The 142,040-nt window shown below is 49.5% G+C and overlaps 3 protein-coding genes across 17 annotated transcripts; all 3 read left to right on the top strand.

Moving 5' to 3' along the window:
* The first annotated feature begins 990 nt into the window (after positions 1-990).
* UTP25 (UTP25 small subunit processome component) lies at positions 991-10,107 on the top strand. Of its 3 annotated transcripts, none has more exons than XM_055128206.1 (12): positions 991-1,170; positions 1,715-1,754; positions 2,181-2,418; positions 3,058-3,231; positions 3,492-3,580; positions 4,273-4,665; positions 5,084-5,303; positions 5,377-5,579; positions 6,183-6,365; positions 6,457-6,569; positions 6,782-7,027; positions 7,217-10,107. In XM_055128206.1, exons 1-12 carry the CDS (start codon positions 1,064-1,066, stop codon positions 7,455-7,457), a joined length of 2,247 nt encoding a protein of 748 aa, XP_054984181.1. In that variant the 5' UTR covers positions 991-1,063; the 3' UTR covers positions 7,458-10,107. The 3 variants fall into 3 exon arrangements, with proteins under 3 accessions (XP_054984181.1, XP_054984182.1, XP_054984183.1); XM_055128207.1 differs by having other exon boundaries at positions 1,062-1,170; positions 1,715-2,073; positions 7,217-10,104; XM_055128208.1 differs by having other exon boundaries at positions 1,075-1,170; positions 1,715-1,746; positions 7,217-10,104.
* Positions 10,108-12,016: 1,909 nt separating this feature from the next.
* Positions 12,017-72,574, top strand: SYT14 (synaptotagmin 14). Of its 5 annotated transcripts, XM_055125979.1 has the most exons (10): positions 12,017-12,127; positions 19,109-19,156; positions 28,122-28,286; positions 35,795-36,010; positions 51,536-51,807; positions 52,575-53,024; positions 62,105-62,294; positions 64,479-64,535; positions 65,829-66,109; positions 70,253-72,567. In XM_055125979.1, exons 1-10 carry the CDS (start codon positions 12,115-12,117, stop codon positions 70,358-70,360), a joined length of 1,800 nt encoding a protein of 599 aa, XP_054981954.1. In that variant the 5' UTR covers positions 12,017-12,114; the 3' UTR covers positions 70,361-72,567. The 5 variants fall into 5 exon arrangements, with proteins under 5 accessions (XP_054981954.1, XP_054981955.1, XP_054981956.1 ...); XM_055125980.1 differs by lacking the exon at positions 12,017-12,127 and adding an exon at positions 15,248-15,344 and having other exon boundaries at positions 65,829-72,572; XM_055125981.1 differs by lacking the exons at positions 12,017-12,127; positions 64,479-64,535 and adding an exon at positions 15,248-15,344 and having other exon boundaries at positions 65,829-72,572.
* A 9,445-nt stretch (positions 72,575-82,019) lies between these two features.
* On the top strand, positions 82,020-90,084 carry SERTAD4 (SERTA domain containing 4). 9 transcript variants are annotated; one of them, XM_055128588.1, is made up of 6 exons: positions 82,248-82,463; positions 82,947-82,999; positions 83,369-83,566; positions 85,915-86,109; positions 87,095-87,210; positions 87,693-90,084. In XM_055128588.1, exons 3-6 carry the CDS (start codon positions 83,530-83,532, stop codon positions 88,536-88,538), a joined length of 1,194 nt encoding a protein of 397 aa, XP_054984563.1. In that variant the 5' UTR covers positions 82,248-82,463; positions 82,947-82,999; positions 83,369-83,529; the 3' UTR covers positions 88,539-90,084. The 9 variants fall into 9 exon arrangements, with proteins under 9 accessions (XP_054984567.1, XP_054984563.1, XP_054984565.1 ...); XM_055128595.1 differs by lacking the exon at positions 82,947-82,999 and having other exon boundaries at positions 82,249-82,463; positions 87,693-87,784; positions 88,190-90,084; XM_055128590.1 differs by lacking the exon at positions 83,369-83,566.
* The last annotated feature ends 51,956 nt before the right edge of the window (positions 90,085-142,040 follow it).

The raw sequence follows: 142,040 nt of genomic DNA on the forward strand, positions 1-142,040 counted from the left end.
TTGAATGGAACTTGCTTAGAAAGGTGAGATGAGATAGAGAAGGGAAATGTATTCAAGTGAGAGCACAGGCTTCTCTAGAGTAGAAATAAGCAGAGAAACATACAGACACGCAAATGAGATACGTGTTCAAGGGAGAACACTGCCTTGAAGAGCCTGGAATGACTTTTGTCTTGTTTTGTTTGGGGGCCACACCTGCTGACACCCAGTTGTTACTCCTGGCAGTGCCTGGGGAACCACGTGGGATGCCAGGGGATCAAACCCGGGTTGGCCACGTGCTAGGCAAGAACTCTATCTGCTGTACTATAGCTTCAGCCCCAGAGCCTGGAATTATTCTTAAAAACCCAACTGGGGCTGGGGAGAGCACAGTAGTTAAGGCGCGTGCTTGCCTTAAGCCGAGTCAACTCAGGTTCATCCTTGGCTCATCCCAAGCACAGAGCAGAGAGCCAGGAGGAAGCCCTGAACGCTGCCGGGGGTGGCCCAAAGAGCTAAAAAAAATTAACCCCACACTGGCCTCAATGGCCTCAGAAGAGGGCACGGGGACGCCTTGTTTTAGGGTCTGGGGAGGAAGCCCAAGGCCGGCGAGGCCCTTTCGCGGCGCCAGGCTGGGCGCGGTGACCACACAGAAGGGCCCGGCGATGGCCACGTCCCGGCGGAGCCAAGTTCAAGCTCCGAGACGGCGCCGAGCCCTTTCCCGTGCCCCGTCCCCCGCGGGCCAGGGAAACACGCTCTGCGGCCACGCCCCGGGGGCTCACGCCACGTCGGCGGCCGTGCGCGACGCGAGCGACGAGGCCCCAGCAGTGCCCATCTCCCCGCCGAGGCTCGGAGTCGAACCCCGCGGCCCGACGGGCGCGGGGAAACGGCGGCGGCCTCCCGAGGGGGAACCTGAACCGTCGCGCCGCGCTGCCACCAGGGGGCAGCAGCGAAGCCGGAAGTCGCGCCTCGCCGGAAGTCGCGAGCGGCCGTCAAGCGGCACAGCTTTACGGCCCGGGTTCCGCCGCGCGGCGCTCACGTGGGTACCGACTGGCAGGCAGGCCCGGGACCCCAGACCCCCGCCGCCTCCGCCATGGGCAAGCGCCGTGGCCAGAGCCGGAGTCAGCTGCTCAGCTCGCTCAGCAAGAAGCAGAAGAAGCACCTCCGCGACTTCGGCGAGGAACACCCGTTCCACGACAGGTGGGCGCGGCCGGGGGCCGGGGTCGGGCGCCGGGCGGGGGTCGGGGCGGCCGGGGCGGGCGTGGCCGGGGTCAGCGCTGGCAGTGGAACGCCACTGCTGGTCCACGCTTCCCAGGCTCTAAAAAGTGTTTTCAAAAACGGAAATACTGTGACAAAGATGCTCCGATCCGAAGTTGGAAATAAAAAAGTTTCTGGAAAGTAAAAGACACTGTTCCTCCGGCGAGGAGCCAAGTACTCACGCCGCCCCCCCGCCCCCCCACCACCGCAAAGAAACTCCTGGGCCCCTGGATTCCCTCCTGACACCTGACTTGGTGCCGCCAACCAGAGTAAGGTTGAGGCCCGGACTGCAGCCCAGCTCAGGTGTGGATGGAGCAGAAACACGGCCCAGACCCTTGTTCTGTTTCTCCCCTGTTCTTTGGGATGGAGACGGTTCAGGTGGCCCATGACTTTCTCATGCATGCATCCTTGCCACTGGCCAGGTTCACTCCAGGCTTCTCTGGACACCCACCAGTGAGAAAGATTGAACTGCTATCTTTCCTTTCAGGGTTCCCAGGAAGGAAGTAAAGCCACAGACCTGTGAGCTGGTAACACCTCAGACCCCGCACGGGCTCAGGCGGCTGCTTCTGGGATGGTGCATGGGTGCCAGGCTGCTGCTTCTCTTTCAGCAGGGCAGGCAGCTCAGCCAAGGCGTGGCTCTGCCTGCAGTCGCTCAGACAACCCTGCAAGAACTGACCAGAAACGGGTTTGGTGGGGGGTAGGGTCCTCGATAGCTGCCCGTCTACTCCCCATTAGGGCTCAGGTCAGCGCCCACATGCTGATGGGGCTCTCCGGGCTTGTGGCAGCTGAGATATGTGGCCCTGGGACTCGGGCTCACACTTTCTTGGAAGTTGAGCTCAGACTCAGGTGAGCAGCTGCCTGAGTCTTCAGCACAAGGCTGGACTGCATCAGTGCACGGGAGCCTGTGGGGCCGCCAGCGGAGCCTCCCGCCTTCAGCCCTGGTTTCCCCATAGGCCGAGAGCTCAGATTCACTGAGTTCTGGGAGTGAAGAGGAGAACGAGCCACAGCCCATCTCTGGGTACCACCAGCTGCTAGCCACCTTGAAGAGTGTTCCCGAAGACTCAGAGGAGGATGAGGGCTCGGAGGAGGTTGAGGACTCCATGGGCGAGGCTGATGTGAGTGACAGGGACGGTGGCTGTGAGGACAGCACAGAGGAAGTGATGGCTGTAGGCTGGGCTACACGGCAGGAGGGTGAGTGTTGGTTCCTGCATGCCCCCGTTTGCCCCAAGAGTTGCTGTAGCACCTCCGTTGGGGCTGATGTGCAGCGAGGAACCCCCAGTTCCCATGTCCGTGATGGGTCTTGCAAGCATATGCACGTTCTTACCCTCTGCCAGGGATGCCGAAATTCCTGGTTTGGGTGCTGGGCTTCCCCTCTCCTCTCTGAAAGTACCCGTAGTTGGTACCAGTCATGTGTGTGTTCTGTGGGTGGAGTCTGCGATGGCTCCTTCAGGTGCTCCAGCTCGGCTCCCACCTGGAGCTGCTTCCTGTCGTGTCTCACTGGCTTTTCCTATTTTCTGTACACTTCTGTGGTTTCAGTGTGTCCTTAAAGCAGCCCTCTGTTAAGCTTTCAGGACAGGCCGAGTCTGCAGCTCCTGAGAGTGATGCCTCGCGCTCCCTCCAACAGCAGACTTGGCTGTGGGTTCCTGTGTGGCCGTGGTGTGAATGGGCCCAGCTGGGGTTTCTTTCTTTGCCTTGGGGTCACACCCACAGTGATGGAGACTGGGCGCTTCTGAACTGGCTCCCCAGGCTTCCACTTCTTTTGGGTTGTGGGCAATGGGCATGGGTCCCCTCAGGCCCCACCGCCCTCACCGGTGCTTCTTGTTGTTGCAGCTGCATCTGGACCTGCTGACCTCACAGAGCGCATGGGGAATGGGGCCCCAGTTTCCCCCCAGCAGGCGTCCCCGAGGGAATTTGCTGATACCAAGCACGAGGCCCTCTTCAGTCTGGAAACGAACTTTCTAGAAGATGAGAATATGGGCAGCAGCGCCCTGGAGGGCTCCCAAGGTCAGGGCACCTTTGGAGTGACCACAATGGGTATCAGCCCTTGGGACTGCACCTGGGAAGGAGGGGTCGGGCCTTCTATCTCCCACACCCTTGCACTGTCTGTGCTAGGTGGGTGGCAACCGGATGCTATGGCTTCTGAGGTTGGGAGCATGGGGTGCCTTGGGGCATCAAACTGGGTGGGTGGGGCCGGGAAGTTGTAGAGGCTTGCATTCCTGGGGCACGGTGCCCGTTGGCAGAGCTGACCAGGGGACCCTGTGCAGACCCTTTCCTTCAGCACGTGAACCGAACACTGAGAGAGAAGGATGTCCAGGCTTCTGCCTCTGGTCCCCCGAACAGCCAGTCACTGCAGGTCAGCATGGCAGGGTCCCTCTGGAGCCTGGGGTGTGGGCCGCTGCCTGTGCTCTAGCTTGTGCCTGGTGCCCTTTGTTGGGGCCGCCCTGGAAACCCGGGCAAGACTTCTGGGCATCCTGTGGCTCACACTGGGTCTCTGTCTCCCCCTGATGCTGCTCCAAACTCTGGGCTGTGGGGCTCAGGTGTGGCGGCAGCTCTGAGTAAGCCCTGCCATTCCCAGGGCTGGGGGCTTGGCCAGGACAGTGCAGGGTTCCTCACCCTTCCAGTGCTTTCCTGCTGCACAGGAGGGCATAGGCACGGGCCTAGGGCATGGCTCCTGCTGGGGGGGTCAGACCTGTTCCTGATCTGCACACATGGTCCCCATGTGCTACTTGGTTAGTTTCTGCCGCGCAGGGATGGAGCAGGTCTGGCCACTGTTGCTGCGCCTGACCACTGATCCTGCCAGTCATGGGCTCATCGAACCTTCTGGAAAACTGGGTCAGATCCTGGGGGGTGGGGTGCTTGTTCCAGCCAGGCCACTCCTATGGGGCCTATGACTGTAGACTCTCTTTGTAGAACAAATTTTGCCTTTGTGGATGTAACCCTGGGTGCCTCCCTCCCGCCTCCCTAACTCCAGGCTTCCCTTGCCTATGGGCAGCCAGCGTGACCCTGTGGGGTGTTGGCCCTGACGATCCCCTTCTGTCTCCCTAGTGGCCGGTGCTGGGCCAGCTCGTCCTCTCCTCCAGGTTCCAGCAGCCGAAGGCCCTCAGGCCCCCGAGGGACGTGGCCCTCCAGTCGCTGCATCTGCACAAGCCCCTTGAGTCAACCTGGCCTCGGACCAACGGTGTGGCCCCTGGCCCCTTCACGCCCCTCCAGAGGGAGCTTTTCTGGGTGATGAACTCGTACCAAGACCTCTTCTTCCCGGATCGCACGGCGCTGGGCTGTGGCGAGGAGGTGAGGCGCGTGTACTGCCTGCACGCGCTCAACCACGTGCTCAAGGCCAACGCCCGTGTCCTGGCCAACAACGGGCTTCGCCGGGCGCAAGGGGCGCAGGCCCGCACCGATGATGATGCCCTCCGGGACCAGGGGCTCACCCGGCCCAAGGTGAGGGGCCACAGGGCCCAGCAGAAACCTGCATCCACCAAGTCTACGTCCACCTGTTGGCTTCCACAGTGCAGTCCCCGCTGGGTCCCTGCCCTGCTCATGACACCCCGACTCCATGGTTGGCTCCCCCCGCTGCCCCCCCTCCGTGACATCCACACCCCTTGAAGGCCTGGGATCTGAGAGCTGTGGGATATGTGGCTTTTGTGTGCTGAGCAGCCGGTGCTGATCTTGGCAACCGAGGCTTAACAATGCCAGGGCACAGTGAAGGTTCCACAGAACTCACTTGGAGACACTGTCCTTGTTTCTGAGAGCAGCTCTCAGGGCCCCGGTGCCTTCTGGAAGTGCCTGCCATGGAGGGGTAGGGGGAGGGCCAAGGTGCATGCATCAGGCTGCAGCATGTGCCCTGGCTGTCCCGCAGGTGCTGATGGTTCTGCCCTTCCGGGAGTCGGCCCTGCGGGTGGTGCAGTTGCTAATCAGCCTCCTGGAGGGCGACAGTGGGAAGAAGATGGTCGTGAGCAACAAGAAAAGGTTCCAGAGCGAGTATGGTTCTGACCCTGGGGAGCGACCCCCCACCCTGAAGAGGCCTGAGGATTATGAAGCAGTGTTCTCGGGCAACATCGATGACCACTTCCGGATTGGTGATGTCTGGTGCGGTGGGGAGCAGCCCTGGGACAGAGGAGACCAAGGGCGCTGACCCCTGTGTGCCTGCAGGTGTGGCGGTGCTCCAGCGCAGCCTCCGGCTCTACGCCCCCTTCTACTCTTCTGACATCCTGCTCGCGTCCCCCCTGGGCCTGCGCACCATCCTGGGGGCCGAGGGAGACAAGCAACGGGACTTTGACTTCTTGTCGTCCATTGAGCTGCTCATCATTGACCAGGCTGACGTCTTTCTGATGCAGAACTGGGAGCACGTGCTGGTGGGCAGAGCCCTGGGGCCCCCTCCCCCTAGACGAGACAGTGCTAGTGGGACCTCCCAGGCAGTGCTGCTCAGGCAGGGCCGGTGGGGATGCTCCTCCCAGCTCCCTCAGGGCCTGGGGCTCTGTCTGTCCCACCCTGGGAAGTCTGCCCCATGCCTGCTGTCTGCTCCTGCCCCTCACCCTGCCCAGCTCACGGGGCTGGGCCAAGGATGGGCAGCACCAGGTGCGTGCAGTGGGGCAGTGCCTGGCCATCAAGCAGGCGCACACCAAGAGTTGCTGGGCTCGAGCCCCCTCTGGCTCCAGCTCCTGCTGAAGGACTGGCAGGTGCTGCCCCGGAGCCTAGCACCTGCTTCCTGTCTGCCTTGCACTGGCCCTACCCCCTCAACTCCCAGCCCACTGATTCTTGTCTTGGGTTTGTCCAGGTGGCCTACACCCACCACTCGACCTGGTCTCGTGCTTGTGGGGAGGCACATGCGTGGCTCTGCATATATGTGCATATGATTGCTGTGTGGCTGTGCATATATATGGCAGCATGTGCTTGGTGTGTGCATGTGGCTACATGTGGGTGACCCTGTGTACACATCTACTTGCCACTCCCCCCAGCACCTCATGGAGCACATGAACCGGCTGCCCCTTGAGGCCCATGGCGTGGACTTCTCACGGGTGCGCATGTGGAGCCTCAACGGCTGGACCCGCTACTTCCGCCAGACTCTGCTGTTTGGGGCGCTGCAGGACCCACAGATCAGTGCAGTGTTCAGCAAGTTCTGCCTCAATGTAGAGGGCCAGGTGGATGCCCCTGCTGTGACTCCCTGCCCCCTTCAGGTTGGTGTCCCTAGCTCATCTGCTCATCCTGCCCGGCTCTACCCCCCACCCCCAGGTGGCTGTGAGGAATGTCCCAGTGACCGGTGCCATTAGCCAAGTCCTGCTGCAGCTCCCACACGTCTTCCAGCGGATGGAGGCTACGGACCTGGAGTCCATGACCGATGCCAGGTGACCTGCAGACGGGTGGGGAGGGGCAGGTGAGAGGGCTGCAGGGCTGAGAGGAGGACCTGGGAGCAGGAGGATGCGGGTCCTGGCACCCTTGCCCCCCTCCTTACCCCTTTTGGTGCTCAGTCCAGTACCCGTGCTTGTTAGTTGGAAGAACAGACAGACAGGCAGGTGGAGGGGGAGGGAGGAGAAGTGACCCTGGGCTTCCCCACCAGGTTCCGCTTCTTCGTGGACAAGGTCCTGCCACAGTACCGGGATGCAGTCATGTCCCACACCCTCATCTATGTCCCGTCCTACTTTGACTTCGTGCGGCTCCGGAACCACTTCAAGCGGGAGGAGCTGAGTGCCACACACATCTGCGAGTACACCCGCAGGCCGGCTATGTCCCGCGCTCGTCACTTCTTCCTACGCGGGGAACGGCAGTTTCTGCTTCTCACTGAGCGCTTCCATTTCTATAAGAGGTCAGTACTGGCTGCCACATGTCCCCGGGGTTCCCAAATGGGGCTTCTGGACCAAGCCGGTTCCCCCTGGGGGATACCTGATTTTCTCCCTGACTTGGGCTGAGCATAGTGACCTGCCCTCAACGTCACGAATGGCCTCCGTGGAGTCCCTTGGTCAGCAGTGTGAGTAGACACAGCCCCTCCTCCCAGGTACACAATCAAGGGCGTGAGGAACCTGATCTTCTACCAGCTGCCAACCTACGGGCACTTCTACAGCGAGCTGTGCACCATGCTGGGGGCCGTGGACACAGGTGGACAGGCCTGGACCTGCACTGCCCTCTACTCCCGCTACGACGCCCAGCGCCTGGCAGCCGTGGTGGGTGCAGAGCGGGCGGCGCAGATGCTGCAGTCCACGAAGAGCGTCCATCTCTTCATTACCGGCGAGCGGTGAGGCCACAGAAGACCTGACCCAGGGCCCGTGAGGGGCCACGGAAGGACAAAGCCTCCCCAGGGACCTCCCTGGGCTTCTGGGGTCCAGCTTCTTGCTCTGTGACAGCTGTTGCTTGGCGTGCCCTCGTCCTCCCATTGCGTGCTCTCTGCTCACCTGCTGAGAGCTGAGCTGGACGCGTGTCCCCACAGCTCCCAGGTGTCAGCCACACTGTGCCCAGCACGTGGGAAATGATGCTGATTAAATCTTCCAGGGGGTTTTCTGTGTGGCTCACAGTCCCTCATGGTCTGGAACATGTGAGTCACAGATCTCAGGTTTGGTCCACCTGTGACATATGTGACCCCCAGTTTGTCTCCTTAGTGGTGTGTGACCCATCCCCACCCATGCCACCCATTGTCTCCTCCGTGATGAGTGTGACCTCATCTCCATGCCGAATGGTCTGTTGTGGTTGAGTCTGTAGTGCCCCATCACCATGATGGACTTTGCAGCTGGGGATGGTGATACAGGTGAGATACTCAGGCCTGTTTGCCAACTTCACCACCTGGGCTGCAGGGGTGCCCCCGCCCCTCTTTAGCTACCCTGAGATCACAGGGTACCAAACCACACACGCATGGGCTTTCCTTGCCCATTCCTCATTAATGTGTCATTCACAGGGTCATAACAATAGAATTATTGTTGAGGGGCTACACCCAGTTATGCTCAGGGTGAGCCTGCGTGCTACTCAGAGATCTGATGTGGTGCCACGATGAAACGGGACTGGCTTTCCTGACCCTTTCTTGGGTCCACTACAGACTCAAGGCGAGCCTGGGCGAAACCCATAGGACCCTCACAGGAACCTCATAGAGACCCACAGAAGATTCTCAGGAGCCCCAGGGGACCCATAGGAGCCTCCCAGGAGACTCAGAACCCCAGCTTGGGCCTTTTCCTGTCCTTGGTCCTGCTCCAGAGGAGCTCCTTGGGGTGGTGATGGAAGTGGGCCTAAGCCCCAGAGATGGTCCCTGGCATTATAGGCTAGGCCCAGCAACACCCAGAGGCCTATATTGTGGGGGATGCGTGAAGTGGCCCTTGCTTCGCTCTCTTCACGCTGTCCCCATATGGCCCTCACTCCCCAGTCCCCTGTCCACTCTGTTTCCCGACTTGGTGTGAGGGAATGCCTTATGTCCCCCATGTCTTCCACCACCTTTGTTCCTTTCCCGGCACCCACTTGCTGTGCCGAGGCAAAGCCTCTCTCTGTCAACTTGGCACACACAGGAGTGGATTCAACGAGTCTATAAATAACTGGAGAAGGATGTACTAAATGCCCATTTCCCTTTAATTTGAGTTGCATAAGAAAACATTAGCTTTAGGTGAGAAGGAGTCATTTGAAGTTATTAGAACCTTCAAACTGTGAATGTGCTGGTGAGTGGTGAGCCCCCTCCCAGCTCAGAGTATGGGGGAAAGTGATATTCAGGTTTCACTCACAGACTTGTTTTCTGAGTCTAAAAAATCAATGGAATATTCCTAAATAACATTAAAATTGTCTACTTGCAGTTTAGTAACTATTCAATTAGTTTTTAATGAAAGGAGTTTTATCCAAAGAGAATAAAATCGTCTTTACTGAGCCACATGGCAGAGAAACACGTGGGCAGGCATCTTCATCCCAGCAGGTGGGTTTGCTTTTAAGATCATCCTATCAAATGCTCCCTTCATCCCCTCCTCACCCCCAGGCACAGGTAAATTTATAGCAACTACATCCAGAAATTTGTGTTTCACATGTGCTCCATCTAATGGTTTGCTCTGCTTTAACTGCATCTGGTGTGCCAAGAGGCTTCAGCACCTCAGTTGGCACTTTCATGGGATAGTGGGCCCTGGACTCTTACAGCCCCAAACCAGGGAGGTAGTGCAGGGATTAAAGTGCCTCTCTTGCACCCAGCTGACACTAGTTCAGTCACCAGCACTGCACAGAGTACCCTGAGCACCACCAGGTGTGGCCTCAAAAGCAAACCAAAGAAATGAAATAAAATTTGCTCTTTTGTTTTATACCAGGAGCTGCATTCCTGGTATATAGATTTCACTTGGTTTTCATTTTTGCAGTGGGGGTGGTAAAAAAGGGCAGCAAGCAGGCAAGATGGCGCTGCCCCAGCACCAGAACAAAGGCCAGCGTATGAGTCGGGGGCCTGAGCTGCCACCCACATAGTATGGCAGGTGGGTAGCAAGGAGCGCTATCAGTTCCGTTGCCATAGTCCTCAGAGACCTGAGAAGCTCCACTGGCTTGGATCCCGAGCTGAGACAGGGCATAGCAGGAAGAGTGCGTAGAAGATCAACCTTGAGGCTGTGAACTCAGAAGAGCTGTTAAGCTGTTTTGTACGAATGTGGTGCTGATTTGATCCCCGGCACCACATGGTCCAGAGGATGTGCCTGGGTGCAAGCATGGTGTCCCTGGTACTTCGAGGTCTGTGCAGCGCTGCATTGGCCGCAGACCCATCTGCTGAGAATTAATAAAGGGACCCCAGATCCCTGAGCTGCTTGGGCCTCCATCCCCCCAAATCAGTCTTTGGTGGTACTGGCAGTGATCCACAGGCCAGACACACAAACACCTATTTTTCCAAGCCTGAATTGGCTTTCCTGTGACTGACTGGAAGGCACTTTTTGAGGGTGCTGATTCCCAGGTCCCCCTTCCAAATGCCTGCAAGTGCCTGAGTAGCTCAGCACAACTGGTGCCACAGGCTCCTGGTGAAAAGGAACTGCAGAGAGGGTCGTTTCAACCTCCCTACCAGCAAACCGGCAGGCAAGAAAACACCTCAGGACACCAGATGAGACCTCTGAGGCAGCATCTGGACCTGGACCTGGGGCTGGGGGCAGAGTACAAGAGTCTGGCCACCTCTGTGCGTGACCCCTCCAAGTCTGAAGTCTCTGTGTGCCCTGCTTGCCTGCAGGCCACAGCTCAGCTGTGGGTGAGGGGCTTAGCGGGCCTTCCCAGCTCGGTGGGAGAGAGGTTTCTCATTTCTGATGAACAGGGCCTGGGTGTTGCATGGTGCCCTGGGCACTGAGACAGGAGTCAAACCAGCTCTCCAGAGAGAACTCACACTTTCCAGCTCCCTGTGATTCTGAACAGGGCACACTAAGCGGCTCCAGCTTCTTAGAGGAGGAAATGGTGTGGAACCGAGCCCTTCCATGGAGCCTCTTGTCTGTCCTTGGTTGAAATGTCTATTATTTCTTTCTTTTTCCTGACCCTTTCTTCCCCCTAGCATTCTTGGTAAGGATCACATTTTCAGTGCTGGGGGCAACTGGGTGACTTCAGGGGTGCATGCAGGCTGTGGATGGGGTGTGGTCTCTGCCCCAGGGCTGCAATGTTGGGGGCCAGCAGGGCCAGTAATATTGAGGACATGGAGTGCTGGGGAGCAAGCTCGAGCCACAAACAGTCCACATCTCCCTGCCTGAAGCTTAATGTTTGCAAATGCAGAGGTGTGACCGGCAGTGGACATGGTGAGGCAGAGGGAAGAGGACATTGGTGAGCAGTGTGGTCATGCGCCCAGAGAGGTCCAGAGTAGGGGAGCGTCAGTGCACTGGAGGTGGGTGAGCCCAGCCCAGTGACACGGCCCCATTCCCCATTCCCGTTTCCTTCCTGTGGCACTGGTGCAAGTGGATTCTCTCTCCTTGGACGAGGGCCTGAGAATAAAAGGGGCCTTACTGTGACTGTTTCTGTGGCACTGTGGTTCATGGAAGAAATGCAAGTCGGAGGAAACATGGGCCCAGCACAGGCTCTGCATGTGGAGCTCCAGCCCTGCCACTGCATGTCCCCCAACTACCGCCAGGAGAAACCCCTGAGTGCTGCAGGTGTGACCAAGAAGCCAACAAGCAAACAGGGAGTCTGTGGAGCGAGCACCGTGGGGATCTGTGATTCCCACGAGTGCCAAGGCCTACTCAGGCTCTGGGACCACCTCCTGCCCTGCTTGGCAAAAGCACCACGGCTTCCTCTCCTGGGCGCCCCTGGTGGCCAGGTCCTGGGTGACCAGAGGTGACAGCTGGGCCGCCCTAGCTGGAGGCCCGGGAAAAATGAAGGGTTAGAGGGTCACAGCTTCCAAGACCTGGAGTGCCCGCCGCAGCCACGCTCTTCAAGCCCCCGTGTACACAGTGCGCGCGAGTCCCACTCTCAGATGGCTCCAAAGAGCGTCTGTCGAGAGTAGACGGAAGTCAAGCCTACTGCCAGAGAGAAACCCACCCCAGGGAGCGAGGCCGGGCCGGGAGGAGCGAGCGTGCGTGCGGGCGCGGGCGACGCGGTGTCCCGGAGAGCCGCCGCCCGCACCCTCGCCCCCCGGCTGGTTCCACCGGGCCCACCCGGCGCCGCCACTCTCCGCGAGGCGCTCCCGAGCCTCCCGGTCGCCGGCGCGGCCCTGTCCATGGTCCTGACGCGCCCCGCCGCGCGCCCGCGCCTCGCGCAGCCCCGGACCCCCCGCACGCCGCCGGAGTTCGAATCCCCGCGGGGCGGGCGCGGCGCGGCGGGGGCGCGCGGTCACGTGCGCGCCCGGGCAGGTTCCGCGGTCCCGCGCGCGCTCCCGCCGCCGCCGCCGCCGCGCCCGCCCCGCGCCCGGCCCGCGCCCCCGGCCCGCGCCCCCGGCCCGCGCGGCCGCGTCCCCGCCGCGGCGCCCCCGCCTCGCCTGCGGCCCATGGCGAGCGCATCATGGCGATCGAAGGTAGGTGCGGCGGCGGGCGGTGTGGCCGAGCCGGCCCCCTCGCCGCCGCCGCCCGTGCGGCCCCGCAGGCCCGGGCCGGGGCCGGGGCGCGGACCCCCGCGATGCGGGCCCCGCGGGCGCCGAGGCCTGGCCGGGCCGGCGCGGCCCTCCCTCCGCCGCTGGTCCCCGTCCCCCGAGAGCAGCGCGCGCCGACCCGCCGCGGGGAGGGGGCCCCGAGCTCGCGGGTCACTCTGGCCTGTCAGGTTCAGGGTGGTCAGACGCTCCCGGCCCCCAACGCCCTCGCCCTCGAGCTGGCCCCGTGAGGTGGAGATACCGATGCCGCAACCCGGGCGCATAGGGGAGAGGCAGAGGCCAGCGCCCGCGTTCCCCTCGCCCTGCCCTGTCTGAGACTCACCCCAACCTGGAAAGCACTTTGTCAGGATAGCTGTGCTCGCCCCTGGCAACAGCCGGAGGTGCTGAGCGCTAAGTCATCCTTAGCCTGAACTTCAGTGTGCACCTATCTGGGCGGAACTTTTCAGAGCCCCCCTCCCATTTTAGCAGTATGCATCTTTTGATGGCTTCCTTTTGTGGGGTGCTGGGACCTTACTGAAGATGTGGGTACCCTCTAGGTGCAGGCCATGTGGGTCTGCAGCCTTGAACACCTCTTTGGCCGGGGGAGGGGGCGCTGTAAGAGGTATCATCCTGGTGAATAGATATTTCCAGCTGAAAAATTTAGCTCCAAATTCCCTGGTGAAGTTTTTTGTTTGTTTTGTTTTGGGGGCACACCGGCAGTATTCAGGGCTTACTCCTGGCTCTGCACTCAGGGTTCACTCCTGGCTGGGTTGGGGGGACCATATGGAGTGCCTGGGATGGAACCTGGGTTAGCCGTGTGCAAGGCCAGACCTGGCATAAATTCTGTGCTCCGTGTCTGCAGCAGCATGTGGCTGGCTTGCTTTCTGGATGAGGAAGGGAGAACACAGGACTCACAGGCCAAGCTCCCTCGGTTTGCCAGGTGGTGTCCGGCGAGGCCCCTCTTTCTACACTGCAGCTTTGTGCCATGAGTCCACCTGCCAGTCAGGACCCAGGAAACAGCAGGTGCTTTTGTGCTGAGCTGTATATTGGCCCCTGCACGGCTGTTTCTGAAGCCCCTTCTCTGGATTCTGTCTCCATTCCCCGCAGCCACCCCACCCCACCCCTACCTGCCCTGTCCCTTGTTTTCATGTCGCTAACGCTGTTGGCGCTGCCCCTGGGACTTGCATAAAGGATACTGTTTTCTGAATTCTCTGTGTTTTATGGATTCTTCTGTGAGCTTGTGAAAATATGTATGTCCACACGCAGCCACTCTCTGTGTTTCCTGGTGTCTAATGGCATTAGACAGAGGAGTTAAAGTCCATGTTAGTGTTCGGCAAAAGCTGTCTGGCAGTCCAGAAATCAGGCCAGCTCAGGACAAAGACTGAGGGGGCTGTCAGCATTGTGGGGCCCAGGGGTGCCCTTGCCCAGAGGTGCGGCCAGGGACTTGGTTCTCATGCTGCCAGTGGCCTGCACATAGTTGACGTGGAAATCTGGGGCTCATGGCGGCCCAGACGAGAAGACAGATTTAGGGGGAGGCTCCCTAGTGATTTTCTGGTGGGCTGGGGACCCCTCTCAGGGATTTTGCCAGTCAGACTGGATGGTTTCCGGTGAGGGCTGAGGATATGGCACTGCTCAGCTCTGCAGGGAGCATGAACTCTGGCTGGGGTGAGCTGTCTCCTCAGCCCAGGATTTGAGTCTGAGCGCAGATATAGTGCACAGTCACTTCTTTCCCCATTCTACCCTCTTTCTAAAGCACTGTTATTCGTGTCTTAAAGACAGCTCTTGAGCAAATCGTGCTGAACAAAATACCTGCATCTTGTCTGCTGGTTTGAGCGAAGAGTTTACATTGGGGGCTGGTGGCAGTCGTTTGATCCTGGATGGGTTGAGAGGTGGCACGCAGGAAGCCCCTTCTACCCCAGAACTTAGTCCTGCCAACAAGGCTTAGTGTGAGCTTCTGGGAACTTCTCAGGAGGAGGCCTGGCTGACCCAAAGCACCTGTCTCACCCACTCTCCTCCCACCATGCCTCTGAAGTCCCTGGCACTGATAACTGTGTTCAGAATTGAAGCCAGATCCTTCCAATCTGCCAGTTCACTCTGTTCCATTTGGTTTGGTGTAGCCCTGGGGCTCTAGCTGTCAGGAGTCAGTGCTGCCTTACTGCTGCTGTGAAGCCAGATTCATAGCTCTGCAGTTCCTGGTTTCTGCCCTGTGTCAGATCCAGGGTACTGTGGGTACACACTGAGCTACTCGGGCTTTATCAGGGATGGATAAATCACTCCTTCCTCAGGCAAGCAGTGATCTGACACTCAACGTGCAGCAGTGTTGGGAATAGCTCGCAGGCCTCCAGCTGCTGTGGCCAGGGCCGTGGGCCAGTGCTGTTGTCTCTCTTCTCTCATCTCTCGGGTGACTGCGAGCTACCTGTCCAACCACCTTCTGTGTCCACGCTGAGTTCGTTCTCTCAACTTGCACACAAATCCCTCCATCAGCACATGTCTGTGAACTGCCTTCCCAGCCTGACTGGGGCTCGGGCCACTCTCCTGACGGTAGTGTCTGGGCAGGCTGTGTGGAGCCTCCGCAGAGAAAGCCCCTGCATTCCCTTGACTCGTCTCACCGGAAAGCTTGCTGCTGGCTCACTTTCCTCTGCCTGCTCATCCCAGTTCTGCTTTCTGGAGCAGCCAATTAAAACCCACTATTAATAAACTGTGGGCTCACTGAGTTTTCCTGGTTTATATTTTCAAATAGTAGCTGGAGAGCTGGTAGTTCTCACCCACGCTCCGAGTCAGTTCGCCATCTGAGTGGCAAGTTAAGTCACCAGACAGCTTAGTGAGCAGCTTGAGATCCACAGATGAACCCGCAGGGTTTTCTCTCCATCTTCTTCCTGTTGGTCCCAGGTCCTGCCCAGGCTGTGTCTCAGCCTGACCCGTGAAGTGAGGCTGGGTCTCTCATTCCTCTGAGAGGTATATACTTCCTGGTGCTTCTTGTTCTTGCCAGGTTTGACTTCCTTTCCAGGGCTTCTGGTTGTCCTTGTCAAATGCACCTCCGAATTCTTCACACCCTCAGCTAAGTGGGCCTTCCATCTCCCGCCTTCCCTAAGAGCCTCAGGAAGCTCGGCTGGACTGGCACAGCTGATGGACATTCCTGTGGACTTGGACCACGTGATCCCTCTGGGTAAAGTTTGAGTTTTTAATGGTAAAGGAAGAATAGGTTAGAGAAATCTTGGTATGGATTTGTAATTTTTTCCTCTTGTTTTTTGTTTGTTTGGGACCACATCCAGCTGTCTCAGGGTTCTTTCCTGGCAGGGCTCCATATGTGGTGCTGGGGATCAAACTGGTTCAGCGTGCAAGGCCAGTGCCTCCCCACTGACCTTCTCTCTGCCCAGTGTTTGTGCTTTTTACTTGTCATATATCGTATACTCCCCCACACTCTTACACAGAGATTTAACCCAGCAAATGTTGGGGCAGATTTCCAAGGCAGAATCTGAACTTTCGAAGTCACCTGGAGCATGGCCGGAAAGCCCTCTGCAGCCTGGAGTCAGCCCTGGCAGGACCTCACTTTCTCCCCTGCACCCCACGTCTCTGCTAGAGCCCAGCATGACCCCGCAGAGAGGGGGTTCTGGGATTGGAAAGTCACACTGCCCCCCCTCCTCCCGGGGCCCAGTTGGGGCTGATGGCTGTTTGTTTAAGAATTTCCTTTGCTTTTTGTGTGTCACTGAGCACCTGAGCACCACTACCATTGCCTTTCACTTCAGTGGGAGAGTGCTTTTGAGTTGACGTAGGTTCTTTTTTGTATCTCAGCCAGCAACGTTAGTGCTCTCAGGCCTTGGTCTCAGGAGCTTTCAGGTTCCTGCTGGAGGTGATCTCTGTGAACACAGAACTCCTGAGGCTTCTCAACTCAGCTCCACCTTTCCCAAGACCAGGGACTGTGTTCAGCTCTGTGTGTCAGGGAGAGGACTGCCCAGGAGGTGCAACCCATCTCTTTACCGCCTCCTACCGGCACCCCAGCTGCTTGACATCACCAGGAATGTAGAAAGTGTCTGAAAAATGTGGAAAGTGGAAAGTGTCCGTGTAAAGCAACAATGTAACTGCAGATATAACTGGGCAGTCGAGCTTTTGCCTTGCATGCCCTGGGTTCCAAGCCCAGTGCAGCAAAAATATAAATGTAGGAGAATAAAAAGAAGAAGAATGTAACGCCCAGTACCTCCTCCGATTGAGTAAATATGCATGTTTCGGACATACTGGCAGTGGGCAGGGAAGTCTTCACTAAACCCCAAATAGTCGGAGCCTTCTTTTTCGCTTTTTTTTTGGAAGGAGAAAACAGTGATGGCACATAAGCTGTTATTAGGGGTTGATTTGAAAATAAGCCTCTAGGATCCTATGCATATTCACTATAAGTTCTTGTTTTCACTGTTTCAGGATTGCATTAACATTGATATTCACAGTAATATCTGAGTCACGAAGTGTAGCACATTTTCATGACATGTTAAATGAGCTTTAATATTCTGAGCCAACTAATGTGATAATGTGTATCAGTTGCTTAAATGATCCAATGCACTTAAAATGAAAAAGGTTTTCAGTCAAGTCCAGGGCGAGACTGGACGTAGCACTCTGTTGGTTTCAGACTGACCAGTTCTGTAGCACTATCTTGGGGAGCTTTTCTGACTGTCCAAAACAGAAAGTGTAACCAAAAATGTCCTGAATTTGAAAAGTGTTTCAGATGGGAAAATGGGTTACATTTGTAAGCAGTAAGTGACCTTGACAAGCTAAGAAAAGTTTCTGAGTCGATTTGGGAGTTTACCTGGCTCAGGAGAGACACTGCATACACTGCATGGAAAAGGGTCTCGGGCACTTCTGGAAGAAGCTGCACATGGTCATTTTAGATGACTGAGAGATGGTGAATTTGTCCCCAGTTCTTGGATAGAAAAAGTAAATAAATGAGGGCTGGAGCGATAGTACATTAGGGAGGGTGCGTGGTTTGCATATGACAACCTGGGCCCAATCCCTGGAACCTGTAGGGTTCCCTGAGACTCCCAGGGGTGAGCTGTGTGCATCCAGCCCAGCCAAGGGGCGGTGGCCTAGTTTCAGTCACAGCCTAAAGAAGGGCCAGGATCGGCCCCAGTGACTTGCGCCCTGCTGGAAAAGTTGGCCTGGCTGCTTCTTCACCCTGTGCCGGGCCAGCTGCTGGCCCCAACTCTTCTTTAGCCCTTTAGTCCCCACAGGTCCTGGCTGCCCTCTGTGGCATAGCCCTTTGGGTTCATTCCTGGCAGGTTTTGGATGCTCACTGCCATCACACAGGAGTGTGGAGCCCCCCAGCTAACCTACTTTGGGGATGGAAACACTCTTTTCTAGAGTTTTCCCTTCTCCCCACATGACCTACTTTGCTAGTGGATGCTGAAGTTTTCTGTTCTTCCCCTTTCTCTCTCCCTTCTTCCTTCTCCCCCTTCCTTCCTTGTCCTCCTTCCTTCCTTCCCTCCCTCCCTCCCTCCCTCCCTCCCTCCCTCCCTCCCTCCCTCCCTCCCTCCCTCCCTCCCTCCCTCCCTCCTTCCTTCCTTCCTTCCTTCCTTCCTTCCTTCCTTCCTTCCTTCCTTCCTTCCTTCCTTCTTTTCTTTACCCTTCCTCCCTCCCTCTCTCCTTCTCTCTCATCCATCTGTCAGGGGCCACCCCTGGTGGTACTTGGGGGCCACAGGCAGTGTCAGATATGGACCCCGTCTCCAGCATGCACAGCATATGCTCTGGCCCTGTGTCTTCTCTCTGCCTGTTTCTAATTTTTTCTTTTTTTTTTTTTGTCAGGGAGGCTAGAGGGTGTCTTTAGCTGCCGGCCATTCAGCACAGGGGCCTGAGGGTGTGGTGTTGTCCAGGTGTGTTGGTGCCGGGGTTGGGGGCTTCAAACACCTGGCAGAGTTTGGGAGACCATGTGGCACCAGAAATTCAGCTTGGGTTGGAGACATGCCAACCAGACCAGTGCCCTAACCACTGAACTCTCTCCCAACCCCCATTCATGCTTTTTAAAAGTAACTGTTAGGGGCTGGAGCACTGGGACAGTGGGGAGGGCATTTGTCTTTGCACGTGGCTGACTTGGGTTTGGTCCTGGGTATCACAAATGGTCCTCCGAAGTCACCAGGAGTGATTCCTGAATGCAGAGCCAGGGGTAGCATTGCTGGATGTGACCCCCATCCTTACCTCCAAAGAACAAAACCAGCTGTTAGTAGGGTTCAGAGAGATAGTACAGTAGGTAGGGCACTTGTTTTGCATGTGGCCTGCTCCAGTTTGATCCTTGGCACCATTTATGATCCCAGAATTCATCAGGAGTGATCCCTGAGCACAGAGCCAGGAGTTAGCTCTGAGGGTGTGGTCCCAAAACCATGAAAAAGAAAACAAAAACAAGACAATGAAAGTAAACTCTTCATAATAAACTTCTAAATGAGCTGAGATCATTGATCTACTTAATATTTGTGTTATGCAAAGTTGAAACCGAGTTCACCAGGCTGATCGTCAGGGAGCAGTTGGTGCTTCCTTCTGCTTCCAGTTTGTCTCCAGCTGACACAGGTTTGAGAGTGAGTGCTCTGATACGTCAGGAGCAAGTGACAGTGTGGCCATAAGGTTGTCCTAGATGGTCATCTTGACAGTCCCTGTTTGGCCACGCTTCACTTGGTCATCCTACAGCTTATGGGAACATCCTTTCCAGTGTGCTGGGCGGCTCTCAGTATGTTGTCACTGAGTGCCAGAGGGGCGGGGAGGCCATTTGTGCTCGGAAAGGGGCACTGGTGTGGCCACCCTGGCCTTTCCTTCCCACTGACCAGAGAGGAGCCGAGAAGGGCTGTCAGCTGGGGCACTGTCGTGCCTCCTGCCAGTCTGGAGGAGGATGGCTCTGAGGAGAGGGCTGAGGGAGAGGAGGGTGGGCCCTGTCTCCTCTCAGTCCCTGTGTTTGCTCCATAGGTGGAGAGAGAGCCTGCGGTGTGCACGAGCTGGTCTGCGTTCGCAAAGGTGAGGGGCAAGGATTGCCGGTAGGGGTGGGGGAGGGGCCCAGCATGGGGGGCTTGGGAAGTGTGGGGCGTGGGCTGTAGGGGAGTCTGGCCGGGGATTGGCATCTGGGGTAGTCTGAGGGCTGGCCTCACTGTCTGGGGGTAGAGTGCAGCATCACAGCTGTGCAGGGCTGACCTGCTCCCGAGCCTCGGCTGTTAGGTGGCTGTAAGGACAGCAGTGCTTCCTTTCAGAAGGTTCTGGAAGCCAGTACTGGCTGCTTTTCTGCTCTGTTCCTGGACCCTAGGGAGGAGGATTGGCTGAGACTCAAATGTAACCCTCCAGATCACAACCCCCCCAAAAAAACCCAACAGATCACAGCCCCCATACCTCCCCCAAGTCCTCCCCCCAGCTCCCTCCCCCGACCTCTGTGTCCCCTCCATTCCAGTCCCACCCCCAGCCACTACCCTCAGCTCCTGTGCTCTGTCCCTCTACCTCCAGCTCCTGCCTCCCCTGTGCCCCCGCCCCCAGCTCTTTCCCCAGCCCCTGGACCTCCACTCCTGTGCACAGGCTCCTGCCTAGCTGATGCTGCTCACCGGGACCCCACAGGACACACTACTGCCTGCAGGCCTGAGATTCTCCTTCAGTGCGGCCAGACTGTTGTGGGTTGACCGGATGGCTGCGAGTCAGTGTTCCATGTGTCCTCACACGACTGGGCCAGAACTCATGAGTCCCTCACCTGATGTGCTCATGGGGCACCTGGCACCCTGGGGTCTAACCTGGAACTCTGGGAATGCTGCTGGCTTCTCCAGGGCCTGATGATGGCAATGGCCAGTCCCCCACCTTCACTGGCCCGGCATCCTTGAACCCATCTCTGGGCACATTCTTTGGAGGCTGGCCAGGCACTGTGGGTATTGGACATCTCTGTGTGTTGCTCCCTGGGGGGAAGACAGGCAGGACAGGGAGGGCATATTCTGAGGGGGCTGGGACAGGTGCCCAGGGCAGGCCACAAAGGGCAGGGGACACAGCCGCTTTGGGGTTAGAGATTGGATGGGCCAAATCTCGGGTCTGAGGATGGGACCCTGACAAGGCTCTGAGGTGCAGGGCCTGGTCCTCCTGGGCTGTGCAGGGCCTGGTCCCCCCGGGCTGTGCTAGGCCCTGTGGTGCATCTAGGGTGTGCAGGGGCTCCAGCCTATACCTAGCAGTATTGGGGTCCTCTGGTGCTGAGCTTTTTTTTTCGCATGAATATGGGTCCTGGCCCGGTGATTTGGGCAGGAAGACGCTGCTCTCCCTGGTTTCTTCCTTCCTTTCCTGCTGGCCCCAGGGTTGTGGGTCCAGAGAGCCTGAGGGCATTCTGTACTTTCCCTTTTCTTTTCTGTTTTTGTTTTTGAGCAGCACCTGACAGTGCTCAGGGGTCACTTCTGGCTCTGCAGTCAGGAATCACTCCAGGCAGTGCTCAGGGGACAAAATTGATTGTCGGGGCTGGAACCTGGGTTGGCTGCGTACCAAGTAAACACCCTCCCTGCTCTATTATCGATCCCGTTCTACTTTCCCTTTCCCTTTTCTTTTTTTCAGTGTTTGGGTCATATCCGACTGTGCTTGGGGAACCTTGTGGTGCTAGGGACTGCTTGGGAGAACCCCTTCCTCCAAAACGATGCTATTTCTTACCAACTTTCTTCTGAGTAAGAAAGATGCTGGCAGGACAGTCGCATTAATTGTAGGTCTGTGGCGCCATCTAGTGGGTAATAGGAAAACCTGCTTAAAAATCACTTGAGATGTTTTTGTTTTGTTTTGTTGTAGATTAGACACTTCAGTGACTGTCTGGGCTTAAAATGTCCAAATACGGTTTTTACTTATTTATGTTTCTGGTTATTATTTTTGGCATATAAAGTACGCCACAGGTAGCTTGCCAGGCTCTGCCGTGCGGGCAGGATACACTGGGTAGCTTGACGGGCTCTCCGAGAGGGATGGAGGCTTTTGGGGCAGCCTATAATAGCCTTTACAGGTCTTCCCAGTCTACCGAATGTAAGCTTTTGGTCGACTGGCATGTTGTAATGATCTTCACTCTGACAGACACGCACCTGCCTGCGTCTCTGGGAAGTACCTGGTACATCTGTGGCCTCAGGTTCACCTCCTTGAGGTTGATGGAGTGCGCCTGGAGGTTGTTGGGCAGCTGACAGAGCAGGACTCTATCGCAGAAGGTCTGTGCCAGGTCAAACACCTGCTCAAGTCCCAGGTCTCCCAGTGGTTGGCTGACAGCACCCCACGGTGGATGAGCCACAGTGCGCACTGCTGCCACGGCTCTATGTCCTGATGGTCCTCATTCCCTGATCCCGAAAGAGCCCCAATATGCCATCAGGCTACACTAGCATGTGACAGGGACGAATGGAGACGTTACTGGTGCCTGTTCAAGCAAATCGATGAACAATGGGATGATAGTGATACAGTGATGTTTCTGATGTTGCTCCTTGGGAGGTCTGTGGGGGAAACTTGTTTTGGTTCACACAGAACCTTGAATGTCCCAGCCCATCCTGGGAGGGTCCTTATAAGAGAAGTCTGGGAAGAGCTTCTGTCTTCTCGCCTCTCAAGAGTCCAAGCGGGAAGCATAAGGCTGAAACTGCTTCTTATGTGCTTGATTAGTGTCTGGTTTTCTGTTCTCTGCTCAAGAGTGATTTAGGCTTTTCATAGCTGATATTGAATGAGATTTTGGTATTTTCTGGTGCTTGTCTTGTGTGGTTCATCAAACTGTTCATAATGAGGGACAGGGTGCCCTGTGACATTGGCTTCGCTGAGGAACGTTTTCTCTGGAAGCATTTGGTCACTGAGATCCAGCCATGTCACATGTGACTGATGTCTGTGACTTTTCTCCATGGCACCAGGGAGGCAGTGATCCATGAGTACAGTGTCCGTGCTGGCTGTTTTGTTCCTTTTGTCGGAAACTGCAGTGCACAGCCCAGGTAGATTGAGATACCATCCTCCAGTCTTGCATCATTTATTTCCACATGAAAATTTCAAGGCAGTTTTTATTTGTGGAAGTAACTGAGATGCCGTGAAGGGAAACTGGAGGTCTGTACGACATTTTGGTCTTCCTACATTGTTCCCTGGGAATACGCTAGACATGTTCTCCAGGGTAGATCCAAAGGGAGCAGAGCAAATGGGAGCTCCTGCATCAGAACACCGGGAAAAATGAATTAGAACTTGAAAAATGAAAGCAGGAGTGACCTGACTAGTGGAAGTCGACTGTTATCCTGTTCCCGTGAGGAGATGAATTATTGAAGGCCTGTCCTGAGGGTGGACGGTGACTGGTGTCCTGATTAGTACTGCTTAGCCCTATTCACTCAGATGCAGACTGTAAGTTTTTTTAAATTCTTCTTCAAAAAATCTTAAGGAACAGAGGCACTTCTTGCTTGGTTTTGCATTTCAAACAGATGGACAGAGCAGTTCTGTGGAAAACTTATTATTTATAATGAATATTTTTATCCAAATAGATTGAACAAAGAATGAAAAATTTATTAATCAATACCTCCCTTATTTTTATGTTTTTGTGTACATTCTAGCATGATTACACATAAATGTTACATAGAATTTGGGGGCAGGGCTTTGGACACCTGCAGGGCTCAGGGGCTCCTCTCAGCTCTGTGCCTGGGGTGCTCCCTGTGGTGCTGGGGGGGTGGGTGTGGTGCCAGAGATGGAACTGAGTCAGTCTCAGAAAAGGCCAGCACCTCGTCCTCACCACCTGTGCTCCCTCTGGCTCCCGAAGATGTTCTTCCTGTTCAAAGAAGAAAGCAGAATCAAGTGATCTCTTCTCTTGATTCCCTCCCAGCTTTGTGCTTGCTTTCTCCATCATAGAAACTCAGACGGATCTTGCCACCATGACTGAGGCTTGTATCTCGATAGACTTGTACTCAGACATTTCCCCTCACGTTCATTTCTGAAGAGCTAGTGGGGGTAGTGAAGTGGGACCAGCACAGGTCAGGCAGGGCTGGGCCTTTCGCTCTGCAGTACTGTTATTTGCTCTCACAGACCTTGCTCCTGTTGGCATCGCACTCCTATGCAGATCGAGTGATGTGTCTGCCTCTATTCCTGCTTTTCTGAACCTGACACATAAGATCTGCTGCTGGTACAGGCCAAAGCACAGGGCTGCCACCGCTGTTCTGGGAGCTGTGTTGTAGGGAAGAGGCTAGTGCAGGTGGCCATAACTGTATTCATTCTGAGGCCTCGGGAGCAGCTGAGGACTCTCGGGCAGGAAGGGCAAAACTCACGGAGTTGTGTTTGCTGGAGGCTGTGCCATGGGTGCACACCTCCATGGCCCGGGTCTTTGAATGTCTTGTGTTGGAGTTTGGAAGACCAAGACTCTGCGTTCTGGGTCTTAATGCGTAGATCCTTCTCTGGGTGCCTGGACCCCTGGCTGGGCGTCTGGACCCATATCCAGGTGTCTGGATCCATGTAGTGGTATCTGGGTGACATATGGCTGTCTGCGTAGTGTCAGGTCTGGTGACATCTGGGTGTCTGAGTAAGGTGGACTATCTCAATCTGGGACAGATGCAGCTATCTCCTGGATATGCAGAAAAAGTAATTCCTACTTCTTATGAGCAACTTCATAGACAAACGTGAAAAGAGGGGTTTTTGAGGGTCAGAGAATGGTTCCCCGAGTCAGAGAGTTGTTCCTACAGTCAGAGAGACTCACCTGGTCTGAGAGTTGATCCTACAATCAGAAAGTTACTCCCATCTTAAGAGAGTTGTTCCTACTGTCAGAGAATATTCCCATGGTGAGAGAGTTGTTCTACCGTCAGAGTAACCCCCACGGTCAGAGAGTTGTTCTTACAATCAGAGAATACTACCATGGTGAGAGAGTTGTTCCTACCATCAGAAAGTAACACCCACAGTCAGAGAGTTGTTACTATGGTCAGAGAGTTACTCCCAAGGTAAGAGAGTTATTATCATGATCAGAGAGTTATTCCCATGGTCAGAGAGTTGTTCCTACACTCAAAAGTTATTGCCATGGTCTGTCAGAGATTGTTCTTACAGCCACAGTTACCCACACAGTCAGAGATTTGTTCCTACAGTCAGAATTACTCCCAAAGTTTGAGAGTATTTTCTATGGTCAGAGTTACTCCCATAGTCATAAAGTTGTTCCTACAATCATACAGTTACTCCCATGGTCAGAGTTGTTCTTATGCTCAGAGTTACTCCCATGGTCACAGAGTTGTACCTATGGTCAAAGAGTTTCTCCCATGGTCAGAGAGTTGTTCCTATGGACAGAGAGTTACTCCCATGTCAGAGAGTTATTCCTACAGTCAGAGAATTACTCCCATTGTCACAGAGTTGTTCCCACAGTCAGATTTACTCATGGTCAGAGAGTTGTTCCTACAATCAGAGAGTTACTTCTGTGGTTACAGAGTTGTCCCTACTGTCAGAGAGTTTCTCCCATGGTCACTGAGTTATTCCTCCAGGTGAGAGCTACTCTCATGGTCAGAGAGTTGTTCCTATAGTCAGAGAGTTACTCCCATGATCATAGGGTTACTCCCATGGTCAGAGAGTTATTCCCAAGATCAGAGAGTTACTCCCATGGTCAGAGAGTTGTTCCTACAGTCAGAGAGTTACTCCCATGGTTAGAGAGTTGTCCCTACCATCAGAGAGTTTCTCCCATGGTCACTGAATTATTCCTCTGGTTGAGAGTTACTCCCATGGTCACAGAGTTGTTCCTAGAGTCAGAGAGTTACTCTTATGGTCAGAGAGTTGTTCCTAAGGTCAGAGAGTTAATCCCATGGTCAGAGTTGCTCCTACAGTCAGAGAGTGACTCCCACGGTCATAGAGTTGTTTCTAAATGCAAATAGTTACTCCACGGTCAGAGAATTGTTCCTACAAGTCAGAGAGTTACTCCCATGGTCACAGAGTTGTTCCTACACTCAGAGAGTTATTTCTATGGTCACAGAGTTTTTATTACAGTCAGAGTTACTCCCATGGTGAGAGAGTTATTGTCATGATCAGATAATTACTCCCATGACCAGAGAGTCAGTCACAGAGTTACTCCCATGGTTACAAAGTTGTTCCTAGTCTGAGAGTTACTCCCATAGTCACAGAGTTGTTCCCACAGCCACAGAGTTACTGCTATGGACAGAGATTTGTTCCTACACTCAGAGTTACTCCTATGGTCAGAGAGTTGTTCCTACAGTCAGAGAGTTATTCCCAAGGTAAGATAGTTATTCTCATGATCAGAGAGTTCCTCACCATGCTCAGAGAGTTGTTCTTACAGTCAGAGAGTTACTCCCATGGTCAGAGAGTTGTTCCTACAGTGAGAGATTACTCTCATAATCAGAGAATTGTTCCTACACCCATAGAGTTAACCCACAGAGAGCTGTTCCTAAACTTAAATAGTTACTCCCAAGGTCAGAGAGTTGTTACTACAGTCAGATAGTTACTCCTATGGTCAGAGAGTTGTTGCTACAGTCAGAGAATTGTTCCTATAGTAAGAGAGTTGTTACTACACTCAGAGAGTTACACCCGTGGTCACAGAGTTGTTCCTACAGTCTGAGAGGTACTCCCATGGTCAGAGAGTTACTCCCATGGTCAGAGAGTTGTTCCTACATTCAGAGAGTTACTCCCATTGTCAGAGAGTTGTTCCTACACTAAGAGAGTTACTTCCAAGATCAGAGAGTTGTTCCTACAATCACAAAGTTACTCCTATAGTCAGAGAGTTGTTGCTACAGTCAGAGAATTGTTCCTATAGTAAGAGAGTTGTTACTACACATAGAGTTACACCCATGGTCACAGAGTTGTTCCTACAGTCTGAGAGTTACTCCCACAGTCAGAGAGTTGTTCCTACATTCAGAGAGTTACTCCCATGGTCACAGAGTTGTTCCTACACTAAGAGAGTTACTTCCAAGATCAGAGAGTTGTTCCTACAGTCACAAAGTTACTCCTATGGTCAGAGAGTTGTTTCTATAGTCAGAGGGTTATTCCCATGGTCAGAGAGTTGTTCCTACACACAAAGTATTACTCTCATGGCCTGAGAGTTGTCCCTACAGTCAGAGTTACCCCACAGTTAGGGAGTTGCTCCTACAGTCACAAAGTTACTCCTATGGTTAGAGAATTGTTCCTGCAATCAGCAAGTTACTCTCATGGTCAGAGAGTTGTTTGTACGGTCAGAGTTACTCACTTGGTCAGAGAGTTGTTCCTACACTCAGAAAATTACTCCTGTGGTTATAGAGTTTTTCATACAGTCAGAGAGTTACTACCATGGTCAGAGAGTTGTTCCTAGGGTCAGAGAGTAGTTCTTAAAGTCAGAGAGTTGCTGTCATGATCATAGAGTTACCCCCACTGTTAGAGAGTTATTCCCATGACCAGAGAGTTACTCCCATGGTCACCGAGTTGTTCCTACAGCCAGAGAGTTACTCCCTAGGTCACATTGTTGTTACTAAAGTCAGAGAGTTATTCCCATCATCAAAGTTACTCCCACCACCAAATAGTTATTCCTAAGGTCAGAGAGTTACTTCTACAGTCAGAGAATTGTACCTATGGTCAGAATGTTACTCCTATGGTCAGAGTTTTGTTCCTATGGTCAGTGAGTTGCTCCCACAGTCAGAGAGTTGTTCCTATGGTCAGAGAGTTACTCCCATGGTGAGAGAGTTGTTCTACAGTTAGAGAGTTACTAGCATGGTCACAGAGTTGTTCCTACAGTCATAAAGTTAATCCCACAGTCAGAGAGTTACTCTCATAATCAGGAAGTTATTCCTACACTCAGAGAGTTACTTCCATGGTCAGAGTGTTACTCCCACAGCATGAGAATTGTTCCTACAGTTGGAGAGTTACTCCCACGGTCAGAGAATTGTTCCTATGGTCAGAGAGTTACTCTCTTGGTCAGAGAGTTGTTCTACCATCAGAGCGTTACTCCCATGGACAGAGAGTTACTCCCTTGGTCACAGAGTTGTTCCTACAGTCAGAGAGTTACTCCCGGTCAGAGAGTTGTTTCTACGTTCAGAGAGTTACTCACATGGTCAGAGAGTTATTCCTACTGTCAGAGCGTTACTCCTACATTCAGAGAATTGTTCCTACCCATCAGAGTTACTTTCATTGTCACAGAGTTGTTCCTACAATCAGAAAGTTACTCCCATGTTCAAAGAGATATTTCTACAGTCAGAGAGTTACTCCTATGGTCAAGAGTTGTTCCTATAGTCAGAGTGTTACTCTCATGGTCAGAGAGTTGTTCTTATAGTCAGAGAGTTACTCCATAGTCAGAGAGTTGTTCTGGTCAGAGAGTTTTTCTGGTGGTCAGGGACTTGCTTTCAGGTTCAGGGACTTCTTTTCTCAGTATTAATCGGCCCTGGAGGCAGTGCTGACCCAGCCAAGCATCCAGGAACTCTGAAAGTTGGGTTTGGGGACATGGGGGATTCTAATAAATCTGAGGGTCCTCTCCCTGCTCTTCTATGAGCCTCACTTCCACGTCTGAACTGGCCACAGCGAGGTTCCCCCAAGAAGCTCTCTGACTCCTTGGGCCAGAGTTAGTTGTAAGTCTGTGTCATTCTGTCACTTTGGCTATCAGATGGGGCCACTTTTCCCTTTTATTCTTGGTTTTTAGGTCACACCCAGCAATGCTCAGGGCTCATTCCTGGCTCAGTGCCCAGGGGTCACTCTGGCGGGGCTTGGGCAGTGTGGCGCAGTCATTCCTGGCTCTGTGCTCTGAGTACATTCCTGGCGGTGCTGAGGCTTGTCAGAAAGCACAGAGGGGCTGTAGGAGCCCGGGGGGGGGGAGCCGGTAGAAACAGACACCCTCATTCTCACTGACATGATCCAGTCACTGGCTGCACAAGGGACCTGTCCCCACTGGCCCATAGCTGTGTGTTCTGTGGAGCACCCTGGGGTGTGGGGAGACAGAGTGAGTGCTGCTGAATGAACCTGGCCACTGGTTGAACCGCCACGGAGTTGCTGGGGCCTCTGAGCACTGAAAGTTGGGGCCCGTGTGGGCACTCACCCTTTGCTCTCTCCACAGTGTCCCCAGAGGCTGTGGCTGTGCTGTCAGCCATGGGCGCCTTCATCGTCTTTATGCTGCTGCTCTTGGTCTACATCAACAAGAAGTTCTGTGTGGACAGCGTGGGTGGCTTCCCAGAGTCTGGCTCCGGCCATGGCACCAGGCGCAGCTCGCAGGACAAGCTCTGTGAGTAGCCACGTGCCCACAGGACCTTCCCCAACCCAGAGCCAGACACGGGCCCAGAGACAGCTCTGAGCTTTGACCAAAGGGGTCGTGCTGACGCATGGACACAGCCCTGACACTCTCCAGAGGGCCCCAGGCCATGGGAACCACCCTCCCTTCTACTCCTGGTTTCTAATTGCTCGGAGAAGCACTTCCAAAGGCACTGGGGTACTGGTCTGTCTAAACAGAGTACGGGGCCTCTCCCCAGAGCCAGGTGGCCTGGAGCCAGGCCTAGCCAGGGCAGGTGGTCTTCCTTCCCCTCTGGAGTGGGACGCGTGTCAGAATGCCAGTTTGTTCCTGCTGTCATGGCACAGGGTTGGTTCTGGAGGGCTGCAGGCACACAAGCAGAAAGGCATGTCAAATGCATCTGGTCTGACAGCTGGGCCATGCGTGCCGACGCCAAGGACATGCTGCTGGCTCTGTCACCTTCAGTTTCCATGCCTGGGCTCGGTTTCTACAGGCTGCTGGGTTCCCCGGGGGCAATTCTGCTTCCCTCTGCCTACCTCTGCCTTCAGCCCCCCCAGACCCTCTATCCCATAGCTGATAGCCCTTTACTCTCTCATTATCAAGGGCCTCAAAGAGTCTTTGGCTACTTACAGGTCAGAAGTTAAACTCAGAAAATTTGGGGGGTTATTTGGGAATGAAAAAATATATTTTACATGTATTAATTTAAAAAAAAGCAATAATCCTATAACATGCTGCTATAAATAATGTGCTTTATTTAAAACAAAAAAAACCCCAACAGCTTTAGGGACCAGAAAGAGCACAACTGGGAGGGCGCCCACCTTGCGTGTGGCCGCCCTCGGTTCCATCCCTGGCACCCCATGTGTTCTCCCAGCTCTGCCAGAAATGGTCCTTGAGCACCGATGCACCCCCCTCCAATAAAACCTCAAAATAATCAAACAAATAGCCCTCTGTGTTAATAAAAAAGATTTGGTGAAAAAAAGACCACATTGGTCTTTGTCTCTGGGTGTCCCCTCGGGAGGGGCTGTGGGCCTGCCTGTGTGCCCGTGACCCCTCCATGAACAGAGGCTGTGAGTGTTCGCCTCGGGGCTGGCTTCTCCTTTCCTGAGCCTCTCTTCCTGTCTCATTGTGGCAGGAGGCCCCTGCCCCTGTACCTTCTGCGTCCCCGCAGAGACACTAGTGCTGTATGGCAGGAAGAGCCCAGTGCTGCGTGTCCTCTGACCCCTCTGAGCCCTGCACAGACCCATAGACTGTTGCTGATGGGACAGAGGCCCTTGTTAACACTCCTTTTATGCTTCTTGCAGGTGTAGAGTTAGACAAAAGCCGGCAGCATTTGAGGGGAAGTCATGGTCTTGCTGCTGTTCCTGCAGCTCTCGAGTAGGGGTGTCCACCGCACAGACTGTCTGGACCCCCCGCCCCCAGCTGGCACACTAGTGTCCACAGCTGACCTGCGGGGCCCAGTGCCCCATGGCTTTCCTCGGGTCCTTCCGGCAGAGCCTGCCCTCAGTGTCCTCACTGGTGGACAGCCTCGGTGGGGCTGTGGAGGGCCTGAGTGTTGCCGTGGGCCAGGCCACTGGTGCCTTTACTGACTCGCTGGCTGAGCGGGTAACGAGCCTGGTGAGTGGTCTTCAGGTGGCTCAGGAGTGGGGGTTTGCAGCAGACAGGGCCACCGAGACTCCTGAACCAGCGGAGGCACCCCTTGCCGATGGCTCTCTGCCTGAGCACAGGGTGGGCCATGCTCACCCCTACAGTATCCCCCTGCCTTCAGATCCAGGCGTGAGTGAGGGCAGCAGGCAAGACAGTGGCCACCCTGGCATGGGCCTGCGGGCTGTGTTGGGGGTCCCCTGTGGCAGCGGAGCTGAGGCTGTAGGCCTCATGATGCGAGACCCTAAAGCTATCGGACATGGGGACCCCAAGGGCTTCTGGGAAGGACATGCCTCTCGAGCACTGCCAGCCACCCCAAGAACTCAGTTCCAGGGACGAGTCAGAGGCCATGGACCCGAACCCTGCAGAGCCACAGGGGACAGAGGGACAAGGACCACGGACTTCGACAATGGCAGGGCTCTGGAGAAGGGGACAGCATGGGGCAGAGGTGACGATGTCCCGGATAAAGTGCCCAGTGCAGGTGAGGTCCCTGTGGTAGGCGCGGCCACTATCCCCTCCCCTGAGGGAGCAGCGCGTGCTTCCCAGCCTGTCCTTGTGCTTCCAGCTGGACTCTCTTGAACCTTCTCTCTGGATGATGCTTTCACATACTTCTCCCCATTCTTCTCTGTCTCCTGCGGACTCGCCGTTCCACGGTTTCGGCTGCATTTGTTCCTTCTGTGCTCTGGAACATGGTCTGAAAGTGTTTGCTTGGAGCTTTTGCCAGAAGAGAAGAAGGGCTGGATTAGGACCCCAGTGTTTGACTGGTTGCTGAGCTGCAAAATCTTAGGGTTTTTTTTTTTTTTTTGCTTTTTGGGTCACACCCAGCGATGCTCAGGGGTTACTCCTGGCTTTGCACTCAGGAATTACTCCTGGCGGTGCTTGGGGGACCATATGGGATGCCAGGGATTGAATCCGGGTCGGCCGCATGCAAGGCAAACACCCTACCTGCTGTGCTATCACTCCGGCCCCCTTGTATTTTTTTTTTTTAATCTTAGTTTGAAAATGAATATTCCTCTGATTATTTCTCTCTGTCTCTCTCTCTGGCATTGGGCCACACTCAGTGATGCTCAGAGCTTATTTCTGGCTCTGTGCTCAGGGATCACTCCCAGCTCTGCTGGGGGACCCTATGCGGTGTTGGGGAGCAAATCCTGATCAGCCACATGCAAGGGCCCCACCTGCCCTGTGCTCTGTGCTCCAACCCCCTTGATCTCCTCCTTCCTGCACACCAGCTGGGCCTGCTTTTTGTAAGCAGTTGGCGCCCTGAGGGGGAGTTTGTCTGGTGCCTCAAGAGCTTGTGAAGTCTGCCATTTCTAAGCAGCACCTGAGCCTTTATGCCATGTGGCTCTTCCGATCTGCCCTCATCACAATCTAGACAGAATGATCTGTGTTTTCCTTGAGAACCATGGAGTCACCAACAGCTGTGAGAGACGGGTGGGTGGGAGCAAGCCCTGGTTATTCGGGAGTAGTTTCAGACTCAAGGTGCTAGCCCCACAGCTGGTGACGGTCAGCGGCTGTGTGGCTTGAGGAATGGCATCATTCCCCATCCCCCTGCCCCAGAAATCCTCTTCATGTCCTCTTATTACTCATATGATTGCAATGGACACAAACAATGGGTTTTAGTGTGTAAAATACACACCAAGGTTTTTTGTATGAACTTCGAGTATCATAAAATAGAGCAACAACAAACCAAAACACAGAAGTTCAAGAGTGGCGGCCAGAAGGGAGTACCCAGCCCCCATCACCCCTCTCTTGAGGGCACTCACGGTTCAGTGCCAGGCGGGCTAGGTCCACCCAAAGGGACCTAATGTTTGGAAACGGTTCATTTGGGCATATTTCTCCCAAGGATTTTGGCATGTCAGGTTCTATATTTTTTGTAGGCTGGATTTAGTTTGGAAGCTTTGTTAATTAAAAAACAAATAAGAGAAGAAAAAAGATTAGTAGATTAATGAATGGATTATTTTATTCAGTTAATAACACCGAGCAGATGAGGCATGTTAAGTATTTTGCAAGTAGACCTATGAAGTTCTCTATTTTGATTTAATTTGTCTTCATTAAGAAGTATACTGGGGATTGGAGAGGTAGCACCATAGGGAGGTCACTTGCCTTGCCTGTGGCCAACCTGGGTTGGATCTTCAGCACCCCATATAGTCCTCCAGGCCCTGCCAGGAGTGATCCCTGAGTGCAGAGACAGGAGAAGCCTGAGCATCGCCAGGTGTGGCCAAAATACCTGCAAACAAAAGCGAACAGAAGGATCATGCAGCGGCCTCAACCAAGACGACCTCTCCCTCGAGAGCCCTGACTCCACTCTGTATGAGTGTGCATGGGGCGTGTTCTACAGAGCCTTGGACCTTGACTGTTCCCTCTTAGGGCAGGACTGGGGTTTCGGGCCAGAGAGGGTGAGCAGCCATGAAGAAGGGGTGCTCTTCTCTCTTCTCACATGCCGGCTGTGCATGGCCCCTCCTGGGAGAGGAAGAACTTCCATGAGTGGCCAGTGGCCTCACCATGTGGTCAGTGGCCCTGTGCTCACACGTTGTACTTGTTTCACGTAGAGCCAGGGTAAACAGCACTTTTTGGACATAACATCAGGCCGCAGGTCAGAGATTTACAGACCTCTGGGCTTTGCTTGGTGGAAGCACCTGGCCTCTGCCTGAGCCTTGAGAAAGACCCCTAGGCTCCAGAGGGAGAGACCCTGCTGGCTTCTTACCTGCCCGGGCGCCACTCAGTCCCATCTGGTTGTAGGTGGGCTCAAGCCCTGGGCCCAGCCCATGGTAATGGTGCTTAAGAAAGTAACATCCAAGCACTGCTGTTTATTTCTCTCTTCCTCCCTTCCTCCTACCTACAGAACAATTCATGTGGGATTTAGGCACGTTTAAGTAGATTTTTCCTGGTAATTCCACTTTCTTACACATGGCAGGTGATTAAGTTAGTTGTGCAGCCACTCAGTACGTTTGTCATGTGTCTGTAAACATAGGCTGCCTGTCCATGCGCTCATGTAGTGTTTGGAATGAGAATGCCAACTTTCCACCTACTTTGTAACCCCTGTTTTGGGGAATGGTGTAGTTTGTCTCCACCGAGTGCCACAGTATACAGAACTTTCCCAAGGACTTAGAGGTACTCACCATGAGTACTTACCTAAGTACCTCTAAGTGCTCAGCACACTATCTCCAGCTGCCCAGGCCGGGTGACCATGGGGAATCAGTTCCCCTTCACTGTTGGACATGGTGCCGTGAGCCATTCTCTGCAAATGGGCTCTAATGCTCAATATTTTCCGAGTGGAAGTATGAAGTCCCTAGAAATGGCTCAGAGATTGTTGCAACAATGTTGCAATTTTACCGGAGAGTCAGAGGCACTTAACTCGCAGAAGAAATAGACATTTTTTGGGGGAGGATCACAGGACTGCCTCCGGAGGTTTTGTGTTATGGCCTGCCCGAGAGCAGCCTGTTCAACCTCCTTTTATTTATTAAATTAACATACAAACCAATCATATTCAGCCACATAGGCGGATATGCAAATCAACCAACGGAAACAGTAACCGCCATTTAAAGTTACAGTAACCAAAACATAAACCGTTTACATCCAGGCCTAGCTAGGCCTGAGATTATGGGATGTTGTATACCAACAGAGATGGAGAGATGAAGAATTATTCCACTTTACCCAAACACTGGCTGCACAGTCTGCAGTGTGTGGCTCTGTCCACAGCATAGCCTGTCCACTTCTGTCCTGCCCAACACTGAGCAGTGTCGGTGTTGGGACAATTGGTAACTGAAAATGTCTCTCGAAGTACATATCTTTTGAATTGGGTCTGTAGGTGCTGCTGACAATTTCCTGGATTTGATGCTGATCAGTGAGAAAAAGTGCAGGATTGTGACTTGTGGTTCCTGCACTCAGTCAGAACGTGCTCATGAATCTTCTGCTAGAGCTTGAAAATCCGTAGCTTGGGCTTTGTGAATGGCACTGTCCTGTTACTCCATAACGCTTCTGAGGCGTGTGTGTGTGTGTGTGTGTGTGTGTGTGCACATATCAGCCCATGTATGTGTGTCTGCTGGTGTGCGTCCACCTGTTTGTGTACATGTTCACCTGCATGTTTGTGCTCAGTAGCATGTGTACATGTCTGCTCGTGTGTGTCTATCTGCGAATTTGTGTTCATTTATGTGCATGTGTGTCCCTGCTCACATATATGTGCCTGCCTGTGTGTACCTTCCTGCTTGTGTGTGCCCACCTGCATATGTGATATGCCTGCCTGTGTGTGCCCACCTGTGTGTGTGCCCGCCTGTGTGTGTGCCCACCTGTGTGTGCCTGCCTATGTGTGCCTGCTGTGTATGTGCCCGCCTGTGTGTGCCTGCCTGTGTGTGCAAACCTATGTGTGCTCACCTGTGTGTGCCCGCCTATGTGTGCCTGCCTGTGTGTGCCTATGTGTGCCTGCCTGTGTGTGTGCCCACCTGTATGTGCCCACCTGTGTGTGCCTGCCTCTGTGTGCCCACCTGTGTGTGTGCCCGCCTGTATGTGCCTGCCTGTGTGCCTGCCTGTGTGTGTGCCCACCTGTGTATGCGCCTGTATATATCCTCCTGTATGTGCCCGCCTGTGTGTGCCTACATGTGTGTGCCGCCTGTGTGTGCCCACTGCGTGTGTGCTCGCCTGTGTGTGCCTGCCTGTGTGTGCCTGCCTGTGTGTGCCCACCTGCATGTGTGCTCGCCTGTGTGTGCCTGCCTGTGTGTGCCTGCCTGTGTGTGCCCACCTACGTGTGTGCTCACCTGTGTGTGCCTGCCTGTGTGTGTCTCCCTGTGTGTGTCCGCCTGCACGTGTGCTCGCCTGTGTGTGCCTGCCTGTGTGTGCCTGCCTGTGTGTGTGCCCACCACTGTGTGCCCGCCTGTGTGCCTGCCTGCATGTGCCCACCTCTGTGTGCCTGCCTGTGTGTGTGCCCACCTGTGTATGCACGCCTGTGTTTGCCTGCCTATGTGTATCCACCTTTGTGTGTGCCTGCCTGTGTGTCTCTGCCTGTGTGTATCCACCTGTGTGTCTCTGCCTGTGTGTATCCACCTGTGTGTGCCTACCTGTGTGTGCCTGACTGTGTGCCCACCTGTGTGTGCCTACCTATTTATGTGCCCACCTGTATGTGCCTACCTGTGTGTGCCCACCTGCGTGTGTGCCCCCTGTGTGTGCCTGCCTGTGTGTGCCTTCCTGTGTGTGTGCCCACCTGTGTGTACCCACCTGTGTGTGTACGCCTGTGTTTGCCTGCCTGTATGTATCTACCTCTGTGTGTGCCCACCTGTATGTACCCACATGTGTGTGTGCCCACCTGTGTTTGCCCACCTATGTGTGCCTGCCTGTGTATGCCCACCTGTATGTCTCTGCTTGTGTGTATCCACCTGTGTATCTCTGCTTTTGTGTGGCCACCTGTGTGTCTGCCTGTATGTATCCACCTGTGTGTGCCTGCCTGTGTGTGCCCACCTGTGTGTATCTGCCTGTGTGTGTGCCAGCCTGTATGTGTGCCCACCTGTGTGTGCCCACCTGTGTGTCTGCCTGTGTTTGCCTACCTGTGTGTATCTGCCTGTGTTTGCCTGCCTGTGTGTGCCCACCTGTGTGTGTGCCCGCCTATGTTTGCCTGCCTGTGTGTGCCCACCTGTGTGTATGCCTGCCTATGTGCCTGTCTGTGTGTATCTGCCTGTGTGTATGCCTGCCTGTGTGTGTTCCCACCTGCCTGTGTGTGCCTGCCTGTGTGTGTCCCTGTCTGCATGTGTGTGTTGCCACCTGCATGTATGTGTGTGCCCATGTGTGTCCCTGCCCATTTGTGTGCTGTGGCCCAGACACTGAGGGCTCTGCAGCTTCTCATGTGCTGGGCTGACATGCTCTCCTTGTCCCCACAGACAACTCCTACCTGGACAAAGAGGAGCACGGCTCATCCTCGGAGAGTGAGGACGAGGCTCTGGGCAAGTACCATGAGGCTGTGTCCAGGACCCACAGTGCCAGGCTCCCCACGGCTGAGGCAAGAGCGCAGAGCTCGGTGTGGGAGACCCGGCAGAAGTACAGCCCTCTCGCAGCTGAGCACGATGGCTATGGCAGTGAGGCATCCCTGGACGGAGGTGAGCTGGCCCTGGCTGGGATGCCCTGCTTGAGGACGTGGTGTATCCTGATTTGTATCTTTCTTTTCAGTCCCGGCCCACACCTGAGTTCAAACACAACCCTGCCCCGTGACTGCGGCCACTCTGTGATGGGTGTGGTGGGGGGATGACGTGCAGCCCGAGGAGGGGGTAGTGATAGGGGACGTGCAGCTGGAGGGGGTGGAGGGGTGCTGCGTAGGTCTTGGCTTTGGCAGCGGAGCCTGTGGCAGGTGCTGTATTCATGCCTCTCACCAGCCTCAGGGTGTGCTCAGCACCCACCGCTGCCTCCCCTCCTGTATGCCCCACCTCACCATGTGGCTCTGGAGCGGGAGTGACATCTGAGCCACCGCAGGAAGCCTGTAGCAGAGATGCAGCATCGGACTGTGCAGCCTGGGGTTTGGGCCGGGGGCCTCTGGCTTTCGTGGACATCCGTCCCAGCCTTTCCAGGTTCACACAGTGCCTTTCCCCCCACATTGTTGGCTCTGCTCTAAGAGAGAACATGGGTCTCAGTGTTAAAATGATCTGAAAATTCCCTGAACTTGGGGCTCTACTCCACAAGCTCTCCAGAATAGGTCTGGAAATCAGGACAGAAAACTCTGAGCTCATACCAGCTGGTTTCCAAGAACCAGGGTTTTCAGGATACTCCAGAAAGGGGGACCTCTCAGAGAGAGAGAGAGAGGGTCTAGCCCAGCACACCATGGCCCTGGGATCCTGCTCTGGGTCCCTCTGGGTGGCAGTTCGCCCTTCACTGATTGGGCTTGGGTTGCTACTCCTTTCTGCATCAGAGAGGATGTGGGATGGGCCAAGCCAAGATTTGGGGTATCACCAGCCTTGGAGCCCCCACAATGCAGACAACCCTGTTCCCTGTTGGAGTATTTGTCTCTATCAGTAGGCAGGAGAGTATGCGCAGGTTTTCCAGGAGCCTCGTCTCTAGGGAGGTCAGTGGCCCGGGGCCTGCCAGCTGTCAGCACCCAGACTGCGCTCACTCCCACATTAATTTTTCTCTTTGTTTTGGACACAAACACACTGTGCATCTGAGCGTTTCCCCGTGCTTGCCGGTGTTGTTGGACCAAACTCACGGGCGCCTCAAAAAGGTTACTGGCCTGCTGAGGCACTGAAATAAGGAGCAAGGACTCTGCTGGCAGACGAGGTCTGACACAGTCCTACTCCTGAGGAGACGTTCCAACCTGGCTGTACCCTTCACAGGCCCTGGGTCAAGTTTTTGGTGAATACTTATGATTTGTGTAGACTGAGCTCTGGCTATGTTTTTAAATTTTTTTTCATAAAGCAGAAACTCACTGAGAGGCGAGTGCTGAGGGAGAGTCAAAACCTTGTGGCAGGGCTTGACCCACACAGCCCACAAAACTCCGTCTGAATGTGACAGACTCAAGTGTTTGTAGACAGGTAGGGTGTTTCTAGACATGATGCTTATTACTGAAATCCACTAGTCATAGGGATTTTATTTGAGAAATTGCAATAAAACCAACTCTGCAAATATTAAAGCCATCATCTGAATTTAGGTGCAGGGGGCTTTTCAGATCAGCTCAGCCCCTACAGATCAGTGCTGCTGCCCACCTGCTCTCTGGCTGTGGGGGAACTGTGTGCACATTGTCGTTGTGAGGTGAACTTCGCTATCTGAATCTAGTTCAGCATTATCTTTCACTGCTTGGAGTTAATTTTCTGAGACTACCATAGCTTCTTTATTTATTCTTTCAATTATTTATTTTTTCCTCTCCCAGCAGCATACAGTTCTAAGTGGCCTTGCATTTTTGGCATTCCATTGCAGAAAGTATCAACTTGTCACATAAAGAGAAAAATTAGGTCTACTTCATTCATGTTACAGTCACACCCTCACACATCTTTAGAGGTTACTTTTACCTCAAATCTTCAAGTCTGCGGATATTGATTGAATTATGCATGGCTGTCTGCTGAGTGGTTGCATTAGCCTGCCGGATAGATCTCGTAAACATGCTCTGAATTTTAAGTGCATGACAGTGTACCAGTGGAGGGTAAAAGTAGAACTAATAACCAAGTGCGTATTTAGAGATTTGGCTTTTACAGTGCAGAACTACTCAGGGCCAATATGTGCGAATCATCACCTGCCAGTGGAGGAGCTTGAGCTTGTGTTTTAGATATGAAAGATGATGCATCTGAGATGCATGGGCAGACTCCCACCTCCTCTGCTGCACTCGGGCAGGAATACTGTGGCACACCGTGGATGATCATGGCCCTCTGTGCTCGCTGGCTGATCATTCTGACAGATGCCATTTCTAAAAAAATTTTAAACATAAACAGGCGGGAAGCCCTCTGTTGCTGGTTCCAGTAGCAGCCACTGATCTGTGCACTCTGAAACCTGAGACAGCAGTGGGCCACAGGGCCCTTGCTCATGCTGTTCTGTGGCACTGGCAGTAGAACGCAGTCCATTCTGAGTTCTTTCTCTACCCACAATACCTATTTTGATTTTTGTATTTTTAACTTTTGAGTCACAGCTGGCAGTGCTCAGGAGTTATTCCTGGCTCTGAGTTTAGGAATCATGCTTGATGGTGCTCAGGGATGCCAGGGATTGAAGACAGGCTGGCACATGTGAGCCAACACCCTACCCACTGTACTATTGCTCTGGCCCTGCCCTTGACATCTATTTTATTTTACATTTCTAAATACAGATGTCCTCTAATTGTGAAAATAATCTGAATTGCATTTTTTTGGGGGGGGGAAGGAGGTTGTCTTTGGACCATACCCAGCAGTGCTCTGGAGTTAGTCTTGGCTCTGTGCTTAGGAATTACTCCTGGTGGTGCTCAGAGGGCCATATGGGATGCTGGGGATCAAACCCAGGTTGGCCTTTCCAGCTGTACTATTGCCCCAGCCCAGTATTTGGTTTTAAACATTTTCTGACTTGTGTATTGAACACTTACATTATATAGCTGTGGATAAATTTGGGCCCTTTGTTTTTTTCCGTACTCAGCAGTGCTCAGGGCTTATTCCTGGTCCTGTACACAGGGGTCACTGTCGCTGGTACTCAGGGACTCAGTGTGTGTCATCTATGTGCAAGGGATGTGCCCTACTAGCTGTCCCCTCTCCCCATGGGCTCTATTTGTATGGCAAAGTTGGACTGGAGGCCTCCTTCCATTCCTTCTGAAATGGGCTATGCCAGGATGCTTTTGATGGTGGCTTTTTATTACAGACAGATGTGATTTTAGGGCATTTTTTCCCTCAATCTATGCCTGATAATGGTCTGTAATATCACCATGTCGCAGTCCTCCTGTCCCTAAGACATGACTCCTTCAGGAGAGCATTGTGACCCTTCTTTATGTCCAGTGTTGGATTCAGGGCTCCCAAGCAGCTCTCAGGGCTCCCCAGAGCTGCTCCTGGCAATGTTCGGTCAACCTGTAGGAAGGTCCATTGCTGGGGCTGGGAACATCCAGGCCATCCCCCACAGAGCCAGAATCGCACTCAGGGTCTCAGGCATGCGCCCCACCCTTTATGCTGCCCTCTGCTCCTCCCAGTCTCCCTTGAGCCCTGATTCTAGTTGCCCACAGAGGCCTCTGTGCCTCTGCTATGACTCACCTTCTCTCCTCCCTGGTCTGTATTTAGGGCTGGAGACTCACCCGAGCCATCTCTGTGATCTTGGAGTCAGCTGGCACATCCTGCCTGTTTAGTTCACTTCTTCCTGTGCTGCACGGCCCTCCCTGGCTCTCTGCCATTCATGAGCCGGGACACAGACCCAAACTGCGGACACACTCAGATCCCCAGACCCCCCAACCATGCACACACCCAGACCCCCCAGACTGTGGACACACCCTCTGTGTGTGAGACCTTCCGAACGATGGACACACACCTTGACTGCACTTTCTGGTGTCTCCATCTTCTCCTGACTCAGGCCTGCTGCTTTCTTGCAAGGCTGCTGGAGCTTGTACTGAGTGTAGCACCAGCATGCGAAGGCTGTCGCAGATGTGGTGTCAGCCATTTTGAAGGAGAAGCGTGGTGGCCGTTGGCTGAATGTCCGGGGCTGTGTTTTGCACCTCGGGTGGGTGCAGGGAGCTGGGGGAGGCCAGAGGGCTCATGTCAGTTCAGGCTGTTAAGTCCTTCCAGACCGCTGTTGGCTGCTCAGGCGCGGGCAGCTGTGAGGGGGACCTCTCCCACCCTGCCCCCAACCTCCCTGGCCTACACGGAGACCTGAGTGCTTGGCTCTGGCCCTGGGAGATCAGGTGCTTAGAATGTTCTGTTTAGTATCTCGGGGGCTCAGCTGAGCCAACTGGGGCACATTATACCCCTCAGCACCGGTGTAACAGACTGCCCCCTTCCCTTGTCTTGTTTGCACTGGACAGCGACCCCCGTCTCCCAGCTGTGGGAGGTGCTCTCAGAGGGGTTGGGCCCTCCACAGGTGGGACCGTCTGTAGGTGCCAGGCTCTTCCATGCCAGCCCCATCCCTGAGCTCTCCTCAGTGGCTCTTTTCCTGGAGTTGCCTGTACAGCCCCATCTGACCTGGCATAGGCCAGAGACCGACTCTAGTGTTTATTGGGAGACATGGCCATCCACATTCCACCTGATTCTTGCTGTGAACCCTGTGCCACGGGAAAGCAGGGTCTTTGGGCTCGCACTCTGTGCTCTGCCTTCGAGAGCAACATTCAGTGTCTGTCCCCCATGCCATCACTGTATCACTGTCATCTTGTTGCTCATCGATTTGGTCAAGTGGGCACCAGTAACATCTCCATTGTGAGACTTGTTACTGTTTTTGGCATATTGAATATGCCACGGGTAGCTTGCCAGGCTCTGCTGTGTGGGCAAGATACTCTCGGTAGCTTGCTGGGCTCTCCGAGAGGGACGAAGGAATCGAACCCAGGTCGGCCATGTGCAAGGCAAATGTCCTACCCTCTGTGCTATCACTCCAGCCCAATAAAAATCATTTGTACCTCCCTGTTGGGTCTCCAACAGGAACCCTGGTCTCCTTTGTGACAGGCAGGGACACTCATCACTATACTAACGAGGAGCCCCCCGTCTGCCATACTAGTTTTTAAACACAAGCCATCTGATAAGATGGCAGTGTATTCCCTTTCTTTGGGGGTGGGCAGGTTTGGGTCCTTCTGACTGTGTTCAGAGCTCACTCCTGGTGGTGCTCGGGGTGATGCAGGGCAGCTGGAAGTGGCGGCAGCAGGTCTCTGTTCTTTCATGGTTCCCGGTTCTTCAATATTTTCAGAAATGAAAATATTGAATAATAAAGATGCTCAGACTCAGAATTGGAAAATGGAAAAGTTTATTGGAAAGAAGAGGAAAGAAAAGAAGCTCCCCAAGTGGGTGTTAAGTGGCCACAGCCTGAGCTCAGCTACCGCCTGAGACACACAGAGACAGGACAGATTTTTCAAGGTTTTGTTCACACATCAAAACATACTCATACAAGGGACTCAACTCTGAGGGTTTGCAGGCAGGGACCACTCCCTGGGCTCGGAACTCCAGCTTCTGCAGGGGAGGTTTTTGAACCCTATGCCCTCCTGCCCATGTGCCTGAGTGCATGCCTTAATGTCTTGTCTGGGTGCCCTATACCAGGTGCATTCTCATGACCTTAAGCAAGCAAGCAAAGGTACAGAAGCGAAACAGAGTAGTTAACACAACTTGTTACATTTACTTGAATCATCCTTGTTATCTGTGGTCAGATGTCTGGGCATGTCTTTGGGGTCTGGCTTGTTTAAGTCCGTGTCCTTGGGGTCTGGCATGTTTTTCTGAGTAGGTTGTAAACTCATGACCGTGAGGTACAAAATGGAATCTGGCTTTCTGCTTCACTGGCAAGGGGAAACACAGGCTTCCTCTTTTAGAGGGACCATGTGTGGTGCTGGAAACCATACAAGGCAGCGTCTCAGCCAATTATTCTCTCCCTCCCTCCCCATGGCAAGTCAAGAAGGTTAGAAATTTCTGATTTTGTCAAAAGGTGTTTTATATAGATAGAGAAAGGCTTTCCTTTATTAGGGGAATTAGATTCTGCAGTGAGAAGTGGGTAGCAGAGTTGAAACGGCATAGTCTGAGCTCCGGCCCATCATTGTTGCTGGAGGTGTGCCTGGTGAGAAGCTGTCCCAGTCTACTTCATGATGGTGACTTTAGTACAGGCCTGCACTTAGCCAGGAACTTGCCCAGTGTCAGGAAATCCCCTAGGATCTGCTTTTACCAGGGGAGATGCTCAAGATCTAATCCAGGATCTGCCTTCACTGTGAAGAAGTTTATGCTCCTGCTGGTCTCCAAGCCTGGGGTCCTGTGTCTCGGGTCTCCCTGGGGTCTCAAGTCTCAGTTCTCCCTGGGGTCCCAGGTCTCGGCTCTCCCTGGGGCCCTGGGTCTCGGCTTCCTGGGATAGCACACAGTGCAGTTGACAGGGTGTGCCCAGCTGCCCCTTCTCTTTCTGACACCACCCACCTTTCTGGCATTGTGCGGTCTGCCCAGATCCCTTCCGAGGGAGGAGCGCGAGTCACAGGAGCCGGCTGGTGGCAGGCACTGAGCCGTGCCTGCTGCCTGGAAGCCTCATCTCTGCCGGGCAGAGCTCATGTCTTTGATGAGATACAGATGCAGTTTTGCAGTTTCGGGTGGAGAGAGAATGCATGTCACTGTATCCATGGCAACCCCTAAGCTACTTGGAGCTGAGATGGATAGAGGGAGCTGGTGATGGGCCTCATTATAAGGGCAAAGTACACAGAAGGTACAGGCAGAGGCTTTTAATTAGACTCCAAAAATAGCTCATGCTGGAGGGGATGGAGGGAGGTATTAGTTTTATTTAATTTATTTTTTTTCAGACAGCACTTGGAATTCAAGGATTATCTTTCCTTGGACAAAAGTGAGGGCGAGGCACTCCAAGGGGTGCCCCCCTCATCATTAGGAAGCGGGGACTGCACGCTTTGGGCTCTGTGTGGAGTATGCTGCTTCTTGTTTGTTTCTGTCCCTCCCAAGTTGCCCTCCCAGACATGCCCTCTGTCTCCCATCTATAGATTGGACATACCGGATGCACAGTCTTCCTGTCTTCATGCAAGCAGGAGTGAGTCCAGGCTTTTTACATTTTAAAATTCAAATAAGACAGTAGTCCAAAATCCTTTTTGTTTAGGTATATTAAATTTTCCAATCTTTTGGGGAAACATATTAAGTTTAATGAACTAAAACAAGATTCAGGGAAAGTATACTAGAATCACTGGGTATTTTCTGTTTGAGAATTATGAGGGATAACAGATTAATAACTTTTAAGACAAAATTCTTCAAAGATTTCCTTCTGAATTGCAATCTGCAAAGAATAATCTTGTATTGCATTGCAATTCAACACATTGCAATTTCTTCCTGTTGCTATAGAAACTAATTCTGGTGCAGCTGTGATTGCTAATCAAAGTTCTAACATTATACAACCTTTTTCCCCCTTAGCACTTCATTTATTTTTAGTTACAAAATAATAAATTCAGATGGTGGGTTCATAACAATGGTCAAAATATTAATGCAAAGATTTTTTTAAAAAATGTGGAGCCCTTCCCTGTGAAAATAAAGAAGTTCTTCCTCTGTAGAGTTTCAATATGAATAACAAGAAAACAAAGCCTTTTGCAGATTTACAAAGGTCTGTGATTGCTATATTACATCAACATTCTGAAGCACTTACTGCTTCATAATCCCTCAATCACAACAATTTCAACCATTTACTTTTGAAGTGCCTGTTACCTGGTGTTATAAAAAATGAAAGAATAAATGAAAGAATTCTGATGTTTAGAATGTCTAAAGTCTCTTAATACGAAGTGGGTATGAAGCTGCATCATTGTTTTATTCCTCAAGAATTGAGATCTGTCCCAGCTACCGTTGTGAGTAAAAGCTAATTAGTTGTTCTCCTTGTCTCTCAGCCTCTGCCTGCCACTGGCCTCTTCCCCCGCCCCAGCTCTGGGCTTCCTACCTCCCTGTGCAAAGCTTTGTGTATTTTACCTGCTAGGACTGAATTATGGTTTCTTTCTATGAACAAATGGTAAAAGAATGGTTCTTTTCCATTTTATAAAACAAATGTAAAAATTCCTCACAAAATTATTCATAGTACAGAGTGTAATATATAAATTGAACAAGACTGTACAGATACTAAAAATAAATTATGGTATGTATTATAGTATCAGTTGTGGTATATTTTTGTGTATATAGCACTTAGGAGATTTTGTTTTCTGATTTGGTATATCAGATGAGGCAATTGCTGGAATTTACTTTCAGATTATTGCTTGATTCAAATTAAAACTCAGGGATGTGAATCAAAGCTATTTTCTTTTATATGAATAAAATGATGCACTCTGGGAAATGGAGCAAATGCCACTTCAGATATAATTGTACTGATTTTCTACTTTCATTTTTTTGTTTTTTTTAATTTATTTTATTCTTTAATTAGTGAATCACCATGAGGGTACAGATACAGATTAACACATTTTCGAGCTTGTTTTTCCCTCATACAATGTTCGAAACACATCCCTCCATCAGTGCCCATTCACCACCAATAAGCACAGTATCTCTCCCAGCTCCCAATCCCATCTCCCCCCAACCCACCATGCCTCTGTAACAGGGCATTCCCTTTTGTTCTCTCTCTCCAATTGGGTGTTGTGGTTTGCAATAGGGGTATTGAGTGGCCATTGTGTTCAGTCTCTTGTCTACTTTCAGCATGAATCTCCCACATTTTACTTGGTCTTCCCTTCTCTATCTGAGCTGTCTTTTTCCCCAGCATGTGAGACCAGCTTCCAAGCCATGGAGCCAACCTACTGGTACTTATTTATACTATTCTTGGATATTAGTCTCCTACTCTTTTATTTTATATTCCACAGATGAGTGCAATCTTTCTATGCCTGTCTCTCTCTTTCTGACTCATTTCACTTGGCATGATACTTTTCATGTTGATCCACTTATATGCAAAGTTCATGACTTCATTTTTCTAACAGCTTCATAGTATTCCATTTTGTAGATGTACCAGAGTTTCTTTAACCAGTCATCTGTTCTTGGGCACTCGTTTTTTTTTTTTTTCAGATTCTGGCTATTGTAAACAGTGCTGTGATGAACTTATAAGTGCAGATGTCATTTCGACTATACCTTTTTGCTTCTTTGGGGTATATTCCCAGAAGTGGTATTGCTGGGTCAAATGGAAGCTCAATTTCTAATTTTTTGAGAAGTGTCCATATTGTTTTCCAGAAGGGCTGAACCAGTTGGCATTCCCACCAGCAGTGTAGAAGGGTCCCTTTTCCCCACATCCTCTCCAACAGCGGTTGATTTTGTTCTTTTGGATGTGTGCCAGTCTCTGTGGTGTGAGGTGGTATCTTATCGTTGTTTTGATCTGCATCTCCTTGATGATTAGTGATGTAGAGCACTTTTTCATATGCCTTTTGGCCATTCCTATCTCTTCCTTGGGAAAGTTTCTGTTCATTTCTTCGCCCCATTTTCTGATGGGGTTGGATGTTTTCTTCTTGTAGAGTTCAACCAGTGCCTTATATACCCTTGATATCAACCCCTTATCTGAAGGGTATTGGGTAAAAATCCTTTCCCATTCTGTATATAGTCTTTGTATTCTGGTCACTGTATCTTTTGTGGTGCAGAAGCTTCTTAGTTTAATGTAGTCCCATTTGTTTATCTCTGTTTCCTCTTGGTTGGTCAGTTGCGTGTCACTTTGAAGAAACCATTAGCTTCAATATCATGGAGGGTTTTGCCGACCTTGTCTTCAATGTACCTTATGGTTTGTGGTCTGATGTTGAGGTCTTTAATCCATTTTGATCTGATTTTTGTGCATAGTGTGAGGTTGAGGTCTCAGCCCATTCTTTTGCATGTGGTTGTCTAGTTGTGCCAGCACCATTTTTTAAAGAGGCTTTCCTTGCTCCACTTCACATTTCTTGCTCCCTTATCAAATATTAGATGGTCATACATTTGGGGTTGTGTGTAGGGATATTCCACCCTGTTCCATTGGTCTGAGGCTCTGTCTTTGTTCCAGTACCATGCTGTTTTGATTATTACCGCTTTGCAGTAAAGTTTGAGGTTGGGGAGGGTGATGGCTCCCATCATCTTTTTCCCAAAAATTGTTTTAGCAATCCTTGGGTGTTTGTTGTTCGATATGAATTTCAGGATTGCTTGATCCATTTCTTTGAAGAATGTCATGGGTATCCTTATAGGGATCACATTGAATCTGTATAATGCTTTTGGGAATATTGACATTTTGACAATGTTGATTCTCCCTAACCATGAGTAGGGGATATGTTTCCATTTCCTCACGTCCTCTTTTATTTCATGGAGTAGTGTCTTGTAGTTTTCTCTGTAGAGGTCTTTTACTTCCTTAGTTAAACTGATTCTGAGGGACCTGATTTTCTGGGGCACAATTGTGAATGGGATTGCTTTTTTCATGTCCATTTCCTCTGTCTCATTGTTTGCATATAGGAAGGCCATGGATTTTTGGGTATTGATTTTATAGCCTGCAACTTTACTGTACAAGTCTATTGTTTCTAAGAGTTTCTTAGTAGAGGATTTAGGCTTCTCTAGATATAGTATCATATCGTCTGCAAATAGTGAGAGTTTGATTTCTTCCTTTCCTATCTGGATGCCCTTGATATCTTTTTCTTGCCTAACAGCTATCACAAGTACTTCCAGTACTATATTGAACAGAAATGGTGAGAGTGGGCATCCTTGTCTTATGCCTGATCTTAGAGGAAAGGCCCTTAGTTTTTCCCCTTTGAGGATAATGCTTGCCATAGGCTTGTGGTAGATAGCTTCTACTATCTTGAGGAAAGTTCCTCCAAAACCCATTTTGGTGAGGGTTTTCATCATGAATGGATGTTGGATCTTGTCAAATGCTTTCTCTGCATCAATCGATATGATCATATGGTTTTTATCTTTACTTTTGTTGATGTGATGGATTATGTTGATTGATTTCCGAATGTTAAACCATCCTTGCATCCCTGGGATGAATCCCACTTGGTCATGGTGTATGATGAGTTGTTGTATGAGTTTTTGATGAGTTGTTGTATCCTATTTGCTAATATTTTGTTGAGGATCTTCACATCGGTGTTCCTCAGGGATATCGGCCTATAATTTTCTTTGTTAGTGGTGTCTTTGTTTGCTTTTGGTATTAGGGAGATATGTGCTTCATAGAAACTGTTTGGGAGAGTTCCTGTTTTTTCAATTTCCTGGAAAAGCTTGAAGAGAACTGGCTGCAGGGCCTCTTTAAGTGTTTGGAAGAATTCGCCAGTGAATCCATCTGGACCTGGGCTTTTGTTTTTGGGAATACTTTTGATTGCAGTTTCAATTTCCTTGATATTAATGGGTCTATTCAGGTATTCCAAGTCTTCTTTGTTCAGTCTTGGGAGATTGTAGGAGTCAAGGAATTAATCCATTTCTTTTAGGCTCTCTTGTTTCGTGGCATATAGACTTTCAAAGTAGTCTCTGATGATCTTTTGAATTTCATTGGTTTCTGTTGTGATGTCCCCCTTTTCATTCCTGATTCGGTTTATTAGGGTTCTCTCTCTCTCTCTTTCTTTGTGAGTCTTGCTAGCGGTTTATAAATCTTGTTGATTTTCTCAAAGAACCAGCTCTTGGTTTCATTGACCTTTTGGATTGTTTTCTGGGTTTCCATGTCGTTAATTTCTGCTCTAATTTTTATTATTTCCTTCCTTCGGTCTGGTTTGGGTTCCTTTTTCTGGTCCTTTTCTATGGCCTTGAGCTGTGAAGTCAAGCTATCTGTGTAGGCCCTTTCTTCCTTCCTAAGGAATGCTTGCAGAGCTATAAATTTTCCCCTTAACACAACTTTAGCTGCGTTCCATAGGTTTTGGAGGTCGTGTCTTCATTTTTACTTGTTTCGACATATCTCTTGATTTCTTCCTTGATTTCCTTTCTCACTGTTCAACACTGATCTGTTTAATTTCCAGGTGTTTGCTTTGATTCTCTGCATCTGTGTGTGGTTAGCTTCTATCTTCAGCGCATCGTGGTCTAAGAAGGTAGTTGATACAATTTCTATCTTTCCTATTCTATTGAGGTATGTTTTGTATCCCAGTACGTGGTCTATTTTGGAAAATGTTCTGTGTGCACTGGAAAAGAATGTGTATTCTTTCTTTTTGGGGTGTAAAGCCCTGTATAGGTCTTTTGGGCCTCTCTCTTCTATTTTTTCCTTCAGTGTCAGTATTTCCTTGGTGAGTTTTATTCTTGTTGATCTATCCAGAGGTGATAAGGCGGTGTTGAAGTCTCCGACTACTGTTGCGCTGCTAGCAATGTTCTCCTTAAAGTCTGTTAGGAGTTGTTTTAAGAATTTAGCCAGTTGCTCACTAGGTGCGTATACGTTTAAGAGTGTGATTTCTTCCTGTTGTACATATCCCTTGATAAATAGAATGTGACCTTCGCTGTACCTTATAATCTTTTTCAACCTGAAATCTATGTTGTTGGATACTAGTATGGCAACCCCAGCTTTTTTGAGAGAGTTGTTTGCTTGCAGGATTGTTTTCCACCCTTTGACTTTGAGTCTGTGTTTGCTCTGACTGTTCAGGTGTGTTTCTTGTAGGCAGCAGAATGCCAACATTCTGCTGGCAATTTGTTTCTGAATCCATTTTGCCACTCTGTGTCTTTTAATTGGTGCACTTAGGCCATTGACATTGAGAGAGATTATTGTCATGAGATTTTGTGTCATCTTTCTGCGGGGTTTGTTGTTCTTGTAGGGTTTTTCCTTGTCTTACAAAAGCCTCTTTAGTCCTTCTTTTAAGCTTGGTTTTGAGTCTATGAAGTTCCTTTTTTGTTGTTTATCTATGAAATAGTGTATGGTTCCGTCGAGTTTGAGTGAGAGCTTAGCCGGATAAAGTATTCGTGGTAAGGCATTCATTTCATTGAGTTTTTTCACTATATCCCACCATTGTCTTTTGGGTTGGAGGGTTTCCTCTGATAAGTCTGCTGTGAATCTAAGTGGTGCTCCTTTGTATGTGATTTCTTTTTTTGACCTTGCTGCTTGCAGTATTGTGTCCCTATCTGTGGCATCCATCATTCTGACTAAGATATGTCTTGGAGTCTTTTTATTGGGGTCCCTTCTAGCTGGCACCCTTCTGCTTTCTAGGATGTGAACATCTGCATTATCCAGCTCTGGGAACTTTTCAGCAATGATATCTTTAACTGTGGCTTTCTCGTTAGGGTTGCCTCCCAGTCCTTCTGGAACTCCAATGATTCTTATGTTATTCCTCTTGGCATCATCCCCTAGGTCTCTGATTCGCCCTAGAGCCATTTTAAGATCTTTTCCAATTGTTTGTTGTAGCCTGTGGGCTTTCTGTTGCTCATCTTCAAGCTCACTAATTCTCTCTTCAGCTGTAGCCATTCTACTGTTGAGGGCTCCAACTGTGTTTTTTATTTCGTCTACAGTGTCTTTTATTCGTGATATTTCTGAATGTAGATTTCCTATTTCTGCTCTCATTTCTTCCCATAATTTCTTCACTGACTCCTCCACCGTTTCTTTAAGTTCGATGAACATTTTCAGAATTTCTTCTCTGAGTTCTTTATCAGAGAGATCACATTTGTGGGAACCCCCTGCTGAGGCTTCTGGACTCTTCGTCCTCTCCTTGCTGTGGGGATTTGCGCTGTTTCTTCATGCTGTCACGGTTGTATGGAGGTGGGACCTTCCAATTCACTAGAGCTAATCTCTCTTATCGTGAGTTTTCGATATTTTGGTGCAATTGGAGTAGTCTAGTCGTTAATTTAGCCTTTTGTGTTTGAGGTAACTGGGGAGATCTCCACAAAGTTAGTTAATGGGGATTGTGACGTCTGTCAAGTACATTAGAACAGGGAAAAATAACTGCAGCCGCTGCTCCCGGCGACCACGCCCACTGAAACGTGGCCACACCCACTACCAAAGAGCCCATGCCCCTTTTGGCCACTGGACACTGGCTGGAGATGGGGTCGGGGGTGGGGGGGGTGTCTGCGGGCACAGCGCGCGGGCACCGACAGCTGGGAAGCTCAGTGAGGGTAAGAGGCACCCTTCTACTTTCATTTTTTGATGAGTATATTCTAGGTACGAGATATATGAAGCACTCAGATCATGTGAAATGTCATAGACTTGCGGTTTAGCAGCAGGCACCAAAGTTTGCCTGGGCGTGGTGCCAGCTCTCTGCTGCCACGGCTGGTGTGCCAAGGTGGCAAGGATATTGGGGGCGACAGGGCAGAGGATGCATTAGTTTGCTTTTTCCCTTGTTTGTTTTTACCTTGCCTGGCAGTGTTGAGAGCCAGCCTGTGCCCCAGCCTGTGCTCCTGCCTTTGGGCCAGCTCCCTGTTTTTAACCTTTTTGTATCAATTTTTCTGATTTGTATTTTATACTTAGTTGAATCTTGAATGACAGTTTTGCATAGGGTACCTGGGTTGAAACCAGGTAAAGGTCGTAGGTGCTGATGTTCATGCCGCTCCATTCTAATGGCTGGACCTTGGTGGATTCCTACAGAGCTGAAAGCAGACTTGCAAATTTGGTTACTTTTTCTTGGAAACATGCAATAAGGATCAAAACTCCCGGGTCTCATTCCCAGACCCTTTCTGACTTCGAGCATGCAGGTCACTATGTGAGGGCACATGAAGGAGCAGCCAGAGCGGGGCCCGGGCGAGAGCCCAGCCTTACCCTCAGAGCCCTTATAGTGTGAAGCAGGCAGACCAGGGTTTCCAGGAGCCGCCAGCATCCATCAGCCCCACCTGAACCTCAGGCAAGCAGCTGTTGAGACACTCACGGATTGACTCAGTCCAGCCCTGCTCCCGTCAGAGGCCTTCGGTATTTGCACATTCACAGTCGGGGTCTTCTCTGCACCCTGGCACCCAGCACCTTCGGCCTTCACACCCTTTCTGTCCAGAGATGCCAGTACTTACCTGGTCAGTACCTTCCAGTCTCTGGGTAGTGTGGGTTTTAGGCCCAGAGCTCTGCTCGGCTTCTGTGAGTCCTGCTGTGGCGTGTGCTTTTCTCTGTGCGGTCTGCTGCTTGCTTCAGGTTTCATTTGTATTTTGATGTGTTTGTTGGTTTCTTTCAGCCATTGCAGTGGCTTCTCTGTGGCTTCTCGTATTTTGTCTACATTTTATGAATGAAGTATATGAATACCCTGTTGGAGACTTGGTTTTCTTTTTCCAAAGTCAGGCCTGTGGGAAATGAATCTGTAAATCTGTGCTGAGTCTTTTATTGGGATCAAGGTGCTATGGGATGTTTGATCAAAGCCAGCTACAGGGGTGGGGTGTGGCTGGGGTACAGCTGGACTGTGGCTCAGCTGGTACTAGGTAGGACTGGCTGTGACTGGCTGTGGCTGGGTATGGCTGGGTATGACTGGCTGTGACTGGCTGTGACTGGCTGTGGCTGGGTGTGACTGGGTGAGACTGGGTGTGGCTGGGTGTGACTGGGTGAGACTGGGTATGACTGGCTGTGACTGGCTGTGACTGCAGGGTGGGGTGGGGGCCACGTTTGTTCTTGGAATCAGTGTCGTCACGTGGGGGCGGGCGGCAGATGAGGGAAGAGAATGTGTCTGCCTGGGACAAGGGCCTGCTCACAGCCTCTCCTCTTACCAGGGCACCACATCCAGAGGATGAGGGGCAGTCCCCCGCTGGACGAGCTGCAGCCGCCGCCCTACCACGATGACAGTGGCTCCCCCCACCTCTCCTGCACCCCATCAGAGTTGGGGGATGGCAAGTGCGAGCTCTCACACTGCTGCAGCAGCCCCCGGTGCTCCTGCACCAAGTGCCCAAGTGAGGGCAGCCCCGGGCCTGAGGCTGGTGGCTTCCATGGCAAAGGCTATGATGAGGACGTGCCGAGCGACAGCACTGCCGTGCTCAACCCCGAGGTGAGGGGGCGGGGCAGCCTGGGGCGGGGGCCCTCCGAAGTCCAGGGCTCATAGGCCACTCCAGATTTAAGAGGGAAGATGCTGCAGACAGACCTGAGCAGCCAGGCCCAGTACCCCTCGTCCCACATGTGCCACCATTCCTGATCTCTCCAGCCTTGTTACAGAGGGTCAGTGGCTGCTTCCATGAGTCTGGAAGTGAGACATAACACTTTCTTGAGACCTGTGCAGGATCACTTACTTCTCAGTTCCAAGGTCTGTGAAGGCAGTACAGCAGAGGAAGCACCAGCCTTGTACACAGCCATTCCCGTGCTCCAGAAATAATAGTCACCAAGAATGGAGCCAAGAGTGATCCCAGAGAACAGACCCTGGATTGATCCTAGAGCACAGAGTTGGGAGTGAGTCCTGAGCATAGAGTCGGGAGAGAGCCCTGAGCACAGAGCTAGGGGTGATTCCTGAGCACCGCTGGGTGTGGCCCCCCAAAACAATGAAAAAACCCTATATCCACTTCTCAAAGCTTCATGAGGTAAATGACACATTCTGAGCTTTGCTGTCCACCAGCTTTGGTGCCATACAGGGTCTGGGCGGGCCCAGGCGCTCTGGCTGAACATTGTCCAGGGCACTGGCTGGCTGCTGCCAGTCCCTGTCCTGGAGGTTCCTGGTGGTGGGGACCTCGCTGGCCCCCTCCTCTCTGGGAGGTGCAGCAGGTACTCTCACACGCGTCCGGCCTCATGGCAGAGTTAGATCGAAGCTGTCTCCTCTTTTCTCAGGACATGTCAGGCCACGGGTCTCCCTCTCAGCTCCCCAAGCCCTTCGATCCCGAGCCGGAAGCCAAGTATGGCACACTCGACGTGACTTTCGACTATGACTCCCAGGAGCAGAAGCTTCTGGTGACTGTGACAGCCGTGACAGACATCCCCACGTACAGCAGGACAGGTGGCAACTCGTGGCAGGTCCACCTGGTCCTCCTGCCCATCAAGAAGCAGCGGGCCAAGACCAGTGTCCAGCGGGGCCCATGCCCAGTGTTCACAGAGACGTTCCGCTTCAACCATGTGGAGTCAGAGCTGATCGGCAACTATGCGGTACGATTTCGGCTCTATGGTGTCCACCGCATGAAGAAGGAGAAGATTGTTGGTGAGAAGATCTTTTATTTGACCAAGTTGAATCTCCAGGGAAAGGTGTCGCTGCCAGTGATCCTGGAGCCTTCCTGCGAACATTCTGTGAGTATCTGCTCATGCTTTTCATGTGCTTGCCATGGACACATCCACTGGCTCTCCCCGTCTCCACCCATGCAGCCCTCTCCTCTGAGCCTGTGACCCAGCCCTGCATAGGCCGCCGGGGTCCTTTCTTTCTCCTCTGCAGAAGTGGCCTCGGAAATTGAGATGACATTGGATTTGATGGGTTTGTGGCATCCTCCCTGGTATCTCTGCCCATGTTTCCCACATTCCTTCCTGAGGAACACTCATATGGTGATTGAGTGGTCGATGATTGATGCCTGTCAGGTGGTGACTGAATAAGCATTTCATAGAATCATATTTCTCTCCAGATAGGAACCAGGGGTACGTAGCGCCTCAGACTCCCATTGTCTGGGCTGGCGGCTCTGGAGAAATTTGCTTTCACAGTAGCTGTGTCAGGCCCAATACCTGCCCAGCCCAGCTGCCACATTCTTAAAGGTTCGCAAGAGGCAGCCTCGTTCCCCTCGCGCCCTTGGAGCTGATTCCGCAGCGCTAGTGCTGCTGAAGTCCAACACTGACACCTCACACTCTTCTTTCCTCTTCTGTTGCCGATTCCTTTGTCCCTCTCCAGCTCACTTTCTGCCACTGTCTCTACCTCTCTCCATGTCTGTTTCTTCTCTCTGTTTCTCTCTGTCTCTCTACCTCCTTCTCCCTCTTTACATTTTCGTTTGGTTTTTGAGCCTCAGCCGGCAGTGCTCAGGATTTATTCCTAGCTCTGTGCTCAGGGATCCCTCTTTAAGGCACTGAGGGAACCATATGGGGAACTAGCGTGAGCCCAGATGGAAAGTGTGCAAGGCAAATACCCTACCCACTAAACTATTGTTCTGGCCCCACAGCATTGCTATTTCTATAACTATTAACATTTCATTTCCCAAAAGCGCTTGCTTTGAATTCTCTGGAAGGATCTGAACAAAACAACTTAGAATCCTCTAGAAAGGTCTGTACAGAATTTGAAATAACTCAGTTAGCTAGAGAACTCTCTCTGAAGCTGCCTTAAGGCTTAGAAATATCCTTCATGTTCATATTTTAATGAATGCATAAATCACCTTTTGCTGTTTCATTTGTCATTAACTTTTTTGTAACATTTAACATTTGAGTCAGAACTAATCTTCTAATTGTCTGTGGCAAAGAGAAGTTTTATTACCATTTTAAAGTTTGGGAAAGCAAATTTGAAACTCAAGGGTTTCCTGACTTTAAGCTAAGAACATCATTATCTTTTTTTTAATTTAAATTTTATTGAATCACCATGTGGAGGGTTACATAGTTCTCAGGATTATGTCAGTTATACAATACTCAAACACCCTTCCCTTCACCCGTGCCCATATTCCATCACCAACCACCCCATTATACCTCCCGCCCCCTCCCGCCCCCCCAGTCCCCGCCCTTGTAAGTGATAAGTTTCACTTCGTTTACGCTTTATCTTGGTTACAGTCCATGTTTCAACACATAACTCACTATTGTTGCTAGGGTTTCCCCCCAAAAAAGAAAAGACAGTCCCACTGTCAAGGAAGCATTTGATGGCTCTCCATTGCTGAGAATGTAGAGATATTAAGTCCCGCTGTTTGTTCCATAACTTTTCTATTGTTTTCCCCCCTCGTCCCGCGCCACCGAGATCACGCCTGTTTAGTAATCACCACGCTGCCTGACAAAGGGAAAACAAACCAAAAAAGATGGTTATTTCCCGTCATCAGCCGGCGTGGGGCTCTGGCTTAGTTGATAGTCTGGTAGAATGTCTGCAAGCAGTTTCTGGAACCAAAAGTAAGACGCTGGTATCGGCCCCGGCTCGAGATTCCACCAGCGTCCCGCTGTTCCAAGTACATAATAATTTATTCCCTTGTATCCCATTCCCACGCCACCAGGTCCGTGTCAGCTTAATGGACATCATACTATGGTTAACGCCACGCCGCATTTCTTCCCAAGAAAGAAGGATATTTCTTCTCAGCCAGCGTGGGGATATGGCTTAGTTCAGTCTATAGAGATGGCTACCACTTTGGTAGCCTTCAATATTTCAGCAAAAGACTTACTATTCTTGGTAGGATTTCCCACTAAAGTCCGACCCGTTAAAAGGGAACCATTTCATATTGGTGATGATTAAATGACAATAGGTTGCGCGGCCATGGCAGCGGCCTTGTGGCTTTGAATTTCTGCATAAAGTCCAGGGAAAGTACAGCCAGAAATTACACGTCGCTACAAACTTTAACCCTATTATGATCCCCCCAAAGTCCAACCCATTACAAAGGAACCATTTCATATTGCTGATGATTAGATGACATTAGGCTGCCGTGGCCGCGCAGTTTTGGGTTTCTATATAAAGTCCAGGGAAAATTCTGCCTAAAATTCTATCGCTACAATCTTTTACCCTTCAACAAAAAACTTAGTACTATTGTTTGGAGTTTCCCCCACGTTAAGCCCTGCCAAAAAGGAACATTTACACATTGCTGACAATCAAGAGATATTAGGTCGCGCGACTGCTATTGCAGCCGCGCGGTTTTGGATTTCTATATGAAGTCCAGGGAAAATTCTTTTGGTAATTGCATCACTCGCTGGCAGCACCTGGGCCAGAAGCTCCGAGCACACAGTTTGGAGGCATTTTGGGGACACCGCTCGTGTCCAAAGTGGTTCAGTTGCCTCCAGGGTTGATCTCGCGCGGGGCCGGAAAGGAGCGTCCCCACATGGCTCTGTGCTTAAATGTCAGCCGGCACAGGGCGGATCCGGAAGTCCCGCCCATCGGCATTTCCGGGCTTCCTGTAGAGTCTAAAAACTGGCTATTGCCTCGCTGAGTTCAAAAAGAAAGAGTTGAGAGAGAAAAGACCATACCCTGCCGGCAGCGCCTGGGCCAGAAGCTCCGAGCACACAGTTTGGAGGCATTTTGGGGGCGCCGCTCGTGTCCAAAATGGTTCAGTTGCCTCCGGGGTCGATCTCGCGCGGGGCCGGAAAGTCATCATTATCTTTTTTTTAAAATCTATTTTATTGAATCACCATGTGGAAAGTTACAAAGTTCTCAGGTTTATGTCTCAGTTATACAATACTCAAACACCCATCCCTTCACCAGTGCCCATGTCCCACCACCAAAAACCCCAGTATACCTCCCACCCCCCGCCCCTCCCACCCCCGCCTGTGTAACTGATAAATTTTACTTCATTTTCTCTTTACCTTGATTACATTCCATATTTCAACACAAAACTCACTATTGTTGTTGGAGTTTCCCCCAAAAAGACAGCCCTACTGCCAAGGAAGCATTTGGTAATTAGTTTTCCATTGCTGAGAATGAAGAGATATGAAGTCCCACTGTTCTAAGTACATAACTCTTTTTTTTTCTCTCCTTCCTGAGCCACCAAGTTCGTGCCTGCTTAAGAGTCCTCATAATATGGCTGATGCCATGCTGCCCGACAAAGGAAAAAAAAAAACCGAGAAAGAAGGATATTTCCCATCCTCGGCCGGCGTGGGGCTATGGCTTAGTTCACAGTCTAGAGACATGCAAGCAGTTTCTGGAACCAAAAGTAGTCTAGTTGGCCTCCGGATTCTGGTAGATCAGCAGCAAAGTGGCCGCACAAAAGTGTGGCCACCCGGGTGGAATCTCGGCGTAGTGTGCGCTGGTATTGGCCCCGGCCCAAGATTGCCCAAGTGTCCAGCTGTTCCAAGTACATATTTTTTTCCCTTTTTTCTCCTTCCCGCACCACCAAGTTCGTACCTGCTTAATAGATAATATGACTGACGCCATGCCATGTTTCTCCCCGAAAAGAGAAAAGAACTGAGAAAGAAGGATATTTCCTCTCCTCGGCCGGCATGGGGCTCTGGCTTAGTTCACAGTCTAGAGAAATGGCTGCTACTTTGATTACCTTCAATATTTCAACAAAAAACTCACTATTATTTTGTTTGGAGTTTCCCCCCAAAGTCAGACCTGCTAAAAAGGAACCGTTTCACTTTGCTGATAATTAAGAGATATTAGGTCAGTTTTGGATTTCTGTATAAAGTCCAGGGAAAATTCTGCCAGAAATTGCATCACTGAGAGCTTTTACTTCCCTTTTGTGGTGCTCATAAGATGGAAAAGCCTGGAGAGAGAAACCCTTCCCCGCTGGCGCCGCATGGGGCAGTGGCTCAGTTCATAGTCTGGAGGCATTTCTGGGAGCTGCTCGTGTCCAGAGTAGTTCAGTTGGCCTCCAGGATTGTGCTCGTGCAGCAGCAGCAGCGGAAAGGCCGCACACATGTGGCCACTGGGCTTAAATATCGGCAGAGGGCGGGGCCGGTACCCCCTGCCCCCTGGGATCTCCCGAGCATCCCGAGGCAGCCGGGCTGGTACCTCCATTTTGTGCTCAAAAAGCGGCGATCACCATGCTGTGCCCAGGAAGGAAGGGTTGAGAGAGAGAAACCCTGCCTCGCTGGCGCCGCATGGGGCGGTGGCTCAGTTCACAGTCTGGAGGCATTTCTGGGAGCTGCTCGTGTCCAAAGTAGTTCAGTCGGCCTCCGGGATCGTGCTTGTGCAGCAGCAGCAGCGGAAAGCTCATCATTATCTTAATACTATGGTGAGAGCTCCCTCTCGGAGAGCCCGGCAAGCTACCAAGAATATCCCGCCCACACGGAAGAGCCTGGCAAGCTACCTGGGGTGTATTCGATATGCCAAAAACAGTAACAACAAGTCTCACAATGGAGACGTTACTGGTGCCCGCTCGAGCAAATTGATGAACAATGGCGGGAGGACAGTGCTACAGTCATATGCTGGGAGAATGCTTAAGAATTTATTTGTGTGGATACACAGCTCTGGGATTTAGTAAATTTTAGTAAATTTTGTAAATTTTGCTTTACTGACATGATCATCAGAACCATCACCAGCATCACTGTTATATCATCATTACTGATATCTAAGTCGTCTTCACCATCACCATCTTCATCATCACCATCCCTCCTCACCATCATCATCCATCACTTTACAATCTAATTTGTCCCTGTTAGCATCCAAGATAGAAAGTTTAAAAATTAACTTGCACCATTTTATATAATCTTACTGATGATGTGAGAGTGAAATTTATTATGAAATATAAGAGAAAATATCCATTTTTGAAGTTTTTATTTGAGACCTGTGTGATATAAACCATGTTCATTATCTCTCCTGGTTTATACCTTTCTCATAAAGGAAGACTAAGGTGTCCTACTCTTTCTGAGTAAATCACTCTGCAAAGGGGCTGGAGTGATAGCACAGTGGGTAGGGCATTTGTCTTGCACGCAGCCGACCCGGGTTCGATTCCCAGCATCCCATATGGTCCCCCGAGCACTGCCAGAAGTAATTCCTGAGTTCAAAGCCAGGAGTAACCTCTGTGCATGGCTGGGTATGACCCAAAAAGCAAAAAAAATCATCACTATGCAAAGATAACTTTGTACCCCCATATCTGTGTACCAAAGCCTTGCATTTACACAGGGACCCCCATTCTGAGCCAGCCTGCAGGCGCGCACTGTTGTTGCCACTTAGATACTGGGATGTCATGGCAGAGCATCCACTCAGACTCCGGGATGCCATGGGGAAGTGTCTTCTTAGACACTGGGATACTGCAGCAGAGAGTTACTCAGATGCTAGGATGCTCTGACAGAGTGTCCATTCAGATGCTGGGATAATGTGGCAGAGTGTCCACTCAGACATTAGGATGCTGTGGCTGAGCATTGCTCAGACTCTGGGATGCAGCAGGAAATTTTCTGCTCAGAGGCCAGGATGCTGTGGCAGAACGTGGCTCAGAGGCTAGAATGCCCCAGGAGAGAATCGTTCAGATGCTTGGATGCTGTGGCAGAGCTTCCATTGAGGCTTGGTGGTAGTCACACCTGGTGGGGCTCAGGATGTTCTACTTCTAACGCGTTGTCCTGCTAGATTTTACTTCTGGCATCTTCCCCTAAGTTTCCACTCAAAAAGACAGCCAGGCTGGTTTGGAGTGTCCCCGCCCCCAAGATAGGTGGGCATCATCAGCCGATGGAGTCCCTATTGACTAGAAGTGAGGGCAGGCCTGAGAGAGGACTGTCCAGAGACCTGACTCCCTTGTGGCAGGTGTGTGGAGTCAGTGTCCTGGTTACTCTGTGTACCATACTGGCCTGTTGATGCTGGTATCAAGTGCTGCCACCTATGTCCCTTGCATGTGCCATAACCCACCCAGCACTCCTGTGTGCCACAGGAGGAACTGAGTCAATGGAGGCAGTACAGATATTTATTTTAAAAAATTTATTATCTTTGTTGTGGGCTTTGGGGCCATGCCCGGCAATGCTTAGTGGTTACTCCTGGCTCTGTGCACAGGACTTACTCCTGGTGGTGCTTGGGGGACCATACAGGGTGCTGAGGATGGATCCTGGGTCAGCTTCATGCAAAGCAAGCACCCTATCTGCTGCACTATCGCTCTAGCCAAGCTCAGAGTTTTATTTATTATTTTAAAATTTTTTTCTTCTAAATTTTTTTCCTCTAAAATCTTTTTTTTGGTAACATGGTTTACAGCAGTTTTTTTTCTTTAAAGTATATTTTTTATTGAATCACCATGTGGAAAGTTACAGAGCTTTCACTCTTAAGTCTCCGTTATACAATGCTCAACACCCATCCCATCACCAGTGCACATTTTCCACCACCAGGAGCCCCAGTACACCTCCCCTCCCACCCCCACCTGTGTAGCTGATAGATTTCACTTTACTTATATTACCTTCAGTATTTTAACAAAAAACTCACTATTATTGTTTGGAGTTCCCCCCCCCCCCCAAGTCAGACCTGTTGAAAAGGAACCATTTGATAATGTTTTCCATTGCTGACAATTAAGAGATATGAGGTTTTGGATTTCTGTATTTTAGTAACTAAGTCCAGGGAAATTTCTGCCAGAAATTGCATCACTGCAAGATTTTACTTCCCTTTTGTGGTGCTCATAAAATGGAAAAGCTGAGAGAGAAAAACCCTTCCCCTCCTGGTGTATCTTGGGGCAGTGGCTCAGTTCATAGTCTAGAGACATTTCTGCAAGCTGCTGGTGCCCAAAGTAGTTTAGCTGGCCTTTGGGATCATGCTGGTGCAGTAGTGGAAAGGCCGCACACGTGTGGCCACTGCGCTTAAATCTCGGTGGAGAGCGGGGCTAGTACCATCCCCATCCCGGGATCTCCCACGCATCCCGTGGCTGCAGGCTCGTACCTCCTTTTTGTGCTCATAAAATGGTGGTCGCCATGCTGTGCCCAGAAAGGAAGAGCCACAAGCTCAGAGTTTTAATGCATAGAACACTGTCTGCAGCTACCTGCTGAATGTCTGGGACACAGGAGACATTCTGCCAGCTGGGGTCAGGCAGCCACACCCTCCATCACACACAAAATCCAACCAGCCCTCCTGGTCTGCAAGGCCCAGATTCTCTCACAGAACTGATTTCCTAATAGTGATGAGGACAGCAGACACTGTAAATTGTGTACTGTTTTGTTGAACAGGATGATTTATTTATTTATTAAAATTTTATTGAATCACCGTGAGATAGTTACTAGCTTTCATGTTTGGGTTACAATCACACAATGATCAAACACCCAACCCTCCACCAGTGCACATTCCCCACCACCGATATCCCTGGTATATACCCCCTTTCCCACCCTCCCCCTGCCTCCACGGCAGACAATATTCCCCATAGTTTCTCTCTACTTTGGGGCATTATGGCTTGCAACGCAGACACTGTCACTGCAACACTGTCACTTGCAACACAGACACAGACACTGTCATAGTGTTTGGTCAATTATCTACTCTCTATTATCTACTCTCGGCACACATCTCCCATTCATTCCTCCAACCATCATTTTCCTAGTGATCTCTTATCTATTCCATCTGCCTTCTCCCCTCTGCTCATGAAGTAGGCTTCCAGCTATGGGGCAATCCTCTTGGCCCTTGTATCTACTGTCCTTGGGTGTCAGCTGCATGTGATGTTATTCTGTACTCCACAAATGAGTGCAGAAACAGGACAATTTAAACTCCAGTTTCAAGGTGGTCAGCATTTCCCAGCAGACTGGATAAGGAAGGTGACCATCCAGGGCCCGTAAACTGTGGCCCCAGCCACACATGGCCACTGCTTAGAGCTGCCAGGAAAGTCATGGCACCTGGTTCCCGAGCCTGTCAGCACCACCAACCAGAGGCACAGGCTTTTGGTGTGGGAAGCCCAAGCAGATCTGTTTACCTGAGGGAGAGTTTCATGCTAGAAAGAGAAGTATGCCCAATGAAGATGGGGCATTTCACATGACCGTTCTGTGGTGGTTGCGTGGCCTGCATCCTGGATGCACCTTTGTGGGACAGAGAGGGCATGAGAGAGATGTCGGTCCAAGATGCCAGCAGCCCATGAATGGGGTGGAGTGGCCACTGCATCAACAGTTGGGTAGCTGCTGGTGAGGGAGGAGACGGCCTCAGTTTCTAGATGAGAAGTGGGGGAGATGGATGGACTCCTGCCCCCAGACTCTGACCCCTCATTGACAGGCCTGGTCTCTACCTGAGTGCCTTCTGACTTTCACTGTGTATCACTTTCTGGGCAATTTCTGGTCTTCCCCTCTAACTTTTTAAAAAAAAAATTGAAACTTTATTTAAACACTATAATTTACAAAGTTGTTCATTACACACTCATTTTAGGTTTTCAATATTTCAATACCAGTCCCACCACCGGTAGCCAGGGCTGGGTTCTATGGCCTGGAGCCTTGTCCACACCACACTCCTCTGCCTGGTGCCTATGGTATCGTGGCTGGGTTCTGGTGACCATGGCACTGTGGCTGTGCTCTGATACACCTCTGCCCAATGACTGTGGAACCGTGGCTGGCCCTGACACTCCTGCATCTGGTGATCGTGGCACTGTGACCAGGCTCTGACATCTGCCTGGTGATGGTGGCACCAGGACAGGCTCTGTGTTCATGTGCCCTGGCTGGGCTCCGACACTCCTCTATCTGGTGATCATGCACCATGGCCATCTTCTGATGCTTCTCCACCCGGTGACGGTGCACTGTGGCCAGGCTCTGGTGCTTCTCTATCCAATAACCATGGCAATGTGGCGGGCTCTGGTGACCATGGCTCTGTGGCGGGCGCTGACGCTCTCTCCTGCTTGCAGGGCTGCGCATCACAGGTGAGTGTGTCGGAACGGTCCTACAGCCGGAGTGTCTCCTCCTGCCAGTCCCTGGAGCGTGGCTCCGTCCCCGAGGTCCTCCTGGGCCTGCTGTACAACGCCACGACGGGGAGGCTCTCGGCGGAGGTCATCAAGGGCAGCCACTTCAAGAACCTGGCAGCCAACAGGCCACCCAGTGAGTTAGGCGTTTCTGCCACTGGGGCTTCCTGCATGCGGGGCTTGTGCGTGGGGCTGGAGTCCAGTGTTAGCACAGTTTGAGCACAGTCCCCAGGGCATCCAGTGTCTCTCCCCCAGCCCGCCAGGTGAGGAGAAGCACTCGGAATTCAGATCTTTGTGGTCAGGACAGAAGCTGTGGCACTTTTCTCGTTCTGGAACAGCCATGGGACAGGGACAGTTGAGCAAGTAGATGGAAGCAGGGCAAGCTCACTGGTTGGGCAGGGACTGAAGCCCAGGCAGGAGGCTGCTTCATGCAAGTGCCAGGCTGGTACCTAGGCCTGCTCTTCCTTCTTTCTCTTGAACCACTCGAAGAGACTCAGGGTTTCTCTGCATTCCCCGCCTTTAGAAACATCAAGTCAATGTTGCCAGAGGCTTCACTCCAGAAATGGAGGGTTTTGGGCAGAACCCTAGCTTCTTCTAGCACCTGCCATGTTGTGGGGACAACAGCAGGACAGTTGCATCATATGCTTCTGCCTTCCACTAGCAAGGACCCCAGGGACAGCTGTGAGGGATACAGATGCTCCTAGGTGCCCCAGAGACAACTGTGAGGGAGACATGCTCCCAAGGGTCCCAGAGGCAGCTGTGAGGGAGACAGATGCTCCCAAGGGCCCCAGAGACAACTGTGAGGGAGACATGCTCTCCCTCACAGTTGAGACAAGGGTCCCAGAGGCAGCTGTGAGGGAGACAGATGCTCCCAAGGGTCCCAGAGGCAGCTGTGTGAGGGAGACAGATGCTCCCAAGGGTCCCAGAGGCAGCTGTGAGGGAGACAGATGCTCCCAAGGGCCCAGAAACAACTGTGAGGGAGACAGATGCTCCCAAGGGCCCCAGAGACAACCGTGAGGGAGACCATGTTCCCAATGGCCCCAGAGATAACCGTGAGGGAGACAGATACTCCCAAGGGCCCCAGAGACAACCGTGAGGGAGGCAGATGCTCCCAAGGGCCCCAGAGACAACCGTGAGGGAGGCAGATGCTTCCAAGGACCTCAGAGGCAGCCATGAGGGAGACAGATGCTCCCGAGGGCCCCAGAGACAACTTTGAGGGAGACAGATGCTCCCAAGGGCCCCAGAGGCAGCTGTGAGGGGGGATGAGATGAACACTCCTGAGGAGCTCAGTGGCAGCTATGAGGGAAGACAAGAATTCTGAGGGTCCCAGGGGCAGCTGTGACGTAGACAGATACTCCTGAGGGTCCCAAAGGCAGCTGTGAAGGGGATGGACACTCCCCACAGCCTTAAGAGCAGCTGTGAGGGAGACAGACACTCCTGAGGGTCTCAGGGGCAGCCGTGAGGGGAGACAAGGCTCCTGAGGGCCCTTGCTCCTGCATTCAGTGTCAGACATTGGGCAGAGGGGACCATCTCTGCCTTTGTCTCACTGCCAGCATTTCCTTATCATGTAAATCAAAAGCCATGTCTGTCCCCGTGCTGTGAAGGGGCAGAAAGGGGACAGATCTTCCAGGTCCCTGCTTTTCTGTCAGGAAATGTCAGAGGGAGGGGAGGAGAGCCTGTGTAACTGGGTTTACCTCAAGGAATCCCCACTTAGACTGTGACATGGAGGGAGAGGGTGGCAGATTGCCTTGAGTGCTGTTTGGCATGAGTGTGAGCCTCCCCATATGCCTTAGTGTGGCAGCACTGAACTGTGAAGCACCAAATAATCCAAGGAAATAATGATGACATTCCAGAGCAAAAACTTGGGTGGTACCACCTTAGTCTGCTCAGGCAGACTAAGGGTGGGGGTGGGGGGAGGCTACATGAAATATTAAGTGTTGCATGGTTAAGCTTAGGGTTTTAGTGTGATGGGCACCATGATCCTATAATAACTGAAATTCAGTCTTTTAGAGATGGGTAATCTGCATGTTTCTATGTTCAGTGTGCTTTAGACTGAGATGGTATCCTTTTGAAGATGGCCCCTTTAAAAGAGCATAACTTACAGTTAAGATTACACAATGGCCTTAAAATTCTCATCCCATGAAACTTACCCAGCAGCCCTTTCGCTCAGCCCTCTACCTGAATTAAAATGCTCAAATTGTGTGTTTTCCCATGCCAGTAAACAGTGTTTCCTCGTGAACTCTAACCTTTGACCCTCTTTCGCCCAACAATTGACATCTGGTCATTATTTCTTTTACTGCTCTCCACCCCCTGTTGTCAGATGGACTGTTCTGTTGTCTAAAACACTTGATAGGTGGACAGGTTTATATAATCCGAGGTGAGTTCCTGTAGAGGCTAATTGGATGTTGTCTTTTCATGCAAAAACAAAATACCCTAAAACTTGCCAGCAGTGAAGCTGTCCACCATGTTGGTTTCCGGAAAAATGCACATGTATTATCTGTGGTTCTTGAAATAAAACTAACTTAGAATGTATCTCTGACTATGGATGATGGTACTCAGAGCCTTTATCAAAGATGCAAAACCTTATCAATTCAAGGCCTATTCTGTCCATTCACTGTATTTTGATTCATAACAACAGAAACAGCTGTTTCAAAAGAAATCTGGCCATTTTCATAGAGACGAACTGGGATTTGGACACATAGCACAGCTGTGGTGTGGTATGCTGCAGCCCATTTGCATGCAAGTCCCGAAGGCTCAGCATCACTGTCTCAGGACAGGGCATGTACCCCACCTCCTCTGGCGTTTCTGCCCTGCACACCGAGAATTTCTTTTTATAAATTAGCAATTCTTTTATAAATTTATGAAAAAAAATGCCACGTCTAAAAATTGACATCAAATTATTTTGAAACAAACAACAAGCAAAAACAAAACTAAACAATTAAAAAAAATCTGAATCCTATAGTCTGTCTTTCAACTTTACAAAAAGCACATTAAATGTACTCTGCATGAGACCGGGAAAAGGTTACTGGATTTGCTGGGCATGAGCCCTGAATGTATTTGGCTGCATTTTGGCCTTTAAATGTTTTTTCAAAAAAAAATAGCAAAACATATATATTTAAAAACCACATCCATGCAGAGATTTTTTGGACATTTCATCCTAAGCTGTTTTGATGTCATCTTTTGCATTCTCGTCTTCCTCTTTCTCCTGACCATCTGCCTTCATTTCTATTTGTTTGTTGATTCTTACTCTCTGAAAACCCAGTGGAATGCTTAACAGTGTCGTGGCTAATTGAGCTTGCTAAGTGTCTATTAACGCTATGGCGTCCTGCTCAGTACAGCGGAATGGGGCGGGGGCAGGGTGGGCAAGGGGCGGGCATGGTGGGGGGAGGGGCGGATTTTGAGATCCACCTGGAAATCCCTCCCAAGAAGGGAAGTGCAGCTGTTACTGAGCCTCTGCTGGTCCGGAGATTTCTTTAAACCTAGTTAGTATTCTCTGGTCTGCTTCAGTTGATAAGCCCCTCTGTGGAAATGGAATTCTTTGAATTTACATTCACCCCACCCCCACCCCAACCCCAGGTCCACCAGGTCCTTATCAGGTGGGACAGCCAGGCTGCCAAGTCCTCTGTCTTTGTAGTGATGTCTGCGGTGTGCTGTTGTTTTTCTTCCCTAGATACCTATGTTAAACTGACTCTGCTGAATTCCATGGGCCAAGAGATGTCCAAGTGCAAGACCTCTGTCCGCCGTGGGCAGCCGGACCCCATATTCAAGGAGACCTTTGTCTTCCAAGTGGCCCTGTTCCAGCTGTCGGATGTGACGCTCATCCTGTCTGTGTACACCAAGCGCAGCCTGAAGCGGAAGGAGATGATCGGCTGGCTCTCGCTGGGCCTGAACAGCTCAGGCGAGCAGGAGCTGGCGCACTGGACCGACATGAAGGAGTCCCAGGGCCAGCAGGTGCGGCGGTGGCACGCCCTGCTGGAGTCGTGACGGGGGATACGCGTGGAGTCCACTGTCTGCATGGAGATGGTGCCCACCAAGGGCTGGCCTCGGGGAGTCCTCCTCTCCCGGGGCCCCCACCCAGCCGGAGGTTCTGTGGAGAGGTGTGGGGGCCAGGTGTTGTGGGGTCCCCCTTACTGTGTGAAGCCAGCCTCCCCTTGGCAGAGGGGCTGGTCCAGTCTTCAAGCCTTGGAGCAGGCAGGGACATGAGCCATCGGGCTAGGGCGGCACGTGCTCCGCTCATTCCCTGTGTGCTGGACCCTGGGGCCCGCTGTGTCCATCGGGAGCAAGGCCCAGGCCCCTTTTGCATCTCCATCATGGGGTGCAGCTCTGTGACTCTCTGTCTGCCCGGTACCCCACTGGCACAGCAGCCCTCCCATGCTCTTCCCTCGACCTGCTTCTGCCTGATCCACAGAGATCCCGCGGCTGCCAGAGCCTTTCTGAGGCCCTGCGATGGGAGGCTGAAGTCTGTCCACGCCGGCAGTGGAGAGGGAACGGATACACTTGAAATTTCTTCAAGCGATTTCAAAAAATTTTCATTGTGGGGCAGACATTTTTTCCTGCAAACTGAAAAAAATTTTTTCCTGCAAACTGAAACAAAAACCTACCGCACTGTGGATGAGCTGTTGGACTGAAGTGGTTCTTGTGAGGGGCAGTTTTGCCCTGTGTCCAGGCATCCATGGCCAGCGCTGTGTCTCGACTCTGCTCCTCTCCTCAGCTCCCCGTGATGCCTGTGCTCCCCAGCTCGGGCGGCCCCATCCACGTGCCTTCCAAATGTCCCGGCGGGTGGCCGCGCCAGGCCTTCATTCTTACCAACGTGACAATTCCTCAGGACGGGGCACTAGACTCTGCCCCCTCTGCTGTCTGTCCAAGTTCTCGAATGTGCTGATATTTTTAAAGGACCAGGTCTTTTTGTTTGCTGTTTTTATACCTAGGAACTCTGATGAATCAGGAACATTCAATGCTGTTTCCTTTTTGGTTTTGCTTCTTACCTAATATATCATTTTATGCATATTCTTTATTAAATAGAGTATGTTTTGTATATATGAAAACTATTTTCTTTTTTCTCTTTCTACCTTCTTGTTAAACTGGATTTTTAAAAACCCTGCTATTTTCCAAGCATTAAAAAGCAGCCTCCCTTGTTCTCATATGGATCTTATCAGCTAAACTTGTTATCACCCACCGTCCTAACAGAACCAGGCACGGACATGGTGACCTATGCTTAGCGCTCTTGAAAGGCCTTAAGAGAAATCCTAAAAGACAGTGAACTTCTATGAATTTTTTAGCTTTTTAAAAAAGGCAGCTGTGTGTCTGTGTGTACAAGCAGGACCTCAATGCTGGGGTCCGGGTCTGGGCTGGCTGCATTAACGGGAAAAACCCTTTTCTTCAGTGATGCGTTCAGGAACTTATCCCAGGGCTCTTAATAAAGGAGCTAGGACATAAAGTTAGAATATGACCCAGGGCAGCCCTGCAAGGATTTTCAGAGACCGGATGGGAATGGGGAAGGGTGGGGGTGCAAGTTGTAGATTTGGCGGGAAACTATTTGCAGTCTTCTCTGCTTTGGAGCAAGCGAGCTGGGGCAGGGCCTGGGGTCAGTCAACTCCCGGGTGGAGACAGAGTCCCCGGAGGACTGTAGACCAGTTCGGCCCCTCCCCCAGCCACTGGAGGACAGACGGCCGCCTCTTGAGTTCACTCTTGCACTGGATGCTGACGTGTGGGCTGCAGGTTTAGGGTGCCTGTATGCACATCAGATCCCACCACAGAAGAGTCTCCAGGCCCTACCTCAATCCCAGCTGCCATGTCCCCAAAGATGAAGTACATATCTATGTGTATATGCATACCTACTCACACCACACCCATGTATGTGCACAAATATGCCACATACACCCATCACTGCAGTACATGCATATGAATACCCCTAGATAATGTGCACATACACACATGTGTTCACATGCTACATGTGTACATGCATGTGTTCATACCACATGGGCACAGCATGTATGTTCATGTTCATGTAATATTCTGAGGTGAAGGTGCCTTGGATCCTTTTGATGCTTAAATAGAAAACATTGATCAAATTTCTGAGTTCCTTTTCCTTACATATTGACTGGAAACAGCTGGGTGGTTGCTCTCAGCTGCCATCTGCACATCTTGTACATGACATGACAGAATTGTCACTTGAAACATGAGATCTCTCCGGACAAGTCCCAGACCTCTCCAGGCTGTTGTCTCTGCACTTGCCTGGGATGGTCCCTGAATGGAGCTTAAAGGCCAGCTCCTCCATCTCTAGCTGCAACCAAGAGGGGCCACAGGATCCATACTGGAGACCGCAACCCATGTTCTGTTCTCTTGGGATTGCCTGTGTTCTGCAAGAAACCGAGACTTCAGATCCAGCTGCAGCTGTGCCCCACCCCTGGGTGTCTGGGTCTGGGACTGGGAGCCCCACTGGCCTGTGGTATGTCCCTGGCACAGAGAGAGTGACTGAGAAAGGAAGGATCCATGTGTGGGTGGTCCCAAGCAGGACTGCCTCTCACCCTCACAGTCAGGTGCCTTGCTACAGCTGCTCCCTTGTCCCTTGGACAGTGACCAGCAACTCTGGGTGGGGAGGTGGGTTTAGGCCTTGGCGTGCTGTCTTGTGACCAGGCCAAGAGCAGCCTCATGGGCCACGAGGACCTCTTCCTTCAAGGGTGGGGTTGCTCCTTTTGGGAAGATGGTCTCCCCAGGGTTCACAGTAGGGGGGATGCTGGGCCAGTGGAGACACCATGAAGCATCTCCTTGGTCTCTGGGTTCAGTCAGGCCTTGGTACAGAGCCCCCTCAGGGATCCATTCAGCTGCTTGCCCAGAGCCCCGAAGGCAGAGGAGGGAGGCCAGTGGACTCACTGAAGCTGCTGTGGTGGGCTTTGCATGCTGTGGTACATGGTCAGCTTCTGCTGGACAGAGCAGATCGCCCCTGCTCCCCTGATTGCACACTGGGGGCCACCTGGAGGAATGGGAGCATGGGTCCAGGCTGTCCACAAGAGAACGCCAACCCTCATGCAGCCCTAGCACACAGGATCCCGGGTGGTGGACTGGGGAGTGAAATGGAGGTGTTTGAGCGCTTATATGGGTGGCAGTCTGACAGCGGACAGAGTCTGTCTGAAGTCGCCCTGTCATTGCTTGCGGCCCTCCCCACTTTCCTTTGTTATTCTGATTCCTACTGGATATTTGAATCTGCCTTTCAAATATTCAAAACTCTGTGAACAAGTCCTTAACACCTTCCTGAATAGGTCTTTGTCATCTCACCCAGCGCCCCTGAGATGAATTCAAACATGCCACAAACCACTTCTGAAGTTTGGCGTGGAGGAACATACTTGTGGGGGACCTGTGGGGAGACGGCCCGGGTCTGCTTGTCTTCTTTCCCCTGCCCCCTCGCTGCCAGCCCCTCCCCAGGCACCTGATCCTCCAGGGATACTCACTGGATTGGCACCCCATAGTGTGGCTTGGAGGTGACACATGAGCTCAGAGGGGAAAAGAGACCCTGGGCTGCCTGGGGCCTGTCACAGATGCCGGGGAGTTGAGCTGTGGTCACATCCAGAAAGTTGTGCTGTGGGTGTTCATCCTTTTTATCTTAAAGAATAGGGGAAACCTCAAAGAATCAAAATACCCTATTTTGTAGTGTCCAGATTGGTTTTTGCTTTGCAGGGCCACGATCAGGGAAGGGGCCATCAGGGTCAGAAGCTGGTATGGTGGTGGGGGTTGTGGAGGGCCAGGAAGGCTGGGCAAGTCATCTGGGTCTCTTTGGGGATCAATACTGAGACCATTTCCACACCCTAAAGATGTCACATTTGCTGCCTGAGGGGCACAGGGCGCGTTTGCACTTAGATTTGGCTTCTTAGTAGTCAATATTTGAATAAATGTTTGAAGCACAACTCAGAGAAAATGCATTTTTTCAACAGCCTTTTGAAAATGTCAGTAGTCAATTAGGTGTTACTGGGGGGAGTTTTCAGCACTAGCTTGAATTCCAGGTGACTGTAATAGTCATTCCTGCTGCATTTTATGGAGTTGCCTTTATTTCTCTTTCTGTATCTTTTCCCTGAAACGGCGCTCATGTTTGCACATAAGACCAGCAATTCTGAGGAACTGAAGCCGACAAAGTTCAGCTGTTTTCACCATAACTGCAGAATAAGACAATGTCACCAGTGTCATACTCGCTTCCATCGGTCTTCATGAGAAGCTCTTACAGCCTTTTGGACCCAGAGAAATGCTGTCCCTGCTACTTTTCTAGAATTGTGCTGTGCAATATTCTTGCGCTGTTTATTTCTCAGAATAATGTGATTTTTATGGGAAACTCAATTTGTGAATCTTTTATTCAAATGCCCTTCCTTCCATCCCTCCCTTTTCCCTTCTTGCTTCCTATTTCATTTTTCAAGTCAAGAAGCTTCCTTAATGGTCTTGTTTCTACAGAGCTTTCGTAGTTATTTTTCTATTAATGGCTAGAACCATGTGGTGAAACTAAAATGCTCTGTGAGCAGAATCCTGTTGTGCCCACACTCTTGAAGCCCACAGCTGGTGTTGCTTCCTGCTGTCCTTGTCACTTGTCTTCTTTGTGTTTGCCTGTTCTTGTGAACACATGTGTATCGCCATCACTGGCATTCTGTGCTATTCTCTCATGTTCTTTCCCATTTGTGACCAGTGCTTCTGAGCATGGGACATATAATCTACAGCATGGCTTTCTATTCTTGTGCCAATTCTCTATGCTCACCTCCCATTTGTCTGGGTATCTTTGCCTCTCTCAGATTGTGAATTTCAAATTCACCCTGTCCTATCCATAAACACAGCAGAACTGTTGTGTTACTGGCCTGAGGCTGCCTGGACACTCTCTTTGCCACAGATACATTTTCCACACTGGCCAAACATCGCTTTGCCTCCTTTTCTACACTCAGGGGCTGGTTGGCATGTTCCCTCTGATGTCTCAAATGAGACATGGACATCCACCCTGATTCCAACCCACAAAGAGGCTCACCAATGACTGTTACACAATGTCAGACACTGCGTGCACAGATCCAGATGTGACAAAGACCTCAAGTTTGGGACAAATGTCCTTCAAATGTGCTACAAAATATTATTGAAACATTTGGGTCCTGTTATTTTAATTCCACATCAATTCTGAAATCCAAAGAAAATAGACTCTAAACTAATGTAAACATTTTAAAACGATCTAAAATTGAAAAATAAGCCTAGAATGGAAAGAAGGAGCTAGAAAGACCTATCTTCGTGGGCCATGAAAATGTCCTGTGGCCCAGCCTGCTTGCTCCTTCACTCTGGCTCTGTCAGTACTCAAAGTGATATTGTCATTCTGTCTTACCTAGTAGCTTCCACATTGTTGTCTATTGATTTTTAATTTTCTGAATTAACTAGTTCTTATTTCCCAAATAACTTAGACTTAAAAAAATTCCTCATCTTGTCTGAGCAACTGAGGTCACAAATGGACTTAATAAGTATGATTTTCCATCTTGAAAAGAATTCAAACTGGTGCTCTCAAGTTGACCGAAGTCAAGCTGCTCTGTGATCTGGTTCAACTAACTCCAGACTGAACTTCTGCCAGCCAGCTTGATACCTTCCAGTAGAGTCAGACACCAGCACCCAGGAGTGGTCCGTCTCTCTGTTCTGAGTATGTCTGTACTGAAACCTACCAAGACTGTGAGATGCTGGTTGAAAGAAAGGCATTTGTTGTCACATTTCCAATCGCATTTAGGGACCTGGGGCCTCCCTCATATGTCCTGCTGACCTTTCTCATGTGCCGTGGGCTTTCATGGAAGACATGTAATGCTGGAAAAACAGCAGCAGGTGTGCCGGTGTGTTTCGCTGAGAGATCCCAGGGTCACAGAACCAGCACCATTGCAAAGTGCTGCAGGAGAATCTGCACCATTTCAGTGTCAGAGAGAAGTAGACAGTCCCACATCCTGTCACAGTACCTGTATGAGACAACGTTTCCATCACAAGTTAAGTGTGATTCCTTTGGTTTCAAATATGCAAAATAATATTTAAATCAACTTGTTCTTCCCATAGATTCTCAAAGTATTTCATGCTGTTTCTCATTTGAAATAAAGTCATTCCTTAGAGAAGGGATCACTAAGTCAATGATGGTTGGAGGGATAGTTCGGGATGGGAGATGTGTGCTGAAAGTAGATAAAAAACTATCAGTATCTGTATTGCAAACCATAATGCTCAAAAGTAGAGAGAGAGTATGGGGGAAATTGTCTGCCATGGAGGCAGGGTGAGGGTTGGGATAGGGGGGGATACTGGGGACATTGGTGGTGGAAAATGTGCACTGGTGGAGGGATGGACGTTTGATCATTGTATTACTGAAACTCAAACATGAAAGCTTTGTAACTGTTTCTTATGGTGATTCAATGAAATAAAGAAAGAAAGAAAGTCATTCCCAATGAAAATGCGAATGGTCTTGGTCAGATCTGTGAGCTTCTATGGCCAGTGTGTTGCATTTTGACATGTGCATTTAAGGACAGGGTCTAGATGGAGCCCATAAATGTCACTTGCCATCAGCTAGCATAAGGAGAACTGGCCAGAGGGAAACTTACAGACTATGTGGGGTAGATATTCAGAGCCATGCAGGGTGTTCAGTTTCTCTTTGAGATGCTGCTGGTGTGAGTCCTGGCTCAGGAGTCTTCCTGGCAGTGGAGCGAGTCTTGCACAGCACCCCATGGGCAGTGCTGACCACGCCTGTCTCTGCCTGCCTCAGCATTTCCCGAGTCAGTGTGGTGGCAGCCCTGGCCATGTCTTCTTCATGTCACATTTGTTACCTTTGTCTGAGTATGAAACATCATGGGGAGAAACAGAGAAAGGGAAGAATGACCACTGGTTCCACCCCAAAGAACAGGGGGCTCTCCTGCCATGCCCAAGGGCTGCCTTGACCTGATTTTCTGTCACACTCTGGGATCTCCCGTGTGTTCCATCTGCAAGTTTCCCAAGTGATGGACACAGCTGTGGGGGTGGCAGGTTCAGGGGGCAGAGGGCTGTGGGCTCAGGGGGGCAGTGGTTGTAGAGGGCAGCAGGGTGGAAAAGCAGGCCCACTTTCCCACATAGACTACTCCTGACCAGCGTGGGCCCAACAGGACATCACCACCCTCTCAAGCCCAGCGCCTGGGAGTTCTAGTAGCTTTGGGATCCTAGAACAGTGGGAGGGAAAATGTTTGCCAGGCACAGTGGCTCTGGTCCAGGAGAAGTTCGAAGCCTGAGGCCTAATGTGCACACAAGCCACAGAACACATGAGCTGCTCATTCTATGCTCTTGGGACATGCCCACTGCAAAGAGAATGAAGGACGGTTCAGGTCAGTCAGCACCACTGACTCCTCTTGGTGTTCGAGTGTTAGGTAGTATTTCTGCTTAGAACTTCCATTATGGACTGGAGAGACAGTTTAGGAGTGAAGACACTCCCACACTGTCTCCCAGATACTTCCATACTGACCCCCAGATATTCCCCATGACCCCTCAGACACTCCCACACTCCCTTGCATACTCCAACCCAGCAATCCACAGCACTGCATATGGTCCCTTGAGCCCTGCCAGGAGTAAGTCCTGAGCACTATCGGGTATGCCCTCCCCCCCCGACCTTTATATTTCGTCCTTGAATCTGTTCTTCAAAGCACAGAGGATCACTGTGATTACAGTGGATGATTCACGGTCCAGCATGTCCCCTTGGATTGCAGGAGGAGGCAGTGCCATCAGCCACATCGGTACCTAGAGAGGGAAATCAGCTACCATCATGTTCTTGCAGCATCCTTAGTCATGAGGCTAAGGTGATTTCCCAACAAGTCACTCACCTCTAGAGCCTTGTAAAGTTCAGAACTGTCTAAGGTTTGAACATGGAGAGGACCAGTGCTCACTTCTCCACCAGGATCTCTGTCCCTGACTCTGTCTGTTGCTTAACCCTGAAAAGTCTCATGCTTCTCTGGGATGCCACCAAAAACTCTGGGTCAATTCTCAGAACAACTTCCATCATATTTTAAAAGTGCCATTGGGTTACAAAGGAATCAATTAAACTAAAATGCAACTATTAAACTATTTAAAGATGGTTGTTACATGGGGCCAGTGTTCTGTGAATGCCCAAATACCAAGATGTGGGACCAAACTAATAAGGGCCATGAGTTCTGTGTCTGTGTGTCTGTGGAGGGGCTGGGGAGATAGTGGGGGCACCAGACAGTCCTGTGTATGCACAGAGCTGGGACATATAGCAAGGCCGGTGGCCTTCCTGATCAGGGATATCCCAGACTGGACACAATGCTCCTCTGCCATGAAATAAGTGCTTATTTTCATTCTGGAGCAACTCAGGAACCTGTTGGCTTCTGGGGAGGAAGACAGAGGTGATTCTGGAGTGCAGCCCTCAGGCACCTGGGAGTCTTGGAGCCCACAACAGTCAGGAGCAGTTAGGCCCCCCAAGGTCCCGCCGGGGGTCTGTGGGTTTGTTGGATGGTTACTGTCTGTGGGGAGCCGGGAGGAAGCACCCCATACAGCATCATCACCTTCCTGGCACCCAACAGACAGCTGGTGGGAGAGAAAGGCGGGAGCCTGGGGAAGGCTGGGCATGAGACATCCCCAGTACTCATTCCTCTGCCCCGTTTCCTGCTGACTTAGACCCCCCCGCCAGGTCTCTGGGCTTGTCCAGCAGCTCCACACATGTTGAGCACCCCTGTGCTCTGCACCCACTGCCCTGAAACATCCCCCACAGAGGGGGCAAGTGGCCAGGAGGAAGGAGACAGGAAGATCTGTGCTCTGGTCTCTGCCCAGTGCACTCTCCCTGCTTTGCTCAGCCCTCCCACATGCCCCCACAGACACTGCCCAGCCCCTCTACCTGGCTCCTCTGGGCAGGAGTCGCCCCTAGCTGTTTTGCATTTGATGTGCTGGGCTGAAGGAGGCATTTGTAGACAGTCTCTGGGGAAATGGGCCTTCTGCATTTCTCATGGTTTTGCTGAAGGTCGGCGTTTGGCAGGGTAACCACTGGGGTGAAAACTGGTTTCAGGCCAGAGGTACAGCGCAGGGCTGAGGCACTGGCCTGAATGTGGCTAACCCTGGTCCAGCCCTCAATACCATATAGAGTCCTTGAACACTGTCAGAAGTGGCCCCTAAGTGCAGATCCAGAATTACACCCTTAGCAGTTCCAGTTCTGGCCCCCAAACAAAAACAAACAACCCCCCCCCCCCACCAATCAAACAAAACTCCATTCCTGGGTGTCACTTGTACTGAGCTTCGAAGCTTCAGGGTTGACCATGCTGAAGTTATGGCCCAGGTTCTCAGGGACAAATGACTCTTGTCTCTTTCTGTCTATTCACTGCCTACATATCTGCCACTGGCCCCTAAGGAATGAGTCCCTGGAGTGGGGGCACCTGGCCAGCCAGCTCTGGAAGACCTTTTGGGGGATGGGAGTCCTGCTCTGGGCCTGATCCTCACAGCCCCTCCAGCCCATTCATGGCTCAGGCTCAGCACAGGGGAGCTTCCCACCACTGATGTCCTGCGCCTGTCTGTCCCTGAGACTGCACCCTCCATGCATGACTACCACCAGGGGGCGCAGGCAGAAGGCCTCCTGATCCCTCCACTCCCTAGCATGGCACCGCGCCACATGTGCCACATGTCAGCCGCACATGTCGGCATTCCTGCAGCTTTGTGGGTACAGCCTGTGCAGCAGCAGGACCCACCAAATAAGTGGACACGGTCGGGTGTTTGGACATGTTCTCCTCTGCAGACACTGGTGCCAACTGCACACTCAGGGTGGGTGCCACGAGACTCCTCTGTCCCCCAAACGTCCTGCTGCCCTCCATACCCTCCCCTGCACTGGCTCTGTTTCCCCACAAGGTTCCAACCTTGGGCCATGTGTGGGGTTGGGGTTCAGGCTGACCCTCAGCTTCCTGGGGTCTAGTGGCCAGACTGGAGCTGGACTGCCAGTGACAGAGCAGCTGTGCTCCTGGGCATGCTTGCTGGATTAAGGGGCTCCTTGGGTGCCCTCATTACTGGGTAGGGGAAAGGTATCTGGGGGTAAAGTCTGGGCATAAGGAACAGAGTGTGTACTCCAGATCCTGTGGCAAAGCAGCTGCTGTGGACCATTCTCAATCTCGTTTCAGCCAAGGACGTGGGGCCGGGTCAGGGACCCACAGCAGGTCTCTGAGATTCCACTTAGATAACCCCACCCCCAATCCCTGCAGGGTCCTGGCATGTGTCCTTGTCTGGTTGTGTGGGAGTTGGGAAACTGAGTCATGCAGGTGGATAGGATGGGGTAAGCTCAAAGTCTATACATGCTCTGGGGGCTGTTTTGAGAACCTGGTTTCTGGGCCCTATCCCTGGCAAACTAGGACCCCCCTCCACTGCTGTGCCAGATCACCCCAGGTCCTGTGAGCTCAGAGAGATGCAGGAGAGGGGTTGTGCCCAGTGTAGCCCTGAATGGGGACCCAAGGCTGGTCAGCCTTCACTGTGAGACCTTGGCCCCCAAGCCAGGCTACAATGGTCTAAGAACACAGGCTGAGGGGCAAATGAGGGGCTGGAACTCAAACAAGGCCTGGTATACAGGAGATCAGGAGCATAGGAACAGAAACAGTGAGAGCGGGGGCCACTGTGAGGTGTCTGGGGTCAGTATGGAGGGTCTGGGGTAAGTATGGAGCATCTGGGGTCAGTATGGAGTGTCTGGAGGTCAGTGTGGAGGGTCAGGGGTCAGTGGGGAGAGTCTGGGGTCAGTGTGGAGTACCTGGGTTAGTGTGGAGTGTCTGGGGACAGTGTGGAGTGTCAGGGGTCAGTGTGGAACTCTGGGGCCAATGTGGAGGGCCTGGGGCCAACGTGGAGTGTCTGCGGTTAGTGTGGAGTGTCTGGGACCAGTGAAAAGTGTCTGGGGTCAGTGTGGAGTTCCTGGGGCAAGTGTGGAGTGTCTGGGGGTCAGTGTGGAGTGTCAGGGGCGAGTGTGGAGTGTCTGGGGTCAGCGTGGAGTGTCTGGAGTCAGTGTGGGGTATCTGGCGCCACTATGAGGTGTCTGGGGTCAGTGTGGAGTGTCTGGGGGTCAGTGTGTAGTGTCTGCAGCCAGTGTGGAGTGTCCGGGGCCAGTTTGGAGTGTCTGGGGTTCAGTGTGGAGTGTCTGGAGTCAGGGTTGAGTGTCTGGGCTCAGTGTGGAGTGTCTGGAGTCACTATGGGGTGTATAGGGGTCAGTATGGAGTGTCTGGGGACAGTGTGGAATATCTGGGGTCAGTGTGGAGTGTCTGGGGTCAGTATGGAATGTCTGGGGTCAGTGTGGAGTGTCTGGGGTCAGTGTGGGGTGTCTGGGGCCACTATGAGGTGTCTGGGGTCAGTGTGGAGTGTCTGGGTGTCAGTGTGGAGTGTCTGGGTGTCAGTGTGGAGTTTCTGCGGCCAGTATGGAGTCTCTGGGGCCAGTTTGGAATGGCTGGGGTTCATTATGGAGTGTCTGGAGTAATGGTTGAGTGTCTGGGGTCAGTGTGGAGTGTCTGGGGTCAGTGTGGAGTGTCTGGGGCCAGTGTGGAGTGTCTGGGGTCAGTGTGGAGTGTTTGGGTTCAGTGTGGAGTGTCTGGGGCCAGTGTGGAGTGTCTGGGGTCAGTGTGGAGACTCTGGGAGTCAGTGTGGAGTGTCTCAGGGTTAGTGTGGAGTGTCTGGGGCCAGTGTGGAGTCTCTGGGAGTCAGTGTGGAGTGTCTGAGGTCAGTGTGGAGTGTCTGGGGTCAGTGTGGAGTGTCTGGGGTCAGTTTGGAGTTTCTCGCATCTCTGTGGAGTGTCGGGGTCATTGTTGAATGTCTGGGGCCAGTGTGGAATGCCTGGGGGTCAGTGTGGTGTGTCAGGGGTTCAGTGTGAAGTGTCTTGTTTCAGTTTGGAGTGTCTGGGGTCAGTGTGGATTGTCTTGGGTAGTGTGGGGTGTCTGGGGCCACTATGGGGTGTCTGGGTATCAGTGTGGAGTGTCTGGGGTCAATGTGGAGTGTCTGGGGCCAGTGTGGAGTGTCTGGGGCCAGTTTGGAGTGTCTGGGGCCAGTGTGGAGTGTCTGGGTATAGTGTGGAATGTCTGGGGGTCAGTGTGAAGTGTCTGGGTCTAGTGTGAAGTGTCTGGGTCCAGTGTAGCGTTTCTGGGGGTCTGTATGGTGTGTTTGGGGCCAGTGTGGAGTGTCTAGGGTTCAGTTTGGAGTGTCTGGGGTCAGTGTGTAGTGTCTGGGGCCAGTGTGTAGTGTCTGGGGTCTGTGTGGCGTTTCTGTGGTCAGTGTGGAGTGTCTGGGTTCAGTTGGAGTGTCTGGGGCCAGTTTGGAGTATCTGGGGTCAGTGTGGAGTGTCTGGGTTCAGTGTGGGAATCTGGAAAATGGTGGCTGATGGCTGGTGGGAAGCAGGTTGAATCTAGGTGTTGCTTCTCTATTGGCAGGCAAAGGGCAGAGCACAGGAATCTTCCTGTCCCCAGTGTGTGCAGTCACTGTAAAAGGCACTTTCTTAGTCCTCCTTGAAACAATTAATCTGTCAGTTTCGAGCTGTGTGCAGAGGCACAATTTCCTGCTCTTGTGATGTCTGTGTGGGACTCTCCCTCCCGCCCCCACATTGCCTACCTGCTTGTGGCGGAAAGGAAGGCGTTTCAGGCCTATTGGGAAGGGTGTGCCTGAACCCCTTTGCCACAGGCCACTTGGGTTATATCAGGTACTTGTCCTACATGTTGGTTCAATAGCTGGCTCCACATAGGGCCCCCTGAGCACAAACCTAAGAGTAAACCATGAGCATAGCTGGGTGTGGTCCCAAGTTCCCCAAATGCTAAAGACAGGGGCCAAAGAGAGTCCATACGGAGGTGCTCACCTTGCATGCAGTGGACCCCATTCAATCCCAGGCCCTGCAGTTTCTAGAGCTCTGCTTGTGCGTGGCAGGGTGACTCAGGAGCATCCTGCGGTCTCTCATGACTCCACCAACCTGGTTGGATAAGAATCATTGGGAAGGACCCTGAGCACTGGTAGGGAGTCCCCAGGTACTGAGGTAAACATGCTAGAGATGGACACACAGGCCAGGTGACTGTGGACCCCAATCTTCTCCTGAAAGAAGGTCAGGGGTCCCCTAAGCCCAGAATATTACTGACCACTATATTTCTGGTGGCGACACTGGGCCCAAAGTGCAGTGAAGTTCCAGCTCTGAGCTGCCTGGCCTTGGCCACAGTTGGATGATTTATGGTGGGGAGCCAAGGCTGACACACATACCAGACCCAGCCTCTGTGGACATGTGCACTGTGGCCTCTGGATGGAGGTTGGGTACCATGACATCAGTGGTGCTGAAACGAGGCTCTGAGTCGGGACTCACAGATTGTGGTGATGGTGGCTGGGACCAGGGTAGAAGCCAGAGAAGACAGAAGGGTCTTACCTAACAGAAGTTAAAGGTACAGCTTCCTGATGTCCATGGAACAGACAGGGGGAGGTAAAGCCTGGGAAATCCACGAGTGGGGTCTGTGTCTGGACACAGATTCTGAGGGCAGCTAAGGTGTGACTGAAGAACCAGTCAGTCACACTGTTGGACCTGTCATGGACCCAGAGAGGAACTCGGGTGTGGGGGTCAGTGGTCAGGAGAGAGAACTGTAACAGCTAAGAATGCGGATGGGATGGAAGCTGCTATGGGATAACATCCCACCTGGGAGCAGGGGAAGGGCAGGGAGGGGTAGGGAGAAGGCAAAAACGGGGCAGAGAGGGGCAAGGAAGGGCAGGCAGGGGCAGGGAAAGGGCAGGGAAGGCAGGAAAGGGCAGGGACAGTGCAGTGGACAGATGAGCTGTGGACCCAGGATTCTAGGTTCAGTCCCACACAGGCCCCCTGGTACAGCAAAGCCTCAGAGAGAAGAGGATGATCTGAAGAAGAACTTGGCTTCCCACTTCTCATTCCAGGAAGGGGGAGCACTGTGCAGCATTGGGTGCTGGGCCTTCCCTGGAGAAGCCCCTTTCAGAGGACAGGAGGCTGGTGACATGAGTCTGGGGGAGAAGTGGCCTCAGCACCATGCAGCTCAGCCTGTGTTTTTCCTGGGACTCTGGGTCACATGGGGACACAGTCTCTGTCCCTGCTGCTTCTAAGTCCAGGTGCTGGTGCCCCAGCCTCTCCCTGTCCATGCAGGGTTTTGTTCTCCTGTGCTCTTGCCCCTCTGCACCTTCAGTCTCTCACTCCTTGGAAGTCTGGGCCTGTTTGCAGCTGGGAGACCTTGAATCCCGGTATCCAAATGAAATTGCATTCTCAGGGACATGAGGCCTGAGATGAAGAGAGTCAAGAACTGGGGTGTGAGGGGTGTCTCAGCCTACCCTGAGGAGCTGTAGAGCAGGCAAGGGACAGCTGAGGGACTCCAAGGAGTAGGACCGTGGGGTTGCTTGATGTCACTTCTTCTGACTTGCTGGCTACATCCCCCACCCATCCTCAGGGCACGGGCCACCTCCCCAAGGCTTCTTCCTCAGCACCAAACCTTCAAGATGCCAGTGCAACCCTCCCCCCATGCCTTATCCCATGTTATTTCTCAACTTCATGCTTAATTTATTTCTCTTGGGCTCATATATTCTGACACGGCAGATTATATGCACACATTTCCCCACGGTCCTTTCAATGCCGTAGAACTTTAATGTAAGGAGATTAAAAGCAGTAACAGTCATGCCTCCCAGCTTCCAGTCTGTGGTTGGCTCCTGTTAGTGTCAGATGCTGGTGGGGCTCTCCAGGTCCCTGCTTCACTCCAACAGCCTCGGGGCTTGCCTTGCCCTTCCCTCTTCCCCAGGCAAATGAAAATTTTATTGTACCCATGACCTGGGCAGGCAGTCCCCATGGATGGCACGCAAAGGTGTCTTTACAATCCTTATATTATCACAATGGTCTATGTATCGTGCCCCAGTCAGTGTGAGTTAGTGGGGTTCTGAATAAAGGCAAGATGGATGCCAAATTTTAGGCAGCACCTCTGAAATGTGTTCTGGTGAAAAAAATGACATAATGCTCCAGGCAGTCTGTCGTGTTCGTCTGCTTCCAGCATGGCCGCCTGCTCGGCTTCCGGAGCCCTCACACCTCAGAGTGTTCCATGCACGAAGGTCAGCAGAAATACCTTCAAAGGAGATTAGTTCTAATCATCTTTAATATTTGTTTGCTGCTTTATTTAATAAACTACATTTGTTTTTTTTAAAGAAGAGATTCACTTCACTTAACTGCATGTCAGTCACCCAAAATTTAAGTGTGCAAATGAAATGAAAAACATTTATTACACAAATTTAATTACAATTCTAAGAAATAAACATGCAAATTGGATAGAGTCCAATTTTCAGATGCTAATCGGGACTGCTGCTCACTTGCCGCCAGCCTGCGCCCCCCCCTCGGTTCCGGGACCCGTGAGGTTAGGGGGGGAAGGGGGGAGGGGGGGTGAGCATCCAGCACATCTGGCAACCTCCCGCGCCAATAAACATTACAGTCTCTGAACTCCGATATGCAGGTGCCTGGCTGGGTTTTATTGGGTCTCGCTGCCTTGTGAGCCAGTGCTCATTACACCTGAAATGATCCATCCCCGCCAGGGCTTCTCAGACACCAGTTAGGAACCCAAGGCCCACGGGGCCAAGGATGGGGCATCATTATTCGCAGAATTATGCAGTGTGTGTTGGGGAGGGGCTTGAAATACCTTCCCTGACCCAAACTCCCCCGGGCCGCGTTTTTGTGCTCTGGAGCCCCTCTTCCCTCCCCACCGAGCCCTGCAAGACGAGCAGGCGCTGCGGCCGGGTCCTGGGGGCTGGCAGGGGCGGCGGGGGCCAGAGCGGGCGCGGGCCCGGCGGCCGCCTGTTTCTCATCTCCGCCCTCCGTGGCAGAGAAGAAAATCTCTCTGCAAAGGGTGGGAAGGCGCAGCTCCTTCCCGCTCCTCTCAGGCGCACGCACGCTCGGCGGCGGCAGGACCCCACGGGTGCGGGCGGGGCGCGGAGCGGGCGGGGGGCGCGGGACGGGCAGGGGCGGGCGCGGGGTGTGGAGCGGGCAGGGGCGGGCGCGGGGCGCTGGGCGGACGCGGAGCGGGCAGAGCCCGCGCGGGCGGGCAGGGCGGGCAGGGGCGGGCGCGGGGTGCGGGGCGGGCAGGGCGGGCAGGGGCGGGCGCGGGGCTCGGGGCGGGCAGGGGCGGGGAGGCGCGGGCGGCGGGAGGGGCGGGCTCGCACTTTGGCGCGCCGACCCGGGGGGCGTCCTGCAGCGCCAGCGCGTCTTGGCAGCCCGCGGGGTAATGGCTAGCGGCGTCGCCGGCCGCCGCCCGTGACCGTCTGCGGCCCTCGGAGCGGCGGCCGGGCCGGCGCCGAGCCCGAGGGACCCGCGGCCGCCGCGTCCGCCGACCCGGTGGTAAGAGCCTCCTGCAGCCGCGCCGCGCGTGGGTTCCGCGGGCCGACACCCCGCGCCTCTGTCCTCAGCTCACCTCTCGAGGGCGCGCGGCTCCTGGCCCGAGGCCCGGTCCGGCGGGGGTGCGGGCAGGTGGGGAGGGTCCACTGGGTGCGGGAGGCGGGTTTGTGTGCGCAGGGCCGCCGCGGCGTGACTCAGGCCCTTGGAATCCTACCTTTGGGGTTGGTTTCCCATAGAAGACAACTCGGTTTAAAATAAAGAGAAAGGGAGAATAATAATAGCTCCCGTGCTGCTCAGAGTCCCAAAGACAACTTGTCTTTGTTCAGGACACTCGGTGTGCGGTAGACTTTACCCGGGGTGCAGGGCTGGGCTGGGCCCCGGGTTTAGCCCATCAGTTCTCTAGAACTCCCGCTGGGCCACCTGGCTCAGGCCTGGGCCACCGGACCACTCCAAACCGCTCAGGCCCAACCCACCTGAACCTTGTAGGAGCTGAGCTGAATGAAACAGTCTCCAGAGGCCTCTGATTATCAGGGTTGAAGGTCAGTACTGGCCACAGTCACCACTGAGGTCCAGCTGGGGGACAGTGCCAGAACATAGGTGGGAGTGGCCAGCAGGAGCTGAGGCAGCAGCGTCAAAAGTGCCCTGGCACCCCAGCCAGCCACCTACTCCCAGCCCTGTCAGGAAACTTACGAAAAGGTGTTATTTTCCACCATGGAGGGAGGTGGACTGGGAGTGGGCTGGTGGCCCCAGGAAAGCCAGGTCACTGTCCTGCGTGTGCTGGGGGTGGGCCGGTTGTGTTCTCTAGCTTTCCGGGGAGGCTGTGTTGTCCCATCCTGTCTGCTGGGTTGACCAAGCAGATGCAGGGTCCCAGAAATAAAAGGTTATGACTTGTTTACTTTTGGGCCCAGGTGCAGAGACCCCCTCAGTGAGTGCTTTTGGACCCCCTACCCCTGATGACACCCACCAACCAACTGATTTTGTTACAAATGTACATCTTTGTGGAGCTCTGTTACCTTTCTCTCCTTGACAACCGCTACACTGTGGTGGGCCGTGCCCTGGTGGTGCTGGGATGGCGCCGGCGCCAGGGTCAGCTCAGCGCAAGGCAAGTAAGTGTCCTAAGGCCTGTGCTGGTCCTCGGGTCCCTGGGTGGCTGATATTAACAGCACATGAATTCATGGATTTAAATATCTCAGTCCCGTAGCAGAGTTGCTGCCCAGTGTCACCTAGCAGACCAGACATTTCACACTGCAGTGGGCACAGGGGCGTCTGCTGAGCATCCCTGACCAAGAGGCCCCTCCTGCCTCCTCTGCCTGTGCACATCCAGCCTTGCCTCTCCGCACACCAGGAGGCCACTTGCAAAATCTCTTTCCAGCCTATTTTGCTTTGTTCAGACTCCCAGAAGTCACTTTGTGAAACTCAAGGCGTCCAGTTTAGAATTTTTGTGTGTGCACGTTTTCGATTCAGGAAAGAAAAACTTGACTGAAATGAGATCTCATAAAGGAAAGAGCAAGCCAGGATAAAAAAAAAAAAACGAAAAACCATTAGACCGTGTTTCAAGTTTCAATGCATAAGGATAGAATTTCACATGCTGGCAGTGACGCGTTCAATGAGAAACACTGACATCCTTCATGATATTAATAATAAAAAGCTACCACCATAAACTATAAAAATGCTTACTCGCACAAGCCAGCGCAGGCCACGGAGAGTCCTGTGGAAGTGCAGGTCAGTGTAGCTGGGGCTGGGGTTGCTGGCCAGAGGGGACAGTACAAAGTCTGGACTTTCCTAAAGGGCAGGGACTTGGCAGCGGGTCTAGTTTATATGGAATGAAATTCGTCAGAGGAAAGGAAATTCTTTTTAAAAAAGCCCTGATCTTATTTCCAGAACTCTTAAGGGAGTGTAGATTTCAAGCCAGAAAGTGTCCTGCCCAGAAAAAGCTCCCTGTATCCAGCCATGAACTGTCTTCTCTGGTTTGGGGGCCACACCCGGCAGTGCTTAGGGGTTACTCCTGACTCTGCACTCAGGAGTTACTCCTGGCAGTGCTCAGGGGACCATGAGAATCAGGGATAGAACCTGGGTTGGCTGTGTGCAAGGCAAAGGCCCTCCCCACTGTACTACGGCCTTGGCCCCCAGGTGGACATCTCCATGCAGAGGCCGGATCAGGTCTGCTCTGGCAGATAAACCAGCACTGTCTACAGGTCTCAGCCCAGGATTCAAGGCACAGACACTGTTTTGGGATGAAGGCGCGTTTTTCTGGTCATTTCTCCTGCACTCTCCTTGTAGGCGGTTTCATAGACCAAGTCAACTGGGTCCTGACTCCAGCTGCTGAGGGCCCCCAAGTGCTACCTGGGACAGAAGTCAGGGAGTTGGGACCCCCCTTGGGGGGAATGAGGGAGTCTGATGTGCCATTGAGTGGCCTCTTCACCTGGCCTTGGCTTCCTCCATGATTGAAGTGGTCCTATGCATAACCTGACAGTGCCAGTGGCCTCACCTCCACCCCACCCTTGGCACACATGGACAGAAATGAGGTCCAGGAGATATCTGTTTGGGAGGGAAAAGGTCTTGTCGCTTGGGACTGCAGTGAGGATGGCAGAGCTGGTTGGATCTCGGAATGAGGGACCCCATACTATTGGCTCCCCATTCCCTTGGTTTTCAGACCCCGGACCATCTCCTCCTGCCCTCCCTGAGCCCCAGCGCCCAGCAGGTCCTGCAGCGGGAGGAGGGAGCAGCTGTGTCTGGGCTGTGCTGTGCTGGCCAGGAGGCCCACTCCTGTTTAATATTCCGCTGGCTCTGCCATGTTGTGCTTGGCTCCAGGGCTGAGCTCCCGGCCGCAATCCCGCGCCAACTCTCTGTCTTCAGTTCCCGTGTTTTGACTGGAGGCAGATCCAGTTCCGGCCGACCAGGGCTGGTGGGAAGCACAGCCCAGCATGTCTGTCTGCTCAGCTCTGGGAGAAGGAAGCAGAGGAGCAGCTGTGGCGGGGAGGGGGCGTGGAGGGAAGCAGCAGCAAGAACCCTAGAGCCTGGAGTCATGGGGGGCTCTGCCTCTCCCCACCCCCTTTCCTCAAGACTGACAAGCAGATTTCATCAAAGACTGGGGGAGGGCCTGGAAATTGATTTCGCCTTATTAATACATGGGAAGCTCAGGGTTGGGCCCGCCCCCCCTACACCCCCACCAGTGGTGCCTTGGTTGCCGGCAGGTTGGGAGGAAAGTATGTCTGGGAGGCAGAGCTGCCACTGTGTGGGAGGCTGAGGGGAGAAGCAGGAGAACAATAAGAAATGGAGTTGGGAAGATCAGCCCAGGGAAGCAAGTCTGTGTGCACGGGGCTGAGCTCATGACCGCTGCTGAGTGCACGAGGCTTCCTTTGAAGCACCTTAAAGTGCTTCGAGGCGCAGGGAGACCCGAGTCCCAGCGTCCCCCAGCCCTGCTGGCAGCTCAGAACCTGTTTCTCTCTTGCAGACCCGAGGCGCCCAGCCATGACTCTCGTGCTGCCCATGAACCCGTTCCGGGAGGCCATTGTCTCAGAAGGAGCAGCAGAGGTTACCAGCTACCATGCACTATGGGAGGCTGCCGACAGCTGTAGAGGCACCAGTCCCCCAAGGCCAGCACCGGCCCTTGTGGAGGGAGTGAGGGGGGCCGGGCCTCCCCTGGCAGGTACTGACCACTGCCACCTCCAGGCTGTGGACCAGGCACAGAACTGAGGACGGGCAGGTGGCTGTTTCTGAAGACTGAGCCCCATCTCCCGACCTGGGGCTCCTGCGTTACCTCAGCCCTGTGGGCCAGAGAGTACCAGCCCAGCTCCACGGAGAGAGGCAGCTGCACGGAGCCTGGGATGAGAGGAGACATGGGTCCCGTCCTCCAGGGTCCTTATCCTATAGGTCCTTATCCTATTTTTAATGAAATCTAGAGACTGGGAGTGGATGGAGTGTGGTCCAGGTTCTGGGCACCTGCCCTCCATGTGCAAAACCATGGATTCGATCCACAGTACTCCTGGATTTTATCTCCAAGCTCTGAGCCAGAAGTAACCCCTGAGCACTGCTGGGGCTCCACTCTCCCCAGGATTAAAAGTTGTGCTCTTTAAAAATTTGACTTCACTTTGTTGAGAGCAAAAAGGAGATGAGCTACTTGTGATTTTAATTTAAATGTAAGATACTTTAAATTTTAGATTCTGAACATAGGGTTCTTACTACTGCCCCATGGGGCAAAGGTTGTGTGTTTAGGCCAGGTCATGGCCGACTTAGTGGCCCAGGTCAGCGACACTGCAGGGCTGTCTGATCTGAGTGTCAGTGCTGGTCAGCTGTGCTCTGTGCTGCGCTGGATACCTGTCCTCAGGAACTTGGTGGAGGAGTTTCCATAAGTATCAGTCAGGGTTCAGACTGCCACCCTGGCCCAATCAGCCCGGAGCTTCCCTGTGTGCAGATGAAGATCCTGACTCCCCACGTGCTCCGGTGGTGCTCCCTGTGCCGAGGAGCCCTTTCTGGGCTGCAGTGCTCAGCAAAGCAGCAGCTCTTGAGATGGTTTATTTTCAGCTGCCACATACACAAACAAAAGCACAGTCATCTTCGAGGAGTGAGAAGCATTGTGTTTGAAGAACCTCTAGCAAACCACATGTCACTTGTCATCTCGTTTGTTCTTGCAGGACCCCACCACAGAGGGATTTCAGCTCCTCTGACAACATCCAAGATCACATATTTTAAGAGGAAGTATGTGGAAGAGGAGGAGTCCCACCCGCCGCTCGGCAGCTGCAGCCACAAAGTATGTTTTCCTAATAGCCATCATGTTTCACTAAGAGCTTCAGATACTTGATAGCAGTTGCTCTCTGCATTCCCAGAAATCCCGATTTCCTCCCTAGCAGTGAAAATGAATCACTTCTCCATGGAGCCATAGTAATTCTTGTCACTTTCTTGGGCCTTGAGTTATTTCTCACACAGAACTCCTGGGAGAGCCAGCAAGCCTTGACCCCCATATGGGAAGGATGTCACTGGGGCATGTCCTGTGCCACTGACCACACGACTCCGGGCTGGGGTGACCGAGCCTTCTCAGCTCAGGGCCAGAAGCCATCCCAAAAGGCAATGCTGGGCTGTGGGTGCTGGGCTGTGGCTGGGCTCTGGGCTCTGGGCTCTGGTCCCTGGGCTTTCAACCATAGACTCTGGTCCCTGGGCTCTCGGCCATGGACTCTGGGCTCTGGGCTCTGGACTGCCGTGCATTCCCCATTGCTTCCTTCATCTTGTTTTCAGACCATCTCTGTGTTTGAGGAGCGTGCCCACATCCTGTACATGTCCTTGGAGAAGCTGAAGTTCATCGATGACCCTGAGGTGTACCTCCGGAGGTCCGTACTCATCAACAACCTGATGAAGAGGGTTCATGGGGACATCATGAGGCAGAATGCCTGGTGCTTCCCTGCCTGCTCCTTTAGCAGTGCCTCTGCCCAGGACTGGCTTCTGGTGCAGGACTGTCCTCATCGGAAGCGTATGCGGGCAGCGGGGGAGGAGTGGGACAAGGTTCACGCCTGCTGCCTGTACCAGGAGTGCGGCAGCCACTGCCTGAGTGTGCCCCTGTGTGTGAATACTCACATCGCAAGTGCCTCCTCCTCCTCCTGCCCACCCTCCCTGCCCTCTCAATCCTCCCCATCTTCCTCACCCTCCTCATCCTCCTTATCCTCCTCACCCTCCTCATCTTGCCCGCCCTCCCTGTCCTCCTCGCCTTCCTCCTCGCCCCCTCTGCCCTTCCCCAGCTGCTCCCAGCAGGCAGATTTGGGAGTGGGGACCGTGCAGCTCTGCAAAGATGCACAGATGCCCACGAGCGATGCTTTTGCCACCGGTGCCTGGTCTCTTGTGGCTCCGGAAAAGGTCAAGATCAGCAACACCATCAGTGCCAGCAGTGGGGACGGGTGCCCCCACAGCCTGGAGGCTGCACAGGACCACCTGACTTTTGAGTGCAAAGGGCAGTTCTGTGATTACTTTGAAGCTGGCTGCAATAGTAGGAATCCAGCAGCAAGTGGACCCTGGAGGAAGCCTCAGCGCAGGAAGGAGGTGGTGCCCGTTGACAACAAGCTGTGCTGGAGCACAGGCAGCAGGATGTGAAGCACTGTATCCCAGTACATGGAAGCATGTGCAGCATGACCCCTTTGCACTCATAAATGTTATGTGAATGAACTTTCTAGTTTTGTTCGACAATGTGGTTGTGCTGTGAGCCTGGAGATGGGCTGTGTCCAGAGCAGCTTCTCTGGGTGGGCCTTTGCCCATAGGAAGCAGCTGGCAAGTGGACCTTAGTCTCCTGTCAAGACAGGTCAGTCGAGTGGCCTAGGGGACAAGGTACCCTTGTGAAGTTTCCAGGACCCCCATGCAGCCAGCCCAGAACCCCAGCGTGTCCACTGGTTCCAGAGATGAAGAGTTGGGTGTTGTTCACAGGGGTCTGCTGCTCTAGCTGCTCCAGCCTCTTCTGAATCAGAGTGACGCAGGCACTTGACATCTCAGACTTCCAGGGGCCATTACATGTTAGCACGGACAGTCCAGATGACAGATGATTGAGGGCAGAATAGATGCTGCCCAGTGTCCAGGGCAGCCCTGGTGTCCTTGGCCAGCCTACGATGGATGGTGAGCTTTTGGAGAGGTTGATACAGGGTGATCTTCGGTGCCTTACTTTATCTTAATTTTTGCCATTGTGAAAGTTAAGGATAGTCAGTTACAGCAGGGATTTCACTAAAGGGAAAGACACAAAACCAGCCCCTCAGTGGAGCTGTCTGGAAGCTACTGGCTTTGCACTCTTGTGCTCAGTTTTGATTCACAATCTCTGTTCTTCCTTTTTCCTTGATGTCCAATTGCTTTTGGATTTGGCATGTTTGCAAGGAATGGAGGAGAGAAGGGAGAGGGCCGGACTGGCCCGTGGGCCCTGGGGCCAGGGCTGGCTGTCTCATTTCCTTTGTTTCTTGTCCACGATGTTCCAGACCAGTGGCATGCGCTCTGCTTTGACCTGTTTTGTATTATTTCACACGTTTAGGTGATAAAAGCATGTGAGTTTTGTTTTGTTTTGTTTTTAATCTATGGCTTACATTGTTGGTAAAGAAGCACAGCGTCGACAAGTGTGCGTGGACCTGTAGGCTTTCTCTTACAGAATGGAGACACTGCCACGGGTGGGGCAGTATTCTGGAGGCACGGGGCTCCAGGTGCAGCCACTGCCCTCTCTGGGGTCTGCATCTTCCCAAACTGCTTCTTTAAGTGTGTGTTTGCTAGAGGTCTCAGCTTTCCTCTGGCGGCGTGGAGTCTGGCCCAGCTCTGAGGCTAGGGATCTTTGGACCTCCTTAATCCATACTTCACAGGAACCAAATGCCAAATGGAGGAATCAAGAAACTCCTCCCAGTTTCTCCAAGATAAAGCTTTTTTACATTGTTGTCATTCCTATGAAACCGGGGCCTCTCTCCTTCAGTGTGTGGGGGAGCATCCATGGGCAGGACCCACAAGGACCAGTTTTAGAAGTGTTCTTGTGTTCTAGCAATGTTTTATCCTTTATTTTCAATATTTGATAAACATTTGATGTTGGAAGCTTAGCCGATAGATGCTTGTTTAATAAGGATGTGTTGTAATAAAGTGAGGTCTTCTTGGTATATATTTATTAAAATGCTCAAAATTCCCTGTACTGTTCTCACCATTATGATTCCCATTTAGGCTCCCTCTTTCCTTTGCTCTTTCTTCTTTAGAAAGCTCAAATTGAGGCCAGAGTGATAGTACAGTAGGTAGGGCATTTGCCTTGCACACAGTAGACCCAAGTTCCATCCCCAGCATCCCATCTGGTCCCTGTGACTCTTGAGTCCAGAGTCCTGAGCATCACTGGGTGTGGCCCCCAAACCAAACCAAAACAAAACTTGAATCATCTAGAACCTTGCTTTGTAGACTGTGGGCTCTGATCCCTAGGGGCCACGTGTCCCCCAACATTAAGCAGGAGGCAGAGGTTTTGAACAAAGCCACCCCTGTGATGACCCAGATATTTCTGGCAACACTCTCCAGGGTGCTGTTTTTCGAACCTGGGGGGTACAGGGGAGGCAGTTTCAGAGGCCTGACCTGGAAAGCGCAGGCAGGCTATGTCCCCCACAGCTGGCTCCCTCCTGGTGAGGGAAGCCAAGGACAGGAGCTTTGGAGGACAGTCTGTTGTCAGTGCTGCTTGCCCAGGCTCAGAGCTAACAAAAGGCAAGGGAGGTCACTCGTTAAAGACCTACAAGTTGAGTTTTTGCAAAGTTTCCTGAGAAAAAGAACCTTTGGAAAAGCCTCAGACACTGACTCAAAGCTGGTTCCTTTGGACAGTGTCAGCTCGTCCGGAGTGAATGTCAAGCAGTGGGCACAGAGCAGGGCCCCCACAGATGTGTGCACCGCAGCTGCAGGCTGTCACATCTGTTTTCATGACAGGCAGACAGCTGGGAGCGGTCACTTCTGTTGCTCAGGGATTCTTGTCAGCATGATGTGGTCCAAGGGCCAGGCATGGCAGTAAGGAGCCATGGCCCCAGAGCCCCCAGAACCCTGGTTCTGTTTGGTGATGTACAGAGCCACAGAAGTGGAGCTGGAGCCTTTCTCAGCACTCGCTGAGCTGGGTGTTTCTTCTGTAGAACCTTCTAGAGTGTCTCAGTGGGACTGTGAACCCAGCAGCTTTAGTACATTTCCTGGTAGGGCTGGAGGGTAGTACAGTGCTAAGGGTTTGTACTGGGCAGCTGTTTCTGCGGTTTGAAAAAAGCAGGTTCCTTCACACTGTGTGGACCCCACACTATGGGTGAGGGTGAAGCAGCTGCTCATGTTATCTGGCGGGATTCAGGCCCAAGGAATGCGCCATCTCAGACTGCCTGAATGGCCCTGCCCGGCCTCCCTCCCACCCAGGAGTCTACACTGTGGGCCTGGTGGTGTTGGCCAACTACCCAGCCCACCATTGGCACTCCTGAAGGTTGTCTGGGGCAGGAGTGTTTCTTCTTTGGTATTGATCCAATTTGTGAATTTTGAAAATTAAAGTGCTTGATCACAGCTCAGAGGCACCTGCTGCTGACTACAATAGAGCCGAATGGAGAAGGTGAGGATGGGTCATTCGTCATGAACATGCGCACATGTCTCCACTAGCTTAATGGCTTCCCTTCAATACAGGCAGCCCTGAGAGCACTCCACTCTGGGAAAGAACTTGGGGAACATAAGGTGTGATGCTGCCTCCTGCCAAGATCCCGAGACACCTGGCAAACCGCAAGAGGTGGGCCACCCTAACCTGGGTGCCATCCTGCTGGCTCTATGGGGCACTGTGAGCACTGAGCATGAGTGGTGACATCACCGCACTGGACATTGAGTGCTGAGCATGGGGTGACTTCCTCTATACCCCGGTGATCAGGAGACCAGTATGAGGCACCACCCCTCCCCTGAGTCAGCAGGCCGCATACATGAGGGGCATTGAAAAATGGAGTACACCTGGCCCGCCACGGGCAGCTGCTTTAAGGCAAGACTGAGCTGCTTCTCAGTGGGGTCAGAGAGAGACGCCTCCCCTGCCCACCCCCAGTCCGGGGTCTGGGAAACCTGGGGGTGCCTGACATTCTCTGGAGTCGAGAGCTGGAGGTTGGGCCATGTCTGGGTCCAAGTCCCGGCCTTGCCGTGGGCTGCACACCTCTACCTGGGCCGCCAAACCACTCAGTGTCCTCACCTGAGTGGTGGAAGTGTTCTGGCCCCAGCTGGGGTGCTCACAGAGACCACAGCTAGGTGGGAAGGGGCCTGTCAGGTGCAGGGACACCCCAGTTCTGTGTTTCCCCGAAGGGGCTCTCTGTAAAAGTCCTGCCTCAGAAATCTGGGATTTCTGCATCATGCTTGAACTGAACAAGGGCTGGGGGCAAACCTGACTCTTGGGACCTTCGTGCCCTCCGTCCTAGGGTTTTCTAGTATTTCCCAGAGACTCCCTGGGGGCCTGGAGTGTGCTTGACCCGCCTGCACCCCCAGCCCCAGCAGCCCTGTTTCCTGGGCTGCCATCAAGCATACGGAAATGAGCAATGCACTTCATTTCCTGTACAAAACCTTCCAAAATGTTGGTTCCTGATGAGGAAAGGTAAGCTCACTTCCCAGGTTTGCCAGAATTAAGTGTATTCAATTACATGTTGAATGACTCTCTGAGATCTAACCTTCACTCTGAAACAGACTATATCTGACTAGATCAATTTGGGTGGTTTAGACCAAATGTGACTCCTGTTGCTCCTAGGACCAGTGGTGCTGGCCGAAGCAGAATTTTCTAGACAATAAATTTGAGAACATAATTCATCATAAAATAACTAGAATTCAGTTTCCACTAAGAAGATCTAAGTTCCAAAGGGAGCTCCAATCCCTGGCCCGAGCCTCATCCCTCACCACACTGGCTTGGAGCCCAGGTCTGAGGGCTGGTCTCAGATCCAGGCAGAGACAGTCCAGGAGTGAAGATACTTGCCTTCCAGACTGCTGTCCCTGGGGAGAGTGATCCCGGACCACCACTGGTATAGCCCTCCCAAGCTGAGTCCACTGCATCATGGCACTGGCCTGTCCGTTCAGTTTGGCAGGGTCTGCATTTCCAGTAGGGTGCATGCCTGGAGAAGGCTTTGCTGATTGGACAGGGAGCCACATGGTTGGAGAAGACGAAACAGCCAAGGAAGGGTTGGTGCCAGGAGGGGTTCCAGGTTCTGTGCCCAGGGTGCCCTACTACCACCTGCTACTTCCTGAGAGCCCCTCCCTCTCAGATGGGCTGGCGTCTCTGAGCCCTGTCCTCACTCTGGAAACACTACATCTGGATGGTGAGATGAGGTCAGCCTGTGAGAATTCTCAGCATGTCCAGCCTTTCCCTGCAACTGATCTTGGCCAACAAGTGGGATGTGGGTGTGAATGATGGGGGTGAGTGTCTGCACCCTAGCACAGAGCCTCACGCAAAGACCCTGGGGCCCACGGCCATATGGAATTGATGACGATGAGCACACACATGCTAGCAAGGCCTGAAGGACAGGATCTGCAAGAATGACCCATTTCAAGCTCATGCTCAAGGTCAAACAAGGGTCACTTAACCCTGTGAACATACTGATTTTCTTTTTAATTTTTCAGGAGGGTGACCACACCGGCGATGTTTAGGACATACTTCTGGGTCTGTGCTCAACGATTACTCCTGGTGGGTTTGGGAGACCATATGGGATGCCAGGAACCAAACCCAGGTCAGCCCCATGCAAGCACCCTGACCACTGTCCTAGTGCTCTGGCCCCTGCTTTTTAAGTACTGTGTTTTTTTTTTTCCCCAAAAGCCTCCACAGAATGCTTATGGGCGACTCTGGGAAAAACTGGGCAAAGGGTTCAGTGCTGGGGCCCAGCAGAATCACATCAAGTGGTTGGGGCCCCCAGGCTGGGTCTGTCAGTGCTGGGGCTGGAGTACGTGCAGTGGGACGGAGGGAGCCGGGCCTGCCAGCGATCCTGGCTCCTGACTCACCTCTTTCCTCAGGCTTCTGCTCTTGACTTCTCTTGTTTCTTTTTTTTTTTTTTTTGTATTTTTGGAGGTCCACATCTGACAGTGCTCAGGGATGACTCCTGGCTCTTCTACACTCAGGGATCACTCTTGGGGGGATTCAGATATGCTGGGGATTGAACCTGGGGAGGCCAAGTATAGGGCAAATGCCTTCCCTACTGTCCTATGGCTCCAGACTTTTGACTATTGTAACTATCCCTTAATGTTGAATATCTGGAAGGGGCCTGGGAGAGAGCTCTGACCTGCTCTGCTCTCTCCCTCAGGACTCCAGGGGCCCCCTAAGGGGGCAAGCAGGGCTCCCAGGTGGCCCCTGGGGAGATAGATTCTTCCTCTGAGAGATGGACCCTGAGTAAGGGTGTTCCTTGGGAGCTGCTACCCCAGAGATGGATCCTGAATAGGGGTGTTCCCTGGGGGGCTGCATCCCTGCAGCAACCTAACCTTCTGTCACCCCATGGGCTCTCCTGGCACCAGGATGCTTCCCTTTCTCTTGCACCCCTGGCTCATCCAAGCGCCCACACTGGCTGACTCCCAGCCCAGCCATGAACTGGAAGTCTGGGGCTTGTCCTCACTGCAGCCCTGTTCCCAAAGCCAGCTCTGGTTGTGGTGGTGGCTGAAGCCACTGTGCAGCTTCTTTGGCCCTGGGCCTGCCCACACAGCAGCCCCTTTTCTGCCAGTCCAGGGGCGGACTTGCAGTGTGCTAGGGGTGGCTGTCTCCCTCGCCTACACCGCCCCCCTCTGCTGTGTCCTCGCTTCGCTGTGGGCATCTGGAGAACTGGGGCCCACAGCGCCTTGAGACAGGGCCATACCCAGGCGGACCCCCAGGCTCCCGATTCCAGGCAGTGGCAGGATGGGATTGGAGGCACACTGCAGCCTTGCTGCTTCACCCCAGCCCCCAGCCCCAAAATCACAACCCCTCCTCTCCCTGGGCAGCCTCGGGCAGGTCTGTGGGGACCCTGTGTCACAGAAAGTCACCACATGACCAGAGTCTGGGCCAGTCCTTCCAATTCTGTCCTTTCCAGCTGCCAGGTCCTGGAGGACCCTGAGGGAGGGCTGGAGAAGGTTGTGTTCAGCAGCCCTGCCCCTTTCCCCCCATACCCCTGGATGCTGCACTTGGGTCCTGAGTGGGCTGCAAAGAGGCTGGATCAGGCCTGCACCAGAGCATAGGGCAAGGATGTCTGGTGGGCCCTGGGGAGTGCTCTCACTAGTGTGGCCCTGTTATTCATTCTGAGTTCTCAAGGCCTCAGGTCCCACCAACTCTGTTCATTCCCAGCAAATGTTTTCTTTTCTTTTTAAAAAAAATTTATTCTTTTATTGAATCACCATGTGGAAAGTTACAAAGCTTTCAGGTTTAAGTCCCAGTTATACAATGCTCGAGCACCCATCCCTTCACCAGTGTACATATTCCGCCACCAAGGATCACAGTATACCTCCCCCCAGCCCCCCACCTCCTCAGCCCTCCACTCCGCCTGTGTAACTGATAAATTTCACTTTATTTTCACTTTACTTTGATTACATTCAATATTTCAACAAAAAACCCTCACTATTATTATTTGGAGTTTCTCCCCCCTAAAGTCGGACCTGCTGAAAAGGAAGCATTTGATAATTTGTTTTCCATTGCTGAGAATGAAGAGATATGAGGTCAAGCGGCCACACTAGCAGCCACACGGTTTTGGATTTCTGTATTTTAGTATTTTAGTAACTAAGTCCAGAGAAATATCTGCCAGAAATTGCATCATTGCAAGCTTGTACCTCTCAGCTACTTTATATTCCACATATGAGTGCAACCTTTTATGTCTGTCTCTTTCTTTCTGACTCATTTCACTCAACATGACACTCTCCATGTTGATCCACTTATATGCAAATTTCATGACTTCATGTTTTCTGACAGCTACATAGTATTTCATTGTGTAGATGTACCAGAGTTTCTTTAACCAGTCTCTGTTTTTGGGCACTCTGGTTTTTTCCAGATTGTGGCTATTGCAAACAGTGCTGCAATAAACATAGAAATGCAGATGCCATTTCTACTATACATTTTTGCCTCTCTGGGATATATTCCCAGGAGTGGTATTCCCAGCAAGTGGTTTCTTAATAATCATTTTAATTAGTAAAAAGACTGTCTTATTAGAGCTAATTAAAGGCAATTTGGGAGCCTTATTTTCATACAATCATAAAATTAGAGAAACAAGAAACTGGAGAATGGGAGGCATTCAGCCTTTCTGCACAGGGTTGGAGTGTCCCAAGCTCAGTCCCTGGCCAGTGTCCTGAGGGAGGGGCCACTGGCCAGGGGCTATCACCCCTCTCTGGAGTTTTTATCTCCCTTCATTTGCATGTCTGCTCAACTTTCTCCCTAGGATATGCAGCTGGGACACCGGACCCCTCTCCTTCTAGGCTTCCCCCTGCCCCCTCCTCCCCAATGCCCTTCAGGTCCCCTCTGCCCAGCCATGTCTCTGTGCTCCCCACCCTGCCCTCCATGTTTCTGCTCCTCGCTCCTCCCAGCCAGCCCCTCCCTGCTCCCTTGTCCCGTGGTTGACCATGTCCACAGTCAGTGTGGCACCTGCCTGGCCACTGGCTAGTGCTGTGGCTTGTGACCCCAGAATGGCTTTCCCACCAAACGGTGTCTGGGGCTGGTGCTGGTGTCCTGGAGGTCATTTTAGAACTGGAATGGGCTGTGGACTCAGAAAGCCCTGCTCTTGTCCAGCTTCTCCTCTGCCACGTCCATGCCAACCACAGCCTCTCTGTCCCCTGAGCCTCTGGAGTCAGTGGTCAGTATACTGTGGCCAGCAAGGGCCAGCACATAAATACTCTGACTGTGCACAGGCCCAAAAGTTCTGGTGGCCATATTGAAAAATACACACCAAGGAATTGGCAGCACCAGATTGAGGAACATCCTTGACTTCCCCCAGTCTGCACCAAGATCATGAGGAAACATTTTCTCTATGTGTGTGGGGTCTGAACTCTTTGCATTCAGTCAAACCCTTCTATGGGTGCAGCGCCTCTGAGCTGCTTTACCAGGTGGAGTGGTCCCTGCTGGCCCCTTGGCAGTACCTGGCTGTGGTCTGAGCTTGGGTCCCTAGAATGTCTCAGAAAGTTGCTGCTGCCCTCTCTCCATACACCCCTGCCTCGCTGCTGGGAGCCTTGCTTATGCCAGTAAGTGTTCACTGGAAAGTCCCCAGGCATTGGGGAGGCAACGTTTGGCACCTCCATCTGGCCTCTCTCCTCACCTGGTCCCTGGGTGGGGGTGCCAGGCAGCAGGTGGAAGACTGAGTAGTAGCATGATCTCTCCTGCTCCCAGACAGTGCATGTGGATGACAGGCTGAGCCTTGTCGGGGGCCTGTAACCAGCTTAGTGGGAACTAGGCCACAGGCTCCCCAACTGGTCCTGCAGTAATGCTGGGGCCAGACAGGCCTGGGCAGAACTGGGAACATGTATGCATGTGAATGTGTACTCAGCGATGCAGTGCACAAGTGTGTCTGCACATGTACACTCATAGGTGCAGATGTCTGCCTGCTTGGTACCACACATATGTGCCTGCACACTCACACATGCATATATACAAACATGTGCGTCTGTATGTGTGTACTCACAGGTACAGCTGTGAGTATGCTTGGTCATGTATGTACTCACAGATGCACACATGCCTGACCATGGACGTTCCCACAGAGTCTCATGATTGGTCATGTATGTACATGTATGTGATCATATAGGTGCATGTGTGTGCATGCTTGGTCATGCATGTACTCACAGGTGCATATATGCTCAATCATGTACTCACAGATATGTGAAAGCTCAGTCATACATGTACATGTATGTGTCTTTTTGCTCCCACAAATGCATGTGTGATCATATATGTGCATGTGCACAGAAATGGATCCTTGTTCATGTATGTATTCACATGTGTCCACACAGATACAGGTTGTATATGTGCTCACACATTTGTCCACCCATAGGTGCAAGTATGTGCACATATGTGCACATATGCCTTCATGTCATGTGACAGTACAAGCATGTAATAGTATGTGTGTGTATGTGCACTCACTTGCATGCATGTATGTGAACACAGACCTATGTGTGCATATCTTGGCCCCTACTTAAACTTCAGGTGTCTGTCACACCCTAAGTCTGAGAGATTTTCTGGCGGGGCTGAGCCTAGCTTCCTGGGTTCTACACCCCAGGTTCATTTTTTTAAAAAAAATTATTTTATTGAATCAATGTGAGATAGTTACTAACTTTCATGTTTGGGTTACAATCACACAATTATCAAACACCCATCCCTCCACCAGTGCACATTCCCCACCACCGATATCCCCAGTATATCCCCCTTTCCCACCCTTCCCCTGCCTCCAAGACAGATAATATTCACCATACTCTCTCTCTACTTTTGGGCATTATGGCTTGCAACATAGACACTGAGAGGTCATCATGTTTGTTCCATTATCTACTTTCGGCACACATCTCCCATCCCAACTGGTTCCTCCAGCTATCATTTTCTTAGTGATCCCTTCTCTATTCCATCTGCCTTCTCTCCTCCGCTCATAAAGCAGTCTTCCAGCTATGGGGAAATCCTCCTGGCCCTTATATCTACTGTCCTTGAATACCCCAGGTTCTGACACACAGTGTGAGAGCCGAGAGGAATGGAGTGGACATGGTGCACCTGGTCCCAGAGTTAAGGACAGGGACAGGGCTGTGTACAGAGACCTCAATGGAGTGAGTGCCAATGTCTGTGTGGGACCTGGAGTGGGAGGGGATTCTTTTGGCTGGAGAACATCAGTGGGCTGTGTTAGGACCGCTGGGAGCCCCCCCCCCCCCGGGATGCTGTGTTCCCAGACTTCAGGCTCAGGGACCACTGCTGTCTCTGCCCATGGGCTGTCCCACACCTCCCTGTGAGAACACAGAGGAGCCTGTGCCCTGTGAATGTGTCAGTCACATGCATATGCCTGCTGAGCAGGATGCCACCATCCTTCTGGAATCTTCCCTCATGGCTGTCTCCTGCATGTCGGGCCTGTGAGGTCTGTGAGAACTGGCCTGTCCAAACCTCTGGCCTATGGGCACCACAAGCAGCCCCTACCCTCGCTGCATATTTGTGTGTGTGTGTGTGTGGGGGGGGAAGTCCCCACGGCACCATTCTGGGGGCTGTGCTGGCTATGGCATCTGTCCTGTAGCCTCGAGACCTGGGCGCTTTACCCAGGGTTGTGCGGTCTCCAGATCTGGCCTCTCATCTAAACCCTGGAATGTGCAGACCAGACTGATGGAGTGGCTCCAGGTCCTGCTGGGACTGAGGTTGGGACTGGGGGACTCTGAGTCTGCTCTCACAGTGGGAGCTGTGCTTGGCAACTTGTTGCCCCTGCCCTTCACCACTCTATTGCTCCTCTGCAGATCTGCTGGGTAGCCCGACTGCCAGGAGGACCCTCTGCCATGGTCCCAAGCCTTGTTGACTCGTGGGCACTTGCTCTGTTTTAGTGACTTCCATTGCTGTGCCTTTAACAGACTCCAGGAGCCCGAGTGCAGGGAGTGTCACCCTGTGTTCCCTGAGGACAGGATGCTGCCATATCATCTCCATTTGCTCCCTCTTGACCACTGAACTGGGCCAGGAGCCAAGAGAGGGTGTGGGTCTCCCCTTGCTGGAACTGGGTGGGGTGGAGGTGCCCTCCCTTTTCTGTCTGGGGGCCTGTGGGTGGCAGCAGGGCTCCAGCCTGACGAGACTGGAGGAGCAGTGAGGCATTTCCTCACTCAGCTAGCCGAACCCGCCCATCTGCACTAATGAACTCCAGACCAGGGCCTGTGCCGCAGCGCTGACCTGTTTAATTCGAACAACAGCATCCAAACACACCAGCTCATCGGCCTTGGCTGGCCCCAGAGATAGATACTGGCCAGCCCTAGGCTAGGATGAGAGCCCACCGACCCGCCTCCCCTTGCCTCCCTTTTCCAACATCTGTGTCCAGAGAGAAGAAAAGCTGTGTTTGGACTTGCCTCCTTCCATCTGCCTTTCCCTCCCTTTCAAACATCTTGTCAAAAGCTGAGTCAGTTACATAAACTTTCCACCTTTCCATAATTCGGGCCCTGAACAATGGTGTTACTGTGAAGGGAAGAAGCCAGAACCACACCCCAGAGTGAGGGTCCCCTAAGCCAAGTCAAAGCAGAGACTTATTCTTGAAGGAACTATAAAGGAAGCCCAGACCCTCCAGGGCTTGGGCCCTAAGCCCCGACCCTCCGCTTCTGCCCATGTGTCCTTGAGTCCCTGGGGCTGCACGTGTGGGTGCCAGAGTTAGTGGCTGCAGTATGTGTACCCGTGTGAGTGTATTTCCTGATGTGGGTCTGGAGGCACACCCTGAAGAGCTTCTTTCCTTTAAATAGAAACCACCAGAACTTGCTAATTCTGACCAGTTGGAGACAAGTCCAGAATAGGAAAAAGCCTGACTTAACAGAGACATTAAAACTTCGGCTTTAGTTTTCCAAGTTCATTTGGTGACAAAAACTAAATCACCACTTTGGAGGAGCTAATCCTGCAAAGCCTGCTTCATGCAAGATGAAGGTGGTCACTGTTTCCATCCTGAATATCTCATTGTATCGGAGGCTTCTGGAAGGGGAGATATGGGTTCTTGTGATAGGTCAGATGGCACTGACCTGGTGGCACTTCTCATATCCAGCACAAGCTCCAAGGCTGCGTCAATTTACTACCTGCTGCTCAGACCATTAGCAATGTGCAAAACCTACATGCAATAGAGGATTGATAGGTGGAAAGGAGGATGGATGGATGTATAGGAGAGTGTATGTGTGTATGAATATGTGGATGGGTAGATGTATGTATAGATGCATGGATGGATGTGTAGGTGGGTGGATGGATGGGTGAGTGGGTGGGTAAATGGATGAGGGACAGGTGGGTGCGCTGGAGTGTATATTCACCAGATGGCTAGGGAAAACCCTGATGGCTCTCCCTCTTGCTGCCTGGATTCGGTGAACTCAGGCCTCTCCCCCTCCTGGAGTGGCCCATGCTATGGGCGGGTGAAGGAGGAGACAAGGACCAAGCTGGTTGGTGATCAGTTGCCATTTATTCCATTCTCCCCACGCACCTGTCCCAGTCTCACTAAGTTCCCCATTCTAGTCTCACACTGCCCCTCATTCCCGTCTCCTCCTGTCTCTCCCGCTCATCTCTCTACCCTCCATCTTGCAGCCGCATCTTTCATCTGCCCACATGCCTGCTCTTGCATTCTTCCCCTACATTCTTCTCCCTCTGTCCCCTTGCTAGTCTTTCCAACTCCATTTTGCTGCCCTGGTCTCTTTCTCTTGTCTCTCCCCCACTCCCCAGTATTGGGGATAGTCACACCATTGTATTGATGGTAGCAAAATCAACATAAGGAAGTCCTTCCTTTGCTCATGGGCAAAATACCACTTAAGGTGTCTTTCTCATTTTCTTAGTCCAATAACTTAATTAACATCTTAATTCTACTTCTCAATATTAGTTATTTTGTATGGACACAGTAAGAGATACATTGAGGCTTGCAGGGCAACTCTCTTGGGGACATCTTGCCACAGAGTCAGTCTATAGTGCTCAGGCCAGATTAATCTTTCCTAACCCTAGCAGGGTCCGAATCTAGTTATTACTTTTTGGATCATGACAGAATTCGTCTATGACCAAGTTTTTAACTTATAGTCAAGTATTATGACACTTTGGCCAGACCTATTTCAATGCCACGGTAGCACATAGCTCACAGCTTTCCCTGGATCCATTCAGTCCCTCGTCAGGACCCACCCTGCTTTTGAAATGCTAGGAAGTAAGGGAAACTGAGGCTTAAGTTGAGAGAACAGATGTTCAGGAGTAAATATTATTCAGAGTCAACTAACTCCCAAGTTACAAAAGCATAGCATTTTTTTATTAACTGTCTTCTTGTGTCCATACACAAAGGACATTGCTCCTAATTAATTATGCAAAGGCCTTAAGGAGAAGAGAAAAACAATATTTATAGGGTAACAGAGCACAAAAAAAGAGGTTACAAATAAACACAGAAGAATGGGAGCACGGTGGTGGGAGTAACCCGATAAACCTAAGTTTCCTGATGCAAGGTGGAAAGGACAAACCAATGTTATCCTACACTGGAGTATATATATTGGTAAGTGGGTGGATGGGTGGATGGGTGAATGGATAACTGGGTGGGTGGGTAGATGGATGGATGGATGGGCAGATGGATAGAGGGTGTGTATGGCTGAATGGGTGGGTGGCTGGTTGGCTGGCTGGGTGGGTGGATGTATATGTGGGTGGTTGAAAGGCTAGATCAGATGGATAGATGAAAGCAATGAATATGTGTGGATAGAAAGATGGATGAATCAATAGAAGGATGGACGGGTAGAAGATGGATGGATGATGGCTACAGAGATAAATGAATGGGTGGGTTTATGGAAGAATGGAAACATGGATAGAATGGGCAGAAGGATGGATGGGTAATGAATAGATAAACAGATGACTGGGTAGATGGATGATGGATGAATGAATAGAAGGCTGGACAAATGGATGATAGATGAATGAGTGAATGAATGGCAGATGGATGGATGAATGGATACACAGATGAATAAATGGGTAGCTGGATTATGAGTGGATGCATATACTGATGGAATCTATGAGGCAGGGTGGGTGGGATGCGAGAGCTTTGGGATAGGTGGTTTGAAGGAGACTCTTCCAAGTCTATCCTGATGAGTGGAAGAGGTGGCAGACATCAATATCTGAATGTGTCTCAGAACAAGAGCACAGGACTGAAGACATTGTGAACTTGTATAGCACGTGGCAGGTGATGGTGAAGGTAGAGGCATTTGGGGATGTGGCTGTGGCAGGGAGAGACCCTGGGATCTTGTGCAGGGCAGATGGAATGAAGGGTAGCAGGTGAAAGCAGCAGGCAGGTATGGGTCTGGAAAGCTCAGAGGGTGCAGGGGGTGGGTGCTCTGTCAGGTAAGATGTTTCTGCAGATAATGGGAGCCTCATCCAGGTGGTCACAACACTGGTTCTCACCCTACCTCAAGGCTGTCACTGCCCCCCAACCCAGCTACTCACAAAGTACATCCTAGGAGTTCTAGACCCAAACTCTGTGTGGTACCCAATGCCCGTCTGCCCCATTCAGGATGTTCCCCCATGCTGCCGGAAACAGTCCTGGTCCTGGTTGCAAATACACAGCCAGGAATATACTCTTCACAACTGGCTTGAGTTTTCCAGCAGTCGATTCAGAATCTGCTCTCCTTGCTTGGCCTGTCTGTGGTGGCCTTGTGGGCCATGTGACACAAAGGAGGTGGTGGTATGTGACACATGTGACATGTGTAATATGTGGCACATGTGATGTGAATGATTTGATATGACATGTCTGACATGTGAAATGTATGACAGTGTATATGTGATTTGTGTGACATGTATGGTATGTGTGATATATACGGTGTGCATGGTAAGTGGCATATATGACACATGTGGTATATGCTGTGTGATGTGGGGTATGTATGACATGTGTGTTTATGATGCATGGCATGCATGTTGTGGGACATGTGATATGAAGTGTATGGTGTGGTGTGACATGTGTAGTGTGTGTGATGTTTATGACTTGTATGATGTGCATAATATGAAGTACGTGTTATGACTTGTGTGACATGAAGGACTCAATGTGTGTAACATGAGTAACATGTGTGATAGGTGGGATGTTTATGATGTGTATGACGTGAAGGATGAGGTGGGAAGGGAACAGATCACTCCAGCCGTGGTGAAACCTGGGCTGTGGTATCCTCATTACTATGCCCTTCCTTCCTTTCCTGAGCTCCACTGAGAATGGCAGAGGCACCCTGGCTGCTGCTTCCTGATGCCCTGAGTCCTTCTGACCACCTTCTCACTTCTTCCTTAGGCGCAGCACTCCGCCCAGAGTAGAGGCATGCAGGCCCCTAAAGGAGCTGGAGGGAGGTGGCTGGTCGAAACTCATCAGCCTCCCGAGCAGTGTGCGGGTTCTGTGTCTCCAGGACAGAGATGCAGATAACACCCCCATTCTGCAAAGTGGGGCACTTAACCCTCTAATCGCCTCTCTTCTGAGATCAAATCAGATTGATCTGGTTCTTGAAGTGGAAAAATGTCTGATCGTTTTTACTCTCACTCCCTGCAGTGTCCAGGCTGGCTGGCTGGTCTCAGCGGGACTGCCTTCCTGACCACCCTGTCCTCAGAGGCCAGAAGTTGAGAACATTCAGAAGCATCTCCCTGGGGAGTGTGGGAGGCCAGCTGTCCTCCCTAGGGTCAGGCCTGCAGGAGTTGGGAGCTGGGGGCTGCTGGGGGTCCAGACTGTCCCTTTGCTGCCCAAACCATCTTTTTCCTAACATTCTGCTGTAATGCAAACCAGCTGAGTGTTGGAAAAGAAGTAGGTCCCATGAAGGGGCCCTGGAATTAGCTTTCATGTTTTTCCAGGGCCCTCCACTCGATTCCCCGGCACAACTGTACATCATTAATAAAGGCATCTGCTTGCTACGGCCGCCTGCCCAGGGTGCCTGCGCCCACATCTGCTTTCTATAAGCCATGTCTGACATTTGTACTTAATGGTGGGGATGGGAAAGGGGGGGGGAATTAGACCAAGATGTTGCTCTTAACTCATCAGAAGCTCCTTCTGGAGCCCAAGTTCTTGGCGCAGCTCTTGCCTTAGGGAACCTAATCAGATGCCTCCAGAAGCAGATGGCATGCTGTGGCCCATCTTCTTGGGCTGTGAAAGTTAGCTTCCTCTTGCCCAGAGGATTTGCAAGACCACAAGACTGTGAGGTTGCGTGGTCTCTGAGCTGTCAAGATCATTAGGCTCTTTGGCCATTGCTGTCCTAGATTGGCCCCAGATAGATTAGCACAAGGTAGATTAGGCCCAGATAGATTCGCCCCATATAGATTGGCCCAAGATAGATTGGCCCTATGTAGATTAGCACAAGAGAGATTGTCCCCAGATAGATTGGCCCAAGATAGATTGACCCAAGATAGATTGACCCTAAATGGTTGGCCCAAGATATATTGGCCTAATATAGATGGGTCCAGGATAGAATGGCACTAGATAGATGGAGCCAAGATAGATTTGATAAGATAGATTGGCCCAAGATATATTGGCCCAAGATAGATTGGTCTGAGATAGATTGGCCTGGAATATATCGGCCCGATATAGATTGGCCTGGTAAATATTGGTCCAACATAATTTGGCCAAAGACAGATTGGCCCTAGAGAGATTGGCCCCAGATAGATTGGCTGCACATAGATTGGCTTCAGTTAGATTGACCCAAGATAGAATGGCCCAAGATAGATTGGCCCAGGATAGATTGGCCCAGGATAGACTGGCCCCAGATAGATTGGTCCAAGAAAAATAGACACAATATACAGTGGCTCAAGATGGATTTTTCCCCAGATAGATCAGCTCAATAGAGATTGGCGCAAGATATATTGGTCTAAGATAGATTAGCCCAGGATAGGATGGCCCCAGATAGACTGGTCCAAGAGAGATGTGCCAAGATAGATTGGCCCAAGATATATTAGTGCAAGATAGATTGGCCTGAGATAGATCAGCCCAATATAGATTGGCCCAAGATAGAATGGCCCAAGAAAGATTGGTCCAAAATAGTTTGGCTGAAGACAGATTGGCACAAGATAATTTGGCCCCAGGTAGATTGGCCACAGATAGACTGTCCTCAGATAGATTGACCAAAGATAGAAAGGCCCAATATAGATTGGCCCAGGATAGACTGGCCCAGTATATATTGGCCCCAGATAGATTGGCCCAAAATATATTGGCCCACATGGAATGGTCCCAGATAGATTGGCTCCAGAGATCTCCCATCCCAACTGATTCCTCCAGCCATCATTTTCTTAGTGATCCCTTCTCTGTTCCATCTGCCTTCTCCCCTCCGCTCAGGAAACAAAACAAAACGAAATGATTGGCTCCAGAGAGACTGGCCTCAGATAGATTTTCTCAGATAGGTTGGCCCCAGATAAATTGATCCCAGATATATTGGCCAGATACATTTGTCAAGATAGATTGGCCCAAGATAGATTGGACCCAGATATATTGACCCAGCTCTATTGGCCTGAGATAGATTGGCCTGAGATAGATGAGTCCAAAATATATTGGCCTGAGATAGATTGGCTCAAGATTGCATGGCAAAAGATAGATTGACCCAAGATAGATTGGCCAAAGATAGACTGAACCAAAAAAGGTTGGCTCAAACAGATCAGTCTAAGAGAGATTGGCTCCAGATATATTGGCCCAAGATATATTGGCCTAAGATATATTGGCCAACATAGATTGTCCTAAGATAGATTAGGTTAAAATAAATTTTTTCTTTTGCTTTTTGGGTTACACCTGGCGTAGCACAGGGTTTACTCCTGGCTCATGCACTTAGGAATTACTTCTGGCGGTGCTCAGGGAACCATATGGGATGCTGGGAATCAAACCTGGCTAGGCCTCATGCAAGGCAAACGCCCTACCCACTGTGCTTTCGCTCCAGTCCCAAGTCTAAGATAAATTGGCCCCACATATATTAGCCCTAGGTATATTGGCCCCATATAGAGTGATACCATATATGTTTGCCCAAGAAGATTGACCCCGGATAGATTGACCAAAGTTACACTGGCCCAAGAGAGATTGGCCCCACATAGATGATCCTGAGAATAATTTGCCACAAATAGATTGGCCCTAGATAGATTGGCCTCAGCTAGATTGGCAGAAGATACAGTGGTCAAAGATTAATTGGCCCAGAGACCCTCTGCTTGTAAAGACTATGAACTAAGAGGTCTTCTAACCCATTTTGGCACCCAGAGCGGCTTCTTACAGACATGCATCTGGACTGAGCTGTACTACGACTATGTGCCGCCTGGGGAGGGATTTTCCCTCTCCACCCTGTTTTTCTGTGTGGAAAAGGGCAGCAGCGGCACCATCCACATGGCGAGAGCCACCCCCCAAGACTTTCACCCAGAGGTAGGAACTTTGCAATGTTGTGGCTCATAAGCGATCATGGGAAGGGGGCAGTACCGGCACGCCCTCAGCCCAGATAAAATCCGGAGCTGCTGTTCACGAAACAGACCCTCTGCTCGTAAAGACTATGATCCAAGAGGTCTTCTAACCTATTTTGGCACCCAGAGCGGCTTCTTACAGACATGCATCTAGACTGTGAGCTGAACTAAAATATCAGAAATTCAAAACCGCGCAGCCACTGGTGTGGCCGCACAAGCACATATAATCTTCATTCTCAGCAATGAAAAGAAAGTATTAAATGATGCCTTTTTAGCAGGCCTAATTGTTGGGGGAAAATTCCAAACAATAATAGTGAGTTCTCTATTGAAATATTGAATGTATTAAAAGTATAGAGAATAAAATGAAGATCATTAGCTACTTAGGTGGGGGCTGGGTGGGAGGGGGGTATATTGGGGTTCTTGGTGGCGGAACATGCACACTGGTGAAGGGATGAGAACATAATGACCTCTCAGTGTCTATGTTGCAAGCCATAATGCCCAAAAGTAGAGAGAGAGAGTAGGGGGAATATTGTCTGCCATGGAGGCAGGGGGAGGGTGGGAAAAGGGCGGGTATACCAGGGAGATTGGTGGTTGGGAATGTGCACTGGTGGAGGGGTGGGTGTTTGATCATTGTGTGATTGTAAACCAAACATGAAAGCTTGTAACTATCTCACGGTGATTCAATAAAATAAAATTTAAAAAAAAGATCAATTGGCCCAAAATATGTTGGCCCCAGATACATTTGCCAAGATAGATTGGGCCAAGATTGATTGATCCAAGGTAGATTGGGCCAATATATTTTGGCCCAGATAGATTGGTCTGAGATAGATTGGCCAAGATAAATTGGCTCATGATACATTGGCCCAAGATATATTGGCTAAGATAGATTGGCTGAGGATAAAATGACACATGATTTTGCATGATTTTGCACCAAGATGGATTGGCATAAGATACATTGGCTCAAGATAGACTGGCCCTAGATATATTGGCCCAAGTTAGATTGGCCTGAGATTGATTGGCCTGAGATTGATTGACCTGAGATAAGTTGCACCAAGATAGACTGGGCCCAAGATAGATAGGCCAAAGAGAGATTGACCTGAGACAGTTTGGCCCAAGTGAGATTGGCCCCACAAGGATTTTCCCCAGATATATTGACCCTAGAGAGTTTTACCCCAGATAGTTTTCCCCAGATAGATTGGGCCAGTTAGATTTGCCACTGATAGAGTAGCACAACATAGTCTGGCACCAGATAGATTGGCCCAAGGTAGTTTGACCAAAGATAGATTGGCCTAGGATAGTTTGACCTGAGATTGATTGGCCTGAGATATATTGACTGGAGATATTAGCCTGAGATAAATTGGCCCAAGATAGACTGGCCCAAGATTTCTTGGCACAAGATATTCTAGTCCAAGATAGATTGACCAAAGATAGATTGGCCCAAGAAATATTGGTCCAAGATACATTGGCCCAAGATACATTGGTCAACAGAGATTGCTCCCAGATATATTGGCACATGATATATTGGCTCAAAATAGATTGAAAAAGACAGGTTGGCTCAAAATAGATTAACCCAAGAGAAATTGGCCCCACATAGGTTGGCCCCAGAGAGATTGGCCAAAATTAGATATACCCAAGATAGATTGACACAACATGGAGAGGTCCCAGAGCAGTTTGTCCCAGAGAGATTGATCCTAGATAGATGGGCCTAAGAGATATTGGGCCAAGATAGATTGGCACAAGAAATTTGGCCCCAGATAAATTGACCCATCATAGATGACCTCAGATAGATTGGCCCATGATTGATTGGCCCAAGATAGATTTGCCAAAGATAGCTTGACCAAAGATATATTGGCCAAAGATTGGCCTAAGATAGAATGTCCCAAGATAGAATGCTCCAACATATATTGGCTGCACAGAGTTTGGACTGAGATAGATTTACCCAAGATAGATTGGCCCCACATGGATTGGGCACAGATAGATTGGCTCCAGATGGTTTGGCCCCATATAGATGGGCTCAAGAAAGATTGGCTCTAGGTGATTGGCCACAGATAGGTTGGCACCACATGGATTGGACCCAGGTAGATTGTGCCCAGATAATTTGGCGCCATATAGGTTGGCCTAGATAGTTTTGACCAACATAGATTGGGCCCAGATAGATTTGCCCCAGGTGGATTGGCCCAATATAGATTGGCCTAAGATAGATTAGCCCAAGATAGATTGGCCCCAGTTAGGTTTACCAAATATAGATAGGCCCCTGATAGAAAGGCCACAGTAGATTGGACAGAGATAGATTTGCTCAGGATAGATTTCTCAGAATAGATGACCCTAGATATATTGGCTCAAGATATATTGACCTATGATATATTGACCTAAGATAGATTGGACTCAGATATATTGACCCCAGACATTGGCCCAAGATAGATTGGTGCAATATAGATTAGCACAAGATATATTGGCCCAAGAGAGATTGGCCCAATATAAATTGTCTCAAGTTATTGGCACAAGATAAATTAGTCCAAGGGAGATTTGAACTAGATAGTTTGAACCTAGATAGATTTGCCCCAAAGTGATTGGCTGCATATAGATTGGCCCAAGACACATTTTCCCAAGATAAATTGGTCCAAGATAGTTATACCCAATATATATTGGCTCAAGGTAGATTGACCGAAGATAGATTGGTCACAGAGTGATTGGCCCCAGATCGATTGAACCTAGATAGATTAGCTCAATACAGATTGGCCTCAGATAAGTAGATTGGCCCCAGGTAAGTAGAACCCCAAGTAGATTGGCCCAAAATAGGTTGGCTCAAGCTAGATTGATCTAGGGTAGATTGCCTCAGAATAGATTGGCCCTAGATGATTGGCCCAAGATACATTGGCCCATGATACACTGGCCCAAGATTGATTGCCCCCAGATTGACCCCAGACAGTTTGGCCCGAGATACATTGGTCCAAGATAGACTGGCAAAAGATATATTGGCCCAAGAGAGACTTGATCGATATAGATTGATCCAGGAATGACTGACACAAGAAACATTGGCCCAAGAATGATTGGCCCAAGATAGATAGACCTGAGAGAGATTGGCCCGAGATAGATTGGCCTGAGACAGTTTGGTCCAAAATAGTGTATTTGAATATAGATTAGCCCAAGATACATAGGCCGGAGGTAGATTGGCCTGAGATAGATTGGCCAGAGAGAGATTGGCCTGAGATAGAATGGCCCCATAGAGATTGCTCCATCATAGTCTGGCCAAATATAGATTGGGACTAGATAGATTGACCCAAGATATATTGGCCCAAGAGAGAAAAAGATTGACTGGAGATAGATTATCTACAGATAGATTGGCCAAAGATAGATTGGCCCCAGATTGCTTGGCCCAAGGTAGATTAGCCCAAGATATATTGGCCTAAGAAAGACAAAACCAAGATATACTGGCATAGGAAAGAGTAGCCCCAGTATATTGGCTCCAGAAAAATTGGTCCCAGATAGATTTGCCACATTGGCCCCAGATTGGCCCCAGATATATAGACCCAAAATAGTTTGGCCAGAGATAGATTGGCCTAAAATAGATAGATTGGCCCGAGATAGATAAACCCAAGATAGATTGGCTGGAGACAGATTAGCCAGAGGTAGATTGTCCCAAGATTGATTGTCCAAAGATTGGCTTGGACAAAGATAGATTGACTCAAGATAGTTTGGACAAGATAGTTGACCCAGGAAAGACTGACCTAAGATAGATTGGCCCAATATAGATTGGTCTAAGATAGATTTGCTAAGATCGACTGGACAAAAATAGAATGACCAAAAATAAATTGGTTCCACATAAATGGACCCAGATAGACTGGCCTAAAATAGATTGTCCCCAAAGAGAATGGCCCCAGATATATTTGCCCAAGATACATTGGCCCAAGATACATTGGCCCCAAATGTATTGGACCTAGATAGATTAATCCCAGATAGTTTGGCCCCAGATACAGTGGCCCAAGGTAAATTGGCTCCAGATAGATTAGCACAAGATATATTGGCCCCAGTTAGTTTGGCCCAAGATAGATTGGCCCCTGATAGATTGGCCCCAGATTGAAGGCTTGAGATAGATTGGCCCAAGACAGATTAGCCCAAGATTGATTAGCTCTAGTTAAATTTGCCAAAGATAGATTGACCCCTGTTAGATTTTCCACAAATCTTATGGCCCCAGATAGATTTGCCCAAATTAGATTGGTGTTCAAGGGAGATTGGACCAAGATAGATTGCCTCAGAAAAGATTGGCCCTAGACCGATTGGTCCAAGATTGATTGGCCCAAGATAGGTTGACCTAAGATAGATTGACCCAAGATTGACACCCTGAGACAGATTGGACCAAGAGAGACTGGCCCCAGATAGACTGGCTACAGATATAGATGGCCGAAGATAGATTGGCACTAGATAGACTGGCCCAAGATCAAATGGCCCAAAGATATTGGCAGAAGATATATTGGCCCAAGATAGGTTGAACAAATATATATTGGCAGAAAAAAAAATATATATATTGGCAGAAGATATATTGGCCAAAGATAGATTTGCCACAGAGAGATTGGCTCCAGATTGTTTGGCCCCAGATTTGAGATAGTTTGACACAAGATAGATTGGTTCAAGAATGATTGTCCCAAGATAGATTGGCTAAAGATAGATTGACCCCAGATAGGTTGGTACAAGATATACTGGCCTAAGATAGATTGGCCCAGGATAGTATGGCCCAAGATAGATTGGAACAAGATATATTTGCCAAGATAGATTGGCCCAAGATACATTGGCCCAAGATAGACTGGCCCTAGATAGATTGGCCCGAGATAGCTTGGCCAGAGATAGATTGTCCCTAGAACGTCTGGTCCAACAGAGATTGGCTGATGGACATATATGTCCAAGATATATTAGCCCCAGAGAGACTGGCCCCAGATAGATTGGCCCAGGATAGGTTGTCCCTGCATAGATTGAACCTAATCTCTAGATAGATTTAGAAAGATTGATTGGCTTTAGATAGATTGGCACAAGACACAGTGGCCCAAGACAGAATAGCACAAGACAGATTGGCCCTAGATAGTTTGGCCCAAGATAGCTTGGCCCAAGATTAATTGGTCCAAGATAGATTGTACCAAGATATATTGGCCAAAGATAGATTGGCTCCACATAGAATGGCCACAGATAGACTGGGTCCAGAGTGATTGACCCTAGATATATTTGCCCAAGTCAGGTTGGCCCCAGAGAGATTGGACACAGAAAGATTGGCCCCAAGTAGATGGGCCAAGGATAGATTGGCCCAAGAAATATTGGCCCAAGATACTATGGCCTAAGATAAATTGACCCAAGGGAGATTGGCCCCAGAGAGTTAGGCCCAAGATATTTGGCCTAAGGTCAATTGACCAAGATAGATTGGCCCAATATAGATTAAGCCAAGATAAATTTGACCCATAGAGATTGACCCCAGATAGAATGGACCCAGATATATTTGCCCCAAATATTGCCACAACATAGATTTGGCCCAGATAAATTGACCCCAGATTGATTGGCCAAAGTTAGATTGGCCCAAGATAGACTTGTCATACATGGATTGGCTCCAGATTAATTTGCCCCAGATAGTCTGTCCCTAGATTGGCCTAAGTTATATTGGCCCCAGATATATTAGTACAAGAGAGATTGGCCCCAGAAAGATTGGTTCAGGATAGATTGATCCAAGTTAGTTTAGCCCCCAGTTGATTGATACGAGATAGTTTGGCTAAAGATAACTTGGGTTAAGATAGATTGGCCCAAGATAGATTGGAAAAAATAGATTGGCCCAAGACAGAATGACCCAACATATATTGGCTCCACATAGATTGGCCCCAGAGAAATTGACCAAGATAGATCTGCCCCAGACAGATTGGTTCAGCTAGATTGGCCCAAGATAGATTGGCCCCAGGTTGATTGTCCTGAGATAGATTGAACTAAGATAGATTAGCCCAAGATAGGTTGGCTCAGTTCTATTTGCCAACCTATTGACACCTATTGATAGATTGGTACAGATTGATTGGGAACAGGTAGATTTCCCCAAGATAGATTGGCTCAAGATAAATTGGCCCAGTATAGATTACCTCAGAATAGATTGTCCCAACAGATTGACCGAAGATAGATTGGCTCAATATTCATTGGCCTAAAATAATTTTTCCCCAGTAAGACTGGCCCCAGACAGATTGGCCTAGGATAGATGGCCCAAGGTAGTTTGGCACAAGTTATATTGGTCCAAGAGAGATTGGCCTGAGATAGATTGGCCCAAGATTAATTGGCACAAGATAAATTTTCCAAAGATAGATTGGCCCCAGATAGATTGACCTCAGATAAACTGGCCCAAGAGAGATTGACCCAAAATAGTTTGCACCAAAATACATGGCCAAAGATAGATTTTCACAAGATAGATTTGCCCAAATAATTTGACCCTATATATAGGTTTCAGATAGATTTGCCAAGATAGATTGGCCTAAGATAGATTTGCCACAGAGTGATTGGCCCCAGATTTATTGGCCATTGATAGATTAGCCCGAGATAGATTGGCCCAAGAAAGATTGGCCCAAGATAGTTGGCCTGAGATAGTTTGGCCTGAGATAGTTTGGCCTGAGATAGTTTGGCCCGAGATGATTGGACCGAGAATGATTGGTCTAACATAGTTTGGCCGAGGACAGATTGCCCCAAGATAGATTGGCCCGAGATAGATTGGCCCAAGATAGACTGAACTGAGATATATTGGCCCCAATTACTCTGGCTCAAGATAGATTGGCCCAAGAATGACTGGCCCAAGATAGATCGGCCCCACATATATTGGCCTAAGATATATTGGCCAAGTTAGATTGACTGAAGATAGATTTGCTATAGAGTGATTGGTTCAACCAGAATTTGCCCTATGTATTTTGGCCCAGAGAGATTGGCCTCAGATAGTTTGGCCCATATATATTGGCCCCAGTTAGAATGGCAACTCATAGATTGGCCCCATATATATTGACTCCAGGTAGATTGGCCCAAGATAGCTTTTCCAAAGAGAGATTGGCCAAAGATAAATTGTTCTAATATAGTTTGAGCCGATATAGATTGACCTGAGATATATTAGTCAAAGATAGATTGGCTGAGATAGATTTGCCCAAGTCTGCTTGGCCGCAGATAGGTTTGTCTAAGACAGATTGGCCCAAGATAGATTGGCTCAAGAAAGACTGGCCCAAGATAGATTGACCCAATAAAGAGTGGACCAAGATAGATTTGCCCCAGATAGATTGGGCCAAGATATATTGGCCTAAGGTAAATTGACCAAGATAGACTGGCACCAGACATATTGGCCCAAGATTGATGGGCCAAGATAGATAGGCCCGAGATAGATTTCCCCAGAGAGATTGGTCAAAGTTAGATTTGACAGAATAGATTGGCACAAGACACTTTAGCCCAAGATAGATTGGCCTGATAAAGATTTGACTAAGAAAGATTGGACTGAGATAGATAGACCCAACATAAATTGCCTGGAGAAAATTTGTTCCAAAATAGTTTGGACCAAGATAGATTTTCCCAGGATAGATTTTCCCATCATAGATTGACCCAAGATACATTGGGACAAGATACAGTGGCCCAAGAAATATTGGCGCTAGATAGTTGACCCCACATATATTGGACCCAGATAGATTGGCCCCAGATAATTTGGCCCCATATAGAATTATCAAAGATAGATTGGCCACAGACAGATTAGCACAAGATAAATTGGCCCAAGAGAGTTTGGCCCAAGATTGATCGGCCTGAGATAGATTGGTCCAATATAGATAGGACCAAGATTGATTTTCCCAAAATATATCGGCCCAAGATGGATTGGCCCAAGACAGATTGGTTCAAATATATTGGCACAAGTATATTGGCCCAAGAGAGATTGGCCCAAGTTAGATACTTCTGAGATTTACTGGCACAAAGTAAACTGGCCCAAGAGAGTTTGGCCTCAGAGAGACTGGCCCAAGATAGACTGACCTAAGATAGAGATTGGGCCAGATAGGCTGGTCCCAGATAGATTGGTCCAAGAAAGTTTGGCCCAAGATAGATTGGTCCAAGATAGATTGACTGGGGCTGGAGTGATAGCACAGTGGTAGGGCATTCTCCTTTCACGCAGTCGACCCGTGTTCGATTCCTCCACCCCTCTTAGATAGCCCGGCAAGCTACCGAGAGTATCACGCCTGTACAGCAGAGCCTGGCAAGCTACTCATGGCGTATTGGATATGCCAAAAATAGTAACAATAAGTCTCACAATAAGAGACGTTACTGGTGCCCTCTCAAATAAATCGATGAGCAATGGGATGACAGTGACTGAAGATAGGTTGTCCCAAAGATAGTTAGGCCCCTGATAGATTGGCCAAAGATAGATTGGCTCCTGATAGATTTGCCCAAGCTAGATTGGCTCAAGATAGATTGGCACAGATAGATTTCCTCAGATTACATTGGCCCTAAATAGATTAGTCCAAAATATATTGGCTAAGATGGATTATCCAAAGATAGGTTGGCCTAAGGTATTGGCTGAATATAAACAACCCAAGATAGATTGGCTCAAGATACATGGCCGATGACAGTTTGCCCAAGATAGATTTGTCTCAGATAGATTGACCCATGATATAATTGTTCAAGATAGTTTGGCCAAAGAAAACTTGGGCCAAGATAGATTGGTCCAAGATAGACTGACCCAAAATGCATTGGGTCCAGATAGTTTGGCCCAATATAGATATGCCAAGATAGATTGGCCAAAGATATATTTGCTCAAAATAGAATGGCCCCTGATACGTTTGCCTGAGATAGATTGGATTGAGATAGGTTGACCCGAGGTAGATTGGCCAGAGAAAGAGTTTTAACATAGTTTGGCTGATGATGGATTGGGCCAAGATATATTGACCACAGATAGACTGACCTCAGATATATTGGCCCAAATAGAATGCCCCAAGTAGTTTGGCCCAGGAAGATTGTCCCAACATAGTTTGGCCCAAGATATATTGGTCTATGATATATTGGTACAACATACAGTAGCACAAGATAGATTGGCCTCAGATATATTGGCCCAAGATTGGTCCAAGATGATTGGCCCAAGAATATTAACCAAAGATACATTGGCCCAACATTGTTTGGCCCAAGATAGATTGGCCTGAGAAAGAATGGTCCAATGTAGTTTGGCTAAAGATAGATTCGCCCTAGATAGATTGGCCCAAGACAATTTGGCCCCAGGTCAATTTACCCCAAATAGATTGGACCAAGATAGATTGACTCAAGATAGATAGGCCCCACATGGATTTGAAACAAATAGATGGGCCCCAGAGAGATTGGCCCCAGATAGATTGTCCCTAGATTGATTGTCCTAAGGTAGTTTGGCCCAAGATAGGTTAGCCCAAGATAGATTGGCTCCACTTGTATTCGCCAAAGATAGATTGGCCCATGTTAGATTGGCCACGGTAGATAGGCCTCAGATCGATTTGCCCATTATAGATTGGCTCGAGATAGATTGGCCCAGGATAGATTGCCTCAGGATAGATTGGCCCTAGGTAGATTGGCCAAAGATATATTGATCCAAGATAGACAGGCCCGAGATAGATTTGCCCAAGACATATTGATCCAAGATAGACTGACACAAGATAGATTGGCCCATGATAGTTTGACCCAATATATATTGGCTCCAGATATATTGACCAAAGGTTATTGGCTGAAGATAAATTGGCCACAGAGAGATTTTCCCTAGATAGATTGACCCCAGGTAGATTGTCTCTAGATATACTGGCCCAAGATAGATTGGCCCATGAAAATTTTGCCCAAGATAAATTGGCCCTAGTTAGTTTGATCCAAGACATTGTCAGGAGACAGATTGGCACAGGATAGAATAGTCTCAGATATATTGACTCTAGATAGATTTGACAAGATAGATGTCCCAAGATATATTGGTAAAGATAGATTGGCCTGAGATAAATTGGCTTGAGATAATTTATTGGCCCTAGATAGATTGGCCCAAGATAGATAGGCCAGAGATAGATTAGTTCAAAAAAGATTAGTTCAAAAATTTTGGCTGAAGACAGACTGGCCCCAGATAGATTGGCCTCAGGTTGATTCATGCAAGATAGAGTAGATCTAAATAGATTGTCCGAGGGTAGATTGTTCCAGCACAGATTGGCCCCAGTTAGGTGGGCCCAAGAGAGATAGACCCGTGATAAATTGGACCAAGGTACATTGGTCCATGATAGATTGACCCAAGATAGATAGGCTTCTGATAGATTAACTCCAGAAGATTGGCCTAAGATCGATTGGCCCAATATGGGTTGGCACAAGATATATTGGCCCATGAGAGACTGGCCCAAGATAGTCTGGCCCAAGATATATTGGCATAAGATAGATTTTTTCAGGACAGATAAGCCTTAAATATATTGGCCCATGATAAATTTCCCAATATAGATTAGACCAAGATATATTGGTCCAAGATAGACTGGACTTATAGATTGGCCTGAGATACATTGTTCCACGGTAGATTAGCCAGAGATAAATTGGCCTGAAAAAGATTGGTTCAACATAGTATGGCCGAAAATAGATTGGCCTAAGAAGATTGGGCCCTTTAAGATTAGCCATAGATAAATTGGCCTCAGATAGGTTGGCCCATGATAGAATGGCCAAGATAGATTGGCCCAGGATAGATTTCCCTTCAGAAATTGGTCCCAGATAGATTGGCCCAATATTGGCCTAGGATTGATTGGCCCAAGACAGGATGGCCCAAGAGAGATTAGTCCAAGATATAGAGGTCCATGATAGATTGGCCCAAATGAGATTGTACCCAGATAGACTAGCCACAGACAGATTGACACACGATAGATTGGCCCCTGATAGACTGGCCCAAAATACATTTGAACAAGTTAGATAGGCACAAGATAGATTGGCCCAAGATAGTTTGACCCAATATATTTTGACTCCAGATTCATTGGCCCAAGATAGTTGGCTGAAGATATATTAGCCACAGATAGATTGGCCCAGATAGTTTGGCCCTAGATAGATTGGCCTTAGACAGTTTGGCCAAAGATTGTTTGCCACAAGAAAGATTGGCCCAAGAAAGTTTGGCCCAAGATATATTGACCCAAGATAGATTGGACTGAAATAGATTGGCCCAAGATATATTGACCTAAGGTAGATTGGCCGATGATAGAATGACCCATATAGACCGGCCCAGGATAAATTTGCCAAGAGAATTTGCCCCAAGATATATTGGCCCAAGCTAGATTGGCCTTAGATAGATTGGCCTGAGATAGCCTTACATGAGAAAGACTGGTCCAACATAGCTTTTGGACCATGAAGGTAGATTTTCTCCAGATATATGGGCACAAGATATATTGGCTCCAGATTGATTGCTCCAAGATAGACTGGCCCCTGATAAATTCCCCAAGATATATTGGCCCCAGATAGATTTGTCCAGGATAATAGTGGCCAAACATATTATGGCAAAAGATAGATTGCTCGAGATGAGTGGCTCAAAGGAGATTGGCCCATAGTAGATAGGCCCCAGATAGACTACATCATGTTAGATTGACCCAAGATAGATTGGCCCAAGAGAGATTGGCCTCAGATAAAATTGGACCAAGATAGTTAGGCACAAGATAGGTGGGCCTAAGATAGATTGGCCCAAGACAGATTGGACCAAGATAGATTGGCTAGAGATAGATTGGCTTGAGTTTTATTGGTCCAAGATAGATTGGTTTGAGATCCCTGAGATAGATTGGCCTGAGGTAGATGGCCAAAATAGATTGGCCCAAGATAGATTAACCCAATTCAGATTGGCCCATAATATATAGACTTGCCCAAGATATTTTGGTATGAGATAGATTATCTCAAAATAGATTGGCTTGAAAAGGTTAGAATGATATAGATTGGAATGAGATAGATTGGCTCAGTATAGATTCGAGAAAGATAGATTGGCCCTTATAGATTGGTACAAGTTAGATAGGGCCAAGATAGATTTGCCAATGATATATTAGCCTAAATTAGAAAGTCCCAAGATCAATTGGCCAAAGAAAAATTGGCTCCGGATACATTGGACTAAGATAGGTAGGGAAAGATAAATGAGCCTAAGATAGATTGTCCCAAGATAGATTCACCAAAGATAGATTGGCCTGACATAGATTGGCCCGAGATAGAATGCTTGAGGTAGTTTCCCTAAAATAATTTGGCTGACCCAACAAGAATTAGTCCCAGATAGATTGACCTAATATACTTTGGCCCATAATAGTTTATCTAAAGAGATATTAGCCCAAGGTAGATTGGCCCAAGATATATTGGCCTGAGATAGATTGTCCCCAGATAAATTGTACCCAGAGAGATTGGTAAATTATAGTTTGTCCAAAGATAGATTTGCCCAACCACAACAGCTAATTAGAGAGAGAGAACAGAAGGGAATGCCCTGCCACAGTGGCAGGGTGGGGTGGGGGGAGATGGGATTGGGGAGGTGGGAGGGATGCTGGGTTTACCGGTGGTGGAGAATGGGCACTGGTGAAGGGATGGGTTCCCAAGCTTTGTATGACGGAAGCATGAGCACAAAAGTGTATAAATCTGTAACTGTACCCTCATGGTGATTCACTAATTAAAAATAAATAAATTTTAAAAAAGATAGATTTGCCAAGATAGATTTGTACAAGACAGCATGGCCCAAAAACAGGTTTTCTCCAGACACATTGGCCCCAGAGACACTGGCACCAGATAAGTTGGATCCAGTTATATTTGCCATTGATAGATTGGCCCATATATATTGAACCCATGTATATTGGCCCAAGAGAGTTTGGCTGAAAAGAGATTGGCCCAAGATAGATTGACACAAGATACACTGGTCCAATAGAGCTTGGCCCGAGATAGATTGGGCAGATATAGATTAGTCAGAGATAGATTGCCCAATATAGATTGGCACAAGATTGCTTGTCAGAAGATAGATTTGCCTAAGATAGATTGACCATTGATAGATTGGCCCAAGAAATATTGTACCAAGATAGATTGGCCCTAAGATAGTTTGGCCTAAGATAGACTAGCCCCAGATAGATTGGCCCAAGATAGATTGACCCTAGAAAGATTTGCCCAACATAGATTTGTTCAAGATATATTGGCCAGGTTATATTGGCACAGGATAGATTGGCCCAAGGTAGATTGGCCCAAGATAGGTTGGTATGAGACAGAATTGCCTTATATAGATTGTTATGAGAGAGATTGTCCCAAAATTGATTGGCCCAAGATAGATTGGCCCAAGAGAGTTTTCCCAAGATAGATTGGCCCCAAGTAGACATTCCTAAGCTAGAATGGCCCCTGAAAGATTGGCCTCAGATAGATTGTTTCCAGTTACTTTGGCTGTAGATAGATTTGCAATAGATAGATTGGCCCAAAAAAGATTGGCCCAGGTTAGATTGGCCCACAATTAATTGGCATAAGAATGATTAGCCCAAGATAGATTAGTCCCAGAAACACTGGCCCAGTGATAAATTGGGCCCTGAGAGATTGGCCCCAGATAGATTGGCCCAGAATAGATTGATCCAAGATTGACTGGCCAAAATAGATTGACTCAAGGTAGATTGGAAGAAGATATATTGGTCATACTTATATTGGCCCCAGATAGACTGACTCTAGCTACATTGGTCCCAGAGAGATTGGTCCAAAATAGATTGGTCCCAGATAGATTGGCCCCCGATATATTGGTTCAAGAGATACTGGTAGAAGATAGACTGGACCAATATAGATTGGCCCCAGATAGATTGGCCTCAGAAAGATTGGCCACTGATAGATTTGTCCCAGAGAGACTGAGCCTCAGGAGATTGTCCCCAAACAGATTGTTCCCAGATTGACTGGTTCAAGAGAGATTGACCCAAGATAAATTAGCCCAAGATAGATTGGCCCCATATAGGTTTTGCCATCATAGATTGACCAAAGATATTTTCACCCCAAACTAGTGTGGCTCCGATATACTGGCCTTAGAGAAATTGGCCAAGATAGATTGGCCTGAGATAGATTAGCCTGAAATAGATTGGCCCAAAATAGATTGACCCAAGATATATTGTCCTCTGTTAGATAGCCCCAAGATAGATTGGCTCAAAGTAAATTGGCCCAAGATTGATTGGCACAAGTTAGGTTGATCCAAGATAGAGGGACTCCATAGAGACTAGCAAAGTATAAACTGGCCCTGAGAGATTGGCCCCAGACAAACTGGCTTCAGTTAGATTAGCCCAATATAGATCGGCTCAAGATAGATTGACCCAGGATAAATAGCCCAAGATAGATTGGCCAATATTGATTATCTCAAGGTAGATTTGCCATAGATAAATTGGCCCCAGATAATTTGGGTCCAGTTAAACAAAAATTGGTCCAGATATATTAATACAAGATAGATGGGTTCCCAGATAGATTGGTCATAGATAGACTGGTCCAATATAGATTGGCCTCTAATAGGTAAGCTTAAGAGTGTTTGGGCACTGATAGATTGGTACCACATAGATTGGTCCTAGATAGATTGTTCCCAGAGAGATTGGGCCCAGATTGATTGCCCCAAGAGAGGTTGACCCAAGATATATTATCCCAAGAGAGATTTTCCCAGATATATTTGCCCAAGAGAGATTGGCCCCAGATAGATTTTGCCCAAGGTAGATTGGCCCAAACTATATTAGTCTGAGATATATTAGCCCAAGATAGATTATTCTCAGATAGATTTGCCACATATACATTTGCCCCACAAAGAATTTTTGGCATGAGAGAGATAGGCCCAAGATATATTAGCCCAAGATACAATGGCCCCACATAGATTTCTCCAAAGCAGACTGGCCCAAGATAGAGGCCTCACATAGATTGGCCACAGAGATATTGACCCCAGATAAATTGGCCATGATAGATGGGTCCATGATATATTGGCTTAAGATAGATTTGCCCAAGATATTTTTGCCTGAGATAGATAGTCCCAAGATAGATTGATTCAATATAGGTTAGCCTGAGATTGGCCCGAGATAGCTTGGCCCAGGATAGATTGGCCAAAGATAGATTTGCCACAGATAAATTGGCCCAAGTTTGATGGGCCCAAGATAGATTGGCCCATGATAGATTGGACCAAGATAGATTAGCCCAACATAGATTGGCCCCTAATAGATTTGCACAAAATAGATAGGCCAGAGATAATTTGGCCTGAGAAAGATTCTCCCAAGATAGATTGAGCAAAGATAGACTGCCCCAAGGTAGATTAGCCCCAGTTAAAAAGGCCCAAGATAGATTGACCAAAGAAAGATTGGCTCCAGAGATTAGACCAAGATAGATAGGGTAAGATAGATAGAGCCCAAGATAGATTGTCTCAATATAGATTCACTCAAGATAGTTTGGCCTGATATAGATTGGCAGGAGATAGATTGACCCAAGAAAAATTGGCCAAAGATAGATTGGCCCAGCTGGATTAGCTGAAGTTAAAAAGACCCAAGATTGATTGGCCAAAGAAATATTGGCCTCAGTAGATTCGACCAAATTAGACAGGTGGGCCCAAAGATAGACTGTCCAAAGATCGATTGGCCCAAGATAAATTGGCCTGAGATTGATTGGCCTGAGATAGATTGGCCCAAGATAGATTGGCCAAGATAGTTTGGCCTGAGATAATTTGGCTGAAGATAGATTGTATTAAAATAGATTGGTCTGAGATAGATTGGCCCAAGATATTTTGACCCGATGTAGACTGGCCAATGGGAGATTTCCTCATGAGAGATTCACCCAAGGTAGTTTGTCCCAAGATAGATTGGCCTCAGACAGATTGTTCCAAGATAGTTTGTCCCCAAATATATTTGCCCAAGATCAATTGGCCTAAGATAGATTGGTCCAAGATATATTTGCTCAAGATAGATTGGTCCCAGAGAGATTAGCACAAGTTAGATTGGCCAAGGATTTATTGACCCAAGATAGATTGCTCCAGATAGATTAGCTCCACATTGATTTGCGTGAGATAGATAGGCCCATGATAGATTACTCCAAGATAGAAATGCCTCAGTTAGACATTCCAAGAAAGAATGGTCCCAAAGAGATTGGCCCCAGACACATTGTTCCCAATTATATTGGCCCAAGATAGATTGCCTCATAATAGATTGGCTTTAGACAGATTGTCTCAAGAAAGATCGATTCAAGATACATTGGCCCAAGATTGATTGACCAAGATAGATTGGCCCAAGAAATATTGGCCCCATATTGATTGGCCCAAGATCAATTGTCCCATGAGATATTTGATTCAGAAAGATTGGCCCCAGTTAGATTGTTATTATTTTTTTTTTGCTTTTTGGGTCACACCCAGTGATGCACAGGGGTTACTCCTAGCTCTGCAATCAGGAATTACTCCTGGCAGTGCTTGGGGGACCATATGGTATGCTGGGAATTGAACCTGGGTCGGCTGCTTGCAGGGCAAACGATCAGCCCCAGTTAGATTGGCCACAGATTTACTGGATCAAGAGAGACTGGCACAAGATATATTAGCCCAACATAGATTGGTCTCATATAGATTTTTCCAAGATAGATTGGCTAAAAATAGATTGGCCCCACACAGATTGGTCCTGATATATTGGGCCCAGAAATTGGACAAGATAGATTCATCCAAGATAGGTTGGCCCCAGATAAATTAGTTCAAGATAGATGGCTCCAGATAGATTGACCCTAGATAGATTTGCCCAAAGATATATTGGTCAAGATACAATAGTTCCAGATAGATTGTCCCCAGAATGATTGGCCTCAGATTTAATTGGCACAAGATAGACTGACCCAACATATATTATCTCAAGATATACTGGCCCCAGATAGAGTTGCCCAAGTTAGATTGGTCCCACATAGATTGGCCTAAAATAGATTGGCCCAAGACAGATTGGTCCAAGATGTTTTGGCCCAGAGAGATTAGCACAAGATATATTGTCTGAGGATTGTTTTGTCCAAGATAAATTTGCCCCAGATAGTTTGGCCCCAATTGATTGACTAGAGATAGATTGTCCCAAGATAGATTAACCCAAGATAGATTGACTTCAGTTAGATTTTCCCAAAATAGAATGGCCACTGGGGATTGGCCCCAGATAGATTGTCCACATTTAGATTGGGCCAAGATAGATTAGACCCAGAACGACTTGCCCAAGATAAATTGTCTCCAGATTGATAGGCCCCAGATAGATTGGCCCCATGTAGATTGGACTCAGATAGATTGGCCACTGATACTTTGGCCAATATAGATTGGCCCCAGTAGTTTGGCCCCAGATTAACTGGCCCAAGATATATTAAACCATGAGAGATTGTCTCCAAATAGATTTGCTTAAGATAGATTGGCCCCACATAAATTTGTGCCAGATATATTGTATCCAGAGAGATTGGTCCTAGATATATTGGCCCTAGGAGATTCCCCAATATAGGTTGGCCCCAGATAGATAGGACCTAGATAGATGGCCCAAGATAGATTGGTCCTATGTGGATTGGGCCCAGAAATACATATTTTCTCCAATCTTTGGACTCAGATTGGCTAAAGACAGATTGGCCCCAGATAGATTAGAATAAGATATATTGGCCCCAGATTGATTGGCCCAAGATAGATTGGCCTCAGATAGTTTTTCCCCAGATAGATTGGCCTAATATAGATTGGCTCGTATACATGGGCTCAGAGTAGTTTTGCCCATGATAGACTGGCCTAAAACAGATTGGCTCAAGTTAGATTGGTCCAAGATAGACTGAAACAAGATAGATTGTCCCGTAATATATTGGTCTGGGATAGATTGGCCCAAGATTGATTGGTCCAAGATAGATTGGTCCAAGACATATTGTCCCAAGATATATTGGCCCCACTTGGATTGGCCCCAAATATATTGGCCCCATATAGTTTGGTGCAGATAAATTTGCCCAAGATAGATTGGCCACAGAGTGTTTAGTTCAAGATAGATTGTCCAAGGACTTATTGGCCCAAGGTAGATTGGTCCAAGGTATATTGGCCCAAGATATATTGGCTCCACATAGATTAGCCCAAGATATATTGGGAAGAGAGTGACTGACCCCAGATAGATTGGTCCCAATAAGATTGGCCACTGATAGATTAACCCAGATAGATTGGCCCAAGATAAATTGGCCCCACATGGATTGGCCCCAGAAATATTTGCCCTAGAGAGTGGGGCCCCAGGTAGATTGACTCTAGTTAGATTTGCCAGTTATAGATTGGCCCAAGATAGATTGGACCAAGATAGATTCTCCCCACATAGAGTAGCCCAGATAAATTGGCCCCAGAGAGTGACCCCAGACAGATTTTTCCCAGTTATTGGTAGATTGGCCCAAGATACATTAGCCCATTATAGATTGTTCCCAGATAGACTGTCCCCAGATATATTGGCCTCAGAGAGATTGCCTAAGATAGATTGGCCCAAGATAGATTGGCACAGATATATTACCCAAAAGAAATTGGACCAAGATAGGTTGGCCTGAGATAGAATGACCTGAAATAGATTGACCACAAATCATTTTGCCCAACATAGTCTGGACAAAATACATTGACCCTATAGAGATTTGTCTGAGATAGATTTGCCCAAGATAGATTGCTCCAAGATAGATTAGCCAGATATTGATTAGCCTGAAATAGTTTGGGCCAACATAGATATGCCGAAGATAGACTGTTCCCAGATAGATTGGCTCAAGATAAATTGGTCCAAGAGAGATTGGTCCAAGTTAGATAGGTCCCAGATAGATTTCTGAAGATAGATAAACTCAAGATAGATTGTCTTCAGATAGATTGGTCCCAGATAGATTGGCGCCGAAGAGATTGGCCCATGATAGATTATCCATGATAGATTGGCCCCAGTTAGTTTGGCCCCAGATATATTGGCCAAGATACATTGGCCAAAGATAGATTGGCCCAAGATAGATTGGCCCCACATAGATTGGTTCCATATAAATTGTTCCAAGCAAGTAAAGCACTAGATAAATTGGCCCAAGATAGATTGGACCCGTAGAGATTGACCCCTGGGAGATTGGCCCAAGGTAGAATGTGCCAAGATAGATTGGCCCAAGATAGATTGACCCCAGTAGATTGGCCCCAGATTTATTGGCCCGAGATATATTGCCCAAGATAAGTTAGTCTAAGATAGATTGGCCCTAGTTATATTTTCCCAAAATAGAATTGCCCCTTAGATATTTGCCTCTGATACATTTCCTCAGTTAGATTGGCCCAAGAGAGACTGGCACAAGACAGATTTGCCCAAGAGTGATTAACCCATGATAGATTTGTTCAAAATAGACTAGCCCCAGAGAGATTGGCCCCAGACAGACTGGCAAAAGATATATTGGCCAAAGACAGATTGGCACAAAAAATTGGCCCAAGATATATTGGCCTAAGACATATTGGCCCATATATATTGGCCCAAGATTGTATGGCCCAATATAGATTTGCCCAAGACATATTGCCCCAAGATAGATTGGCCTCAGGTCTATTGGCCCAAGAGAGATTGGCCCAAGATAGAATTGCCCATGATAGATTTGTTTAAGATAGTTTGGCCCACATTGATTGGCCACAGATATACTCGCCCCAGGGATATTCATCCCAAATTCGGCCCCAGAGAGTTTGGCTCCAGTTAGATTGGCCACTGCCAAATTTGTCACAGATACAGTGTCACCAGAGAGATTGGCTCAAGATAATTTGGCCCCAGATAGATTGGCCCCAGATACTTTGGCCCAAGATAGATTGATTTATGATAGATTTGCACAAGATACATTGTCCCAAGAGAGATTGCCATTAAATATATTGGCATCAGGTAGATCGTTCTCAGATAGTTTACCCCAATATGCATTCGCCCAAGATAGATTGGCCACAGAGAGATTTTCCACAGAGAGATTTGCCCAAGATAGATTGTCCCAAGATAGAATGGCACAAGATACATTTGCCCCAGAGATTGCCTCAAGATTGAGTGGCCCAAAGTAGACTACCCCACATAGATTTGCCCCAGATATATTGGCTAAAGAGATATTGTCCCCAGAGAGATTTTCCCAAGTTTGATTGTATCAAGTTTGATTGGCACAAGATAGATTTGTCCCAGAGAGATTGGACTAAGATAATTTGGCCCAAGTTAGATTGGCCATTGTTAGATTGTCCCCCGATAAATTGTCCTCAGATAGATTGGCCCAAGATCTTTTGGCCCTCAGCTAGATTGATCCCAGAGAGTTTGGCCCAAGAGAGATTGACCCAAGAGAAATTGTCCCTAGATAGGCTGGCCCCAAATAGATTGGCCCAAGATAGATTGGCACAAGATATATTGGCCTCAGTTATTTCGGTCCCAGATAGTTTGGCCCCAGATAGATTGGAACAAGATAGATTGGCCTACGATAGACTGACCCTATACATATTTGCCCCAGACATTTTGGCCCAATTTAGATTAGCTGAAGAAATATTGGCCACAGAGAGATTGGTACCAGATATATGGGCCCCAGATAGATTGGCTAGAGAGAAGTTGGCTTCTGAGAGTATGGCCCCAGATAGATTGGCCCCCGATATATTGGCTTGAGATGATTTGCTTGAGATAGATTGTCCTATGTTAGTTTGGCCGAAGATAGATTGGCCCAATATAGATTGGCCCCAATAGATTGACCTAATATAGTTTGGCCAAAGACAGATTGGCCCAAAAGAGATAGGCCCAAGAGAGATTGGCCCAAGAGATATTGGCTCTAGATAGGTTGACTCCATATAGATCGGCCCAAGATAAATTGGCCTCAGATAGATTGGCCCAAGATAGATTGGTCCCAGAAAGATTGTTTCCAGATAGATTAGCCCAAAGTTTGGCCCAAGATGGTTGGATCCAGGTAGATCTACCCAAGATATATTGGCCCAAGACATTTTGGCCCAGTTAGATTGGCCCAAGATATATGGGCTCAAGATAGATTTGCCAGATATAGTTTAGCCTGAGGTAGATTTACCCAAGATAGATTTGCTCAAGATAGATTAACCCGAGATAACTAAGCCCTGGATAGATGAGCACAAGAGAGACTGGCAAAGATAGATTTTTCCCAGATAGATTGGCCCAAGGTAGATTGGCCCCAAATAGTTTGTCCCAAGATAAACTGCCCTAAGATAAATTGTCCCCTGGGAGGTTGGCCAGAGATAGATAGTCCCGAGATAGATTGTCCCAAGATAGATTGTCCCAGGATAGATAGGCCCAGGATAGATTATGCCAAAATAAACTGGTCCAAGAGAGATTGGCTTAAGATTGAATAGCCACATATAGATTGCCCAAAATAGACTGGCCCAAGATAGATTGGCCCCAGATAGACTGTTCACTGGTAGATTGGCCCCAATTAGAGTGTCCCCAGAAAGATAGTGCCCTGACAGATTAGTCACAGACAGATTTGCCCCAGATAGATTTGCCCCCGATAGATTGGCCCACATTTGATTGACCCAAGATAAATCAGCGCCACATGGATGGGCCCCAGATAGTTTAGCCCTATATAGATTGGCCAAAGATATATTGGCCCATGATAGATTGGCCCAAGTTATGTTGGCCCATGATAGATTGGGCCCAGATTATGGCCCCAGAGAGAATGGCACTAGATAGTTTGGCCCCACATAGATTGGCCTCAGTTAGATTGGCCACTGGTAGATGGCCCCAGATAGATTGGCCCCAGACAGATTGGCCCAAGAGAGATTGGTCCAAGATAGTCTGTTCTGAGATTATCGCCGGATAGATTAGCCAGAGATTGGCCTGTGATAGATTAGCCGAAGGCAGATTGATTTAAGATAGATTGCCCCAAGATAGATTGCTCACTGATAGATTGGATGCAGATAGACTGACCCAGGATCTATTATGCCCAGATAGATCAGACCCAGATTGATTGGCCTAGGAGAGATTGGCCCAAGATATATTAGCCAAAGATAGTTTGGTCCCAGATAGTTTGGCCAAAGATAAATTGGTCCAATAAAGTGGCCTGAGAAATGAGCACGATGTATATTGGCCTGAAGTAGATAGGCCAAAGATTTCTTGGCTGAAGATTAATTGAGCAAATATATATTGGCCTAATATAGATTAGCACACGAAAGATTTTCCCAAGATTGATTCACCCAAGATAATCTAGCCCCAGATAGATTGGTACAAGGTATAATAGTCCAAGGTAGAGTCGCCCATGACAGACTGGCCTGAGATAATTTTGCCTCACATTGATTGGCCCAAGATAGATTTGCCCCAGATAGATTGGTCTCATATGGATTGAACCCAGATATATTGGCCCGAGATAATTTTGCCTCACATTGATTGGTCCAAGATAGATTGTCCTCAGATAGATTTGCACAGGATAGATTGGCCTCAGATTATTTGACCCAAGATAGATTGGCCCCAGACAGATTGTCCCCTGATTGTTTGGCCAAGATAGATTTTCCCAAGATAAATTAGCCCAAGTTATATTGGCCATAGTTAAATTTTCCAAAGATAGACTGGTCCTTGATAGATTGGCCACAGATAGATTATCACAGATAGATTGACCAAAGATATATTCAACTAAGATAGAGTGGACCAGTGTTCAATGGCCCCAGATAGATTGGTCTAAGATAGATTTGCCAAGATAGATTGCCCCATATATACTGGCTCAAGATAGATTGGCCCGAAATAGATTGGCTAGAGATAGATTGGCCCAAGAAATATTGATCCAACATAATTTTCCTGAAGACAGATTGGCCCAAGATAGATTAGGTAGGCCCAGATAGATAGAACATATAGAGTGGCCTCAGATCAATTGGCCTAAGATAAAATGGCCCAAGATAGCTCGGCCCAGGATAATGTTATACCAGCATAGTTTGAACCGAGATAGATGAGCCCGAAATATATTGGTCCAAGATAGATTGGCCCAAGATTGCGTGGCCGAACATAGATTGGCCCAATATAGATTGCCTGAAGATAGATTGGCCCAATATACATAGACTCAAGATAGATTGGCCCACACAACATACCTCAACAGAATCAGGAAGATAAACTTTGTATCAGCTATATTTTCAGACCATGATGCACTGAAGATATAAGTTAATCACACACAGACGCAAAAAACCAAATCAAACACCTGGAAATTAAACAACTCGATGTTGAATAATGAGTGGGTCAGGAAGGAAATCAAGGAAGAAATCAAAAAGTACCTGGAAACAAGTGAGAATGAAGACACGAGCTACCAGAACCTGTGGGACACAGCTAAAGCTGTGTTAAGGGGAAAATTTATAGCTGTCTAATCATTCCTCAGGAAGGAAGAAAGGGCCCACATATATAACTTGACCTCACAGCTTAAGATTTTAGAAAAGGACCAACAACAGGAGCCCAAACCAGGCAGAAGAAAAGAGATAATAAAACTTAGGGCAGAAATCAACGACATGGAAAACCAAAAGACAATCCGAAAGATCAATGAAACCAAGAGCTGGTTCTTCGAGAAAGTAAACAAGCTTGATAAACCATTAGTAAGACTCACAAAGAAAGAGAGAGAGAACCCTTATAAACAGAATCACAAATGAAAAGGGGGGCATCACAACAGAAACCAAAGAAATTCAAAAGATTATCAGAGACTACTTTGAAAAGCTGTATGCCATGAAGCAAGAGAACCTAGAAGAAATAAATAAATTCCTGGATTCCTACATTCTCCCAAGGCTGAACCAGGAAGACCAGGAATACCTGAACAGTCCTATTAATATGAAGGAAATTGAAACTGTAATCAAAAGTATTCCCAAAAACAAAAGCCCAGGTCCAGATGGATTCATAGCAAATTCTTCCAAACATTTAAGGAGGACCTGTTGCCAGTTCTCTTTAAGCTTTTCCAGGAAATTGAAAAAACAGAAACCCTCCCAAGCAGTTTCTACGAGGCTCATATCTCTCTAATACCAAAAGCAAACAAAGACACCACACACAAAAAAGAAAACTACAGGCCAATATCCCTGATGAACACGGATGCAAAGATTCTCAACAAAATATTAGCAAACAGAATTCAACAACTCATCGAAAAGATCATACACCACGACCAAGTGGGATTCATTTCAGGGATGCAAGGATGGTTTAACATTCGGAAATCAATCAACATAATCCATCATATCAACAAAAGGAAAGATAAGAACCGTATGATCATGGTTCTATTGATATGATCTATTGATATATCTATTGATATGATCATATCAATAAATGCAGAGAAAGCATTTGACAAGATCCAGTACCATTTATGATGAAAACTCTGGCCAAAATGGGTATAGAAGGGACTTTCCTCAATATAGTCAAAGCCATCTACTAGAAGCATACAGCAAGCATCATCCTCAATGGGGAAAAATTAAGAGCCTTCCCTCTGAGATCAGGGACGAGACAGGGATGCCCACTCTTTCCACTCCTGTTCAATAAAGTACTAGAAGTACTTGAAATAGCGGTTAGGCAAGAAAAAGGTATTAAGGGCATTCAGGTAGGAAAGGAAGAAATCAATCTCTCACTATTTGCAGACGATATGATACTATACTTAGAGAACCCTAAAACCTCTACCAAGAAACTCTTAGAAACAATAGACTTGTATAGTAAAGTTGCAGGCTATAAAATCAACACCTAAAAGTTCATGGCTTTCCTAAATGCCAATAATGAGACAGAAGAAAGCGACATGATAAAAGCAATCCTGTTCACAATTGTGCCTCAAATGATCAAATACCTCGGAATCAACTTAACTGGAGGTAAAGGACTTGTATAATGAAAACTACAAAATGCTACTTCAGGAAACAAAAGAGGACATGAAGAAATGGAAAGATATCCCCTGCTAATGGATTCGAAGAATTAATATTGTCAAGATGGCAATACTCCCCAAAGCATTGTACAAATTCAATGCAATCCCTATAAGGATATCCTTGACATTATTCAAAGAAATGGAGCAAGGACTCCTGAAATTCATATGGAACAATAAGCCCCCACGAGTAGCTAAAGCAATTCTTGGGAAAAAGAAAATGGGAGGAATCAACCTCCCCAACTTTCAACTCTACTACAAAGCCGTAGTAATTAAAACAGCATGGTACTGGAACAAAGTACCATTGAGCTGCAGATCAATGGGACAGGGTTGAATATTCTGACACACCACTCCAAATATATGATCATCTAATCTTTGATAAGGGAGCAAGAAATGTGAAGTGGAGCAAGGAAAGCATGTTTAACAAATTGTGCTGGCAAAACTGGACAGCTATATGTAAAAAAATGGACTCAGATCTCCACTATCACCATGTACAAAAGTCAGATCAAAATGGATTAAAGACCTCAACATCAGACCAGAATCCCTAAGGTACATTGAAGGCAAGGTCGGCAAAACCCTCCACGACATTGAAGCCAATGGTATCTTCAAAGCTGACACGCCACTGGCCAAGCAAGTGAAAACAGAGATAAATAAATGGGACTATCTCAAACTAAGAAGCTTCTGCACCTCAAAAGATACAGTGACCAAAGTACAGACAGCCTACAGAATGGGAAAGGATATTTACCCAATACCCATCCGATAAGGGGTTGATATCAAGGATATACAAGGCACTGGTTGAACTCCACAAGAAGAAAACTGCCAGCCCGATCAAAAAATGGGGTGATGAAATGAACAGAAACTTCCTCAAAGAAGAAATCTGAATGGCTGAGAGGCACATGAGAAAATGCTCGACATCACTAATCATCAGGGAGATGCAGATCAAAACAACAATGAGATACCATCTCATACCACAGAGACTGGCCCACATCCTAAAAAACAAAAGCAACCGGTGTTGGCACAGCTGTAGGGAGAAAGGGACTCTTCTTCACTGCTGGTGGGAATGCCGACTGGTTCAGCCCTTTTGGAAAACAATATAGACAATTCTATAAAAATTAAAAGTTGAGCTCTCATTTGACCCAGCAATACCACTGCTGGGAATATATCCCGGAAAGGCAAAAAGGTGTAGTAGAAATGACATTTGCATTTCTATGTTCATTGCAGCACTGTTTACAATAGCCACAATCTGGAAAAAAACGGAGTGCCCCCAAACAGATGACTGGTTAAAGAAACTTTGGTACATCTACACAATGGAATACTATGCAGCTGTTTGAAAATATGAAGTCATGAACTTTGCATATAAGTGGATCAACATGGAAAGTATCATGTTGAATGAAATGAGTCAGAAAGAAAGAGACAGACATAGAAAGATTGCACTCATATGTGGAACATAGAGTAGCAGAGAGGTACTAACTAGCAATGATGCAACTTCTTCAGAAATTTCTCTGGACTTAGTTACTAAAATACTAAAATACAGAAATCCAAAACCTCACGGCCGCTATTGTGGCCACACAACCGCATATATCTTCCCTTTTAACAATGGAAAACAAATTATCGAATGCTTCCTTTCCAGCAGGTCCAACTTTGGCGGGGGGGTGGAACTCCAAACAATAATAGTGAGTTTTTTGTTGAAATATTGAATGTAATCAAAGTAACGAGAAAGTAAAGTGAAATTTATCAGCTACACAGGTGGGGTGGGGGGGGCTAGGAGGGTTAGGGGGTGTGGGGGAGATTTACTGTGGTTCTTGATGGTGGAATATGTGCACTGGTGAAGGGATGAGTGTTCAATCATTGTGTAATTGAGACTTAAGCCTGAAAGCTTTGTAACTTTCCACATGGTGATTCAATAAAAAAAATAAATAGATTGGCCCTGGGGCTGGAGCAATAGTACAGCTGGTAGGGCGTTTGCCTTGCATGCGGCCGACCCATGTTCGAATCCCAGCATCCCATATGGTCCCCTGAGCACTGCCAGGGGTAATTCCTGAGTGCAAAGCCAGGAGTAACCCCTGTGCATCGCCAGGCTTGACTCAAAAAGCAAAAAAAAAATAGATTGGCCCATTAGAAATAGTTTCAGGAGAGATTGGCACCAAATAGTTTGGCCAAAGTTAGATTGATTCAATATAGATTGGGCTGCTCATGGATGGGCCTCAGATTAATTTGCCCGAGATACTATTGTCCTAGGTAGATTGACCTAATAATAGACTGGTCCCAGATAGATTAGCACAAGAGATATTGCCCCAGAAAGATTGGCTCAAGATAGATATTCCTCAGGTATACTGGCTTCAGAGAGATTAGCCCAAGATAGATAGGGCCACGATAGATTGGCCTAAGAAAGATGGGCTCAAAATAGATTGGGCCAATATAGATTGATCCAAGATAGATAGGCCACATAAAAAGTGGCCCACGATATTTTTTGCCTAATATAATTGGCCAAGGATAGAATGGCCTCAGATAGGTTGGTCCAAGAAAGATATATTGGTCCAAGAAAGATTTGTCAAAATAGACTGACCCAAAATTGACCCAAGAGAGATTAGCCATAGAGAGATTGGCCCAAGGTATATTTGACTAAGATATATGGGCCCAAGATAGATTGTCCCCAGATAGATTAGCCAAAGATCAATTAACCATGATAGACTGGTCCAAGATAGAATGGCCCAAGAGAGATTGACCCCACATATATTGGCCCCAGGTACATGGTTTGAGATAGATTGTTGAGAGATAGATTGACCTGAGATAGATTAACCCAAGATTGCTTTGCCAAAGATAGCTTTGCCCAAGATAGATTGGCCAAAGAGAGATTGGCCAAAGAAAGATTGTCCTCAGATAGAATGGCCTGAGAGAGGTTGGCCCAAGATAGATTGGCCTAAGAAATAAGAAATATTTGCCCAAGAAAGATTTGTCCAAGAGAGATTGGCCCTAAAAAATATAAATTTTCCCAATATAAATTGATTCAAGATAGATTGGCACAGGATAGACTGCCTCAAAGTAGATTGGCCGAGAATATATTGGCCAAAGATAGATTGGCCCAAGGCTTTCCCAGGATGAATTGCCTCACAATAGATTGGCCCCAGAGAGATCAGCCAAAGATAGATTTCCCAAGAATTATTGGCCCAAAATAGGTTGGCCCAAGATAAACAGGCCCAAGATAGATTGGCCCAAGGTACATTTTCTCATGATAGAATGGCCCAAGATAATTGGCCCAAGCTTGACTGGTGCAAGATAGATTGGCCCAAGGTAGACAGGCCCTAGATAGATTGGCCAAAATAAATGCTGGAAGTAGATTGGCAGACGATAGATTGCTCAAATAGGTTGACTTAAGATTGACTGGCACAAAATAGATTGACCCAGAGAGATTGGACCCAGATACACTGGCCCCATGTAGATTGGCCCAAGATAAAATGACACAAGTAGATTGGCAGAAGATAGATTGGCCCAAGTTAGGTTGACCCAATATATATTGGCTTCGATAGATTGGCACAAGATTGATTGGTCAAAGATAGATTGGCTACAGAGAGATTGGCCCCAATTAAATTGGTCCCAGATAGATTGATTCCAGATAGTTTGACCCAAGGTAGATTTGTCAAGAAAGATTGGTCCAAGATAGTTTGACCCAAGATAGATAGATTGATTCAAGATATATTGGCCTAAGGAAGATTGGCCCAGGATTGTATAGCCCCAGAAATATTGGCCTAAGATATATTGCCCTTAGATAGATTGGCACAAGATAGATTGACTAGAGATAGATTGGCCTAAGATAGACTTGCCTGAGATAGATTGGCCTGAGAAAGAATGGTCCAACATACTCTGACCAAAGTGAGATAGGCCCAAGAGAAATTGGTTACAATAGACTGGCTGAAGATACACTGTGCTCAGGTAGGTTCGCCCAAGATAGAATGGCCCATATAGTTTCGCCCACTATAGATTGTCCCAGAATAGTTTGGACCAAATAGATTGGCCCAAGATAGATTGACACAAGATAAAATGCCCTAAGCAAGATTGACCCAAGATAGATGGGCTTGAGGTAGATTGGTTCTAGATCATTTGGCTTAATATAGTTTGGCAGAAGATATATTGGCCCCAGATTGATTGGCCTGAGATAGAAGGCCCAAGATTGATGAGCCCAAGAGAGTTTGGCCCCAGTTCGATATGCCAAAGATAGACGAGTCCCTAATAGATTGGGACAGATAGATTGGCCACAGATAGATTTGCTCAAGATAGATAAGCTCAAGATAGATTGGCCCAGGATATATTGCCTCAGCATAGATTGGCCCTAGATAGATTATGGGAGATAGATTGGCCCAAGATTCATTTGTTCAAAATAGGTTGGCTCAAGATATATGGCCAAAGATAGAAGGCCCATGATAGATTGGCCCACAATACATTGGCCCCAGGTTAATTGGCCCCAGACAGATCGGCACAAGATAGATTAGCCCAAGAAACATTGGCACAAGATATATTGGCTCAAAAAAGATTGGCCCAAAATAGATTGGCCAAGATTTATTGGCACAAAGTAGATTGGCTCAAGAGAGTTTGGCACCAGCTAGACTGGCCCTAGATAAATTGGCCCCAGATAGATTGGCCTAAGAAAATTTGGCCCAAGATAGCTTGGTCAAAGAGTGTTTGGCCTGAGAGAGATTGATCCAACTGGGATTGGCCCAAGATATATTGGCCAAGAAAGACTGGCCCACAATAGGCTGCCCCAAGAAAGACTTGCCCAACACAATCTATATTGTCCCAGGATAGATTGGCCTAGGGATATTGACCCAAGATAGATAGGCCACAAGGATTGACCCTAGATATATTGGTCCCGGAGAGATTGGCCTCATATAGTTTTTCCCCAGATACATTGGCCCCAGTTAGAATGCCATCTGATAGTATGGCCCCAGATAGATTGTCCTCAGATATATTGGGTCAAGATAGAGTGGCCCTATAGTTCCGGCAGGCACCACCAGCTGGAGATTGCTCCAGACCCCAGACTGGGCCAACAACACCAGGGTGCCAGACGGAGAAGGTACAGCCAGCACACCTTTTCCAGATGGAGCCCCGGCAACACTGAGCTTCTACTAACACGGCTCCGGGATGCGGGACTGGGACATCTCCAAACCTCGGGGGGTACTGGAACAGGGCAGCACCAGCCCAGTTTCCAATTTGCCCTGGCCGCCAGAAGTCACGCCCTCGACCTGCCCTTGGCGCCATCTTGCCACAACTAGCAGTGAAGAATCCGGGCCGTTCTGGCAGGCACTGCCAGCTGGAGATTGCTCCGGACCCCAGATCGGGCCAACAACACTGGGGTGCCAGACAGAGAAGGTACAGCCAGCATGCTTTCTCCAGATGGAGCCCCGGCGACACTGAGCTTCTTCTAACACGGCTTCATTATGCGGGACTGGGACATCTCCAAACCGCGCGGTAAGTGCCATGCGACCTTTCCTGATATACAAAATATATGCTCAGGAATGGCTCCCTCACCCCTGAGCATCCATTATCCCAGAGTCACAGAAACCAATCTCAGAAATGTAGCGACTGCTGGGAGCTATACTTCTGGACTCTGAATTAAGCTATGGTCTCATGCAGCCCCGGGAGGGGAAGGGTTTCTGTCCCTTGGCCTTTTCCCCCCTGGACAGCATGGCGACCGCCTTCGTTCAGAACCAATTGGACAGAGAGGTAGGAGTTTGCAGTGATGGGACGGGATATATGGGAAATCTTGCAATGGGGGAGGCAGTACTGGCCCTGTCTCCTGCCCAAATGAGACCCCGAGCAGTCGCCCAAGTACAGCTCATCCTCTCATGAATGATCCCACTGCCACAGAAACCAATCTCGGAATGCAGCAGCTGCTGGCAGAAATACCCCTGGACCTAATGCCAGAATTTCAAATTTGGGCTGCCACTTTCGCAACCATGAAACATCATATGCTCTTTGTTACCAAAAATAGAAAACATACAATCTTTTTTTAAAAAAATTTACATTTTATTGAATCACCATGAGACAGTTACATGCTTTCATGTTTGGGTTGCAATCTCACAATGATCAAACACCCATCCCTCTGCCAGTGCACATTCCCCACCACCAATATCACGGGTATACCCCCCCCTTTCCCACCCTCCCCCTTCCTCCATGGTAGACAATATTCCCCATACTCTCTCTCTACTTTTGGGCATTATAGTTTGCAACACAGACATGAGAGGTCATCATGTTTGGTCCATTATCTACTTTTGGCATGCATCTCCCATCCCAACTGGTTCCTCCAGCCATCATTTTCTTAGTGATCCCTTCTCTATTCCATCTGTCTTCTCCCCTCCGCTCATGAAGCAGTCTTCCAGCTACGGGGCAATCCCCCTGCCCTCGTATCTACCATCCTTGGGTGTTAGAATCATGTCATGTTACCCTACACTCCACAAATGAGTGCAGGCTCTCTATGTCTGTCCCTCTCTTTCTGACTCATTTCGCTTAGCATGATACTCTTCATGTTTATCCATTTATAAGCAAATTTCATGACTTCATCTCTCCTAATAGCTGCATAGTATTCCATTGTGTAGATGTACCAAAGTTTCTTTAACCAGTCATCTGTTTTAGGGCACTCGGGTTATTTCCATATTTTGGCTATTGTGAACAATGCTGCAATAAATATATAGGTACAGATGTCATTTCTACTGTGCTCAGGATATATTCCCCGAAGTGGTATTGCGGGGTTACTGTTCTCACGGTGAATCAATTAAAAAATAATAAATAAATAAATAATAAAAAAAGATAGAGTGGCCCTAGATAGATTGTCCCTGGTTAGATTGTCCCAGCATATACTGGCCTCAGACAGATTGGCCCAGATAGATTGGCACAAGATACAGTGGCCCAAGGTAGACTGGCCAAATGTAGATTGTTCCCAGATTGATTGGCCCAAGATTGATTAGTCCAAGATAGATTTGACCAAGTTATATAGGCTCTAGATATATTGCCATGAGATAGATTGGCCCGAGAAAGATTGGCCAAGAAAGATTGGTTCCAATAGTTTGGCTGAAGATGGATTGATCCCAGATAGATTGGCATCACAAGGACTTGTGTCAGATATATTGGCCCCAGAGAGATTGGTCCCAGGTAGTTTGGCCCCAGATAGATTGGCCCCAGTTAGTTTAGCCACTCAGAGTTGCTCCAGATAGATTGGCTCCACTTAGAATGGCCCAAGATAGTTTGGCCCGAGATAGATTGGCCTGGGATTAATTGGCCCGAGTTAGATTGGCTGGAGTTAGATTAGCCAAAGATAGGTTGGCCCAATATAGATTAGCCTGAGAATGCTTGGCCAAAGATAGTTTGGTCCAAGATAGTTTGGTCCAAGATAGATTGTCCCAAGAGAGACTGGCCTAAGATAAGTTGACCAAGAAAGACTGACTCAAGATAAATGGGCTTGGGATAGATTGACCTGAGATAAATTGGCCCACGATAGATTGGCCCAAGATAGATTCGCTCCATATGTATTGGACACAGATAGATTGGTCCCAGATAGTTTTGCTTCAGATAGACTAGCCCAAATTAGTTTGACCCCAGATAGAGTAGCAAATGATTGACCCAGATATTTTTGCCCAAGATAGATTGCTACTAAATAGACAGATTCAGATATATTGGCCCAAGATAGAAAGGCACTAGATAGATTGCCCCAGGACAGATTTTCCCAGCATAGATTTGCCCCATATAGGTTGCCTCAGATAGATTGGCCAAATATTGAGTGGCCCCAGATAGATTGACACAAAATAGAATGGACCAAGGTATATATGCCCGATATAGATTGGTATAAGATAGATTGGCCTGAAATAAATGGGCTCAAGATAGATTGGCCCAAGAAATATTGGCCTGAGAAAAATTGGCGCCAGATATATTGGTGCCAGAGAGATTGGTCCCAGGTATATTGGCCCCAGGTAGATTATTCACTGATAGATTGACCCATGATAGTTTGTCTCCAGGTAGAATGGCCAAAATAATTTGGCTGAAGATAGAATGGCCTGAGACAGTTTCGTCAGAGATAGCTTGACCCCAGATGTATTGTCCCAATATCGATTGGCCAGAGTTAGATTATCTAAAGATAGGTTGGCTTGAGATAGGTTGTTCGAGATGCTTGACTGGAGATAGATTGGCCCATGATAGATTGGTCCAAGATGGATTGCCCTAAGAAAGACTGGACCATGGTAGATTTGTCCAAGAAATAACTGGCTGAAGATTGTTTGGCCCAAAATAGTTTGGTCTGAGATAGATTGGCCCCAGATAGATTGGCCCACGATAATTTGGCCTGAGATAGATTGGCCTCACATAAATTGGATCCACATAGATTGGCCCCAGAGAGTTTGTTCCCAGATAGCTTGAACCAAGTTATTTTGGCCCCAGATAGAGTAGAAAAATATATATTGGCCTTGATATTTTGTCCCGAGATAGATTAACCCCAGATATATTTGCCAGAGATTGATTGGCTACAGGTAGATTGTCCCAGATAGATTAGCCAAAGATAGATTGGCCCCAGTTAGATTTTCCAAAGATAGATTTGCCACTGAACGATGGCCATAGAGAGATTGGGACCAGATCAAGTGGTTGAAGATAGATTGGCCCAGGATATATTGCCTCAGAATAGATTGCCTCGATAGATTTGTTCAAGATAGATTGGGGCAAAATTGATTAACGCAAGATATGTTGGCCCAAGAGAGAATGGATCAAGATTGACAGGCCAACAACCACATGCAAAAGAATGGGCTTATCTCAACCTGACACCATGCACAAAAATCAGATCAAAATGGATTAAAGACCTCAAAATCAGACCACAAACCATAAGGTACATTGAAGACAAGGTCGGCAAAACCCTCCACGATATTGAAGCTAACGATTTCTTCAAAGATGACACGCAACTGACCAACCAAGAGGAAACAGAAATAAACAAATGGGACTACATTAAATATGAAGCTTCTGCACCGCAAAAGATAGATACAGTGGCCAAATACAAAGACAGTCTACATAATGAGAAAAGATATTCACCCAATACCCTTCAGATAAGGGGTTGATATCAAGGGTGTAAAAGGCACTGGTTGAACTCTACAGGAAGAAAACATCCAACCCCATCAGAAAATGGGGCGAAGAAATGCACATAAACTTTCCCAAAGAAGAGATAGGAATGGCCAGAAGACACATGAAAAAATGCTCTACATCACTAATCATCAGAGAGATGCAGATCAAAACAACCATAAGATACCACCTCACACCACAGAGAATGGCACACATCCAAAAGAACAAGATCAACCGCTGTTGGAGAGGATGTGGGGAGAAAGGGACCCTTCTACACTGCTGGTGGGAATGCCAACTGGTTCAGCCCTTCTGGAAAACAATATGGACACTTCTCAAAAAATTGAAATTGAGCTCCCATTTGACCCAGCAATACCACTTCTGGGAATATACCCCGAAGAAGCAAAAAAGTATAATCGAAATGACAACTGCACTTATATGTTCATTGCAGCACTGTTTACAATAGCCAGAATCTGGAAGAAATCCGAGTGCCCGAGAACAGATGACTGGTTAAAGAAACTCTGGTACATCTACAAAATGGAATACTATGCAGCTGTTAGAAAAATGAAGTCATGAACTTTGCATATAAGCGGATCAACATGGAAAGTATCATGCCAAGTGAAATGAGTCAGAGAGAGACAGACATAGAAAGATTGCACTCATCTGTGGAATATAAAATAACAGAGTAGGAGACTAATATCCAAGAATAGTATAAATAAGTACCAGTAGGTAGGCTCCATGGCTTGGAAGCTGGTCTCACATGCTGGGGAAAAAGTCAGCTCAGATAGAGAAGGGAAGACCAAGTAAAATGTGGTTGGAGATCCCTTCTGGGAAGGGAGATTCATGCTGAAAGTAGACAAGAGACTGAACACAATGACCAATCAATACCCCTATTACAAGCCACAACACCCAATTGGAGATAGAGAGATCAAAAGGGAATGCCCTGCCACAGAGGCAGGGTGGGGTGGGAGGGATGGGATGGGGGGAGGGATACTGATTTATTGGTGGTGGAGAATGGGCACTGGTGGAGGGATGTGTTTGCGAACATTGTATGAGGGAAAAACAAGGTCAAAAATGTGTGAATTGTATCTGTACCCTCATGGTGATTCACTAAATAAAGAATAAAATAAATTAAAAAAAAGATTGACAGGCCAAGAGAGATTGGCCCAAGATACATTGGAGCATGATAGATTAGCCCAGAAGATTGGCCCCTGGTAGAATGGCAACAGATAGATTGGCCAATCAGTCTTGGCCAAGGCAGAGATTGCCCAAGACTGATTGGCCAAAGA

The sequence above is a fragment of the Sorex araneus genome, chromosome 2, assembly GCF_027595985.1.
Source record: "Sorex araneus isolate mSorAra2 chromosome 2, mSorAra2.pri, whole genome shotgun sequence".
Taxonomy (NCBI): domain Eukaryota; kingdom Metazoa; phylum Chordata; class Mammalia; order Eulipotyphla; family Soricidae; genus Sorex; species Sorex araneus.

What these genes read in the sequence shown, in the direction of transcription:
- UTP25 (XM_055128206.1), top strand. Translation starts at nt 1,064, where the DNA reads ATGGGCAAGCGCCGTGGCCAGAGCCGGAGTCAGCTGCTCAGCTCGCTC. An exon ending in AGCCACAGACCTGTGAGCTG is followed by an intron (nt 1,755 to 2,180) that starts GTAACACCTCAG and finishes GTTTCCCCATAG; the next exon opens with GCCGAGAGCTCAGATTCACT. An exon ending in CGATGACCACTTCCGGATTG is followed by an intron (nt 5,304 to 5,376) that starts GTGATGTCTGGT and finishes GTGTGCCTGCAG; the next exon opens with GTGTGGCGGTGCTCCAGCGC.
- SYT14 (XM_055125975.1), top strand. Translation starts at nt 29,754, where the DNA reads ATGGCTTTCCTCGGGTCCTTCCGGCAGAGCCTGCCCTCAGTGTCCTCA. An exon ending in TGAGGCATCCCTGGACGGAG is followed by an intron (nt 36,011 to 51,535) that starts GTGAGCTGGCCC and finishes TCCTCTTACCAG; the next exon opens with GGCACCACATCCAGAGGATG. An exon ending in AGCCTTCCTGCGAACATTCT is followed by an intron (nt 53,025 to 62,104) that starts GTGAGTATCTGC and finishes TCCTGCTTGCAG; the next exon opens with GGCTGCGCATCACAGGTGAG.
- SERTAD4 (XM_055128588.1), top strand. Translation starts at nt 83,530, where the DNA reads ATGGCGCCGGCGCCAGGGTCAGCTCAGCGCAAGGCAA. An exon ending in GGCCGGGCCTCCCCTGGCAG is followed by an intron (nt 86,110 to 87,094) that starts GTACTGACCACT and finishes TTGTTCTTGCAG; the next exon opens with GACCCCACCACAGAGGGATT. An exon ending in TCGGCAGCTGCAGCCACAAA is followed by an intron (nt 87,211 to 87,692) that starts GTATGTTTTCCT and finishes TCTTGTTTTCAG; the next exon opens with ACCATCTCTGTGTTTGAGGA.